The sequence below is a fragment of the Ochotona curzoniae genome, unplaced genomic scaffold (assembly GCF_017591425.1).
Source record: "Ochotona curzoniae isolate NIBS_2020 unplaced genomic scaffold, NIBS_Ocur_1.0 contig_2723, whole genome shotgun sequence".
Taxonomy (NCBI): Eukaryota; Metazoa; Chordata; class Mammalia; order Lagomorpha; family Ochotonidae; genus Ochotona; species Ochotona curzoniae.
Genome location: NW_024465573.1, coordinates 20,433,841 through 20,536,779, shown reverse-complemented (window position 1 = coordinate 20,536,779; position 102,939 = coordinate 20,433,841). Strand labels below are relative to the sequence as shown.

Genomic DNA, 102,939 nt, shown 5'->3' with positions numbered 1-102,939 from the left:
GAGTACTTGAGTCACCACCTGCTCCCTCCCAGGATGCCCATTACCAGGAAGCTGGAATCAGAAGCAGATTTGGACTCAAGCTCCTGCACTCTGATATGGGATCTGGGCACCTTAAGAGACATCTTTTTTTTTTTTTAGGCATTTATTTTATTTTTATTAGAAAGGCAGATATACATAGAGGAGGAGCGACAGAGAGGAAGATCTTCCGTCTGCTGGTTCACTTCCCAAATGGCCATAATAGCTAGAGCTGAGCCGATCCGAAGCCAGGAGCCTGGAAGTTCTGCCAGGTCTCCCACACAGGTACAGAGTCCCAAGGCTTTGGGCCGTCCTCAACTGCTTTCCCAGGCCACAAGCAGGGAGTTGGATGGGAAATGGGGCTGCCAGGACATGAGCTGGCACCCATATGGGATCCCGGCATGTACAAGGCGGGGATTTTAGCCACTTGGCTATTGTGCTGGGCCCCATCAAAAGACATCTTAATCACTACATGAAACACTCAACCTCAAAACCTTCAGTTTTGTTTTCACTGCTGGTTCTGTATGAACTTTTAAATTTCAGTTGCTCTGCTGCTTGATAGCATCTTGAAAGAACTCACAGCTTTGGGCCCAGCGGCATGGCCTAGGGGCTAAAGTTCTCTCCTTGAATGCGCTAGGATCCCATAAGGGCTCCAGTTCTAATCCCAGCAGCCATACTTCCCATCCAGCTTCCTGCCTGTGGCCCGGGGAAGCAGTCGAGGACGGCCCAAAGCTTTGGGACCTTGCACCAGCATGGGAGACCCAGAAGAGGCTCCTGAATCCTGGCTTTGAATCGGTGTAGCACTGGCTGTTGCATTTTTTTTTATTGTTACACATGGGAAGGCATGGAATGAGAGGCACTAGAAACAGGAAGAGACAGGAAACAATCAGTATACCAAGTCAAAAATTGTTATTGTACATATATATAGTTTTAAAGATTTATTTTATTTTTATTGCAAAGTCAGATACGCCGCTAGGCCACCACGCCTGGCCCAGTGCTATTTTTGTTTCTCTTTTCCCCCTTCTAAGCAAGTGGATTTTTAAAAAGTGGCAGCTTTGACTACATCATGTCTCTTTCCTCAAACTCTTTCTCTAAAAGTGGATTCTCAGCATGATGCAGATCATCCCTGCTTCTGGGGATGATGTGCTCTGGCTATTTGTGAATTAATAATCGTGCGTTACCCTCTGCTCATTTGAAAACAAAATGCACATATGTGTCTTTTTTAAAAAAAGGATTTATTTAATTTTTATTACAAAGTCAGATATAGAGAGAGGAGAGACAGAGAGGAAGATCTTCCGTCTTTGATTCACTCCCCAAGTGGCTGCAACAGCCGGAGCTAAGCTGATCCCGTGGGAGCCTCTTTTGGGTCTCTCACATGGGTGCAGGGTTGCAAAGCTTTGGCCCATTCTTGACTGCTTTCCCAGGCCACAAGCAGGGAGCTGGTTGGGAAGCTGGACCTCTGAGATTAGATCCGGCGCCCATATGGGATCCCGGTGTGTGCAAAGCAAGGATGTTAACCGCTAGGCTACTATGTGGAGCCGCAATTGTGTCTTTTATAAGGAGCTTGAGAAGGCAGAGCATTTTCTTAACCTATAGTTTGTGTCCTCCCCCACCCCTCCCTGCCCTGATTCTAAAATCACCTGCTGACAGGAATACAGAAGCACCTGTAGCTATCGGATTAGTGTGGACTGTAAGATGCTGGCAGGAGCAGGTGAGCTGCCTGACAACAAAGACTTTGTTTAGACTTCAACATAGGTGCAGAGGAAGATTTTCTTCATAGGTCTTTGGTTTTTTTCCAGTCTGTTTCAGTGTTAGTGTTTTGTTTGGTCTGGTAGATCATCCAGGAAACCTACCCCATGGTCTGAAGTCCTGGCATCAGAGCCTTGGGTTCAAGTCCTGACTCAGCCAAATTCTTGCCTTGAACACACTGCCTAAATTGTCCCACTCTGAATTTCCTCATTAAGCAGAATGAATATAGTATTATTATGTTCTCTCTTCATATAAAAAAAAATTTAGGTTGGAGGTTGGTAGATGTTGGACATAATGCTTAGAACACCTCCTGGGTTGCCTGCAGCCCACATCAGATCACCTGGATTTGAATCCCAGATCTGTTTCCGCTTTTAGCTTCCTGCTAATACGTACCCTAGGGAGCAGCAGGTGATGTTTCTGCAGCTGAGTCCCCGCCACCCATGTGGGAGACCTGGCTTGAGCTCCGAGAGGGCAGCTTTGGTTTAGCCCTGGCCCCTGTGGCCTTGCGGGAGGGAAGCAGGGGACTGATGCTCTCACTCTCTCTTGCTTGCCTCTTCTCTAGCTCTCAAATAAATATGACACATAAAAACAAAACATTTCAGGATATGTTTAATGGAACTGTCAAGATGCGTAGAGGTCGTGTGTAAGCTCTCAAGCTTTACACAACTGTATAATAGGAAAACTGCTTGGGGCCAGGCTGTTAGCAATAGAGGAGCAGATGAGTGCTGCTGTCAATGGAGGGTGGAAGGTGAGCTCTTGCTAAGCCTGGATGTGTGTGTGGCTTCCCACGGACTCCAGAATGGAGGCAATATTCCTTACTGTGGCCTGCTAGGCCCTGCAAGGTCTGGCTCCTTACTTCACTGGTCTCATCTCGCATAGTTGCTTCTCTCTTCCTCATATAGAACACTGCCTCTTCTCCTTTATTTCCCAGAATGCAATTCCTTTCTTACGATACATAGCATCCGTCTGTGACCTCTGACTAGGCCACATTCCTCTAACTGCATGATCTTATACACCTGGCCAAACCTGTCAGATAGTCACAGTTGCACTTGACATTGATCTGAAGAGTTTTATATGCCTTATCTTGCTCCCTTACCTGTCTGAAAAGGGGTCAGGGAGACATTCCATCTTACCATTTTATCCTTGGCTCCTAGCACAGGGTCAGGCAACTGTCAGGTGCTTCATAAATCATTGTTAAATGGAAGACTAACAATCAGACGGATGAGTGACGAAATGGTTCCTTCCTGAAGACTCTGTTGTGGCAAGAAACATTTGGGTATATGAACCTCATCCCTGCCTGAAACTTGACCCAAAGGCGTTTGAAAGCATTGAGAAGGGGTAGCTAAGAAAGCAGGTCTTGAGAGCAATTTTCTTTCTTACCAGAGAAAGGCAAAATATATTTTGGAGCTTTGTATTCAGCTCAGCTTTGGAGCTTTGACCCCTTTGTACTCAGATGTATTTGGATGTATTTTGTTCTTTAAAAATATATTGATTGATTTTTCATCTTATTTGAAATTCATACACACACACACACACACACACACACACACACACACACCACTCCCCTTGGGTTCACTCCCTAGTTTGCTGCAGTAGCTAGCTCTGAGCCAGGCTGACTCCTGGGGTCTGGAACTCCATCCATGTCTTCTAGATGTGTGGCAGGGACCCAAAATTTTCAGCCATCACCACTGTCTCCCAGAAGCGCTTTAGCAGGCAAACGGGTCAGAAGCAGATGCAGATTTCCAACCACACCCTCCAGTATGGGATGTGAACATTCCACAGCAGTGTCCTCACTGCTGTGCTCCTCTCCCACCCTCCTTGTTTGTCAAGGGCATATGTATATAAGAGCATTCTTTCAGAGAAGGGCGTTTCTGGAGAAACTGTTTTGGGTCAGAAGGTCAGAGTTGATGGAGGCAAAGCTGTGGCTGTGCAGGTCCCACTTCCTCCGGACAGAATGATACCTTCCAAAGCAGGAACTGGCCTGCGGTGCTGTGGCAAATGTGGCTGTTGTTGGGTTGGTGTGTGCAGTCTTGCTGGGGCAGTAAATATCTCATGCTGGTGGTGCTATTTCATGATTCAGCGAGGGGTGTCCTGAGACCTCAGGGCCGAGCTGTCAAGTGCAGCACCAGGCTGGGGAGCGAGGGGTCTGGTCAGTCCTGTGAGGGATGTTGCAGGCCTTTGCATCTGAAGTGACCAATCTGAGGTCAATGGGGATTGATCAATGACAACAGCTGTCCCCCAGAGGGAAATTGCTAGCTGGGTCTGTGATGACTCTTCAAATGACAAATGGTCATTAGAAGAACAACATGGAGGGCCTGGCATGGTAGCCTAAGGTTATTCCTCACCTTGCTTGCACTGGGATCCTACATGGGATCAGCTTAGCTTCAGCCACTGCAGCTGCATGGGGAGTGAATCAATGGACGGAAAATCTTCTTCTCTGTCTCTCCTTCTCTCTATATGTGTGACTTTCAAAGCAAACAAACAAATGAACAAACATACAAAAAACAAAAACAGGGTCTGGCGGCTTGGCCTAGCAGTTAAAGTCCTCACCTTGGGCGCACTGGGGTCCCATATGGGCGCCAGTTCTAATCCCGGCAGCTCCACTTCCCATCCAGCTCCCTGCTTGTGGCCTGGGAAAAAAAAGGCTCAAAGCCTTGGGACCCTACACCCATGTGGGAGACCTGGAAGAAGTTCCTGGATCCTGACTTCGGATCGGCATAGCATTGGCCGTTGTGCTCACTTGGGGAGTGAATCATCGGATGGAAGATCTTCCTCTCTGTCTCTCCTTCTCTCTGTGTATCTGACTTTGCAATAAAAATAAATAAATCTTTAAAAAACAACAACAACAAAAATAACCCCCCAAAAAACAAAGGGTGGATATGCAGGGTGTTGCAGTTGACAGACAGGTTCATGAGCAATGTGAGGCTCCTCCTTTAGTACTTGCAAAAATGCCCGAGGAAGACCCAGGGTGGGGTAGTCAGGAGAGAACCTGCCAGTGCTTGTGGGGCAAGCAAAGGAATGCGATTGCTGCTTTTAGAGACACTTACCTGCAGCCACAGCTTGGGTAGGGCTGCTGAGATTTGAGTTAAAACTGAAGGCATGGGCCTAGCATGGTGGCCTAGCGGCTAAAGTCCTCACCTCAAACATGCCGGAATCTCATATGAATGTCAGTTCTAACCCTGGCAGCCCCGCTTCCCATCCAGCTCCCTGCTTGTGGCCTGGGAAAGCAGTCGAGGACGGCCCAAAGCCTTGGGACCTTGTACCCATTCGTCGGAAACCTGGAAGAGGCTCCTGGCTCCTGGCTTTGGGTTGGTTCAGCTCTGGTCATTGTGGCTGCTTAGGGAGTGAATCTAGGATGGAAGACCTTCTGCTCTATCTTTCCTCCTCTCTTTATATCTGACTTTGTAATAAAAATAAATAAATCTTTTAAAAAAAAACAAACCCAAGAGGTATTTAGGGTGTGGCTATGTTCAGAGGCATCTCTGATGAGCTCAAAATTCCTACCCTATGTGTGAGCATGCTTAGCAGTATGGGAGCACAGCCACTCTAGGACTTTCCTAGATTTAGCAGGAAAGTACCCAGGCCCACAGCCCAGTGCAGTGGCTTAATTGGCTAGTCCTCTTCCTCTAGCAACAGGATCCCATGTGGGCACCTGTTCCTATCCCAGCTGTTTTACCTCTCATCCAGCTCCCTGTTTGTGGCCTGGGGAGGAGTGGCAATGGAGGATGGTCCTGAGACCATGGGACCCTGAATACCTGCGTGGGAGACCTGAAGGAAGCTCCTGGCTCTTGGCTTCAGAATGATTAGTTCTGTCCATTGCAGCGGCTTGGGGAGTGAGCCAGCAGATGGAGGATCTGTCTATCTCTCCTCTCTGTAAAGTCTTTCCAATAATAAATAAGTAAAGCTTTTTTTCATTTTACTTTTTAAAATTCTTATTATAATAAGTAAATAAATTAAAAAAAAAAAAAAAACTAAGAAAAGGAAAGGAAAGGAAAAAAAAAAAAAAAAGGAAAGAAAAGTGATGTGCCCAGGCCCAGGCAAACCAGGAGGGTGGCTCACTCCCTCAGAACATTGTCTTTGAGTAGTAAGAATCCACAAACAGGGTCAGTGTTACGGTGCAGAAGTAAAGCTTTTCTTTGCAACATGAGCATCCCATGTCAGAGTGCTGGTTCGAGTCACAACGACTCTATGTCCAATCCAACTCCTCTCCTGCTTATGTGCTTGGGGAGGCAGCTGCAGATGACAGCCAAAACATCTGAGCCCCTGCCAGTCACATAAGAGACCCAGATGGAGCTCCTGGCCTAGCCCAGCTCTGGCTATTGTGACCATTTGGGGAGTGAATTAGTAAATGGAAGACATCTTTGTCTTCTGTCTCTCCCTCTCTATAAATCTGCCTTTCAAATAAAAAACAAATAACGAAAAAAATCTACAAGTCGGCTAAGATATATGCTCTTTTTTAGATTGTACGTGAGACTGAAATCGCACAGGAGAATTCCCACCTTAGGGTGCTGTTCAAGACCGGCTCTGTGTGTTCCTTAACCAAGGCGCACTTGTCACCTCTACAGTGTCTCTTCACACTTGATTTTTTTTTCCTTTTTTGCTTAATGGATACAATTGTATTACTTCCTTAGTAACAAAAAAAAAATTATCAATGTTATGATTTACAATTTTTATATGAATACAATCTCAAATCCGAAAACTGAGTTTATTAGGTATTCTTTCCCAGTTTTTTATCCCAAGGTCCCAAAGATCATCAAATCATTGACAAAGTGGAAAGTGCCGTAATCACCATCCCTAAAATGAGGCATACGAACACAAAGTGATGAGGGGTGAGAGAGAGGAAGGACTCTATTGACAGTCCTTCGTCCAAGGTTCCCCTGATGGGAATCAGTCCTAAATGACCATGATCCTAGGTCTTGGTGTGAGGTGCAAGAAGCTGTGTGACTCCTCACCTGTGGCACCAGGTAGAGGGGCTGCAGGCCCAGCGATCCAGGCAGAAGGCACATCTTCCTTCCCCACACAGGCCGAGAGGATGAGGAGTAGTCCACCCAGAGCAAGGAAGACTCCAGCCGTCCAGCCCAGGAAAAGGGCATCTCCAAATTCCCACCGAGGCACAATCTCAGGCACACTGTCATCCCAGAAGTCTCGGATAGTTGAGTGAGCCACCCAGGAGACTGGAAAGAGCATGGTGGCTGAAGCTGACACCTCTAAGGTCCCGCCCAGGAGGCAAAACTGCCTCTTATAGACCCATTTCATCCTGTGAAACCGGAAGCACTCGGACCCAGAGGCAGAGAGCAGAAGCCCTAGCAGTCCCAACATGTGGGAGGCCACCACGAGAATGCGCGATACCTGGAGCTCCAGGGGCAGGGCCAGGAAGGATTCAAAGGCCTTGCACACGGTGGCGACTTCCTCCTGGTCCACGCACACCTGCCACAGCCCCAGGGTCCAAGTCTCCATCTGGTTCAGATCCAGGTTGAGAGTCTTCCACTGGGGCAGGGCAGTGCTGACACACGAGCAGACCCAGCCAAGGAGAGAGAGGAGCAGTCCCCCAAGCTGGACTTTGCCATGGAAGCTCCAGGCCATGGCTGCTCTTGCCACCTGCGCAGAGAAAGGAGGAGGAGAGGTGGCGCGGGGACTGCTTTTCAGAGGTTTGCATCAAAGATCTTTCGCATGTGCAGAGGGTGCCTGTGTTAGTCTCCTGGACAACAGCTGAAGCAGGTGCCTGGGATTTAACAGGGTTTGGATTTAGGGGGTGTGTCCAAGATCGGACGTAGGTGTGGATCCAGGGGGAGAGTCCACGAGTGGCAAAAAGCCATATGGTAATCCATCAGTATATCTGAAGAATAATTTATAAGCTTAAAGTAGAAATCACTTTGGCACTAGGATCACAAGAATGATTTTCTGGGCACACACATTGATAGAATCTTTCTGGAGGGCAAAATGACTACTTCATGTTTCATGCCTTTAAATACATGCATGCTTTGACCCCAGTGCCTTATCTCCAGAAATTATCTATGTGTTTGTGACTATATACAATGAAATATCTAATTGAAATATTGTTAGTAAGTTTGGTTAACACTAGGCAACCACTGTAAAGTGATGTTGTAGAAGAAATTCTAATGACACGATTAATTTAGCTATGTTAGATGAGAAAAGCAGAGGACCAAGCAAAGCAGTCTACCGACTGTAACTTCCGGTTGGACGTTTGGGAATGGCAGTTAAGACAGCACCGAGACATCCTACCCCCTGTTAGAGCACCAGGACCTGAGCCCGCTCCACTTCCAACTTCTTCCTGCTTCTGTGCATTGTGGGAGGCAGCAGGCGATGCTCAGGTGCCTGGGTTGCTGCCACCTACATGGGAGACCTGTGTTGAGTTCCTGGTTCTTTGCTTAAGCCTGATGCAGCCCAGGCTCTTAAGGGCATTGGGAAACAAACTAATGGGTGGAAGATCTTTGTCTCTATTTTAGTATGTCTCTGTCACTCTGTCTTTCAAATATTTTTTTTTTTAAAAGAAGAAAATGGAATCCTCTTCTTAAAAAAAAAATGTGTATGTTCCATTTGGAAGATCGGGAGCAGGCGCCTGGTGCCTGGTTCCAGATCTGTTCAGCTCTAGCCATTCCAGCCACTTGGGGAGTGAACCAGTGAATGGAAAATCTTTCTCTCTGTCTCTTCTTCTTCTGTAGATCTGCCTGTCCAATAAAAGTAATCCGCCTTATTGGAAAGGCAGATATACAGAGAGGAGGAGAGACAGAGGTAGAGGAAGATCTTCTGTCTGATAGTTCACTTCCCAAGTGACTGAAACAGCTGGAGCTGAGCCAATCTGAAGCCAGGAGCCAGGAGCATCTTTCGGGTCTCCCACACGAGTGCAGGGTCCCAAGGCTGTGGGCTGTCCTTGACTGCTTTCCCAGGCCACAAGCAGGGAGCTGGATGGGAAGCAGGGCCGCCGAGATTAGAACCAGCGCCCATATGGGATCCCGGCGCGTTCAGGGTGAGGACTTTAACCACTATGCTGTTGCGCAGGGCTCAAAAGTAAATAAATCTTTTAAAAAAGTGCAGATGGAGTACCAAATTCCTGACTTCAGCCCTATCCAACTACAGCCATTGTAATTCTTCTTCTTCTTTTTTAAAATTTATTTCTTTTTATTGGAAAGTCAGATACACTAAGGAGGAGAAACAGGGGAAGATCTTTCGTTTGCTGATTCACTTACCAAGTGGCTGCAACCAACGGCTGGAGCTGAGCCAATCTGAAGCCAGGAGCCAGGAGCATCTTCCGGGTCTCCCACACGAGTGCAGGGTCCCAAGGCTGTGGGCCATCCTTGACTGCTTTCCCAGGCCACAAGCAGGGAGCTGGATGGGAAGTGAAGCAGCCGGGATTAGAATCGGTGTCCATATGGTACCCTAGGGCGTGCAAGGTGAGAATTTAGCCACTAGGCCACTGCACCGTGCCCAAACTTTTAAAGCTTTTAATAAAATCGATTTATAATCTGATAGGAAGAGCTAAGTGTCTTCTTGTAGTCCACGCAGGACTGATGTTTTTCACATCTCTGTAATATATATTCATATACTCATATTACAGAGATGTAATGTAACTTAGGTATAACCTATGTAATAGCACAAAAGCAGTGCAATTAGAGGGCCAGCCTTTTATTTATAAAGAGGTGACGCCATTTCGTTGCACAACTCCAGAGGGCACCATGCACAAGGACGCTGGCTTGCACTTGGGCCAGTGAGAGTGAATATTTAACGAAAAAAATAAATCAGCTTCGGTTCTTTCGTCTTTCTCTTAGATAATCTCACAGCTAAGCGTTTTGAAGCTGAGAAAGACTCAGTCGGAAACGGTTATTAGATGAAAGACATTTCATTTCTTTTCGTGAGAAACCGGCGCGAAACGACTAAGCTGTTTGAAAACAGCTAAGGGCAGAAACGCGTCCCGCAGTTTGCCGACTGCGGGACGCCGTGGCAACCCCGCCCCGGGACGGGCGCAGTGCTTCCTGGGACTTGTAGTGCGGCTCTCGCCTCCCAGCGGCGAACTGAACCCAGAAGGAGACTCCGTTTCCCGGCAGGCCGTGCGCCGAGGCCGCCGGCGGGCCGGGAGCTGCCGCGCTGGCTTCGAGATAGTGCCTTGGTGTGTCTCGACTCCGGTTGTGGCGATGGCCTCGTTCGTGACGGAAGTTTTGGCACACTCGGGGAGCCTGGAGAAGGAGGATCTGGGCACCCGGATCAGCCGTCTGACCCGGCGGGTTGAGGAGATCAAGGTGAGGGCGCGGCAGCCGAGTCGTGGAGAAAGGAGCGAGTGCCGGCAGAGTGGGGCCAGGTGTGGGGTCTGGGGACTGGGGCCGACCGAGGGGCTGGCGGGCAGGTCAGGGGGGCCTGGGTCGGTGGGAGGAAGGGGCTGGACGGTGGGAGGACCGGTGTGGGCTGGGGAGGAGGTGGTCGGGCCGCGGCCGGAGAGCCGGAGCGCGGGGTGGGGAGGATGACGGGCCCCCTCGGGTCTCCGGCTGCGGCGCCTCCGGGGGCTGACGGCCATAGCAGGTGTGCGAGCAGCGCCCGCCTGTCCGCGTCGGGTTTTGATAAGCCCGTCAACGTGTATTTTTGAACTCTGTTCTGCATCCCCAGGCTCCCGACAGTACGGTGAGCGTAAACGTGTCTGTGTAAGGTCCAGGGGCCTTGGTGCCTTGAGATTGGCACTAAAGCCCGAAGCCTGTGTGCTGACGGGATTACCTTGCCGGGGACTTGCTCACTCTTCACTTGATTTCATTTGCAAGTCTGTGTGACCACCTGTGTCTGTATTAAAGAGAGCCAGTTTTCCCAGAAAGCGTAGTACAGAACTTTTTATAGCAACTTTTTGATTCTGCCAAAAAAAAAAGTGGTCTTAACATTTATTTAAACAGGGATGTGTGTAGTTGACAGAGATTACTCCGTACAAGGCCGCAGTGGTTGGGTCTGACGTCAGGAGCTTGGAACTCAGTTGGAGTCTCCTGGGCCTTCCCAAGTGGATGAGTAGGGAGCTGGAGGGGAACCCGAGCAGCTGGGACTCAGAGGGTGCTCCCAGTGCAGGCGGCGACTTCACGGACTGTGCCATAATGTTGGCCCCACAAAAAGTGAGCTTAAAGTTCAGTTTTTATTGACCTGCGAGGCAGAGAGAGCTAGGGAATGAGGAAGCACAAGAGTGCAGCTCCATCCTCTGAGTCTCTCCTGTGGCTTCCCCTGCGGCTGGCAGGAACCCTGCTCCTGCCTTCCAGGAGTTGAAATCAGGAGCTGGAGCTGGGAATCGGACCCGTGCACTCTCATCTTTTTTTTTTTAATTAATTTTATTGCATTATGTGACACAATGTTAAAGGCACTGGGATTCCCCCCACCCCTCCCCGAACCCTCTCCCCATGGTGGATCTCTCCACCTTGCTGTATCACCACAGTTCAAATTCAGTTGAGGTTCTTTCAATGGGAGTATTTACCAAGCATAAAGTCCAGCGTCTTATTATCCTAGTAGGTTGAACGATTTCTTGGTGAGACCATCTCTGATCTGAAGGTAAAGCCGGCAAAGTATCATCCCAATCAATTAGAAGCTCCAACATAACATCAACAACCATTTACAACCTTATAGCATTAATTGACATGGTATTCATTAACAATATGTTAATAAGAAAATGCGGGTTCTTAACTACATCCTGTGACTTCTTCATAGACATTTCAATTTTTAGTTTGTATTCAACCAGATTCCATACACCTCAAAATGGCTATAGATTACTATTCAGCTGTCTCGTCTGTTTTTCTTTTAGTATTTAGCTGTTTATCATCAGTTTAGGTACAGAACGTTTTTTTAGGGTGGGTCCGAGCACTCTCATCTTAACAAGTAGACGAAATGCCTGCTTTCTGACACATCTTGCGGACACACATCCTGCATCTTGTGGACCTCACCTGCCCTTCTTTTTCGCTAGTTTCTTTTACCAACTGAGAATTACTTTCCAACTCCAAGCGGCCACTGTCCCTTTCTTCACTTATGTTGTCATTTTATCAACCATGTCTGTGGTGCTTAACCTTCCTGTCCCCGAGAGGCGAGCTCTTTCCCAGTAGGGTCCCCGGAGGCCTTGTAACTGTTGTTGCAGGGCATTTCAGCCCTGTGTTCTGGTGACTGAACCCTACGGTGGCATTCCTACCTAAAGGAATTTGTGGACAAGCATAATGTATGCTTGTTGTCTGTGTGAAAACATTGAACACTTCAGTGCAGAGTGTCCTTAATTTGTTAATTTATATTAAAGGACATGATGAAATTGAAGTCAATTTAAAGCTTTAAGATTAAGCCTTAAATTTTATAGGAAAGAATATAGAAATTAGTAAATGGAGGTATACAGATTACGGACTTATTTATCCATTTACTTTCATTTCTGTTAAAGATGTGACTAAAGGTGGCAACTACACACTTGGGAGAACTGGCTGCACTTTTTTTGCTTCCAGGAAAACTCTTGGGCACTGTGTGAAATTGGTGGTTGTTGATTTCCTACATCTTATTAATGTTTTTTTTTTTAAGATTTTTTTTTTAAAGATTTATTTATTTATTGCAAAGTCAGATATACAGAGAGGAAGATCTTCTGTCTGATGATTCACTCCCCAAGTGAGTGCAATGGCCAGTGCTATGCTGATCTGAAGCCGGAATCCAGGAGTTTCTTCTGGGTCTCCCACGCGGGTGCAGGATCCCAAAGCCCTGGGGTGTCCTCGACTGCTTCCCAGGCCACAAGCAGGGAGCAGGCTGGGAAGTGGAGCTGCCGGGATTAGAACCGGCGCCCCTGTGGGATCCTGGCGCGTTCAAGGCGAGGACTTTAGCCACTAGGCCACGCCGCCGGGCCTATCTTATTAATGTTAAAGGACCCTTTTGGGTGGGAGACATTTTTAACGACTTATTTATTTATTAAAGATTTATTTATTTTTATTACAAAGTCTGATATACAGAGAGGAGGAGAGACAGAGAGGAAGATCTTCAGTCCACTGGTTCAATCACCAGGTGGCTGCAGAATGGCCAGAGCTGAAGCCAGGTGCCAGGAACTTGTTCCAGGTCCCCTTATGGCTGTGGGGTTCCAAAGCTTTAGGCCGTTCTCTGCTGCTTTCCCAGGCCGTAAGCAGGGAGTTAGAGGGGAAGTGCAGCCAGGACACTAATTGGTGTCCATTTGGAATGCTGGCGCTTGCTGGTGGAGGGTTAGCCAATTGAGCCATCATGCTGGTCCCAGGAGAAATGCTTTTTAAACGAATTCCTGCAGTTTGGAGGGAGAAAGAGTGTGTTGGTAGCTGATCAAGCTCCAATGTGGAAGATTCCGTATGGAAGATGAGCTGTGTGTTTTCCTAGGGTTCCCTGCTATTTTCACTCTTATTTTTTGTCTCCTATATTAGGGTGAAGTATGCAGTATGATCAGCAAGAAGTACAGTGAATTTCTGCCTAGCATGCAGAATGCCCAGGATCTTGTTACCCAAGTGGATAAGTTGTCTGATGACATTGACCAGCTAACATCCAGGATAGAGAGTGAGGTAAGAGGAGTTTGTGATATTCGGTATGCTTATAGGTCTATCCTGTTTGAATTTTAGGAATTTCAACCTGCTTGAGGGAGATGAGACTGGAAACGAAAAGGCACTGGGAGGTGGAAGTTGAAATAGTCCAGAAAAAACAGGGTGGTGACCTACTGGGAAGTTAGTGACAAGGTGACGGAGAAAAATGGCTGGATAGTAGTGATGTTCAAGATGTAGGATCTTGATGAAAGAAGGAGGAGTTGGGGATAATTGAGATGAGCTCATTCACTGAAATACAGAAGCGCAAGAGCAGGTTTCTGTGGGAGATCTAAAGAGTTCCAATTTAACATATCAGACAGATGTCCAAATGGATTTGCATTGGTAACTGAATTGTGTTAAGGCAAGATTGTTGTAAAGAGAGTGAGGGAGTGAGGGAGGCTGACCTTGAAATTAATGACTCCCCCCCTTTTTTGTTTCATGTGGTAGAAGAAAGCTGATTTTATAGGTTTGACCTAAATGTATTGTGAAAAACTGCTCAGGTTTCAGTTTTGTTTTGCATCAAAAGAAACTTCTTTTTAAAATATATATTTATTTATTTATTTGATTTTTTTTTAATTAAAAAAATTTTTTTTTTTGATTTATTTATTTTTATTGGAAAGGCAGTATACAGAGAGGAGGAGAGGCAGAGAGGAAGATCTTCCAGCCGATGGTTCACTCCCCAAGTGACCACAGTGGCTGGAGCTGAGCCAGTCCGAAACCAGGAGCCAAGAATCTTTCTCCAGGTCTCCCACCTGGGTGCAGGGTCCCAAGGCCTTGGGTCATCCTCAACTGCATTCCCAGGCCACAGGCAGGGAGCTGGATGGGAAGTGGGGCCACTGGGATTAGAACTGGCACCCATATGGGATCCTGGCATGTTCAAGGCAAGAACTTTTACTGCTACGCTAGTATGCAGGCCTGAGGAGGGCCAGTTCTCAGGCAGATCAAGCACCTGGGCCGGGAGACCCGGGCCCCAATGGACCTCCTGCTCCTAGGGCTCACAGACCTGGCACTAACACCGTTGTCTTATAAAGTTGCTTGCTGCATAGACCTCCTTGCTATGTTAGCCCAGAAATAAAGTCACTGTGTCACCTATAGAGCATAAAGATGTGGGAGGCCTATGGAGATTCTTCCTTCGTTTTCTATCCTTCCCTTTCCCTTTCTTTTTCCTTTCCTCTGTTTGATAGGCAGAGTAACAGAAAGGTAGAGAGGGCTTTTACATTCACTCTTCATATCCCAAATGGCCATGATAATTGAGACTGGACAAGTCCCAGTTTATCCGGTTCTCTCTGAGGGTAGTAGGGGTCCAAGCACTTGGACCATCCTCTCCTGCCTTTTCTAGGCAACTAGTAAGGAGCAGAATGGGAAGTGAAGCTGCTGGGACAAGAGCGAGCTGGCACCAATTTGGAGTGTTGGTATTGTAGGTAGGTGATTTACATGCTGTGCCATAACACTATTGTTTGCGTTGTTGAATATGCTCTTTTTCCACGTCCAGGTTATAGGTGGAGGTGAAGGGCAAGGAAGGAGTGTGGAGGAGACAGTGTTTTTTATTAAGTTTCAGAGTTGTAAATTCTGTGCATTATTCTTGCTTATGTTCTGTAGGTAAGGTCTTAGACATATGGTTGCATCACCAGTGAGGGAGTCTGGAATATGCAATGTATTTGAGTGTCATAAATATGGGAAAAAGGGAAGTGAAGTTTTTTGAGCAGTTTGCATGCCTCCTTACCTGTGTACATGTTTGGAAATTGGGAGTGTGAAGTGGATTTGAGTTAGCAGCACTTGGAAGTTGAAGCCATGGGTGTGAAAGATGCTCGGAGAGTGTGTGTAGAGCAGGTTTCTTGTCCTTGACAGAGCGGATATTTTGGACTGTGTAATTGGCTTTTTTTTTGGTTCGAGTGTGAGTCCCATACATTATGGAATGTTAGCCTTGGCCACTGGTTACTAGTAGAACTATTCGTATGACCAGCAAAAATGTCTCTTAGCGTTGCATGTTCTTAGGTAGGAATGGGACAGGATCTTCTCTTGTAAGGAATCACTAGTTCAAAGTAGGAAGAAGGCCAAGGAAAAAAGAATGTGAAATGTGTGGGAGTTCCCCAAAGGAAAGGGGAAAGGAATAGTCAAATAACTTGGAGGAAAATCAGCAGAAAATGATATCATGGAACTATGCGAAGGGGATGTCGGAGGGAAGAAGAGCACCAGTGTACTGTTACAGAATTCAGTACTGGTAATGTGTGGTTTAGACTTCTAACAAGCTGATGATGGGTGTTTTGGCAAGAACAGTTTTGGTGAAATGGTGGGACTAGAAACCAGATTGTAGTGAGGGTTAGAGTGAATCAAAATAAAGAGATTACATATGGATTACTGTTTCAAGAAACATGTTTATAGAAAAGAGGAGAAAAATTAGGCAGCAGCCAGGAAATAAGATGGTTGCAAATATGGGAACTTTTTTTAAAAAATTTTAATAGGGTTTATTTGTTTTACTTGAAAAGTCAGTTACAAGACCGAGGGAGAGACAGAGAGTGAGATCTTCCCCCTGCTGGTTCACTTCCCAAATGGCTGTAATGGCCGAATTGGTCAGGCTGAAGCCAGAGCCAGGAGTGCATGTGTGGATTCCTTCCTTCCTTCCTTCCTTCCTTCCTTCCTTCCTTCCTTCCTTCCTTCCTTCCTTCCTTCCTTCCTTCCTTCCTTCCTTCCTTCCTTCCTTCCTTCCTTCCTTCCTTCCTTCCTTATCTCTTCTATTTCTTTATTTCTTTCTCTCTTCCTCTATCCCTCCTTTTTCCCCCTTAACTTTCTTCCTTTTTTTTTCTTTTAAGATTTATTTGTTTTTGTTGGAAAGGCAGATTTACAGAGAGAGGGAGACACAGAGAGGAAGATCATCCATGTACCAGCTCACTTCCCAAGGAGTCTCTACGGCTGGAGCTAAGCTGATCTAAAACCAGGAGCCAGGAGCTTCCTTTTCCTATGTGGGTGTGCAGGGCTCCAAGGCTTTGGGTCATCCTCCACTGCTTTCCCAGGCCACAGACAAGAAGCTGGATAGGACATGGAGAAACTGGGACGTGAAGTTGCATTCATATGGGATACCAGCTCGTGCAAGGCAAAGACTTAGGAACTGAGCCATCATGCTGTGCCCAGGAGCCAGGAATTTCATCTGGGTTTCATATGGGTGATGGGGGCTAAAGTGCTTGAACTATCTTCTGCTTTCCCTGGCACATTGCAGGGAGCTGGATCAAAAGTACAACAGTTGGGATTAGAACCGGCATTCATATGGGATGCTGGTATTGTAGGTGGTGATTTAACTAGCTGTGCTACAACTTCAGACCCCAAATTTTATTTGTTTAAAAGACCAAGTGACACAGAGTGGGCAGGTTCTGGAGGAGAGATCATCTATCTACTGGTTCATTCCTCAAGTTCCCACAGCAGCCAGGGCTAGTCCACATAAAGCCTAGAACTATATCTGGATCTCCATGGGAGTGGCAAGGTCTCATGTACTTGAGTTGTCATTGGCTCCCTTCCAGGATTAGCAGGACACTGTATCAAAAGCAGAGGTAGGACTCCACTCCTGGCTCTCTTACATGGGATGCTGGTATTCCAAGCTATGGCTTAATTTACTGCCCCCACTATCCCTGCTCCATGTTTGTCTATTGCTTTAATTTGTGTCATTAACAGTCATGAATATTGGAAGTATAATTTTGTGTGCTAATTTTCAAAATTAGAAGTAGACTGATGGGCCTGGCATGATAGCCTAGTGGCTGAAGTCCTCAGCTTACATGTGCTGGGATCCCATATGGACACTGGGTCATGTCCCACTTGTACCACTTCCCATCCAGCTCCCTGCCTGCGGCCTGGGAAAGCAGTAGAGGACAAACCAAGGCCTTGGCACCCTGCACCCATGTGGGAGACTTGGAGGAAGTTCCTGGCTCCTGACTTCAGATTGACTCAGCTCCAACTGCTGTGACCACTTAGGGACAGAACCAGCGGATGGAAGATCTTTCTCTCTGTCTCTCCTTCTCTTTGGAAATCTTAAAAAAAAAAAAAGAAGAAGAAGAAAAGAAAAGAAAGAAATAGCCTGACAGACAGCCAGACTGAGCTGAGCTCCCACCCATTGGTTGCCTCACTAAATGCCCTGGCTGTGGCCAGAGCCAGGAGCCAGGACCTCCGTCCAGATCTCCCTTATGGATGGCATGATTTGTCACTTGAGTCATCATGGTTGCATTAGGAGAGAGCTAGAGCACTTTGATGTGGGATGTGTGTGTTCTAATTGTCATCTGGAATTCTAAGCTCAATGCCTGTCCCCATTTCTGTGGTTTTTATTCCATTCTTAACCAACAGTTACTTTTTCTTGTGAATTATATTGACTTGATAAATTTTACTGTATTTTAAGTATTTAAGTATTTAACTTAAATACTTGTCTTTGATCTGTGAACCAGGTCCGTCGGGATCTTCATGTGTCAACTGCTGAATTTACAGACTTGAAACAACAATTGGAAAGAGACTCAGTAGTGCTAGGTTTGCTGAAACAGCTACAAGAGGTCAGTAAAACGGAACTTCTTTGCTTCCTTGGTGAGAAAGTTACTTCTTTTCACTTGGTCTCTATTCAGTATATATCCCTAAGTATATAGACTATATAGACTTGCAATAACAGCATGTATAAAATAACATACCCCATACACCTGTCTTTTCAGTTTTCTACTGCTATTGAAGAATATAACTGTTCACTCACAGAGAAGAAGTATGTCACTGCAGCTCGGCGTCTGGAAGAGGTACTGAATGCTTCCTTTAAGCATGGCCAGTTAGTGCTATTCTTGTTTCTAGTAAATTTTGAGTTCTCTGTATTCCTTATCATCACACAGATGAATGCTAATTTTCTTGAGTCCAGATGGAATGTTCAACAGTGATTCTGTTTCACCTCCAGGCACAGAAATGCTTGAAGTCTTTAAAATCCAGAAAATGCTTTGATTTAAAAATCTTGAAGTCTCTCAGCATGGAGCTCACCGTACAGAAACAGAACATACTTTATCATCTTGGGGAAGAGTGGCAGAAGCTGGTTGTGTGGAAGTTCCCACCATCAAAAGGTGCTGCTGAGCTCAGGTGGACTGCTTTGCTTAATCTGCCTGAATCAAGTGTGCTCTCTGAATGTATCTCAAATATTTTGTATTGGCAGATGGGGAAGATTTCACTCAGAATCTTCTGAATCTGTATTGACTTCTCCTGCTAGGCAAGATGCAGTTAGAATTAGCTCCTAAGGCTCCCTAAAGTACTCTCTCCTTACTTCCTCTACTTCTTTCTCTCTACTTTTCTCGGGAAGTGAGGAGAGATTGTTGCCGGAGTGGGGTCCACGTGTGAAAGTGTGGTAGCAGTCTGAGACTGTACTAAGTTTCCCACCTGCTATAATCTAGGAAGTTTATCTTGGCAAGAATATGTGAAGATGTTTCTCTCTCTCTTTTTTTAAAAAGATTTACTTATTTTATTGGAAAGGTGGATATACATAGAGAAGGAGAGACAGAGAGGAAGATTTTCTGCCCGATGATTCACTTACCCCAAGTGACCGCAATGGCTGGTGCTAAGCCGGTTCGAAGCCAGGAGCCAGGAAACTCCTCCAGGTCTCCCACGTGGGTGCAGGGTCCCAAGGCTTTGGGCCATCCTTGACTGCTTTCCCAAGCCACAAGCAAGGGGCTGGATGGGAAGTGGAGCTGCCAGGATTAGAACCATGCCCATGTGGGATCCCAGCGTGTTCATGGCGAGGACTTAAGCTGCTGGGCCACACCGCTGGGCCCAGAATGTTTCAATTGTTCTTTCTCTTGCTGAGACAGGACAGTGGGGCTAGTAGGCTTATGAGAGGGGATTTGGTTCAGACTTTTTTAGTCCTTGGGGGGAAGATGTTGACAAAATCATGAGATGGGAGTGATTTGCAAATAGAAGAAATGGGATTACTCTGACCTTGGCTATGACTTCTGTCACTTTTGTTGGGTGCCTCAGTCCATCTTTGAACATGGGTTCCCTTTGGTGTGTTTTCTGGCCTGAGTGTAAAGCCTCAGGGGGTACCATGTAAAAGACATGCCATTATAGTTGGGTGTGTTTTCTAAGTCTGGATCTTGACATTTAGTGTATTTGATGGGAAACCTCATATTCAGTGTCTGCTTGCTCCCTTTCCTGTATCCACGTTTTTGCCTTCCAACATGTGTGTGCATGTGTCAGGTATTTTGAAGTGAAAATCTAGAAGATTTTAGATTCTGTTGCCAAGTGGACTGTAAATTAATAGACAATGAGAGGTGTATTCTTTATTAAAACATACCCTACCTGTTAAGCTTGTTTCATAGGCTATTCTTTTAGTAAGAATGAATGTAGAAGAGGAAATCTGTGGAACTAGGAACTTTTCTTATCTCTTGCCTTCATTCAGTCATTCAGTACATATTTTGTAACCATTTGTTGTAGGCCTATTAACTTTCTTTTGCATTTATGTTTATTCTTATAATATACAAAAAAGGTCATTTCCTGTTTGTACCATGGACATGTATGTCAGAATCAATATTTGGTTGCATTAGAAGTATATGTATATTGTAATAAAAATGCATACTTTTAAATCTCAGTAGAGAATGGGCTCTGAAGAATAGACTGGCAACATCTTGTGTTGCTGAAACAGCTAATATTTTTCCTCCATTTTCTTAGATACCAGCAGCTTGGAATCTTGCTTGCAAACGGAACTTCATTTATGTACTGAACAATCCCAGAAGGAGGATAAGACCTCGGTGTCGCCAATCAGTTCTATACTTTTGGCATTTTTTATTCTTGGAGAGCTGCATATGAAGCTTAAATCATTCGGTAAAGTGTGCTACTTTATTTCACTGACAAAAACTCACAAGGCCCAGTGAAAGAAGAGGCAGAGGAGATTAGAGTATTGTCTGGGGAGTGTTAATGGTAGTGTAAGGCCTCATAACTCCTCAAAAGTAATTGTCTTAAATATTATCCTTTTTTAAGGGCTTGGATTTTTTAAAAATAAAAATTAGCTCCTGTTAATTTCATTTGGTTTGTGGAATAAATTGAATCCATAAGACAATGTTGGCAATTTCAGTGGGAAATTCCACAGTACATAATGGTTGGTATGTAATCATGGTACGTGTATTTTGTTTGTTAAAACTTAAAAAAAAAAAATATATATATATATGTATATATATTTATATATAAATAACATTGTTTACATAATTATAGATAAAATATACAAATATATAATAAATATGTCTAAGTTTTAACAACTGAAATATATAGATCATGATTATATACAAATCATTATACTTACATGAATAAATATATATATAATTTATTTTCATTTTTATTTGGAAGGCAGAGAGAGATAAGGATCTTCCATTTACCGGTTGATTTCCCAGATGTTGTGTCCCAAGGCTGAGCTGGCCCCAGGTGAGCTCCTGGAGCTCTGATCTAATCCTCCTCTCACTGGCAAGGACCCACGGTCTTGTCATCATCTGCACATGAGTAGGAAGCTGGATGGCTGGGACTCTAACAGGGAGCGAAGGCATCCCATGTGGCATCATAACACCTGTGCTGAGTTCCTGCCCACATCCCTGTTACTGCGTGTTTGATCTTTTGAACAGAATTTCTTGCAGTGATTTCTGATGAGTGTCTGTGTGACTTTTCAGGTCAGATGCTGCTGAAGTACATCCTCAGGCCTCTGACCTCGTGTGCAGCCCTTTCTGCTGTAGTGGAAAGCCAGCCCAACATGACTGTTCTGCGTTTTGAGTCTACGATGACTGATTTGGAGCATCTGTCGCCGCCTGAGGTTTTTGGGAGGATCAGACTTGTACTGGAAGTGCTTCAGAAACAACTCTTGGGTATGTATCCCTGAGGCAGTGCTTTTGCATTCTGGAAAAGTGAAAATTATTTCAGAAGCAAATGTTATTTTGAAGTGGAAATGCCCGTGTCATGAATGAAGGGAGGGCAGAAGTGAGTAAAGTGTGCCATTGGGGCCAAATGGTTACCTTCCTACCCACTGTTCTCTTTGGATGAACAGGGTCATCAGTGGTATCCAGATTTTCTTAGTAGTGTTTTATTTACTTCTAGCCTCTAATTTTCTCAATGTACTTAGTGGAGCAACGCATTTTAAGACCCTAGCTTTAGTTGTCCTAGTAAGAAACAGAAATGAAAGAAGTGCTGTTTTACATATTTCAGAGGGAAAATGTTAATATGATATGAACAGACCACAGTTTAACATAAGAAATGATTACATTTTAGGCCTGTGGCAGTAGCCTAACAGCTAAAGTTCTCACCTTGGCTACGTGGGGATCCCACACGGGCGCCAGTTCTAATCCCAGCGGCCCTGTTTCCCATCCAGCTCCCTGCTTATGGCCTGAAAAGCAGTCAAAAAAAAAAGGATTACCGTTGACTCAGCATGTTGGTTACATACTGTCAATTTCTTCTTGTATTTAACTTGCTATTTATTTATTTATTTATTTATTTATTTATTTATTTATTTATTTATTTATTTATTTTGAGGAGCAGAGAGGCAGAGCACCAGAGAAATCTCCCATCAGTGGTTCAGTCCTCAGATACCTGCCTGTTGAGCCAGGAAACTCAGTTCAGGGCTCCCACTGGGTGACAGGGGCCTAGGTATTTGAGCTCTCATCTCCTGCCTCTGAGGGTTTCTCATAGCAGGAAGCTAGAATCTGAAGAAGCACCTGGACTTGAGCTCAGACACTCTGTAATGGCATGTGGGCTCCCCAGTGATGTCTTTTTTTGATTAATTAATTTATTGGAAAGAGTCATACTCACATTCTGTCTCTCCCTCCCTCTTTGTCTCTCTCACATACGCACACGCAGAAATATCCATCTGCTAGTTCATTCATTCTCCAAATTCCAAAGGTCCGTCCAGGGGTGGGCCAGAAGAAGGAACCTAAAGAACTTCTCCTGGGTCTTCTATATGGGTGCTTGGGCTATCATTGCTGCCTCTCATGGTGTATTAGCAGGAAGCTGGATTGGAAGTGGAGAAGCTGGGGATCCAGCCAACATTCCAGTATAGGGTGAAGGTACAGAGCATTAACCTGCTCTGTCACCAGGCTGATCTCTCAGCTCCATCTTGAGTGCTATGCCAGACACCACCTCTTGTGTTTTATTTTAGTGGTGGTGTTTTTTCTGATTTGCTTTTCTTTAGTTATCCCATTGTTATTTTTATAATATTTATGTATTTATTTCAAAGGCAGAGTATCAGAGAGAGGTTTTACATCCTGTGGTTCACTTCCCAGTTGACCACAATTGCAGAGCTAGCCCTGGCTGAAGCCAGTAGCCAGGAACTCCACCCAGCTCTCCCACATGGAGCTCCTGGGCCAACTTTTGCTCCCTTTGAAAGCACATTAGCAGGGAGCTGGATTGCTGGTAGAGGCAGGACTTGCAGCAGCTCTTGAATTTGAGATGCTGGCATCACAAGCTCTAGTTAACTCCCTGTGCCACAGTGTCAGCCCTGTTCTCAGTTGTCTGGTTGAATAGTCCAGCTGAGCTGTCCTGCTATGGCGGAACAAGAAATGCTGCTATTGTTTGTAGTCCTTCCTGATATTAATAAACTGTTTACTGATATATAAGTAACTTACATTTAGAGCAGGGAATTCTTTGTGTAATTTTGACAGGAGTAGAGAAGAAAAATGGATTTGTATAGAAATCCAAGGTAGCGTTTCTTGTTCCCAGGTCTTCCATTTAGGGAGAAACTCACTTTTGAAAAACAAAATGCTTTTTTTTTAAAGTTGAGAGGCAGGAAGAGAATTTCCTTGTGCTTGTTTTTCTCCCTAGCGCCCTCGGCACCCTGGAGTCCCAAGCTAGGTGTCTGGCATTGACTCCAGGCCATCCTTCCTGGTGGCAGAGGTTCAGTTACCTGAGCCATCACTGCCGCCTCCCAGGATCTGCATTAGCAAATGGAGTCAGAAACTGGACCTAGACACTCTCAAGTGGGGTGTAGGAATCCTAATTAATGACTGAATCCCTAGACCTGATGTCTGCTCCAGAAATACAAAGTTATTTCCGAGAAGTAGACAGAATCAGAGAGGTGGTTTGGTCCTGGCATCTCTGTTGCTAAAGTCTCCTCTGTGACAGTGCATAGTGGGTTCTGTAGCCGCCCTGAGCTCCTTCAGGGACAGAAAGCTCACCTCTGCAGGTGTCACCCTCTGGACAGGTCTGAGTACAACTCATATCTCCTAAGGTACTGAGATTTACAAAGTAAATGTGCAGGGTAGTTTTTTGAAAAGCTTACCTGGCCAGGTATGCTCTATTATTGCTGTTTCTGTTTTGTGATACCATCCAAAGTGAGTTTAGCTCCCATTACATCTGATGTGTTTTCATTTCCTTACTGTTATGCTCCTTGTATCTCATCACTAATATTAACACCCTTAGGATTTTTGAATGACCTGATTTTACAGTCTTCTGATCTTCATCGCTTGTTCTAGTGTTGGCATGTTAGGCTTTCCCCGAAGCTTCTCTCCATGTTTTCACATAGCTTCTCCTCTGTGTGCTGGCATCTCTGGTGTCTTCCTTTGGTTTTAAGAACATCAATCATAATAACTTGGGGTCTTACCCTTCTGACTTCATATTTAATCTTAATTATCTGGTTGAATATTTTATTTCCACATTGGCAATTAGGGCTTCTGTGTTGGCCACAGGTTCTTTTTTTTTTTTTTTTGAAGATTTATTTTCATTGGAAAGGCGGATATGCAGAGAGGAGAAAGAGAGAGGAAGATCTTCCATCCGATGATTCATTCCCCAAGTGAGCGCAACGGCCAATACTATGCCGATCCGAAGCCAGGAGCCTCTTCCGGGTCTCCCACGCGGGTCCAGGGTCCCAAAGCTTTGGGCCGTCCTCAACCCAACCGCTTTCCCAGGCCACAGGCAGGGAGCTAGATGGGAAGCGGGGCTGCCAGGATTAGAACCGGCGCCCATATGGGATCCCGGGCGTGCAAGGTGAGGACCTTAACCACTTGCGCCACCGCGCTGGGCTCTGGCCACAGGTTCTTAAGATTTATTTATTTTCATTACAAGTCATTTAATTACATTTTATTTTCATTAAAAGTCAGATATACAGAGAGGAGGAGAGACAGAGAGGAAGATTTTCTGCCCGATGGTTTACACCCCAAGTGAACGCAATGGTCGGTGCTGCGTGGATCTGAAGCCGGGAACCAGGAACTTTTTCCAGGTCTCCCACATGGGTGCAGTGTCCCAAGGCTTTGGGCCGTCCTTGACTGCTTTCCCAGGCCACAAGCAGGGAGCTGGATGGGAAGTGGAGCTGCCAGGATTAGAACCATGCCCAAATGGGATCCCGGCGCGTTCAAGGCAAGGACTTTAGGTGCTAGGCCAAGCTGCCGGGCCCCTGGCCACAGGTTCTTATGGCTATCTAAATAGGATGCTCTCAAAATGTGTTGGCAGAAACTGCTGTGCTATAGAGGATGTATTGAGATGTTCTGCTCGGTAGGCCAGATATCTTGCTTTATATAAGGTGTTTATTGGGCCCGGCGCGGTGGCGCAGTGGTTAAGGACCTCACTTTGCACGCCCGGGGTCCCATATGGGCGCTGGTTCTATCCCGGCAGCCCCGCTTCCCTTCCAGTTCCCTGCCTGTGGCCCGGGAAACTAGTCTAGGATGGCCTAAAGCTTTGGGACCCTGGACCCGCGTGGGAGACCCGGAAGAGGCTCCTGGCTTCAGATCGGCATAGTATTGGCCGTTGTGCTCACTTGGGGAGTGAATCATTGGACGGAAGATCTTCCTCTCTGTCTCTCCTCTCTGTATATCTGCCTTTCCAATAAAAAAATAATAAAAATAAATCTTTAAAATAAAAGAATCTAAAAAAAGAATAAGATGTTTATTTATTTTTTCTTATGGTAAATGCTCAGATTCTTTGCAGAGATGAAGAAAATATGTTTGTTATTTTAAAGGAGTCAGATTTTCTTTTAAATCAATTTGAACTTGGAATGCATAACTTTTATGAAGTTTTATCATATTTCATATTATGTGAGTAGAGTATAAAGTAAATGGCTTAATGTCTTGATATAGAGTTCAGGCAGTAATTGTGCAGAAGATTCATTTGAGCAGTATATATGAAACAGTAATTGTAATGTATCATGTATGTACCGTGCAGTCATTTGACATGGCTCAGAAATCGTCTGTGCTGTTTGCCTCCCAGTTAAAGAATTCTAGAAATATAGGGAACTTAACGAGTTAGGGCTTTCAGTGGTGTTTTTATTAATTTTTTTTCCCCTTGAATTCAGATTTGCCTCTTGACGCTGACTTGGAAAATGAAAAACCCTCTGCAGTTGTATTGGCTGAGATACTTGGTGATATAATCTGGGAAGACTTGTCTGAGTGCCTCATCAAAAACTGTTTGGTTTATTCTATTCCAACAAATAGCAGCAAGTTACAGCAATATGAAGAGGTAAAAACTGGAGATGTCAGTGTTTTTAAAAAATTACTAATGTTAGATTGATGTCCTAGGTTCTAGTTTTTCACGGTACAGTACGATAAGCATAGTTCACAGTGATGTATTCTTTACCACGTAACAACTGGAAGAGAGGCACTGGTAAATTGGACATAAAGATAAGGAATAAGAACAAATAAGAACCATTTAAGGGCTTCACGTGGCTAAAGTCCTCGCCTTGCATGCACCGGGATCCCATATGGGTACCAGTTCTAATCCCGTTGGTCCTGCTTCTTGTCCAGCTCCCTGTTTGTGGCCTGGGAAAGCAGTCAAGGACAGCCCAGAACCTTGGGACCCTGCACCTATGTGGGAGATGTAGAAGAAGCTCCTGGCTCCTGGCTTCAGATCAGCTTAGTCTGGCTCTTATGATCACTTGGGAAGTGAACCAGCGGATGGAAGATCTTTCTGTCTCTCTTTCTCTGTGTGAATCTGACTTTCCAATAAAAATAAGTAAATCTTGAGAAATAAAAAAGTCCAGGTGCAGCAGCCTAATTGCTAATGCTCTTGCCTTGAAGGCAATGGGATCCCATATCAGCGCCAGCTTGTGTCCTGGCTGCTCCACTTCCCATCCAGCTCCCTGCTTGTGGCCTGAAAGCATTCGAGGACGGCCAAACCCTTGTGACCCTGTACCTATGTGGGATACCTGGAAGAAGCTCCTGCAGTGCGAACATCCCTTATGGGTGCCAGTTTAAGTTCCATTTGCTCCAGTTCTCATGCAGTTCCCTGCAAATGATCCTGGAAAAGCAGTGGAGAATGGCCCACGTACTCGGTTCCTGCCACTCGCAGATGAGAAGCCTGTATTTGTTTAGACTCCTGGCTTCAGCCTGGCTGCACCTTGCTGTTTTAACCATCTGGGGAGAGAACAAGTGGTTGAAAGATCTCTCTCTGTATCTTTTTCTCTTTGCAACTACTTTTCAAAAAATGAATAAATATGTCTTTTTTAGAAAGAGAAATTTCTATTTAACATAGTCTCTTTAATGCATTCTAAAAGATTTCTTTATTTTTATTGGAAAGTCAGATTTACAGAAAGAAGGAGAGACAGAGAAAAAGATCTTCCATTCACTGGTTCACTCTCCAGGTGACCGCAGTGGCCAGAGCTGAGCTGATGATCCAAAGCCAGGAACCAGGAGTTTCTTTTGGATCTCTTATGTGGGTGTGGGGTCCCAAAGCTTTTTGGCCATCCTCCACTGCTTTCCTAGGCCACGAGCAGGGAGCTGGATAGGAAGTGGAGCAGATGGGACACAACCAGCGCCCATATGGGATCCTGGTGCATGCAAGTGAGGATTTAGCCACTAGTCTACCGTTCTGGGCCCTAATGCATTTGTTTTAAAGATTTGCTTTATTTATTTGAAAGACAGAGAAGCATAGTGAGAGACCATTAGAGATCTTCCATTTGCTAGTTTGCTTCCCCAAATTCCTTCAAGAGCCAGAGCTAAATCAGGCCAAAGCTAAGGGGTTAAGTTGATGCAGATCTCCCATGTACTGACAGGGACTGCCCAAGTCATTACCTGCTCTTCCCCAAGGTGTAGGACCGGGAGCAGAGCCATGACTCAAATCAAGCATTCCGATGTAGAGTGTGGGCATCCCAAGCAGTGTCTTCACCACTTATGAGTCTACCATAGAGCTAAGCTGCCTCATTTCTGGAAATATATCCAAAGGAAGTGAAGTCAGCCTAGTAAAAGAAATACCCATACTCCTATTTTTTTTGTGGGGGGGATAAAGATTTATTTTTATTAAATTTACAGAGATAGAAGGAGAGATAGAGAGATCTTCCATCTGCTGGTTCATTCCCCAAGTAGCAACAGTGGCTGGAGCTGAGCTGATCTGAGGCTTGGAGTCAAGAGCTTCTTCTGGGTCTTCATATGAGTGCAGGGTCCCAAGATATTGGGCTATCCTCTGGTGCTTTCCTGGTCCACAAGAAGAGAGTTGAGTGGGTGGTGGAGCAGCTGAGACCCGAAGCAGTGCCCATATGGCATGCCACACGTGGAGATGGAGGATTAGCCAGTTGAGCCAATGTGCTGGCCCTATACTCCCTTGTTTTTAGCAGCCCAATTTACAGGATGAAAGATATGGACACAACCTACATGTGTACCAACTAATGAGTGGTTAAAGAAAATGGAGTATATGTATGCAGTGGAATATTACTCAGCCTTAAAAAGAGCAAAATCCTGCATTTTGCAATAAAATAAGTGGAACTAGAGATCATTATATAAGTGAAATGAGCTAGGCACAGAAAGACAAATATCACATTTCATTGAAATGTGGAAGTTAATATGTAGAAAGCATATTAAAAATGTGTTGATGTCGTATTTTTAGGTGTATGGATATATATAAATTTTTGCTTGACTGAGTCGTACCATCCAAATTAAAAATATCCTTCTTGATTTGTGAAATTATCAGGAATGCCATATTCTATGATATTAACAGCTCTAATTTCAAGAAAAATATTTGTGTGTATGTATATAATATATACATATGAAATGATTATGGCCAAATTTTGAAAATTGTTAAATATGTTAAAATGATTTTTGGATCACAAAGAAAAATGTCAACACTATCTCAAATGTGTATAATTTTTAATAATAAAATATTAGAAAAATACTATATTTTATGCTAAGTAATTGGTGATTTTTTTCTAAAACTTAAGTGACCATTTCTATTACTTTTTTCTGTAGAGTGTATACAGTCAGTTTTCTGTGTCTGTGGGTTTCCCATTTGTAGGTTTAACCCAATATGGAATGAAAATATTTTTAAAAAGTTGTTTTGAAAATGTACACACTGTTTTCTTTGTTATATTCCCTGAACAGTGTAGTATGTCAACTATGCATGCAATTTATATTTCGTTAGATATTAGAAGTGATATAGAGATAATTTAATCTATATGGGAGGATATGTGTGGGTTATATTCCAATATTGTGCTACTTAAATAAGGGAATCGAACACCCACAGATTTTTATATTTGAAGAGGTGTCTGGAGCTATAACCTTTTACTTTCCCTTGCGTTTTTTTCAGATCATTCAGTCTACTGAAGAATTTGAAAAAGCCCTAAAGGAGATGAGGTTTTTAAAAGGTGATACCACTGACTTGCTGAAATATGCACGTAACATCAATTCTCATTTTGCCAACAAGAAGTGCCAGGACGTGATTGTGGCGGCCAGAAACCTAATGACATCTGAAATTCACAATACTGTGAAGGTATCAGTTATATCATTACATTGCATTTAGGAAGTGGCTTCTTTTTGAGACACAGGAAGAAGATGGAAGAAAGCATGACAGTTGCCAAGGCAAGTTAGTTCATTTAGTTTGGTTTCTTTTAAAGTGGTCCCGATATCTACCTCTATCATCGGATGTTGTGAGACCCACATAAGATAATGCACGTGGGTCGATGCTTACATTGCAAAATTCTGTATAAATGTTTGGTGGTTCACTCCCCAAGTGGCCACAGCAGCTGGGGCTGGGCCAGGCTGAAGCCAGGAGCCAGGAGCCTCTTCTGGGTCTTCTACATTGATGCAGGAGCCCAAGCACTGGAGCCATTCTTCACTACTTTTCCAGGCACATTAATGAGAAATTGGTTCATAAACGGAACAGCCTGGACGGCAGTAGGTATGTATATGGGATGCTAGCACTGTAGGCAGTATCTTGACTGAGTGTACCACAGTGCCAGTCCCATTAGTAAGGATTTTAGGACACAGTTTTGAGACAAATATACTTGGACTTATTATGTCTAGAACATCTTATTGTGAAAATGTTGACTTTATTGCTTAGTGAAATAGATAAAGTAGTTTTTTTTTTTTTTTTAAGGATTTATTTTACTTGGAAAGTCAGAGTTAGAAAGAGGAAGAGATGGAGAGTTTCCATCTGCAGGCTCATTCCCAAGATGGCTGCAATAGAAGGATTTTGGCCATCCTCACCCATGTTCCCATGCCATTAGCAGGGAGCTGGATCACAAACTGGCACCAGCAGGTAGAGAATTGGTCAGCCCTGATAATTTCGAAATTAAAACAAGAAAACAAGGAAATAAAAGGGGTAAAAATAATTAACCTGCAAGAGCAATGGACAAAGTAGTTTGCATTGTGAGTAATTTACTTCTTGGACCTTAGATAATTGTAGGCATTTTCTTTTCTGTTTTATTTACTTCAATCTTACATAAAAAAAATAGTATTTGGTAAATCCAGGAAACTAGTGTAATGCAAGCAAAGCAGAACGAGACAGTCCCTTAGTAGAAGATTACTTGGCCATTTCCTGCCGTCATGTAGAGCCCGTGTGTGCCCTTCTTTAATTCCTTATTCTGGGCCTGGTGGCGTGGCCTACTGGCTAAAGTCCTCGCCTTGAATGTGCCGGGATCCCATTTGGGTGCCAGTTCTAATCCAGGCAGCTTCACTTCCCATCCGCCTCCCTGCCTGTGGCCTGGAAAGCAGTCCAGGATGGTCCAATGCTTTGGGACCCTGCACCCGCATGGGTGACCTGGAGGAGGTTCCTGGTTCCCAGCTTCAGATTGGCGTAGCACCGGCCGTTGCGCTCACTTGGGGAGTGAACCATCGGACAGAAGATCTTCCTCTCTGTCTCTCCTCCCCTCTGTATATCTCACTTTCCAATAAAAATAAATAAATCTTAAAAAAAAAATTCCTTATTCTGTCACCTTCCACTTTTGTTGGGGGGGTAGCCCATTACTGAGTCCATTCCAGCAATGTAATTAACCGCATGAAGGACACAGATATTAACATTGTGGTGTAACTGGATGGTTTAAGGAGCCAGCCTCTCCTCCAGGCAGGAACTGTGAAGTGATTTCCTTACCTAAATAACACTTGGTTATGTAACTTTTCTACACAAAATCCAGTGGCTTTCAGTAACCTTACTGCGCCTGACAAGGTCCTGTGGAATGTCGCACATTCACTCTGATTCTCACCTCTTGAATTTTTCCCCAGGCGCTCTGCAGTTACTGCTGTCCTGTGCTCTGCTAGGCCCACTGGGCTGCAGAACCTTTCAATCTCTTGTTCCCTCTTACCACACATACATGACTTGCTGTGTCTAAAAAGTGCTTCCTCATCACTTTTTAAAATTCGTAACCTATTTTCTTTTTTTATTTAGATTTTAAAATTTTTATTGGAAAGGCAGATATAGAGAGAGGAGGAAAGACAGAGAGGAAGATCTTCCGTCCAGTGATTCACTCCCCTAGTGGCCGCAATGGCTAGAGCTGAGCCAGTCTGAGGCCAGGAACCAGGAGCCTCTTCCGGGTCTCCCACACGGGTGCAGGGTCCCAAGGCTTTGGACCATCCTCTACTGCTTTCTCAGGCCACAAGCAGGGAGCAGGATGGGAAGTGGGACTGCCAGGATTAGAACCAGTGCCCGTATGGGATCCCAGCATGTGCAAGACAAGGACTTTAGCTACTAGGCTACCATGCCAGGCCTGCTTTATTTTTTTTTATATTCCTCATCACCAAAGAATACTTTATGTGCATTATTAATTGTTTCTCACTCTGTAAGAAGGAAGCATGAGGGCAGGCATTTTATGTGGGACTGTTTTGTTTGCTGTTGTGTCTCCAAAACCAATGAAGTACCTGGTTCGCATTATTGTGGACCCACTGCTCCGGTGTTCAGTAAACTTTTGGTGAATGAATTAATGTCTCCTTTTTACTTCTCTCACAACTTCTTGGTGTAAACAGCAGTTCTGGATTACTGTCCAGCTGGGTTTGATCTTCTAACCTTGTTGGACCTCATTTTCCTTTTCTATAACATGAGATAATTGAGCTAGATAATCTCTGAGATCTGATATTCTATGCAATTAGATTTTCCTTGAGCCCCTGAATCCTAATGCAGCTTGCTGCAGGTCAGGACTTCTCAGTGGGAGCGCTGTCAGCAGTTGGGCCAGAGAGCTCTTTGCTCTGTAGGGTTGTACAGTGAAGCCTCTACCTACCAGATGCCAGTATTTTTTTTTGTTTGTTTATCATCTCTGCAGTCAGTTTTATCATCAGCATGCTAATCTTAGCCATAATTTTTGACTATCTAGTCCATGACATCTGGATTCTCATGTAAACTTCATAACAGCTTTCTGAAATACGTGTCATACCAATAATCAGTTAAGGAGTCAAGTCTGTGACCTAGACATTTTTATTCAATTTGGAGCCTTTTGTATTAGAAATTTTCCATCGTGGTTCATTATGTACAGAGCAGAGCTGCTGTTCCTGCAGTGGGTGTAGGGAGCATACTGCCTCCAGTTGTTTCATCTCTTTTTTATCTGTTTTGCTTTGAGGCATCTTTGAGAATCAAGACTTAAAAGCCATTATTAGTATCATGAGATCAAGAGTTTAATGTCTGTTAAAATTCAGAACTAGGGCCCAGCATGATAGCCTAGTGGTTAAAGTCCTCGCCTTGCACATTCTGGGATTCCATATAGGCACCGATTCTAATCCTGGCAACCCTGCTTCCCACGCAGCTTCCTGCTTGTGGCATGCGAAAGCAGTTGAGGATGGTCCAAAGCCTTGAGACCCTGCACCTGTGTGGGAGACCTGGAAAGGCTCCTGGTTCCTGGCTTTGGATTGGCTCAGCTCCAGTCATTGTGGCTGCTTGGGGAGTGAACCATTGGAGGGATGACCTTCCTCTCTGTCTCTCCTCCTCTCTGTATATCTGCCTTTCCAGTATAAATAAATAAATCTTTTAAAAAAAGTTCAAAACTATCCAAACCACTTGGACAGAACCCTTGGAATCTGTACACATTGAGGCTCTGGGTTGCTATGAGGTGGTGTTTCCTCATCCCTAGGTATTGGGATGTGTGGACAGTCATTAGTGGTTTCCCCTTTTGTCTCTCCTCTCCCCCCAGAAACAAGAAGAAAATGCAAATTTGAAAGCAATGAGTACGCCCAATTTTCCTTAAACCTAAATCCTTCCCACCCTGATCCACCATGTAATCATTATAAAAAATAAAATTTATGTCTAAAAACAGTTAGGTTAAAGTATTTTCATCTAGTCCCAGCCCAGTCTGGGGATTTTCATTCTGTATAAATATGAGGGAGATCATTTTAGTTTGATTTGTAATGTTTTGATGAGGGAGACTAGTCTGAATAATGTGTCTAATGTAAACTAATTTACCTAGTACTTAGATGGTATAACATACATACAGTTGTCCTGCTGCTTATACTTGAATAGTCTGAAAAAAATAATTTTCAAAGATTTTCCTATTTGTTTGGAATCTTGGGCTTGCTGTTTGTACCAGGAGCGTGCTTGGAGAAATCTTGCAGTAAAGCGTGTCGTGCTGTCACTCCGGAGGGAGCGTTCATTACAACACGGCTGTGTTTACCTTGGAGTCACTGTATGGAGTCCCAAACTTATCATCGTGGCAGGAACCCGAGGTTTATTTGCTGTATGCTTGTATTTGAATTAATCTAATAACAATGTGTTTTTGTTTCTATGCTTTAACCTTAGATTACTCCCAATTGTCAACCAAATGTGCCTGACTTACCCAGTCTTCCTGAAGATGGCAAGCTAGAAGTACAGAGAGTGTCCGAAACTCAGGTCAATGAGCTGGTGAATTTAGAGCCTGAAAATAGCTTGGACCAACATTCCTTCTCTTTGCCCACATGTCGCATCAGTGAATCTGTGAAGAAATTAATGGAACTTGCCTATCAGACTTTGGTAGAGGCAACAACCAGTAGTGATCAATGGTATGATTCTGAGTTGTCTGAGGATGGCAGAGTCTTGGCTAAATGCGTGTCTGACTATGCTTTTATTAAGATTAGCTGGAATTCTTTGGGTTTTCTCATCCTGTTGATTCTTTTTTTCTAGAAAAACAGTATATATACATAAGTTACATAATTCCTAATTTTTACTTGCAATAATATAGATGTTAAAGTAAGGTTGTTACACATATATGAATGAACAAATGGGATTTTTTTGGCATTAAATATTCTTAATCATTTTTCAAAAAGAGTTGAAAATTTTTGTTGACTTTTTACTTGAGCTAGTATTACATGAGAAAGCACATGCAAAGATTTTAAAATATTTCTTAGAAAATAATTAGTATTCAAATGTTCATTTATTGCTTTTTAAAAAATATTTGCTAATTTTTATTTGAAAGGTAGGTGTACAGAAAGAAGGAGAGAAAGAAAAAGATCTTGTATGTTCACTCCCCAGATGGCCACAGTGGCCAGAGCCAAGCTAATCTGAAGTCAGGAGTCAGGAACTTCTTGGTTTGCACGTGGGTGTAGGATTCCAAGGACTTGGATGATTCTCTGTTGCTTTCCCAGGCCATAAGCAGGGAGTTGGATTGGAAGTAGAATAGATGGGACATGAGCCAGTACCCATATGGGATGCTGGTGTTTGAGGGTGGGGAATTAGCCTATTGACCCATGGTTCTGGCCTCCCTTTATTATTGTTGATGTTGGTAGTAATAGCAAAAGTAGTACCATCTGTTCCATCTGTGGCAGCTTGCTGTGATTCTTACACTTGCATTCTTTTTTTTTTTACTTTTTGATATCTAGGCTTTAGTTACTTTGCATTTCAGATTTTTTTTATTAAATTTTAAAACTTTTTAAAAGATTATTTGAAAGGCAAAGTTGGATGGCTGGGCCAAAGCAAGGAGCCAGGAGCTTCATCTGGGTGTTATTGTGGGTACAAGGGCCTGAGATGTCGGGGCCATCCTTCACTGCTTCCCTAGGCACAACAGGGTAGCTGGATTTTAAGTGGAGCATATAGAACTTAAACCAGCAACCATATGGGATGCTGGCACTGTAGGCAGCTGCTTAACTTGTGGTACCACAACACTGGTCTCTAACTTTTTCAACATTTTTTTTTTTTTTAGATTTATTTTTATTATTTTTTTATTGGAAAGGCAGATATACAGAGAGGAGAGACAGAGAGGAAGATCTTCCGTCCGATGATTCACTCCCCAAGTGAGCGCAACAGCCGATGCTATGCCGATCCGAAGCCAGGAGCCTCTTCTGGGTCTCCCACACAGGTGCAGGGTCCCAAAATTTGGGCCGTCCTCGACTGCTTTCCCGGGCCACAGACAGGGAGCTGGAAGGGAAGCGGGGCTGCTGGGATCAGAACCAGCGCCCATATGGGATCCCGGGCGTGCAAGGCGAGGACCTTAAACACTGTGCCACCATGCTGGGCCCAACTTTTTCAAGTTTTAATTAACATTTTTTTGGGGTACAATGTGATACTTCAATATCTGTTTACAGTATGTAATTTTCAAATCAGAATAGTTAATGTTCCCATCTGCTTAAACTTTTTTTAAAAAACTGTTTTTATTAGCATTTAATGGTTGTTTGCATTTCTGGGATGTGGTATGATAATTCATATGTATAACATGTACTGATCAAATCAGGGTAATTTGCATGAAATGTTTACTTTTAAAGCGATAATAACGTGTTAGGTAAAAGGAAAACAGTGAAGCATACCAAGCACCTGATGTCACCTTTTCAAGATGACTTCTAATCCTTCTTGTATTCTTGGTATTGCAAACTCTACTCTGTATCTTGCATTGAATCTCTTTTTGTTTGATAAGCTCCTTGCCTGCTCCTAGATTAAACTGGAGAGAAAATGGCAGACTGAAGCCCAAGATGATTGTTGAGCAGTTTTACAAAAACCTATTTAGTTTGAGTCCAGCCTCAGCATTTTTTTTACTTCTCATTCTTGTAATAGAAAACAATTTCAGTTAGAACGTGACTTAATCAAATTGCAATATCATACCTCTGGTTTTTTTTGTTTCCATTTCGTCTTCACATACAAAGCTGCCCCGTCTTCTGTTTTGTTCTAGTAAGAACATGCTTACCCATATACTTGCATAGCCTTAATAAATTGTGTCTTTGCAAATCTGTTCAGTTTTAATAATAAGGAAGGGGGGAAAATACTTCCTAATTAAGGAGACGTGTATTTCTTGGTAAAATAATCATAGAAATGACTGTTTCTTCACATAGCATTCTCTTGGAATATACCAGATCAGAAGTTAAAGACATAGGACAATATTTCTTGAAGTTTTTGAGGATCTAGAAAACCAAACAATATTTTTATACTAAATATCTCTAGAGATTTTTCTCAGTACAAGATATGATTTTTAATAGGATAAGTATAAGCTCAACTGTGCTAGAACAAACTTGAGCAGCAACATATTCAGTGAAAATAAAATGAAACAATTCAGTCAGGTGTCATCATAATTAATGGTCCCTGTTTTTGGATATAGTTACTATGATTTACTTTTGTACATATTTGTGGAACTCCTCTAAGTTATTCAGCATACATAGTTTAAGTTATTCTTTGTCGATTCAGGCTACACAAACCTTGTATTTACTCTTTGAAAGTGTATTTTGATAATAATCTTTAGGTGATTTAAGACTAGATTTAAAGGGCAGCATATCTGGAGAGCTAGATTCTATCCCAGAAAATGTTGATTCATCCCGTTGCGTTGAGTAAGAAGGAGAAAAGGTGAAGGCTGCAAGTGAGGCTGGTTCTGAGAGAATGCAGCGAGTGTCTGTGTTGATCCCTGCCCTTTGCAGAGCGCCTTGGCCAGCAGGTGACATTTGCTGGAGGCTTAGCTCCATTTGTTACTGAAAGGAGGCTCTGCCCACCATCAGAACACAAATTGATAAATGGAAAAGAGGATTTGGGGCAAATGCTGTTATTCTTAAATTTATTAAGGGGTCCAGTGTCTAAAACTACAGTCACAGTTAGATTTTGGTTGAGCGTGTATGTGTGTGTCTGGATTAATGGTATGTGTAGCAGTGACCAAAGGAAGATATAATTTGGATTTTTTTTTCCATCCTTTTCATAAAACTGTTATGCATTCCTGTTAAATCTTTTTTCTTTTAGTGCTGTTCAACTTTTCTACTCAGTGAGAAATATCTTCCATTTATTCCATGATGTTGTACCAACGTATCACAAGTAAGTGCCAGTGCGTATCATGTAATCATGTCTGAAATGTTTGTTAAATGATTTTGTATTGCCCACCAAAGATATTTCTGTTCCTAAAATTTATGATAAAATGTAATTTTTTTCCTTTAATGATTTATTTATTTTTAATGGAAAGTCTCAGATTTATAGTGAGAGGAGGGACAGAAAGATCTTCTGTCTGCTGATTCACTCCCCAAATGGCTGCAGTGGCCATTGCTAAGCTGATCTGAAGCCAGGAGTCAAGAGCTTCTTCTGGGTCTCCCATGCAGGTGCAGGGCTCTAACACTTTGGGCCGTTCTCTTCTGCTTTCCCAGGTCACAAGCAGGGAGCTGAATGGGAAGTGGAGCAGTCAGGATACGAACCTGTGCCTGTGTGGGATCCTGGCATATGCAAGGGGAGGACTATAGCCACTAGACTATCACTCTAGGCTTTAAAATGTGATTGTTAAACCATTTGAAAACTCATCTTTGGGGGCTGGGCTTGTGGCAGCTGCTGGTTTGAGTTCTAGCTTCCTGCTAACTTCACTGGAAGTAAGTGAAAGATGGTCCAAGTTCTTGGGCCTCTGTACCTATGCTGGAGAACGGAATGGAATTCCTGAATCCTAATTTGAGCCTGGCCCCAGCCTTAGTCATTGTGGCCATTTGGGAATTGACCCAGTGCATGGAAAATCTCTTTCTCTGTCTCTACCTTTTTTTCTGTCACTCTGCCTTTCTTTTTTTTTTTTTTAAAGATTTATTTACTTATTTATTTTTGGAAAGGCAGATAAACAGAGAGGAGGAGAGACAGAGAGGAAGATCTTCCATATGACGGTTCACTTTCTAAGCAGCCACAATGGCTGGAGCCAAGCCAATCCAAAGCCAGAAGCTTCTTCTAGTTCTCCCATGCGGGTACAGAGTTCCAAGGCTTTGGGCTGTCCTCGACTGCTTTCCCAGGCTGCAAGCAACAAGCTGGATGGGAAGCGGAACCAATGGGATTAGAATCGGCGCCCATATGGGATCCCGGTGCATGCAAGGCAAGGACTTTAACCACTAGGTTATCATGCTGAGCCAACTGTGCCTTTCAAATAAATAAAATAATTCTTAAAAAAAAAAACAACCCAAAACTTGGTGGACATGGTAATTTACTACTAAATTAATAAGGGTGCTGTTCACCTCATAGTGTGATGGGTGGCATAGATTTGAAAATGCAAAAGAATTTAACCCTGTTTTTGATGCAAGGAATTACAGAACTTCTGTACTTGATAATAAAGCAAAAAGACCATTCATTACTCAATATTGTTTTCTAGTGAACATATCACATTTTTCTCTGGCATTCATGGCTTTGTGAACTTACCTAGTACAGACAATGTTGTTTAACTGGCAAATACACTCTGTCAGTCATCCTAATTATTGTAGGCTGCATTTACTTACCAGCCTCTGTTTTTGTTCATCTGGAATTACTTCTGAGGCTCCAGATGTTCTCTTGCTTGAATCAAGTGTTTTGAGTGCTTTTTTTTTTTAGTAAGATTTATTAATTTTATTGGAAAGGCAGATGCACAGAGAGGAGGAGAGACAGAGAGGAAGATCTTCCGTCCGATGATTCACTCCCCAAGTGGCCGCAACGGCCAGTGCTGTGCCGATCCAAAGTCAGGAGCCAGGAACTTCTTTCCGGGTCTCCCACATGGGCGCAGGGTCCCAAGGCTTTGGGCCATCCTTGACTGCTTTCGCAGGCCACAAGCATGGAGCTGGATGGGAAGTGGAGCTGCCGGAATTAGAACTGCACCCGGCGGTGCATTCAAGGCAAGGACCTTAACCATTACGCGATTGCACTGGGCCCTTGAGTGCTTTTTGTGAAAGTTTTTGTAATACATCAACAAAGCTATTCATAGTCAAGGGCCATTTTCAAAGACAAAATCAATTTATTATTTGAAATATTTTTTAGTTTAGATTTTTTTTGAACAATTGAGATGCTTTTAATTAAGTCCATCTGTTGTTTTTATTTACACAAGCTTATTTATTTTGAGTCTTGCTAATTTCACTTGCATACCTTTGCCATCGTTTGAAATTCCTTTTTCATTTTCTCTGTAGTCAAGGAAGAGAGAAGACGTACTTGGCTCAGCTGTCAGCCTTATCTTTGATGATTCAGATCGTTGGCTTAGATCTTTGCTTGGCTTGGAATACTCTTCACTTCATGGTGAAGTTAGATTTGCCTCCTTTTTCTCCTTTGTATGTCCTGAAACTTGGCACTTCGTGAAGCCTGTGTGTCAGAAATGCTTGGGAGCCTTGTTAAAATACAGGTTTCTGCATTCTAGATTCCGTCCTCAGCTTTCTGATTAGAAGATCTAGGTGGTGTGTGGGTTTTCAGCGGATTTCTGATTGATTGTCAATACTGATGCCAGTTGGTGCCAGTGTTGCTTGTCTAGGGTCCACAGTGTTGAGATTCACTGTCTTATATCTATATAGATCTCAGATTTGGTGGTGTTTTAGAATCACAGACTGTAAAAATATATATTCAAAGATACTTTAGCCATTCTTGGAAAATGGAGGTGAAGAATAAGTTTATTTTTGTGGAAAAAATTGGAAATCCTTGGATGGTTTTTTTGTAGCAAGCATTTTCTTTTATAGATTTATTTGTTTGAAAGTTAGTTACAGAGATGCAGAGACAGAGAGTTAGAGGCCAGAGATCTGTGTCCTGCTTCTCTCCCCAACAGTCACAACAGCTGGGCCTAGAGCAGGCTAAAGCCAGAAGCCTGGGATTCCATGGGAGTCTCTTGCAGGTGGCAGGCCCCAACTACTTGAGCTATCTTCCACTGGTTTCCAAGGCCCATTAGCAGGGAGCTGGAATGGAAGTGGGGCAGCCAGGACTTAAATCAAGTGCCCCCAGTAGATGCTGGTGTTGCAGGAAGTGGCTTAATCCATTTGTCACAATACAAGCCTCTATAAATATGCATCTTTAAAAAACATTTTGAGGGCCCAGCGGCATGGCCTAGTGAAGGTGCTTGCTGGGATCCCATATGGATGCCAGTTCTAATCCCAGCAGTTCCACTTCCCATCCAACTCCCTGCTTGTGGCCTGGGAAAGCAGTCAAGGACGGCCCAATGCTTTGGGACCCTGCACCCGCGTGGGAGACCTGGAGGAGGTTCCTGGCTCCTAGCTCCTGGCTCCGAATCAGCACAGCACCGGCCATTGCAGTCACTTGGGGAGTGAATCATCGGATGGATGGAAGGTCTTTCTCTCTCTCCTCCTCTCTGTATATCAGACTTTGTAATAAAAATAAAGAAATCTTAAAAAAACAAAACAAAACATTTTGAAGGCTGCTTGCATTTGTCTGTGCCCTATTCTTACAGCTTTTGGTTCATAGGTTTGGTACCAGTCATGCCAGGGATTCTGATATCCCAAATTGAAGACTGCTGTTTTACGTTGATAGTTTCTGGGGTCTGTGTCCAATCCTTGCCATCAAGTCAGTAAACTAGAAAGTGTGAATTAAATGACTGCTAATGGATTTACAGCAGATTTTTTTCCACGCCATGCTCATATTTGTGGAAGAATTAAAGCAATAATGTGATGATCCTAGATGAAGCTTAAAATAACCTGGGAAAAATGTTCAAACCTGCGAAGCCTTGATTTCCCTCTAAGAGGTTGTGGTTTAATTTGTTTGGGGTGAAGTGAAAACGTGTGTATTTAAAAAGTTCCCAGGTGACTAATTGGTAGTGAACTTTAAAAACTAGGGAATTAGAAAAGAGTTAAATATTTCATTATGTAAATGAAATAGGGATTTGCAGAGAGGGAAATTAATTTGCGTTTGCCCAGGTTTATCAGAGTTAGGTTTCAAGGGAACTATGCAGAGCTCTTTGAGGTTTCTAGTCTAGAGTTGACTCAAGTAAACATCTTCCCTTAATCTTTATTGTTAACCATTGTTCTCAGGGTAAGGTCACACTGAGGCAGAGTAACTTCACTGGGAATGGGAGTGATCAGAATGCCTCTTACAACCAGTATCTGCAAAGTAGACAGAAAATCTACAAATACATTACAAGGGTGGTGGCTTTTGTCAATCACAGCAACCTCACTAACGCATGCTCTCTTTCTCCCTCTCTCCCTGGTCTAGGGAGAACCTGCAGAAACTGCCCCAGTTGGCTGCCATTCACCACAACAACTGTATGTATATTGCTCACCACTTGCTGACCCTCGGGCATCAGTTCAGATTACATCTTGCTCCCATTCTTTGTGATGGCACTACTACCTTTGTGGATCTGGTACCTGGCTTTAGGAGACTTGGTAACTGAACCCTTTCTTGAGGGGACATATGGATTATGCATCTTGTTAACCTCACGTCTTTATAATGTATGAATTGAGTGACTAGAAATTAGATAGTAGTCCTACACTGTGTTGGGAAGAGGGGGGGCATTTGATTTACAAATAATTCCAGTTATTTAATTTCATAAAGGGAATGCAGCCTTTTTTGGGAACATTACTAGACTACCATACCAGGCCCTATAGGACAGTTGTACATTTTCCAGTAGTTGTTTGTATGTAGACAGAGGAGATTTGTGCTCTCTGCTGTCCTGATTTTGCAGTCTGTAACTGAAATTCTTTATTGTGTTTTCCTATCACAGGGACAGAGTGTTTCTTAGCCCAGATGCGAGCACAGAAAGGTGAACTTTTGGAAAGATTATCGAGTGCCAGAAATTTTTCAAACATGGATGATGAAGAGAATTATTCTTCAGCAAGTAAAGCCGTCCGGCAGGTGGGAGGCTGTGGCTGGTGCTAGAATTAACACTCTGTCCTTAGATCCTCCTCCCCCTTTCTTAAGTGAGAGAGAATGAGCAACGAAGTTGATTTTTTTCACTTTTCCATTGGAAAATCTAGATACAGTTATGCTTAACAACTTTTTCCATTCCACTCCAAGGGTAACAGGAAGCTATCTTTTCATTATCTAGTATGTCTGTTGTAACAAGTAGTAGACTTATGAACTTGGATTTGGGAAATGTAAATGCTAGTTTTCATCTGTTCTTGTCTCTTTTAAGTATTTGTCTTTTTACTGCCCTTTGCTTATCTTCAGGGTGAGTCTGCTTTTCAGGTACCAGGGATATTTCCAAAGTTCAGTAAATACTCAGGAAGCAAATGCTCTTGATTACATTGTGTCGTCTTTGCAAAACACCCTCAGCCCCTTCCTCCTTTGTTCCCCTATCCCCATCCCCGAGGGAAAGTATAAATCTGGAAAAGAGGGGACAGTCTCTTTCACGTCAGTAGCTGTGTTCTTCTGACAGGTGCTGCACCAACTAAAGAGACTTGGAGTTGTATGGCAGGATGTCTTGCCAGTGAATATATATTGCAAGGCTATGGGGACTTTACTCAATACAGCGATTTCCGAGATCATCAGTAAAATCACTACACTGGAGGTAAGGACCATTAAATAAATGCCTTGCCAAGGTGTAATTCTTGTCTCAGATTGTGGCTTTAATAAGAAAGTGATGTTGCTATTCTCAGTTTTAGTCAACACACATGATAAAAGAAATTGTTTTTTCTTTAGTTTAATCTAAATTCTGTTTTGCTGGAGACTTGTTCATTTCTTTGATACCTGTATAAGAAAGGATTGTACTGCTTCTTAGTTTAGTGTGTAAATTTTCTTTTTTTAAAATTTTTATTATTGTTATATTTTTGACAATCATTACATAGTTAATTAGGGTTCAAGGGCTATAAAAAAGTAGGTAAGACTATTATTGCCATATTGTTTCCTTCATGTTTAAAGGGGGTATTAAGGGAAAAGGACCACTCAATTTCCCACCTTCCCCAGGTCTCTGATGTAGGGCATGCTCCGAGGGTCTTGCTCAAGTGGTTTTGATAGTTCATTGGTTATGAATCACTGCCAGTCTTGCGACTCCAAGTTCTATGAGGTCTTTGAAGAATCCACTGATTGACATAGTCCATCATAGAGTCTCCGTTTGCCCAAAATTCGTTGCCAACATATAGCTGAGATGGTTAGTTGAACTGTTCTGTCTTCTGTCTTTTCTTGGTTAGTGTTCTGAGTCCAGCATTTCGATTGGGGAGATCTCCGAAGAAACTTTGTCTGAGGTGTTCCCAGACCAGATTCTTGTGTGTACCAGCAAGTACAGGGCCTGGCACAGTCCATTGCCCCCATCAGCTGGTGGTTGCAATCACTGGGTTGGTTCTGTTTTCAGCCCTGACTTCCACTGGAACCAATGGGTGTTGCAGTCCGGCCTGGTTCTGCCCAGCACACACTTGGCCCTCACATAAAGCAGTGGGAGCTGCAGCCTAGTTGGAGCGACCCACACTAACCCCCACCAGGCCTGCCCCCTACCCTGGTTTACCAGTATGTATAGCAGACTAGTCCAGTCTGTCCCACACCCCATTCCACCTCAGCCCCTGTCCTGGTTTCCGTGCCCTCCAGTGGGAGTGGTAACCCAAGAGGGAGGAGTCCACTATTTCCCTCCCAGGCCTCTCCCACTCCCAGATTATGCACTCTCCAGGTGGTTCTGTGGTTTGACTTGACAGAATTAGCCCCCAGTGCTAGCTTCTGCCAGCTGATGCTGCGGCTAAGCCCAAACAACCCTCACCCACTCTGATTTTGTTTGCACCAGTAGGAATAATCAGCCCAGCCTGGCTTTTCCCTGATCTAGTCCACCTGAGGCGCACAGGTGTTGTAGCCCTGCTTAGTCTGGTCTGCCCCCATCCCAGCTCACGCTCTCCAGTGGGAGTAACTATCCAGCAAAGGAACTACCCCTTGTTCCCCTGCCGGCTCTGCCCCCACCCTTCCTGGTTCTCACGTGTGCTGGTTGGGCGCTGCGGTCACATTCAGTACAGACAACCTCACCTTGGCATTCCGTATTGTGCACTAGTTTTTGTTGCGACCAAACCTGGCTCGACCCACACTGTTCTGGTGCTTGGTTTGCCAGTGGATGACGTGGACAGATTCAGCCTGGTCTTCCCTCGACCCATGCCAAATGTGTGCTAGTGGGAAACTTTCCGTGGCCTGTTCTGGGCTGTTTCCTATCATGTTTCTTGCACTTACCTGCTGGGTCTGTGTCCTGTCAGAGGAGTTGCCCAGGCTCCTCCATCAGAACCTCTCCCAATGTCAGATTTGCGCATACCAGTGGGTCCATGAGCCAGTGCTACTCAGTTCACCTCCTGTCCTAACAGGAACAGTGGCTTTTCCTGACTGGCCTTCAACCCAAACTGGTCCTTGCTGTTGGATGTTTCAGCCCAGCCATGGCTCTTCCATACCCACATATGGCTCACACATGACTTCGTAGGGGTTGAGACCTTGCCTAGTCCATTGCACATCTACCCTGGCCCTCCAGGACACCAGATGGTGCTGGAGTCTGGCCCGGCTCGGTGCATCCAATCCCAGTCCACACTTGCGCCAAGGGAGAGTACAATCGTTTCCTGATCCGAACGCAACCCCCATTCCAGACCACGCGCCCCTTGGTGGGAACCTCAACCCAGCTAGGGTGTCGCCTTAGCTCCCCTACCGGGCCTGTTCCCAGCCAAAGATTGCACGCACGCCAGTGGTTGCTCTGACTCAGCTTGGCTCAGCCCCTCACTTGTCCCTACCTCTGCCTTAGGCACTGTGGCTTAGTGTTCCTGGCTCATGCGGACTAGTAGGTGCAAAAGCCTAGCTTGGCATGACCTGTGCTCCATCCTGGTCTCTAGTTTTGCTTGTGGGCTAAGGTTTGCTCAGTCCTGCCCGGTACCCCCTGTTCCATTGCCAATTGACGCATTACCCAGCCGTTGGAGCTACTTTGCCCATCTTGTCTGACCCCCAGGTCTGGACCACATGTTCATCTGCGGGAGCTCAGGCTCGCCAAGGGAGTTTCCCAAGTTCCTCCATTTAATCCACTCCCAGACCCAGTTCTCATACATGCCATTGGGTTTAGGCCAGGTTCCTGTGAAGTCTGGCCTTCCATTTGGCCTTGTATGAGCTGGTGAGTGTTGCAGCCTGGCCCACCCCAAACCCTATTCAGGATGCACATTTGGGTGCTGCTGCCCTGACCAGTCCAGACTGTTGGGGGTTCCTTTACTTGTGATTCATGGCAGGCTTCTTGGTCACACCTAGCTTAGTCCATCACCTCCCCAACTCTTGAGCTAACCAGTGAGGCTAGAATTTCCTCAGGGTTTGGCCCACACATCCCTCACAGAGTCTACCCCCAGTTATGGTTCTCGAGTGGCTGGTTAATGTAATTGCCTTGCTTGATGTGATCCTTCTGATCCATCATCGTATCAGGTAACAAGATGTGATTCTGCTGGACAAGCTGCGAGCCATACCTTTTGCATGGAGTGGTATTTGGAGGTCAGCATTGTTCAGTGATTACAGGTTTTCAAAGGAAGAGTTACTGTCATTGGAAATTTTTATGAGTGCTTCACATCCTAGAAGCACACTGGATTCAACCTGGAGCTTCCTAAGCAACAATTCAAAGAACCAAAACCCCAGAGCTTCCCGACCAGGCGGTCATCAGGCAGAGCCTGGCACCAAAATGCGCACTGGCCGCCCGGGGACAGCTCACCATGTGCATGTGGTGGCTGTTGTCTGGGATCCAGGCATGAGACACCCCGTCCTGAGACCCACCAGCAGCCGGGAGGAAGTTTAAACTCCCACACCCAAAGTTGTGCCCCTCCCCAATCCCATTCACTGCCCAGTGAGGGTGGCGGGTGGGCCCTGGACCTACCCAGTCACGGAGACCTCCCCCCTTGGTGTACTCACCCCAAAGGGAGCAGTCCCTGGAGCCCAGGCAGACCCAGGAACAGCTCAACCTGTGCACGTGGTGGCTGTTGTCTGGGATCCAGGCTTGAAGACGCCCCATCCTGAGACCGTGTGTGTGTAAATTTTCAACAAGGAATTTGTAATCCAGGCAGTGATCCTAGGATATGTAATTTAATTTGCAAGTGAAGTAAGTTGTTTAGAAAAGTGAATGCAGCCTTGTGCAGCTATACCGTTTCTAACACACTATTACACGTTGAGATCACGCGTGACCCTACCCAGCCATCACCTGGCCTTGGCCAGGCAGGTGCCGCTCAAGCACAGATGGAGTAAACCCTTGTTGGTGAAAACATGCCTTGCTTTGTAGCAAACTGTGCCACATTGTGTTGGGGAAAGGAGTTCTTTGTGCAAACTAAGTTACTGATTATTTGGTGAAACATGTTTTGTTTTATTTTTAGCTTTAGAAGTCTTGTCAGTGCTGATGAAGCTAGTCAGATGTACTGAAATGGTTGCAGAATACACTACCATAGCTGAGCCACTTGACAGCCTACAAGCCCACACCAAAGATCTGTCTTTTCTCTGCTATGAACCTGACTCAGTTCAATTCTGTTGTGTTCCCTTTGTGCAAAACCAGGACATCTCTACTGAAGATGGTGATAGATTATATTCCTTATGCAAAACAGTGATGGATGAAGGACCTCAAGTCTTTGCACCTCTGTCAGAAGAAAGCAAGAACAAGAAATACCAAGAAGAGGTTCCAATCTATGTGCCAAAATGGATGACATTCAAAGAATTGATGCTGATGCTACAAGCTAGCTTGCAGGAAATTGGTGATCGGTGCGTGTAACTCTTCTATGGAAGTGTAAAATCTCTCCATGGCTGCAAAAGAGTAATAGTACCATTGGTAGCATTGTTTTGTTTGTTCTTAACGTGTTTCATTTTGACTGGCAGTCACTGGACCTTTTCATGTTGAGTGAAAATGTCATTACTACTTTCTGACATTTAACGACTTAGGACTTCTCATTCCTGTTATTTTGATCTGGACCATCAGATCGTGTACACATGATCCAGCATTTGTAAGAAGCACAGCCTTTTGACACCTGGATGAAAATTGTTGCTTTTAGCAGTAAATGCATTTTAAGCATTGATTTTGATGGTCACAGAGATGTAAATTTTGTGTCTGAAATATTGGCATCACACCAGCAGTTTTTTGTAGGGAGTGTGGTTGTTTTAGAGGTTATGCCTTATACGCTTGAAGAAACACAGTGTTTGATGTTTTCTCTCAGCACCATCAGCATCAGCTTATGCTGCTGTGCCTAGTAAATGTGTGCTAGTTGTACAGTGTGTGGAGATCTTTGATATTTCACAAAACAGAATAGATGTTGGTTCCACATCCGTGGGTGCTTACCTACTGCGTTGGTCAGTTACTGATGAGTGAAGTACCTGGCTTGGACAACTCCCTGCAGAGCCCCCAGGGTCCTGCTCCATCCCTGTAGCTTCCTGCTTGTCTGTTTGAGCTTGGTTTTCTGCAGATGACCAGTCCCATTAAATAATCATTCTGGATGTGTCTTGAGTTGTTTGCAGCAAATATTGTCCATTTTAAAACAACAGATGAGCTCTCTATTTGGAGAAAGTTACATGAAAATGCTTCTTATTAGCATTTGGATAAAGCCTTTTTAGATAAGAAAGCTGTTATTAGGTAATAGGTTCCAGAGGGCAGCAGATGAGACCTTTTGGGCCTACTTATGACCTCTGGGGCATGATGCCTTTTATGAGAGATAATGGCAATGGGAGGTCTCGATTTCTTTCTTCTTTTTTTTCTTGTTGAACAAAGTCTTATTTTTGTTTTTAAAGATTTATTTTTGTTGGAAAGTCAGATACACAGAGAAGAGACAAAGACCTTCCATCTACTGATTCACTGCCCAAGTGGCTACAACAGCCAGAGCTGCGTTGATCCAGATCCAGGAGGCTCTTCTGGGTCCGCCATGTGGGTGCAGGGTGCCAAGGCTTTGGGCCATCCTCAGCTGTTTTCCCAGGCCACAAGCAGGGAGTTGGATGGGAAGTGGAGCTGCTGGGGTCAGAACTGGCGCCAAGATGAGATCCCAGCATGTGCAAGGCGAGGACTTTAGCTGCTGGGCTACTGCACTGGGCCTGTGGAAGGTCTTTTATTTTTGCAGAAATTTCAGTAAATATAGGATTAATATCTAACTGAAAACTTTTTTTTTAACTGAAACTGCCTGTGGTAATGTGTAATTCAAGCATTTTGAAGTTGTAGCATGTGAAGAAATAATAGTTTAATACCTGTTCCTCAATTTTGGAAGAAAGTACCCTTTTTCTAAAAGCTCTCCCTCAGGTGTAAACACTGCCTTGAACTGTTATTTCCTTGCTTTTTCTTTCTGGGTTTACCACATCAACTTACATACCTAGATACAAAATTTAGTCTTGGCTGTTTTTGGACTTTGTGTCAGTGGTCTTCAGTAACTTGCTTCTTTTGTCATATCTTATGTTTGTGAAGTTTATCGTTGATGTTTAGCTGCCATCAGTTTCATTGTTGTGTCAAAGTCCTTTGTATACCTATGTCACAATTCCTTTATCCTGTTGTTTCACATTTTTGCCAGTATTCAGAATAAGCAGATTTGAAAATTTTTGCTACTCTTGTTAAAGTGAAATGACCACTTATTGTTATTTTGTCTTGTATTTGTATTGCTCATTAATGTTCTTTTTGTAAATGCCTGTTCAAAGTTTATTGCCCTTTATTTTATGAGGCGGTTTATTTTTCATTATTGACTCATGGGCGTTCTTTGTCTTGTAATACCAGTTTTTTTGGTCAGTTGAAGTGCTTTGCCTGTGTTTCACTTTTGAAAGTAGTTACAAAAGTCAGGGCATGTGAGTGCACTAGAACTACCAAGCTCAGAGAGGGCTTAGTTAGTGTGGAATCAGTGAGAACGGTTTCACCTTACTCACTTGGTCTCTCCAACTGGCTGTGCTAGATGGAGAAGTATTGAGGGGGATTTGTAAGGAGGAGGAACGATACCCAGGGTTTGTGTTATCTCCATTTAAAATCAGTGCTTAGTTCAAACAATGGTTTGTAAATCTTGTTTATATTTCAGAGGCCTAATAGAAAACAGAATTCTATCTTTTGTTTTGCAGGTGGGCAGATGGAAAAGGGCCCCTGGCAGCTGCATTCTCTTCAAGTGAAGTAAAAGCTTTAATTCGTGCCTTGTTCCAGAACACGGAAAGAAGAGCGGCTGCCCTTGCTAAGATTAAATAGCTCTGTCCTGAGAAAGCCATACTTCGTCTGTGCCGATTCCTCTCCTGGTGTCGTTACTCCTTCCAAGACTTCTTGGAATCATCTGTTGGTTTGGGAGAGCCAGTCTGTCATGCAAGTTTGATTTTGTGCACTAACATCTTACCTCCTGGCCAACATGAGGCTTTGTTGAAGAACTGGATGCTAAATGTCAAGTGAAGCACCTCATTTCAGTGACTTTCTGGCCACTTTCCTTGGTATGCAACAAATTCTCTGTAGGGCAGTGTTATCTTAATGCTGTTTCCAGGATTCTGGAAACTGTACGGTAAATGTAATCCAGGACCACTAAGGATTGTAAGATATTCCAAGAGACATGGCAAATAATTTATGAGCAAATAGGAGATATTTTTTAGGGGGAGTAGAGGTACTGTATTTAGCATTGCAGGAGTTGAGAGACTTCCTATAATATTTCTTTCCAGTAAATAATGCTTTTCCGAGTTAAGAGTGATTGTCTTTCATTTTATGGGAGCTTTGACAAAAGAGACCAATAAGTTTTCTTACCTTGTATTTAGTCACTAACTTGTCATTGCCTTTCTTCCTAATACTACCTGATAATTTTTCAGAATTCCTAAGAAGGCTAGAATTTTCTTTTTAAATACAAGGTTTCTTGCTAAATGTCAGGGCTGTTAAACTGCTGCTATTCCTTTGGGGAGTGTGTGCCATGGGATGCTAACTCTGGGCTGTATAGCCTAATCCTTTCTCTGATGGGTGCTTTCTGTGTTTTGGAATCTTCAGCCATGGGAGATACGTGTGGTGTTAAGGTTGTGCTGGGCCTCTCCAGGACTCTGGATGTATGGTGTCCCAGTATGTGTCCCACTGAAGTACAGTTTCCTGTGCTGAAGAGGGTAAAGAGTATGGGTCTTCATGTGCTTTCTAGGCAGCTGCTGTTTAAAGGAAGCTTCCAGTACCTTGACCTATTTCCGTAAGTCGGCGTCCTGATGCCTTACACGCAGAATGTATTTTTCCTTCTTTCCAATACTGTCTGCCTTTACTCTCTTGTTCATAAGTGGGTTTAGCCCCTTTAATCAAATCATTCTGGTTGATTCATTTTTCTTTTCCTCTTTAAGGGTCATGCTGGTTTCCTTTTTGTCACAAAATTCAGTGGTAGCTAACAACAAGCTGTCTGTACTCTCTGTTTCCCTAAAGAACTCAGAGGGGGGAATGCTCTGATCCAGTATGGAGTTGATTTTCATAAGCAAGGAAGAGGGAGGCATTTTCACAGGTGAATAAAATGTTTTTGGAAATGCACACAATTCCAGGTAGCATTCTTAGAAGTTGACAGATGGAGAGGGAAGGACAGCCCTGAGGTGATGCATCATGGGAGTGTTGCCCACAGCCGCAGATTCTTTTCTCATAGAAGTGATTTCCACTGCTTGGCGGTTGTGGCAGTTTGGGAGTTGGCTGTCTTGCAGATGAAAGCCTGCTCCTTGCTCTGCTCACAGTAAGATGAACACTGTGTGAAAGTTCTTCATGCCCTGGGGACTTGCTCTCTGCCTGTCCTGACACACACAGTGGGCACTCTGTTCTTTTCCCTCATCAAAGCAGTTGATGGCTGGTGATTAAGTGGGTGTTCCTTCTAGTTACAGACAAGCCATCTTGCTGATCCTGGAGGAATTGGGTTTGGCAGCTTTCCCTGGACCCTAGGGTACCTTTTCTGCTTGGGAAGTGGAGTTGGGAGGGAAGTTAAGTCTTCCTCTGTAGAGTGTATAGATTGTGGGAGGAAGGGAACCGTAACAGTGCATCCGTAGCCCATGGAGAAGACACCTCTTCTCTATGTTTTTCTTTCAAAGATTTACTTGTTTTTATTGGAAAGGCAGATAGATATACACAGAGAAGGAGATAGAAAGAAAAAGCCTTCCATCCGCTGGTTCATTCCCCCAAGTGGCCGCAACAGTTGGAGCTGATCCGAACAGGAGCTTCTAGGTCTCCCACGCGGGTGTAGGGTCCCAAGGTTTTGTGCTGTCCTCAACTGCTTTCCCAGGTCATAAGCAGGGAGCTAACACCTCGAGCAACCAGAGTTCTAGTGATTTTGAGAAATGAAATTCACGAAAGGTTGCCCAAGATGCCCTTTTAAAAAGGAAAGCTTTTGTTAAAAAGGCTAGTCTGCAAACAGCCCAAACCTGGGGATGATTTTCTAGTGACTGGTTTTTGTGCAAATCCTGGACATGGTGGCCTAGCATGTGGTCATTGCTGAGAAGAGGATTTCTCTGAAATGGACAACCTCCAGAGGGCACTCTTGCCTCGAGCCTGGCAGCGCAGTGAACCATCTAGGCTTGGTCTGTGCCTACAGAAGCTAGATTTGTCTACTTAGCCTGAGCCTATATTTTAGTTAGATCTGAAAGGTCACCCAGGCTGTGTACAGCATCTGTATTATAAGGTACAGCGCAGTGCTGACCAGTCACTCGGGTGTAGACCAGATGGTCTTTTCTCCAGCAAGTAACACTGTTAAAGGAAATGCAGATAAACTCCTTCCCCTGCTTGCAAATGCTTATGCTTTCACCTCAGGCAATAATTCTCAGCTTTTTGTGGATTTCCACTCTATCATTTATCTGATTTCCCAAGGTTTCAGCTCTGTTCTGAAAGTACACACACACACACACACACACACACACACACACACACACACACACTCAAGGTAGACCCAGAGGAGTTTGTCCAAGCTGCAAAGCTCGATTGCTCCATGAATGAATGAAGGTGTATTTAGGAGTAACTTTTAAGTAATGAGATGCAGGAAGGGATTAACCTATCAGAAATTCCCTCACACAGAAAAAGTCTTGGCACAAAGCATTCTCTCTTTTTTTTTTTGAAGATTTATTTATTTTTATTGGAAAGTGAGATATACAGAGAGGGGGAGAGACAGAGAGGAAGATCTTGCGTCTGCTGGTTCACTCCTCAAGCGGCTGTAACAGCTGGAGCTGAGCCAATCCGAAGCCAGGAGCTCTTCTGGGTCTCCCATGCAGGTTGCAGGCTCCCAAGGCTTTAGGGCCATTCTTGACTGCTTTTGCAGGCCACAACCAGGGAGCTGGATTAGGAGCTGGGATTAGAACCAGTGCCCATATGGGATCCTGGCACGTGCAAGGTGAGGATTTTAACCACTAGGCTATTGCACTGGGCCTGGCACAAAGCATTCTTGCAGACTTGAATTTTGATGACAGAATCCTCCCTTAACATATAGACTTTGAACTTTTGTGGTAACTTTCTCTTCAAAATATGTATTTTACTAAAGCCTTAACTTTCCTAAAAACTGCACAGTTCCAGACTTTGAAAGTTTTCCTATTTCCATATGATTTAGACAGACATGTTTTGCTTTGTCTGGAACAGTTTGGTTAAGAATTTTGTGATATTAAAAGCTATAATTAGATTAACATTTCATCTCTGAAAACCCAGGTATGAAATCTCTGCAGGTTAGTGAGGAGTCATTCATTCTGTTGAGCTGTGTTTGAGTTTTTCGCTCCTTTCCTGAAATCAGGAGTCCTGGTTTTCTTTTTTTTTTTTTTTTGACACAAATGAGTAAGGTGGAAGTAAGTAGGTCTTGGATTCCCAGATGCTGTGCCAGAGTAGTACCAAGGCCAAAGACATCTAACCTGTTCCTTGCTGTGAGTCCACAAGCAGGGATAAAGCTTTGTTCCAGTTATTTTATTGGGTGTCTTGCAGCGCTCTGATCACTGATCACCACAAAAAATTTCCTGTTCCCCAGCATTTTTAATTCTAGTAACGAGAGCGGTAATACACATAATTATATTGTGTGTCTGAAGATCATAAATGTGAGGGGAGAGATGAACATCATGTAAAAAGGACTAAGAGTTTCAGAGAAGGGCAAAGGGGTGAGCTGCTGTTCTAACAGGTTCATCAGAGTGCAGCTGCAGGAGAAAGGCAGCAAGGGGGAGTCTAAGACCAACTTTTGCAAGGCTTGAGGTAGAAGGGGCACATCTGGTGAGTTCAGGAAATACCAGAGAGGGGACAGTGTGGCCCAGCCAATTAAATCGCTGATGGAGCCCTTGTGTCCTATTTCTGCACCAGTCCAAATCCAAGCTACTCTTCTTCTCATCCAGCTCCATGCTAATGCAATTGAGAAGGCAGTGAGAGATGTTTCAAGTACTTGGGTCCCTGCCATCTATGTGAGAGACAGAGTTCCAGGCTCCTGGCTTCAGCCTGGCCCAGCTCTAAGCTGCTATGACCACTTAGTGGGGAGTGAACCAGTGGATGAAAGATCTCTGTCCTCTCTGTCACTCTGCCTTCCAAATAATTCTTAAAAAATTACCAAATAGAAAAGTAGGGAGGAAGGAAGCCCTGGAAGTAATAGGAGAAAAGCAGGATCATGTATGGATTTGTAGGCCAGTGTAAGGATTATCAAGGTTTGTTTATTACAGGTTTATTTATTTTCATTAGAAAGACAATTTACAGAGAGGAGAAACAGAAAAAAAATCTATCTGCTGGTTTACTCCCTAAGTGACCAAAACATCCAGAGCTGAGCTGGTCCAAAGTCAGGAGCCTGCAGCCTCTTCTGGGTCTCCCACGTGGGTGCGGGCCCCAAGGCTTTGGGCCATTCTCTGCTGCTTTCCCAGGCTGGGAAGTAGAGCAGCCAGGACATGAGCCAGTGCCCATATATGATGCTGGTGCTTACAGGAGGACGATTAGCCACTTGAGCCATCATGCTGACCCTGTTTTGTTTTTAATTCTGAGTAAATGGCAATTCTTTTTTTTTTTTTAAAGATTTATTTTATTTTTGTTGGAAAGGCAGATATACAGAGAGGAAGATCTTCTGTCTGATGGTTTACTCCCCAAGTGAGCACAACGGCTGGTACTGTGCTGATCCGAAGCCAGGATACAGGAACCTCTTCCAGGTCTCCCACGTGGGTGCAGGGTCCCAAAGCTTTGGGCCGTCCTTGACTGCTTTTCCGGGCCATAGGCAGGGAGCTGGAAGGGAGTGGGGGCTGCCGGGATTAGAACCGGTGCCCAAATGGGATCCCGGGTGTGCAAGGCGAGGACCTTAACCACTGCGCCATCGCGCCAGGCCCGTAAATGGCAATTCTTAAGTAATTTAAAAAAAAAAAACTTTAAAAAATGGAAACATAAAAACAAACCCCGTGCACAAATTACCCAGCTGCAATGACCACATGACCAGATCATCCCTATGCATTGCAATGACCACATGTCCAATTTGCTTCATCCCTATGCAGCTTCTTCCCTCTACCTCACACACCCTGGACTGTGGAGTAAATGCTCATTGCTTAGGCTGGGTTTCATTTCCTTTGAAACCTTCCCTTGTGTCCTTCCATGTCTGTCTTTCCCTGCACTTCTGTCCCACAGCTCTCCTCTGATTGCTTCCACCTCTCTGTACCATTCTCAGTTCTCTCCTCGAATCCATTCCTAGTGATTAAATGACAGACCGCTCAAGAGCAGCTGACAGATGGCTCATGCATCTACCTGCCGGTTGTCTCCTCTCGCCTCTGGCTGCCCCCTCCAGCTACTCTAGTCCCATAGTGGTGGGAATTCAAGAGCTGCATGGACGAGACTTTCCTCTTGCTGTTTCATCAGATAGCAAGTCCCTTGTTCCGTTAGAATTAGCTTCTCCTGAGCTACTTTTATGGGGATCGCAAAAGATGTGCTCCCTCAGCTCAGCTTCCGAGTCTAGGGCAGGATGACAGCTAGAGTCTGGCAGCCCCTTTCTTAAGGTCTGTCTGTGCCAAGCCAAGGAACGGAGCCCACTCTGTCTTCTTTCCTGCCTTAGCAATGCTACTTTATAAGAATAATTGTTATTTGCATGAGCTCTCCATTTGTGCTTTATTACCATACAGTATGATAAAAGTTATACATAACATTAAAGATGTTACAAGTGGCCAATGCTGTGGCATAGTGGATAAAGCTGCCTCCTGTGGTGCCACCAACCCATCTGGGCACTGGTTCCAACCCCGGTTGCTCCATTTCCAATTTAGCTCTGCTAAAGTGCCTGGGAAAACAATGAGGGATGGCTCAAGTGAGCGAGCTGGAAAAACTTCTGTCTTCAAACTAGTCCTGACTTGTCCGTTTTGGCTTCTGGGGACTGAGCCAGTGGATGGAAGATTGTGTGTGTATCCCTCTCTGTAATTCTGTCTTTCAAATAAGATATAAAATCTTTTTTAAAAATGTCCTTTAAAAAGATGTCATTAGCTGTTAGAAATTTCATTTCATTTAATTTTGATATTAAGCTGTTTCTTTTTTTAAAAAATTTGTATTTGACAATCTTTACATAGTTAATTAGGGTAAAAAGGTTCAAGGGCTACAGGAAAGTGGGTAAGACTATTATTTCCGCATTGTTTCTTTCATGTATCTGAGGTAAAGTGAGCTATGAAGGGAGAAGCTCCACCCAGACTCCCACCCTCCCCAGGTCCCTGATGTAGGGCATGCTCCGAGGGTCTTGCTCAAGTGGATTTGATAGTTCAACAGTTATGAATCACTGCCAATATCGCGACTCCAAGCACAATGAGGTCGTTGAAGAATCCACTGATTGACATAGTCCATCTTAGAGTCTCCATTTGCTCAGTTTTTCACTGCCTACCTATGGCTGAGGTAGTTGATTGACTTGTTCTGTCTTCTGTCTTTTCTTGGTTAGGGTTCTGAGTCTGGCAGTTCGACTGGGGAGATCCCCAATGAAACTTTGTCTGAGGTGTTCCCAGACCAGATTCTTGTATGTACTAGCAAGTACAGGGCCTGGCACAGTCCATTGCCCCCATCAGCTGGTGGTTGCAATCACTGGGTTGGTTCTGTTTCCAGCTCTGTCTTGCACTGGAACCAATGGGTGTTGCAGTCCAGCCTGGTTCTGCCCAGCATATACTTGGCCCTCACATAAAGCAGTGGGAGCTGCAGCCTAGTTGGAGCGACCCACACTAACCCCCACCAGGCCTGCCCCCTACCCTGGTTTGCCAGTATGTGTAGCAGACTAGTCCAGTCTGTCCCACATCCCATTCAGCTCTCATACATGTCAATGGGCATTGAAGCCTAGTCCCATCTAACCAGCTCCACTATCCAGCCCACACAGATGCTGTTGGGTGCCTTTCTGTCTGGCCACCCCTGCTCCTGTCCTGGTTTCCATGCCCTCCAGTGGAAGTGGTAACCCAAGAGGAAGGAGCCCACGATTTCCCTCCTAGGCCACTCCCACTCCCGGATTATACACTCTCCAGGTGATTGTGTGGTTTGACCTGATAGAATTAGCCCCCAGTGCCAGCTTCTGCCAAGCTCTGTTTCTGAATCTCATCTTAAAAGCTTGCCATATCTGTGTCTATGTTATTATTCCAAAAGCAGGACTCCTTGTTCACCAACTATTTAGTAATCTGCTTTAGGATCTTTTGTCCAATTGATTTCAGTCACATTGGTCTCAAATAACAACGGATGCTTTGCTTTTTGGGAAACGAGGGCCCTCGCTCATCTCAGGACTGTGTAATGTGATTTAGAGATTGTATCTGCAGTTTCTTTGATTTGTGAGTCCCACGAGATATCCTCCTTCTGGCTCTAGCATTGGGACATCATCTGAAGCCTGGGGTCCCCGGGCCCTGCCATCTCCCTGCTTATCTTGGGCTTCATATTCTTCTTAGCTGCATTTGTTCTCTCCTCTTCAGGCTGAAGATAATTCTCCGTGTTGGAGAATATGGGTGTAAAGTAATGCTGGAGAGCTTCAGCTTTCTTTCCGTCACTTTGCAAACATCGCATCATCAGCTCCAAGCATACATAGCCTTTCTGCTTCCTTACACTGACTCTCCTCTTCGCCCCACAAATGTCTTAAAAAGAAACATTACCATATTCTGGGCTTTGCACTTCCTGACACTACCTTGCTATATTGAGGCCATTTTTACAATTTTGCATACGAAGGGGCTGTTTCTGTATCACCTTGTAGAAGCATTGTTGGTTTCTTGATTTTTAGTATATTATTGTGTTTTCTGACATGGTCAGAATTTCTTTCCATTTTGAAGGCCTCCTCCTTTTCCATCTAGTTTGCCTTCTCGCTGATAGTCTTTGGCTATGAGATCATTTCTGGCATTTTTCTGTGCTCTTTGAAACATGCTTCCCTAAAGCCAGAGCCTATGCATAGGCCATGCTGTTTCTTTTCTGGTCCTGTGGTGAATGTTGTGGTTACTCCCTGGTATTTTGAATCTAAAGATTCTCCTGTTTGACTTTCTGATCTACAGTTATTAGCAAAGCAATTAAGCTCATTGGTGGGCCTGGCGTGGTAGCCTAGTGGTTGAAGTTCTCGCCTTGCATGCACCAGGATCCCATATGGGTGCCGGTTTTTATCCCAGCAGTTCCACTTCCCATCCAGCTCCCTGCTTGTGGCCTGGGAAAGCAGTCGAGGATGTCCAAAGCCTTGGGACTCTGACCCTGCGTGAGAGATCCGAAAGAGGCTCCTGACTCTTGGCTCTGGATCAGCACAGCACTGGCCATTGTGATCACGTGGGGAGTGAATCATCAGAAGGAAGATTTTCTTCTTTGTCTCTTCTCCTCTCTGTGTATCTGACTTTCTAATAAAATTAAGATTAATGTTTAAGGAAAAAAAAAAAGAAAAAAGAAACAACACTGATGAGGCTCGGCTTTGTCACACGGAAGTTTGAACTCCTTTCTGCAATGTCTGCATTCCCCCATCAGCGTGCCAGTTCAAGTCCCCTGTCCTCCACCTGTGCTCTGCCACTTGGGGGCAGCAGATAATGGCTCCTGTAGTTGAGTCTCTGCTGCCCACACAGGGGACCAAGGTTCAATTCCTGACTCCTGACTTTGACCTGGTTGAGTCCTGGTTGTTAGGAGCAGTTAGGGAGGGAACTAGAGGATGGAAGATCTCTGTCTGTCTCTCTCTGCTTTGTTCCCTCTCTTTTTAAGTAGATGAAACAAGTAAGAAGACATGAAAAACGCACTAGACATTCTGGTATTTAGTCAAGTAGGACCGTTAGCCAGCTTAGGAGCTGAAACTCTGCACATCCCTGTGTCAGCTTCTTGTTCCTCTTTGCTCAGCGTGGCTGCATGGTGCTGTAGTATGTGCACCTGGCAGTAACTGCTTTTCTGTTTGTCTTCACTACAATCCTTGTTTTTTTTTTTCCCACAAGTTTTTTTTTTAAATTATTTGAGTTTATGGTTATTGAACTTTAGATCTTGTGAACGTTTTTAAAAATCAAAGGGGTGTCATTGTGACTATTCTTTTTTAAAAATTTTTATTATTTTCTTATTGATTAGATTGCATTATGTGACACTGTCTCATAGGCTCTGGGATTCCCACACCCCTCCCCATACTCTCCCCCATGGTGGATTCCTCCACCTTGTTGCAGTACAAGTGCCTTGTTGTTTGCCTGTCACTTCATCAACCTGTGAGGATTTCAACCTGGGGCCTTTGAGAGTTCAACAGAAATTGAACTTACTGGCTTGTTTTGTCTTTTTCATGATGGCTGCCAGCAAAGCAGTTAGCAAGGAAAGAGTTCAGGAACAGAAGTAGACTTGTATAGTAGTTCTTTATTTTAAGTCAAATCAACAGGTTGGTGCTGTAGCGCAGTGGGTAGAGTGCTGCCTGCAATGCTGGCATCTCACGTGGGTGCTGGTTCTTGTCCTTGCTTTTTCACGTCCAGTCTAGCTCCCTGTGAATGCCTAGGAAGCGCAGCACAAGATGGCCTGAGTGTTGGGGTTCTGACATCCATGTGGGAGCCCCAAGACAACCCTAGCTGTGGGGGTTGGGGGCCATCTGGGAGTGAGCCAACAGGTGGAATAGCTCTTTGTCTTCTCCCTTTCTCTCTCTGTAACTCTAATTTTCAAATCAATCAATCAGTTTTTTAAAAATTCAGAACACAAGTCACAGTTTTGTTGAGAGATATTGCAAGACTGCCTGGCTTCTGAACCATGGGCCCACCGTCTCAGGGTACCTGGGGTTTGGCTTATTTGACTGACAGTCCAGTTCTTTGAAAGTTTGTCTCCAGTTATGATAAGGTGACTTTTAAATGAAATAGACAGTTTTCCAAAATAGCCAGTTTTCTCCACTTTTCTGGACAGTTTATTGTGTGGTTTTACTATCATGAAGGGTTTTCTGTTTGATTATATTTTGATGACTACAATGGAGCAGTTGGTCAGTGGCAGGGTTTAAGTAGCATTGCATTTTTAAAAAAATAATTTTCATTTTATTTGAGAGGCAGAGAGAAAATATGATCCCAAGAACACTCCTGTGTGAGAGTGTTGTCCCCATTTACAGAGAAGTACATGAGGCAGAGAGAGGTTAAGTGCCATGACCGAGAACACCCAGCAGGTAAGAGCAGAGCCAGGGTCCCTGCCCAGGCTTGGTTTGCTTCCAGATCTGGAGTTCCTTCCGTTGTCCTCATGGGGAGTCCTCACTCAGGAGCACTTCTGCCTTTCCAAATGTGTGTGTTCTGGGTGCTGCAATGAGATACCATAGGTGGCTTCAAAGCAGATGTCACATGGCTCTGGAGACCACCAGTTCCAAATCCAGGCCTCTGCAGGGTTGGTTTCCTACTGAGGGCTGAGAGAAAAAGATCTCTTCCAGGCCTGTCTTCGTGGCTTACAAGTGTTCATCTTCCTGCGTCTTCCCATGTTCTTCCCTGTGTGTGACTCTGTCCAAATTTCTTCTTTTCTTAAGTCACATTGAACTGGGACTCTCCTTAATGACCTTTGAACTTGAACCTCTATAAACAACAAAATAAGGTCATAGTCTGAGGCCTTGGAGTTAAGACTTCAGCCAGTGAATTGAGGTGAGGGGTGTGGTGGGGGAGAAGCAAGATTCAACTCACGTCCTCCCAAAAACCTACAAGTCACACACTCCACCAGCTGTTTTTCAGGTACTTGATTTGCATAGTCGGGTCCCTTTCCATTTCCCCTCGTCTGGATTCTGTTTTATCTGTTAACTAACAGACATGAATGTAGATCCTTTTGGAGTGGACATGCTCACTTGTGTGAGCTTCAGGTCAATAAAGCATTCACTGGGCTCTAATTTAATTAGCCACATTACTGGGGCAGCTGCTAGGTAAGGTGGATTTGCAGACTGGCAGAGCTCATGGCTGACCCCAGGCAGCCCCAGGGCAGCCCCAGGCCTCAGAGGCTCCTGTTGTGGCAGAAGAGGGAAGCAGAAGGACTCATAGGAGTTTCTCTCCTGGATGTGTATTTTGACATGAAAGGGGAACTAGGGTCAAAGTCAGCTCTGCAGCTTTCCTTCTTTCCTCTGGCCACATACCAGTTTCGTCTCCTCCATGAGTTGAAGTCTCCCCCAATTCCCTTCATTGCAGAACCTGTATGGCTTTTTCACTGTGTTCCCATGGCTTCCACCTCGCTCATGCAACCTGGCGGTGGTTATCTCTTAAGTACTCCCTGTCCCCTGCCCCTCAGCCCAGAGCCTGAACTCCTCTTGTTCCTAGGAGAACTTGCCTTACAAAACTGTTGCCCTTAGATCTGTGAGCATCAGCCCTGCAGAGGAGGAGGGAGCTCTAGGTTTATGGTCATTTTTGCCTCTGCTGCCAGAGTGGTAATGGATCAAATGGAGCTAGAAGTCCCTGGTTCCTTTGTCTCAGAATAGTGGTACAGACGGAGTGAACTTGAAGGAGCTGCCATGCACAGGCTAATGTAAACATGTGGGCACTGATGATTTGTGTCTGTGTTGTATTTTGTTGTTTCTGTGTTCTTGCCTGTGTGTGTCTGATTAGACTGGGGGGATTCCAAGAAAACGTAGTACCTTGTGCAACACCTGGTCCTATACTAGCTGCAATCTGGCATCATTAATATTTGGGGTGACTGATGGCAGCCAAGCTTGGAGAATACAGAAGAGACCAGCGGATGAGGAGTGGGTATCAAAGAAGGTTGCTTATGGAGAGAGGAACTTATTCCTACCGAGTCACAAAAGGTTTACATTCGTGTCAGTCAAAAACATTGATTGAAGGTATCAAGACAGCTTTAACTGACCTAGAGCAGATGCTTGAGAAAGTATTTTTAATTAGCCATATGATCAATTTTTCCTTGATGTTCCTTTGCGTCTTCATTAAAGTAGATGACAGATGATCTATGTGTCCAGTATTGACACCATCAGCTTGCTGTGTGGGGAATTGCTCTCTTGGTCTCTAGTTAGATGAGGATTTCACAAGTTTAAGTCTTTGGATACAAATCTGAATGGGTCCCAAAGTAAGTGGCTTTTTTTTTTAAGATTTATTTTTATTTATTGGAAAATCAGATATACAGAGAGGAAAATCTTCTGTCCCATGGCTCACTCCCCAAGTGAGCACAACGGCTGATGCTATGCTGATCCGAAGCCAGGATCCAGGAAGTTCTTGCGGGTGCAGGGTCCCAAGACTTTGGGCTGTCCTCGACTGCTTTCCCAGGCCACAAGCAGGGAGCTGGATGGGAAGTGGAGCTGCTGGGATTAGAACCGGCGCCCATATGGGATCCCGGTGCGTTCAAGGCAAGGACTTTAGCTGCTCGACCACGCCGCCGGGCCCGAAAGTAAGTGGCTTTTAAACAAAGTGAAAAACTACCTTAAAAAAATGAGAAATTTGAGTTGGGAATAGGGCAGTAGACTTGATAGCATGCAAACCGCAAACTTGCTATTTTGTCTCTGAGCTTGAGAAAACAGTCCAGACAAGGAATAGTTCTTTTTGTAGGCTTAGAAATCATTTCCTCGAAGACAACTTGGGTCATCTTTTGTCCTGAATATTTTTTTAAATTAATTTATTTATTTTTCACATTATTATTGCTATCATTTTACGATACAGTTCCATCTTCCCTTATCCCCTCTCTAGTTCCCCCCCCCCCCCCCCAGTTCCTTTATATCATTACTAACATATAGTTCTTCATACTCAGTCATATGTTCATCATTGCGGGCATGGACAATGGCAGAGAGTCCAGAATCCTATTGTCAAAATATAATATAAACAGTTTCACTGTAAGTCCATCTTTGTCTGGAAACAGAGATGCCGACCACACTGCATCCTCACATCTGGTTGTTAGTCTCCATTACATAACTACTGTACATTCCCTTAAATGAAAAGTCATGATACAGAATCAACAATAGAAAGAAAAGTAGAAATTTACAATGCCATGAAGTTAAATGATATGTTACTAGATATGACAGTCTCCATTACACAACTACTATACCTTTCCTTAAATGAAGAGCCACAAAACAAAATCAACTTCCGGAAGAAAAAAGAAATTAACAACCCCAAGAAGTTAAACAACATGCTATTAAATGTATAACATGTAGCTGAAGAAGTGAAAATCAAGAACCTTCTTGAAGAAAATGATGCCACTGCATGATCTTTGAGTCATTGAATGATTTAATCAGAAGAAAGTGTTTTGCAGAGATGAAACCAACAGAAAACAACAAAACCCATGTGATATAGTTTCCGCTGATCTTTGTTGGAGTGTGTCTCCTCCCAACAATAAACAGATGGGTTTTGTTTTTTAATCCAGTCTACTAATCTATGATGTTTGATTGAGTTTAAGCAATTTACATTCAGAGTTAAATATACATAGGTGGTACTTTGGTCCTGTCATTTTAGGAATGGGTTGTTCATTGACTTAGTCTTCTGTTGTCATTTTACTGGGATGTTCTTCCTGTTTGCCTTTGGTTTTGGTTTTGGTGCTATTCCTCTTCTCTGTCAAGAGAACATCTTGAAGTATCATTTGTAGAGCAGGTTTGGAAGAGGCAAATTCTTTTAGCTTTTCTTTACTCTGGAAGAATTTTATTTCATTTTCAAAGATGAATGAAAGCTTTGCAGGATATGTTATCCTAGGCCGACAATTCTTTTCTTTTAGAATCTGGAATATGTCATTGCATTCTCTTCTTGCCAGTAGAGTTTCTTGTGAGAGATCTCCTGTGAGCTTAATTGGCATTCCTTTATATGTCAATTGATGTTTTTCACGTGCACATTTAAGGATCTTTTCCTTATGTTCAATTGAAGAGAGCTTGATAATCATATGTCTTGGTGAAGATCGCTTTTGATCAAGCCTGTTGGGAGTTCTGTGTCCCTCCTGGATCTTGTTTCCCAATTCTTTCTCCAGATTAGGGAAATTTTCCTTTATTATTTCATTAAATACATTTGCAAACTCAGCTTCTCTTTCTGCACCTTCCGGGACTCCCATAACTCTTATATTTGGCCTCTTAATAGTGTCTTTCAATTCTTGAATACTTTTTTTGGCCTGATCCAGCTCTACTTCCAGCTTTTTGTTTACTTCCCCCTGGTGATAGGAGATATCTGCCAATTCTGAGATTTTTTCTTCTGCTTGCTTCATTCTATTTTGGAGACTCTCCACTGTACTTGTAATTTGCTCTACTGTGTTCTTAATTTCTGATATTCCAGTCTTGATTTGCTTTACTGCTTCCTTAAATTCTTTGAACTCTTGCATTAACTTCTCATTTTTGACCAGAATCTTTAAAATGAGTCTTATGGATTCTGTGTCCCCCATTTTCTCAATGTCTTCCTCAGTTAACTCTGAGGTTGACGTAGGGTTTTGCTCCTTTGCAGGAGAGTTTTCAGTAATATTCATTGTGCCTTTGTCTCTTTTGGTCTTGATCATCGTACTTCTGGTTAGCAGAGTCTTCTTCTTGGGGCAGGTTTCTAAGCTGTGTCACCCACAGGTCTACAATGCGATTTTACTTATTGCAGTTGGCACACAACTTTTGCTTGCCGCCACTTGTGCCACAACCTCCAGCGAGTTCCAACTCTGGCTTCTTATGTCAGATATCCACCGTGGTCTCCACAGCCCCAGCTCTTGGCTCACCACTCTCCACCTCCTGTGATACTGTGCTGAGGCTGCACTGTTGTCTCTGCAACCTTTCTCCCTCTTCTGGTTGGAGTGGGTTCCAGGATTAAAGAAACACCAGGTGTACTATCTAGTTAGGTTGTTGGTGGCGCTGATCTTGTCAGAACTTGTTGGATGTTAGGTCTGGGTGCCACACGGACCTGTTTTGACCGGTACGATGCCACAGTCGGTATTATTTTCCTGTGGGACCTCAGCGAGTTCTCGCGAGCTCAGCACATGCGCAGTTCACTGTTGTCCCCTGCAGTCCCAAAGCTATTGCCACAAAATGCGCAAAATGGTGCCCGACGTGCTACCACAACAGTTCTTGATCTGCTGACTGTCAGATCCGAGGGTTACCCAGACCTGCCCTGGGTGGAACCCGTAGAATGCCACGTCGTTGCAGTTCCCCGAGTCAGAAATGAGCTCACTCTCTCTCATCACATGCTCAGTCCTTTCCCTTGCCCTTTTCTCCTTACGCAAAATGGCGCCCAGTTCAGCTCTAGGGGGCTGACTGGGCTATGAAATCCTCACTGTTCTCGCACTGCCCCCCTGGGATCTGCTGCTCTGTCTCTGCTCCTGGTCAAATCAAACGGACCAGCAGTGCGGACAGTTCCCCATCTGGGTTCTCCTCCCAAGCTCCCAGTGAAAGTCCCTTCCCACCTGGTTGCTGGTGGAGTTTCAGCTGCTGGTGGAGTTTAGATCGCTGTGCTGGAATATCATTTACTACAACACCACACTGCTATGCCCGCTGCTTTCCTGTGTCTGTCAGCCTCCAGGTACCCCCTGCTGTTGTTCTGTCCTTTCGTATTTCCTGAAATATGTCCTCTCTGCTTCATTCTGGTTAAATGCTTCTCTGTCCGTTTAAATGTGTCCTTACCCTATTCTGCCATCTTGATTCCTGTCCTGAATATTTGAACAAGGGAAGGTTTGCACTCCCTTTCCCCCTGGGAAACTGTGCCGGTGCAGGGAGGGAGCAGACTGCTTTCCCAACCCTCGTGCTGTGTAGTAGCCATCACTCCTGGAGCAGGATCATCACAGCTCAAGGACAGAACGGAGCCTTTTTCTCTTTTCCTTTCTTTCTTTTTCCTTCCTTTTCTTTTAGTTTGAAGACTATGATGTGCCAATTATTGACAAGGTTTGAAGAATTAATATAGCAGCAGAAGTTACTCCAAATTTGGGATATTAGTGAAGAACTTTTGGGGTAGATTGGAAAGGAGTTTTCTGAGGAAAGGACATTCTAGGCTGAGAGCACAGCCTAGACAACAGCCTAGGAATAGGAGTGCATGGAATACTAGTTGAGGAATATTCTTGGTCTTTTTAGTTGGATTGTAGGGTAAGGGGAAGAAAGGTTGCAATCAAATATGAGGCCAAAAAGAATGGTTTAGAATGGGACCATGAACTACACTGGAAAATCCACCTAAAGAATTGGAATCTGATCCTACTGGCAAAGCAGAGTCAGTGAGGTTCTCATAATGAGCAGAGTAGCCTGGTCTGACCTTTAGTGAAGAGGAAACCCTAGCCATGTGGAGGATGGGTGGTGTGGGGGAGAGAAGGGAGGCAGGGAGATCGTTTAAAAGGCAAGGGATGATAAGAGTCTGGTAAAAGGTAGTGGGGCAGAATTTTCCTGATTGGGCAGGGTGGCAAGGGAAGAAATAAAACAGATTGACTTGTGCCTGTGTTGACTGAATGACCGATTAAGTAGATCCTTACAGAACACTTGCTGTGTGCCAGAAACTGTGTGGTAGAGCTGACAGGGGTCTCCCTGCTCTTGATTTACCAGTGAGTGAGGAAGCAAAGATTAACCCTCCCCATGTGCTGTGATGTTATCCATGTTCTGCCAGAGGGCTCAGCATTGCAGGGGCTGAAAGCATCATCAAGAGAAGGCAAAGAAATATTGAACCTGGGTCATTTTTTAAATTTATTTTTTATTGGAAAGAGTTTACAGAGAGAAGGAGAGACAGAGAGAAAGATCTTCCATCTGCTGATTCACTTTCCAAGTGGCTGTAATGGCTGGAGCTGTGCTGATCCAAAGCCAGGAGCCAGAAGCTTCTTCCAGGTCTCCCATGTGGGTGCAGGACCCCAAGGCTTTGGGCCGTCCTTGACTGCTTTCCCAGGCCACAAGGAGAATATTGAATGGGAAGTGGAGCAACCGGGACACAAACTGGTACCCATATGAGATTCTGGTGCATGCAAGGAAAGGACTACTAGGCTACTGTGCCAGGTCCTTTTTCTTTTCTTTTCTTTTTTTTTCTTTCTTTCCATTGGAAAAACAGAATCACAGAGAAGAAAGAAAGATCTTTACCCTCCAAGTGGCTTCAACAGCTGGAGCTGAGCCAATCTGAAGCCAGGATCAGGAGCTTTCTTGGGATTTGCCACGTGTGTGCAGGGTCTCAAGGCTCTGGGCCATCCTCAACTACTTTCCCGGGCCACAAACAGGGAGTTGGATGGAAAGTGGAACAACCAGGACATCAACCGGAGCCCATATGGGATCCTGGTGCATGCAAGGTGAGGATTTAGCCATTAGGCCATTGCATTGGGTCATGACCCTGGATCTTAAAGGATGATGACCATGTCCTGGGTCACCTATTAAAAATGGTGGCCATTGCTTTGGGGACTAGAGCTGATTTAAAAAGTTTTATTTTTATTATTATTTTTTTTATTTGAAAGGCAGGATTTCAGAGAAAGAAGTAAAGATTGAGTATCTTTCCATGTTCTGGTTCACTCCCCAGATGGCTACAATGGCTGGAGCTGGGGCAGTCTGAAGCTGGGAGCCAGTAGCTTCCTCTGGGTTTCCCACATAAGTGCAGGGACCCTAGGCTGTGCCACCACCCTGGCTTCTAGAACTGATCTTTACAATTGCTCCAATGGCTCTGCCTGATCTGACTTCCAGTCTGCTCACCTGCTAATCTCCTCATTGTTCTCCTAATTGGTTCCTTTCAGCCCCTTGGGGCACCATTCTGTCCTTACACTGGAAGATTACCTGCTGTCCCAGATTCCAGCTGAAGCTGACTTCCTTGTGGGGTCTTCACTCTTCAGACTCTTGAAACTTCGGTACATGCTCCGGTAGCAGCCTGCACCTGCTTTTCCCATCATTTGATCACAGTTGTAAATCTGCATCTAGCACAGTCTTTTTATTCATATATGTCCTCCCACTAACTCTCTTTAGGGTAAAAGCTGTTTATGGTCTGTTTTTGCTTACTATGTGTCTTCAGTGTTTTCTCAGTGCTTGGCACATATTGCATCCAGTAAATTGACTGGTGGATTCAAATAATTTCTTAGAGAAGAAAAGACATTTTAAACATAGGGAAGCATGAGTCAAAGGTATGTGATATATTATATTTTATATTCTATTCTACTCTATAAACTCTAGTAAGAAATGATTCCATTATGGGAGGGAGGGCTAAAGGTGAGGACAAAAGATGAGGCTGGCCTTGTAGGATTGTTAGCTAAGCAGCCATGTGCTGGGTTAGTATCCCATCCTGGAGTATCGGTTTGAGTTCCAGCTGTTGTGTTTCCAATTCAGCATTTATGCAGTATTCCTGGGAGGGCAACAGAGAATGGCCCATGTGCCTGGGTCTCTGTCACCTACAATTGAGATATAGATGGATATCCTGGCTCTTGACTTCATCTGGACTTGGCTCTAGCTGTTGTGGTCATTTGGGAAGAGAATCAGTGGATGAGTTTATTCTTTGTCTCTTCCCTCCTCCCAGCTCCCCATGCCCTGCCTTTTAAGTAAATAAATAAATCTTAAAAATAGAAAGATGAGATCAGAAAAGTATTGGATAAACTTGGAAAGAACTTTTGAGCCATGCCAAAAACACCCTGTTTTCAAATTGTTGGCTTGCGAGCCAGACTATGAACTCCTGGAAGACTAGGGCCCTGTCTGTCTGTCTTGTTCACTTAAATTAATGAATCTAGAACAATGTCTGGCGCCAGTGAGGAACCAATAAATACTTGCAGAGTGGATGAATGAGCAAATAAATGAATCCTTTCATTGTCGTAGCTATGGGGAGCCATGAAGCATATTAAGTGTGTTTGTTTACTCTTGGGAAAAGAGAAGGGTCTGTTTCCATTTATTTCATGCTTCTGTACTGATAGTTGAATGTCTGGATTCACTTAAAGGGAATGGAGTGAAAATACAGACTGATGAGGATGGAGTAGACTGGAGGCAAGAGATGATTTGGTCAGCTGTTGAGTAATTCCAGGAAAGACGCTGGCAGATGTCCGGGACAGTGTCTGAAGATAGAAGAGGGAATCGATTTGAGAAAGCTATGTTGAGTTACTCAATGGAAGGTGAGGAAGTGGGAACCGGCTGTGATGATGCCAAGGTGCTCATGATTTCTGCTTGCTAATTCTGTTTGCCAAGGAAGATTCAGCGATGTATCTCTGAGTCTTGCTGGGGAATGGAGGAGAGGAGTGAAGGAGCCTGAATGAGAACCACTGCCAAGCCCTCATTCCCCTTCTGAGGAGGCTGCCCTTGACACTTCCCCTGAGGGTACCCTGTTTCAGACTGGCCAGAAAACCAAGTCATTCGGGAAAAGCAGCCAATTATCATATGAGGTCACGTTGCCTTTCTTTTTCTCTTAAATACACTTTCACCAGTTCTTTGAATTCAGAACAAGGAAAATGGCAGTAGCTACTCAAGCTTTCTTTCTTGCCTATTGGTATACAATAATGATCTGGAATAAGTTAACTGGATTTAACAGTTTCCTAATTTTCACTCCCTAAAAGATTTTTGTTATTAGACTTTGGAATCATTCACTTGTGTTTGAGAAAATTGCTCTCCAGGAGCTGGGTGAAAAGAGGTGTGGGGGTGCTCTTCAGTTGGTTGTGGACTAGCAGTAGAGAGTCTAATGGCTTGAACCAATCCAGGGTGGGATAATCCAAACCAAATTGAGAGAGGATGCATTTGAAAAAAACCTGGGGATATTATGGCTATGGATGAACCTTGTTAGAGACTAGATGACGATGAAGAAAGATGCATTTAAAAAATATTTATTTATTTATTTAAAAGGCAGAGTCACACAGACAGAGGGAAAGACAGAGAGAAGAGAGATCTTCCATCTGCTTGTTCATTCCCCAAATGGCTGCAGCTGTCAGGGCTGGGCCAGCCTGAAGTCAGGAGCTTCTTCCAGATCTCCCATTGTGGGTTCAGGGGCCCAGTGACTTGACCATTTTCCCCTCTTTTCCCAAGCACATTAGCAGGTAGCTGGATCTGAAGTGGAGCAGCTGGGGCTTGAACCAGTGCTCATATAGAATGTGTAATTGACAGAGATGCGGCCAAAGGAGAGAATGGAATGCGACAGTCTTAAGTCCAGCATTTCCTTGGATCAGCACTGTCTCTTCACCCGGATCACCCGCCTTTCCTTCTCCATGAGGTGGGGGCTGGAGAAGTAGCAATATTGCAAAGAACTGATTTACATGATCCTGGAACTCTAAGCAGATCTAAAGACCAGAGGGCATGCATCCAGGAAGCAAAGTGTTGGAGGAGACATCAGTCCATTAGACAAAGCCTGACATTGTGCTTTGGCAGAAAGGAAGGGAAGATCACAGACAGTAGGAAACTCTGTAAGAACTGGCCAGAGCTGAGTCCACACATGGAATTTCCCCTCACAGAACCTACCCGTGCAGTGAGCAGGTGACTTCTGCAGCATGTGGGAGTTGGGGGAGCCCTGGGCCGGAGGTCAGAAGGTCTGGACTTGGATTGCCTTCAACTTCCTGTGGCTTGTTCCTCTCTGGTGGCCTCAGCTTTTTGTTCCTGTAAGAGAGGTGATGGAGTCTGTGGTCTCTTTCAACAGAATGTGCAAATCTGTATAAAAGCAGAATGTGGCATTTCCATCTGGATGGAGGAGAAAGCCATCAGTATGATCTGTGTGAAGATGCCCTGGTTCCACTTGAGGACTGTTGAGAAAGACCCTCAATGTTTCTGAGACTTTGCAACCGAAGAAGGAAAAGCAGCAACAAGGATTTCAAAGATCCATGACCTGGGGCTCATGCTGTGACACTAGTAGGTCAGCAGGAGAGGGCAGGAAGCAGGACTACCTCAGGATTATCAGGTTGAGGTTGCAGCAGCAGGGTGGCTAGGGTGCAAATACAGACTTTCAGGACCCCAGTCAGAGGGGTTATCCTCCAAGATGTTTCTGAGAAAGCACCCAGGACACAATTCAAGAGGGCATAACTCTGGGTATCCAAGAGCCAATGTTTCACATAGGACCAAGTACCTAATTCAGTTCTGCCATCCAGGCTCCCACTGTCTTCACTCTTGAGGTGAGGATTGCTGCCAGGGCAAACCAAAATAGCTCACTTGGGATGGAAGCAAGTAATCTTGAGGGGGGGAAAAAAAGGGCTTCTTGAGTAGCCAAGAAGCCAGAAAGAGGCCAGCCCCAATTCAACTAGAATCTTGAGAAGTTCAGAGCTTGTTTCGGTTTTCTACAGCTCAGGATTCCCCTGTAATTAGCTGCCCACTGTTGCCACGGCACCAGAGTCATCTCTCACAGTGCTGGAGCACAACTTGTAGCGAACTCAGGGCATGCTGGCTGCCTTTTGTCACAATTGGCAACTTCTCTTAGAGAAGTTTGGGGATATGCCAGCCAGGGGGACAGAGAGCAGAGAATGCCCTGCTCAGAAATTTCCTTTTCCTTTTAGTCATCACCTTCTCTACTGAGGAAAAGAAAGGCATTGGAGGAGTAAAAATGATCTTTTTAGCTTGTCTTGCAAGGATATTTTGATCCATTTGTTGTTTTGTTTTACCACTGCTTATTGATGATCTACCACAAGAATTATCAGTGCTATACAACCAGCTATTTCGGATTGTGATTTTCAGCACATTGTAGCATTGCATTTATATAGTATCCTTATCATGGTGACCTCCTGTGGGAGCCATAGGATGGTCAAATGTGGGTAGCCAAATGTTTAATTGCTCATGTGATACCCTCCAGAACTCTCTTACTTCCACTACGCAACATCCCTGAGTGGAGGTTGCTCTGTTGATGTGGGTTCTTCATTTAGATTAAGCAGAGAAAAATCCCCAGTAAGCCAGCTACCTGCAATGCAGGAATTTCATGAGTGCCAGTTGGAGTCTGTGCTAATGTATCTGGGAAAACAACAGAAGAAAATCTGAGCACTTGGGCTCCTGCCATCTATGTGGGAGACCTGAATAAAGTTCCAGGATCTTGGCTCCCCAGTCCTGGCCATAAGCACCAGTCGTTAAGATCATTGGAGGAGCTTTTTGGTTTTTGGCTGAGGAAACCAGGTGCAACTTTTTTTCAGTCATCCCTAATCCGGGTTTATCTGACACCAGTTGCCTTCACCAAGCCACCCAAGTTTGACCCCAACAAGATTAGAGTCATGTACCTTCAGTGCACCAGTGGCGAGTTGGGAGCCACAACTGCCCTAGCCCCCTGCGTCTGTCTTCAAAGAAGATGGGTGATGACATCGCCAAGGCCACAGGTAATAACTAGAAGGGCCTGCAGATCAGGGTGAAACTGACCACCAAGAACTGACAGATGCAGATGGAGGTGGTGCCTTCGGCCTCGGCCCTGATCATCAAGGCTCTCAAGGAGCCACCCAGGGCCTGGGAGAAGCAGAACGTCAAACATAGCGGGGACATCACATGTAATGAGGTTATCAATGTATCCCGGCAGATGTGCCACTGATCTTTAGCCAGAGAACTCTCTGGAACCATCAAAGAGATCCTGGGAACTGCCCAGTCTGTGGGCTGCAACACTGATAGCTTCTACCCACATGACACCATAGATGATATCAACAGTGATAATGTGGAATACCTGGCTAGCTAAGAAGAGAAAATGTTTCAATAAAGGGTCATCTGACTACAAAAAAGAAAAAAAAGATTCTTGGGGGAATTAACCAGTAGATGGACGATTCTTAGTAACTCTGCCTTTCAAATAAGTAAGTCCTTGCTATGCACCTGGTAATGCTAGACCCTGGTAGTGTAGTGCCTCACTTCAGTCCAATGGGTCTCTTGGAGTGCAATCTGGCCATGTAACAGCTGTTAGGGAAGCGTGGCTCCTTTGAAGAAGATGATGTAGCTTTGTCCAAGGTAGTGCCACGCCAGACGCTATCCCATTGTGTCATGGGAGGAATTCATGAGGACAAGGTGATTTTTCAAAACGACTCTCTTGACACAACCTTCCGTCCCCCAATTCCTACTCAGCAGTATGGAACTACATAAGACTTAGCTTGGATGATGAGAGAGCTTTCCAGAACCACAGGGGTAGGAACATGGAGAGCAGGGCCTCAATTTAGAGGGCTGATGCATCGAGAAGACTCAGATACGTCCTGAAAGAGCTCCTGGCTCCTGGCTACGGATCGACACAGCACCGGCCATTGCGGTCACTTGGGAAACATTTTCCGTCCAATGATTCACTCCCCAAGTGGCCGCAACGGCTGGAGCTGAGCTGATCCGAAGCCAGGAGCCTTTTCTGGGTCTCCCATATGGGTGCAGGGTCCCAAAGCTTTGGCCTGTCCCAGACTGCTTTCCCGGGCCACAGGCAGGGAGCTGGATGAGAAGTCGAACCCCTGAGATTAGAACCGGCGCCCGCACCCATGAGGGATCCCGGTGCATTCAAGGTGAGGACCTTAACCAATACTCTATCATGCTGGGCCCAATTTATTTATTTTTATTAGAAACGCAAGTATACAGAAAAAAAAAGAGTTAAAGCTCTCTCATCCATCTGCTGGTTCACTCCCCATGTGACCATAATGGCTGGAGTTGAACTGATCCAAAGCCAGGAATTTCTTCCAGGTTTCCCACCCAAGAGCAGGATCCCAAGGCTTTGCGCAGTCCTTGACTTCTTTCCCAGACTGCAAGCAGAGAGTTGGACAGGGAAGTGGAGAGCCAGGACATGAACTGGCATCCCGTGGGATCCCAGTGGATGCAAGGCAAGGATTTAGCCACTAGGCCATTGAGCTAGACCCTTGAGACTAATTCTATAGCGCCTATATTCTTTGCTTGTGATCCAGGAGTGTCTGATTAGTGATCAGTGGCTGAACAGATTGTCTTGCTATATGGAGCTAATACGTCTCTCATTGTAGAGGAGCTCTTGTGTGTATGTTGAGCTCTGCCTTCAACAAATAGGAAATTTGTAACCTTAGCCTTCCTACTCAAGTAGAGTCTCAAGGTTTGCCAGGAGTGAGAGCTTAGGACCTTTCTTAGAATTTCCTGCGTATGTGTGCAGCCCTGGCCGTGGGCACAGGCCTCTGCTTGTGTTTGGCTTTCTAGAATCCTGGCAATACATCAGAGCCTTTAAAACCATCCCTGGATTTTCCTTGTTAATGTTTTGGTTAACCTGCTGTTTGCTTAACTCCTGTCGATTGCTTCAAGCAGCCACCAAATCCAACAATTTTTCTAATTGTTTTTGACAAATGTCCTCAGGGAAAACCTATTCACATTGGGCAAGGTCTGAGTCAGCTCAAAATAAAACAGCTTTGCAATTGGAATTATCTAGAGAAACACTAGACAGTTGAAATCATGACAACTTTCTGGGCTTGATGCTTGCTTTATTTATTTATTTATTTATTTATTTATATTAAATATTTATTTATTTTTCCATTACAAAGTCAGATATACAGAGAGGAGGAGAGACAGAGAGGAAGATCTTCTGTCTTATGGTTTTCTCCCCAAGTGAGCACAACGGCTGGTACTGTGCTGATCCGAAGCCAGGATCCAGGAACTTCTTCCAGATTTCCCATGCGGGTGCAGGGTCCCAAAGCTTTGGGCCATCCTCGACTGCTTTCCCAGGCCACAAGCAGGGAGCTGGATGGGAAGTGGTGCTTCCCAGATCAGAACTGGCACCCATATGGGACCCCTGCACGTTCAAGGCGCGGACTTTAGCCGCTAGACCACGCCACCGGGCCCGGCTTGATACTTTAAGGGGCACCAAGCCTATCCCACCCCTTTCTTGATGCTGCCAGCATGTTGATTTGTGCTGTGATTGTGAAATGCTGTCTGCTCAGGGGTACTGCACAATAGGACAAGCAGGATGGAAGTGAATGTACCACAAAGCACATTTTGTATGACTGCGATGATGCCATTTTTGGGGGATAAATATGTCTCAGATTGCTGCAAACCTTTGGTTAACTTTCAGAATTCTGAAAAAGTTGATTCTGACTATTTGCCCCCGCTTTTCTCATTGCTTTTATGGAGGAAAGCATCTTCAGAGATCTGCACTCTGTCATTTCTCCCAGGCATCACCTGCAATATATTTGAAGTGCTCTTCTCTGTGATTGCTTCCCCATATCTCGAGGCTGCACTCAAATATCTCCTCAATTGTGGGGCTCTTGCTGTCAGTTGGGTAAAGGAGTCAGCTATTTCTCTACCCTCCTATACCTCTGAGTTCATACCTCTGCAATTTCACTTTTGACAAATAACAGTAATTTACATCTGCTCCTGTTATTCCTTCCAGCCTAGAAGCTCCTAGTTGGTGACTTATGTCTCATCCCCACCCCATGCCCAGTCTACTCCCTAACACACAGTAGGCAGTTGTGTCGATGGGGTCAAAGTATCAATGTGGGAGACCTAAAGCCTCCCCCAGGAAAGGCTCAGTTCCAGCCATCACCATCTCTCTCCTCCTGCTTCTATAATCCATAGCTGACCCAGGTCTCCTCATGTTATTGCTTATGGGGAACTCTGTATGATGAACATAAGCCCACGGGGACACACTGGGTTTATGAGGAAAACTAGAAGCAAGAAATAAAAGGAAACCTGTGTCTATGTGGCTAAGGTTCAGCAGAAATCAGAACAGTAGCAGCTCCTGTTTGCTGCCATAGTCTGTTGCACACCAGGCTAAGCTGTATGGTCAGGATCTCATGTAATTCTGACATCAGCTCTACGAGGTAGGCACCAGTACCCTCATTTGATGGGTGAGTACGGGAAGTGAGTGAACTGGGTTGGGATGAAGGCCTGCTTCTAAAGCCCGTATTCTTAGCCATTCCATCTGAGGGACCTAAGGGAGGCAAACAAGAAAAAAGACCACCACTCCAATCTGTCTGCTTCTTTGTCTAAAGTGACGTAGCTCCCAGGCATGCTCCTTCTAGCCTGGGCTCAGCTGGGACATCTTGTCATTTAAAGCAAGATAGCCCTGTGGGCCCCTGCTTGCACATGGCTCCCAGGGCTGGCAGCTGGGAGAGGCCCCATTTCCCAGGTCCTGGGGAGACAGGTGCAGTCCTGGGGTGAGAGGTAGTTGTGATCCTTCAGCATCACCCAATGACCAGGACGGCTGGGCTAGCCAACCACACAGAAGCAAGACATGATTCCGACAGCTCAGACATTTCAGCGCATGCTAATGGCAGTCTCCACAACAACTCTGTCAACATGCTTGGCATGGGCATACTTTTTGGCACAAGGGACCTGGTTACTAAGTAACAATAGCTGGCCTCCCCTCCTCCCCATAACCTTTTTCTCTGTTTTTGAGCTTCTAGTAGGCAGGTGGGAGGGGCTGGGGTTGCCTAGCCCAGCACTTGGCTCCTCTTTCACGCGACAAGGGACCTATTCATGGGGCCTGAGCAGAGTTCATTGTCTCTCTGGTGTGTGTGCAAGCGCGCATGTGTGTGTGTGTGTGTGTGTAGGGGGATGTAGGGAGGGGCCATGTGTGAACCAGAGAGATCTCATTCTCTAACCAAATTGGCTGGACTGTTTAATAAGTGCTAACCCAAGGACAGGAGCAGAACACTATGTAGCGGCCCCTGAAGTCTTCCATCAGTGCCATCCACCTATGCGGTAAGGCTAGGCCTCTGTGCCATCCATGCTGCCACCTCATTCTCCCTCTGCCCCTGGGATCCTAGGCTGGTGGAGAGAAACACCCCGCTACCCCACACTCCCTCCACACTGGGCACCTGTGAGGTGGGAGCTGGCTTATGGCGGGAGGCGTCCCTGTGTGGTCAACTGTATTCTCTTGCCAGGGACTTCCTTTTACACTCTCTCTTGTCCCACATAAGGCTGGTCAAGTCCCTAGCAGGTAGGCAAGTATTTAGTACATCATTATCACATTGAATTTCCACTTAAAAAGACAATTGAAATGTCCCTTACAAGTAAGGACTGGCTTGTCAGGCTACCATAGGAGTTCAGGCAGGTGGGTTTGGAGGTGAGCTGGTCCCTAAGACGAGGCCGGTTTGTTCAGAGGCTGAACTGCATGCTAAGCCCCCATGAAGCTGAGACAGGAGACAGGAGAATAGGCTGCCAATGTCCTTGGAATTCTCTGCAGACCAGACTCTGCTGCGACATCTACTTAGGAGAAAACTACATCCCCAGAGGAAAGATGTGGCTCTCGCAGTCTGTTGTCCTCACATGCTCTTTCACCGGGGCTTACCTGGTTCTCCTGGTCTGTTATCCTTCAGCCCCATTGCCTGTGCCCTGTGGAATCACATCCATGGGCATACAGGTAGTGTGTCTGCTTGCTTTCCTCCTGCGGCACAGGCCTGCAGCTGGCAGGGGGCATCCAGTCCTACAGCTCCTAGCTATAAGTGGTGAAGGATATGGGGAAGTGGGAGTGCTAGGTCACAGCCCCCTTTGACAGCTGAACTGATCTGGGTGCTCATGGACCCTTGTGGTGATTTTCAGGGGGATTCAAAGGTGACTAACCCTGGGGGAGTCTGATGAAGGCTTTCCTGCCCTCAACCAAAGGAATAAGAAAGCCAGTTCACCAGGGCATGAAGGCAGGACTAGGGAGAGTTTGCACAAAAGAGTACTCATTGTGACGCTTGGAAATCGTATCTAAGCCAGTGTTTGGGCAGACGGCCGGAGTTGTCCAGGTTCGCTTTGTAGGTTGTTAGCCTAGCTGAGCACCTGTGGGGCTTTGCCGGATCTTCCTTCCCATTCCTCTTGTGTGTGACTCATGGGCTGCCGATGCAGAGACATGGCTTTTGCTGCTCAGTGCCTTTTCATTCTTAAATCTCTGACTCTTCAGAGTCTTTGAAAGCCTTTCTGTGGACCAGCTGGACACCTTTCTGTGTCCGCATAAACATCTCAAGGCCAGCTCATCTGTGAGGACCTCTCCAAGGAAGCCTTTGTTGATCTCCCAAGTGAGAAGTAAGTGTTTCTTCTTGCGAATGCCAATGATTAGTTTTGTTGCACCTTTCCTCGGTGGTTTAATACATTTCTCGTTTCCATGACATCTCCAGGGCTATGCTGCCAAGCCTTTGAGGTGCTATGAGTGTGTGAGTGTATGTTTCCTGAATTCCCTAGTTGTCCTCTTTACTGACCTGTGCATTTGGACTAAGTAATATTTATGGAATGAGTGACCCGGTGGGAGAGTGCATGGGGAAGGGAATAAAGATGGGAAGGGAAGGGGATGTTGAAGGTGGTGGTAGGAGCAGGGTGGGTGTTGAGAGACTCCAGAAGATGCCCTGGATGCTTATGAAGGCAAGATGAAGGGTGGGCAACCAAAGTGGGCCAAACCCAGGTTCAAGCCTCTGTTTTCCCTCAGGCTGTGTGAGAGCCTAGTGGCGGGGGGTGGGAGGGTGCGGGGGCTCCAGGGGAGAAGGCAGGATCTGAAGGGGAATCTGTGAAAGCCACAGGGTGAGGGAGAGCTTGCAGGTTTCAGCGAGCAGGGAGTGTGGGTATAAAACATGGGCTGGGACTCTTCTTGGCAGTACTTGACATGGGTACTCTGGCTGGCTGACCACTATTTCCCCAGAGTCGAATGCTGGATGAGCCATCCGTGATGGAAACCCAGTACACAGAGGATGACCCGGGACCTGGCACCCCCAGAGGAGAGCCGAGAGACCAGCAACAACCCAGCCGGCCAGACCAGGCCAGAGGGGAGAGAAGGGGTGGGGGCAGTAAAGAGACATTTATCTGCTTCCCTAGCTGCTCTATGGGCCAGTCCAAATAATCAGTGCTCAGAAATCTCTCTCAATCCCCTCACTAGCTGCACCTGCCTCTTCTCATTCTGGGGAGTGAGTAGGCTTGGTGGGCTGCCATCATTGGAACCTGCCCTCTCACCCCACTATTTCAGGCCCATGAGGACTGGGGCAAAGCCACTGTGGGAGCCCAGCGGGTGCCCCAGGTGGAGTCAAGCTGTCTGGTGAGAATAGGGAATAGAAATGTTTTCTGTCTTCCAGTTTCACAGTTAAAGTGCTGGCACTCAGTGCATCATGGCTGGGCTGTGCTGGGAGCAGTGGGCCTGCTGGCTGGAGCTGGCGTCAGCTCTTGGCTCCTATGTAAGTATAGGGGCCTTTCATGGCCAAGGCGATAAGGGAGATATATGTGCAACAGCCAGGATCTGGGAAAGGGAAGCAGGTACTGAGTAGGTATGAAGTGCTGACAGGGACCAACAATTTCCTTACCTACTCTATGTAGATAATCACAGGAGAAGAGCATAAAACTGCAGTGGGAAGGATTTTTGGCTCTACAAAAAAGAACATTTTAATCTTGCTGTGGAAAGTGTAAAATACCCAGTGGATGATCCAGGGAGGCCCTAGTCAAGCTTTTTCTAGAAATTTTTCCCAGAATGAGAGAGAATGAGAGAGAAGAGAGGAACAGAGACAGAGGGAAAGACACAGAGAGAAAAAGAACAGGGAAGAAAATGAGAGACCGAGAAAGGCAGGGACCCGTGCCTTGTGACTCACTCTTCAGGGGACTGGTTGGGACTGCCCAAAGCCAGGGTGGCTGATGAGGAGTCTCCCACCTTGGGGATCCCTCCCCTGTCCCAGCCTCTTATCTGTGAGACACCCCCCTCCCCTTCTGCCTTGTCCCTCCCTGTAGTGCTGTACCTGCAGCCCTCTGCCTCCCAGCCTATCTCCGGACCCTTGCAGCAGGAGGAGAGTGTGAGCTGTTCTGAGGCCAGCAGCCAGGAACCTGTTACCCCCACGCTTCCCAAAACAGGTGAGCCACTCCCCTAGAACACTGAGACTCTACACCAGCCCAGGACCCCTTTCCACAGCTCTGGAGTCCCCCTTAGTTCCCTGTCCCTTTCTGCCTTTCCCTGCTGTGGTGTGAGAATGGGGACAAGGTACCAGCCTTGCAGCATTGAGCTCTGACTTGGGGCTTGAAGTACTTCCTGGGGATCTCTGTCTAGGGTTTGGCCAGGAGCCCAGTTGGGCAGGAGGGATGGGAATTTGCCGTCTGGGACAAAGTGAACCAGCAGTGCTGGGGAAAAGGAGCCAGGTCTGTGAGGCGGTGGTGTGACACCAGTACGGAACCATGTCAACCCAGGGCAGCCTCGCTCTACCTCCTGTATTGTCCTTTCCCTTCCAGGTAAGGCTTGGGGATGGGAAGGTACAGTGATGGCTGGAGGCTGGTGGTCAGAACAAATTATAGGAATTAGAACAAGGCTGGAGTCTTGTGTTTGGCTTGCTGGGAAACCTAGGGCACATGGCATATTTGAGTCTGTTTCCTACTCTAGAAAATGTAAATAAAAATATATACTGCAAGAAGTAGTAAGGATTAAAGAAAAGCTAATATTTAAAAAAGGTTTATTGTGAAGCTTATTAATTTGCTTGCTTGGGCAAAATGCCAGAGTTGGGGGCTTAAGCCGCAGGCACTTGTTTTCTCACGGTCCTGGAAGGCGGATGCTCAAAGCTGAAGGTCCTGGCAAAGCTCCCATCCTGGCCAGCAGGTGTCTAACAGCAGCCGGGTCTCTCCCTGCAGTTTAATGACAGGCTGGTATCCACTTTTTAGAACCTCCTTAACCTCAGTTACCTTCTTAGAGCTTCTGAAAGACAGAAGCTTCAGATACAGTTGCCGCGGGGGTGGGGTGGGGGCTAGATTTCCACAGAAGAATTTATAGGAGACACCATCCAGTCTGTAAAACCTGGAGAAAGCAGACACTCAATAAACGGTCATTGTTACTATCACAAGATCTGAAGTTAAAGACCTGGAAGCAGCTATTGCTTGCTGCCTTTCCTGACGTGGGACAAATACTCTCACTCCTGTGCCTTAGTTCTTTGCCCTGCAGAGAGAAGGATGGTAAGATTTGCTGCCCAGGGCTGCCCCACTGACCAGTGACAGAGAGCCCCCCAGAGTACTTTGTTAAAATACAAAACCAAGGCGTTCCACGGAGAGTGGTTTTATTGTTTTGGGAATTGTGCCAACACTGTGGCCATGAGGGATCCTGGGTGACCCAGATGCTTCTGCTGAGGCTCCTTGAGGCCTCCAGCTCACCCTGTCTCACGACAGGTGGGATGTGGTTTGTATGTTGTGGTTTCAGTGTCTTTCAGAATAAACAGAGAGGACTTCCTGCTGGAGGTGCAGTTGAGGGCCTGGCCAGACTGGCTCCTGGTCTGTCACGAAGGCTGGAACCCCGCCCTGGGGTTGCGGATCTGCCGGAGCCTTGGGCACCTCGGGTAACAGGAGCCAGACCTGGAACCTGGTGGGCGGGTGGGGGGCGGTGCAAGGGAAGGCCTGGTGAGTGAGCTGTCACCCTCAGAAAAGTGCTCAAGAAATAGTAAGAGGTAGTTTGGGCTATCTTCTGGCCTCTGTAGTACCCCAGGCTGTTTCCTTTGAGCATTACTGCCCTTTTAAAAAAACGTATTTATTTATTTATTATTGGAAAGGTAGATTTAAAGACAGAAGGAGAGACAGAGAGAAAGACCTTTCATCCACTAGTTTGTTCCCCAAATGACCACAAAGGCTGGAGCTGAGCCAGTCCGAAGCCAGGAGCCAGGAGCTTTCTCTGGGTTTCCTGTGCAAGTGAAGGGTCCCAGGGCTTTGGACCAGCCTCCTTTACCTTCCTAGGTCACAGCAGGGAGCTAGATTGAAATGGGAGCACCTGGGCTAGAACCATAATGACATGTTAGGCTGCAAGGTGGAGAGTTAGCCTACTGAGTCATTGCAATGGCATCCTCATTGCTTTTTTTTTTTTTTTAAAGATTTATTTATTTATTGGAAAGTCAGATATACAGAGAGGAGGAGAGACAGAGAGGAAGATCATCCGACCGATGATTCACTCCCCAAGTGAGTGCAACGGCCGATGCTATGCCGATCCGAAGCCAGGATCCAGGAACTTCTTCCAGGTCTCCCACACGGGTGCAGGGTCCCAAAGCTTTGGGCCGTCCTCGACTGCTTTCCCAGGCCACAAGCAGGGAGCTGGATGGGAAGCAGAGCTGCCGGGATTAGAACCAGCACCCAAATGGGATCCTGGCAGTGTTCAAGGCGAGGACTTTAGCCGCTAGGCCACGCCGCCGGGCCCATCCTCATTGCTTTTTAACAAACAAATCCCAGAAGAGGTCATGGGTAGGGCCTGGCTCCCTCAATGTGCTGGTAGTGTTCCAGGCACATTCCAGTTATGCTTGCTTAACCACCATTTCTCATGTCACTGTTTAAAGCTGATTTTCTCCTGTTCTGTTCCCTTCTATTCAGATTCACTCAGCACAAGGGAGTAAACCTGTCTGATATCAAGTTCAGAGGCTCTCGGGAGTTTGCTCAGCTGTCTCCCAGACTGGAAGGCCTCTTGGAGGAGGTGTGGCATCTTAGGTAGGGCTTCCAAGGTTAGACGAATTGGGTCCTTTACTTCCTGCTGGGCAGTGCAGCAAATCTCTTCCCTTCTTGGGAAGCTGGTAACCAGGACATGCCCTGTGTGAGAGAGGAAGACGAAGCTCAGAGCCACTTGGTGGGAAAATCTCGCTTTCTTATCTGTGAATAAATGCTTCATTTGCAAGTCTGGGCCCTGCCCAAATCAATCCTCAAGGACCAAGGAGTCCTTCTGCCACCCTCTGGGAGTCTGGGGGTGGGGGTGTGTGTTTGGGTGGGGCAGGCAAGAAATAGTGGGTTCTAGTCCTGTTAACTGGCTACCACCCCTTGCTTTTACCCCCACTCCGGGGTATATATGTGCAGTCTCAGGATGGGTACCTGTCCAGCTTCCTGTGAGTGGCTCTGTTTTGCAGGGACAACTGTACCTCTGGTCGAGTTGTGTCCCTCAAATGTTCTGGTGAGTTGGATCTTGGACTGATTTAAGTTAGGGAGGGGAGAAGGTATCACTCCTGCTCTGAGTGTCAGCCGGCCGCATGGACAACTCAGCTAGATTTGGGTTGGAGTTCTTGCCCACCTACCTGCTGGGCTCCTCCTTGAAATTAGTTATGGTTCTGCCCAAAACAGAACCCTGCCTGAGCTTAGGGCCCAGTTCCCAGCAGCCATTGGGTTGATGATCTCCTTCATCACCACCTGCCACTGTTTACCATTGCCTCTGACACTCACTTGCCCTTCTGGAAAACTCCAAAGGGGAAATTATATATGGTCATTGAATAAGCTGTTGGCAGTCTCAGGAGACCAAGGGCAGGTGTGAATTCTGGGCTCAAGGGGGAAGTTGTAGTCTTCCTGTCCGTCATCCAGTTACCTTTCTCTCCACTCAGACCTAAATGTGGGATGGGCATTAGAGTGGGTGCTGGGGCTCCACAGGTAACACAGATGTAATCCCCGCAACTGGAGGGGCAGGCAGGTATATTATCAACACATGGGCCTTCTCATCCCTCAGGGATAAGTAAGGACAGCCTCATTGGTTCTGGGGTTTGGCTCCTGGCTATATTCCCTGAGAATCAGGACCGCTCTGACACCTCTCTCTTTCTGTCTTACCTTTCTCCATTGGCAGAATGTGGAACAAGGCCCCTGGCTTCCAGGATAGTCGGTGGACAGGCTGCAGCCCCTGGTCGTTGGCCGTGGCAAGCCAGTGTCACCCTGGGCTCCAGGCACACGTGTGGGGCCTCTGTGCTGACCCCACACTGGGTGGTCACTGCAGCGCACTGCATGTACAGGCAAGTCCTGAGGGTGGGGGCACATGGTTGTCTTTTTCTGTTTAGTTGTTAGGATGTTCCGTGTGAAAGTCCATGTCCAGTTGTCTCCTCCAGGTGGGGCTAGGGCGATGCCTAACTTTCCGTTTGGGTCAAGACCAGATCTGCCCAAGTAGCAGGCATGATGTAAAGATTGGTTCCGTGTAATTGTTCCGTGTGTAAGTTTCTGAAAAGCTGCCATACCTGCAGCCCTCTGGGCTTCTTCGCATTTATCACCACTGTTATGAAACGCTTTTCCATGCAGTGATTTGCTTCATGCCTTCTTTGTCCTTCAGGCTGGAAACACCATGCAGGCACTTGTAGTCTGGTTTATCACCTTGTCTCTTTGTAGATTTCTCCACGGCGGGGTCCCCAGTGCCTAAAACAGTCATGGCAACGTAGCAGGGGCTTAATACATTGTAGAAAGAATGAACAAATGAATGAGCTATTTGCTCCTCTTCTCTTGGTGACAGGCAGAGGGAGCTGAGGTGAGGGAGGGGTGTGTCTCCCTCCCATCATATGTGGTAAAAGGAGACAGTGCTGAAGGAAGGGTTCCCCTCTCAGCTTGGAGTTCTGGGCTCACACAAGACCTGCTGAAGTTTGCTGTAAAGAGGGGTTACTGAGGAAGGAAATGAGTGATGACCCACAATGTCTCACTGCTTCTGTCTCAGAGCATCTTCTGAGCACCTGCCAAATGCCCAGTATCTTGCCACCTGCTAATATGGTAATAAGAGGCATGGTCTTGGGTCCCAGGATCTGGCAGCTAATGGATAGCTTTTTTGGAAAGCATCCTCCAACTGCCATGTCCCTATTGTCAGCCTCTTGGGTCCCTTCATTCCCAGCTCAGCATGGGCCCTGTGTGTAGTTTCAGGCTGTCCCGGCTGTCCAGCTGGCGGGTGCACACAGGGCTGGTCAGCCACAGTGCAGCCAGGCCACACCAGGGGGCCATGGTGGAGAGGATCATCCCTCACCCCTTCTACAGCGCCCAGAATCATGATTATGACATTGCTCTCCTGCGGCTCCGGACGCCGCTCAACTTCTCAGGTGAGATGCTGGCCCTGGGTGAGCAGGTGAGCAGGGATGGGAGAATAGCAGTGGACAGAAAGAGATGAGCTGGTTTCTCAGGCTTCCTCGTGGGGCTGTAAGCGTTAAACCATTTCGTTCATCTGGGACCAAAGTGAATTTTGTCATCACGTAGATCTGATGTTGCAACAACTTTCACCTGGAATCTTTGTGGGACAAAAGCCTAGACTGTTTTGAAGTTGAGGCATGTGGGATTTACCATGTGGTCCCAAGCAGAACTTGCCTAGTGGCCCCACCCAGCCAGCCTTCTGAAAGGAGTTTCCAACCTCCCTCTCAGTCTCCAGGCAGCAGGTGGTGGCATGTGTGCTGCCCACCTCTAGAGGGCACTGTACACATTGCCATGTGTACTCTGCTGTGACTGGAGACCCCTAAGGTGGGTCCGTGCACACAAGCTGCACAGCCCTCCAGGGTGCCTGGCTCCAAGTCTGAGAAGGAGGATGGAGAGGATCTGCCTGTCCTGGCCCTTCACCCAGACTCCGTAGGGAGAAGAGCCAAGCCCGAGTGAGGACTGTGACCCTGTGTCTCCCTGCAGACACAGTGTGCTTGCCAGCCGAGGAGCAGCATTTCCCAAGTGGCTCTCAGTGCTGGGTGTCAGGCTGGGGCCACACTGACCCCAGCCATGGTGAGTCAGCTCCCAGGGCCCTGGGGGAATAGGGGCATGGGTGGGGGGCATGCTTCCCCAAAGTGAGGTACCTCCACTTCCTCAGGCCATGGCAATGCCAGTGCTCTTTCCCTGGCATCATCCGTGGCCAGGCCCGGGACTCCAGGTTCTGCTGCTCAAGTCTTCCAGGAGAGGAAGTTTTTCCTAAATCCAAGCCCTTTCTGTCCCAGGAGGTTATCACATCCACATTTGGTGGCTGTGAGTCCTCTTCTTCATCTTCCAGCTGTCAGACACCTGCCCCCTCACCTGGGCTCCCCTCCCTGGGGCTGCATGCCTCTGGGACCTCTGTGCACCTCTGTTGTTGCTGCTATTTCTTCCTGGCCCATGCTGGGGCCCTGCAGCTTCTCTGGGTGTCTCCCACAGCCCACAGCTCAGACACTCTCCAGGACGCCGTGGTGCCCCTGCTCAGTTCCCGGCTCTGCAATAGCTCTTGCATGTACAGTGGAGCCCTCACCCACCGCATGCTGTGTGCCGGCTACCTGCACGGAAGGGCCGACGCCTGCCAGGTGAGGCCTGTGCTCCGGGGGAGGGGACACGAGACAGTCCATCTGGAAGGAGGGACACTTAGAGAGCCTAGAGCTTGTGATAAGGGTTTGTGCAGAGGGGTGTTCTAGCAGGGAGAGGAGGAAGCTGGGTAGCAGAGTTCATTCTCCGTGGAAGTGCAGTGCTTCTGCACCAGCAGGAACTAACTGGCTATTTCTCTCTGTCTCATGCTTGCATCCCTCAGGGGGACAGCGGAGGCCCCTTGGTGTGTCCAGATGGGGACATGTGGCACTTAGTGGGCTTGGTCAGCTGGGGTCGTGGCTGTGCAGAACCCAATCACCCAGGTGTCTATGCCAATGTGGTTGCGTTCCTGGACTGGATCCATGACATTGTGCAAGTGAGTTGGTGACAGGGAGGTTTGAAAGGACTTGCCCTTGGTCCCTGTGAATCACCCCACCTGTGGGTGCTGGGAGGGGACCAGGAAGCTGGGGAAGAGGAGGCCTGGGTCTACAGTCTAGATCTGTCATTTCCTTGGTGGCCTCTGTTAACTTCCTAACCTTGGTCAACCTCCGTTTCCTGGCAACAACAGTTGTGGCCACCTCTTGTACCAAGTGTGACCATTGTGTGGAGAGTTTGCACCCAGGGGCTTGGGTTCTTACATTTTTATGTGACACTGGCAAGCCACGGTACTCCCTCCAGTCCATGGGAGGACCATGCAGGATGGCACAGATGAGAGCACGTGATTCACAGCAGGTGCTTGAACAGTACACAGCGTGATAGAAAGTATCTCCGACATGGGCTTGGGTGCAGGTGGAAGACAATGGCTTTAGGATCTACCTGGGGGTGTGCATTCATCTCCTCACTGCAATCGTAGAAAGCCCATCAGAGGACTCAGCTATTTTAGACCCAATCTAGAGGTGGGAATCCAGGCTCTGAATGGCTAAGTGACGACCCTGGAGCCAGGCCGTGAGTCCAGCTCTTTTCTCTTTTGGTGTGGGGCTGTTTGCCTTAATCTGTGTTGTGTCCTCTTCCTTCACTCTCATGGCCACCTGGCCTCATGTCTCCTGGGGTCTCCGGCAGGTCCACTAGATGGAACGGAAGCAGCAGCTCTGATGCCCATGGCGGGAAATACACTACGCTGCAAGAGAGACACAGCCACCACCCTTGGGCCACCAGCTCTTCCCCTCAGGATCTGACGTGGAGTGACTCTTTATCACTAGGGAGGCTCAACAATCGGAGAGATGGGGGCTGGGTTGGACATGGTGAGGGGTGAGGAGGAAGAGAGAAGAGTCAGTTGCTGGAGACAAACCATCTGGGAGCCTGCCCTCTGCCTGCCCCCTCCTCTGTCCTGTGCACATAATGCTCAGGGTAGCCCTGCCTTCCCCACTGTGTCCTCAGGCAGAGGCAGGCTGACTGCCTCCCTGACTCCAACCTTGATAGGGCCAGGGCTGGGCGAGAACCCAAAGTTCTCCTCATTGCCCTGGCAGTCTTAGCTATTGCCCATTCTCCCCAGCTCAGGTGGGTCCCTCGTGCTAAGGTGCCACGTATAACCAGGAGGTTGGTATTGGGATAGGGCATAGGTTTGAAAAAGAGAGTTCTACAGGCTGGTGCAAAGAGTTCTGGTATTAAAGCGAATGACGTGCTGTGTGGTCTCAGGTCAAAGTCCTTCTATCTCACATGGATGTGTTGTGGGGTAGAAATACAACTTTCCTGCCATGCGTGTTTCCTCAAGCTTCGGTGCTCAAGGCTGTTCGTCTATTCTAGAATTTTGTCATTTGCGTATTTATCTCATCCTGTTTCCACCCTCCTCCCCCCAAAGTTTGTTGTTTCTTTCACTCCCCAAATGCCTAAAGCGCAGGGGCTGGGCCTGCAAATTCACTCCAGGTCTCCAGAGTGGCAGCAAGGACTCCGCGAGGTGGAGCTGGCATTATCACTGTCTCCTGCGGTGTGAGTTACGGCACTCTGCAACTGGGAGCTGGGCCAGAACCCAGACACTTTGGTGCAGGATGGGAGCATCTGGCTGCTGTCTTAACTGCTACATCAACCACCCGTGCTTACGTAATTGCTGACATTCATTGGTTGCATCTGCTTCTGTAATGAAAAGCCCCAGCTGACCAGGCACTCTGTGGCTTCTAGCCTGCACACCCTGCTCTCACAGGCAAGATTAGATTTCCTGCAGGGAACACCTCTCCTTCTTAACTCCTGTTTTGGAACATGGCCTTTTGGGTCAAGCCCAGTTAACACTATCCCAGCTAAAGCCGTTCCCTACTTTCTCTTCTTTAGCAATTGAAACACACTTGGCATCTTGTCTCTGAAAGCTGCCATGAATTTTTTATGGTGCTTATCCAAGGAAATGCAATTAGCATGTAGCAATAGCAGAACTATGTTATCTGCATATTCCCTGCCCCCCGCCCGCTGTTGTACAGATGATTCCTGGAGGGTCTCCTCTGTTTACACGAAATGCATGAAGAAGTCAGGGTTTGCTTTTGCTGTTGATCTATTCCAGATGAGGAGCTTGCTGGGTTTTTGCTGACCAGTTGCAGAAATCGTGTGGGAAAAGTCAAAGCAGCCTCCCACTGTGCCCTGGAACCCAGACCTTCCACACCTCCAGTTTTCCCCAGCCGGTAGCATTTGAACAGTGCTTCTCAGGGTATAACCCCGGCTTGCCTGGGGGATCTCATGTCTGTGTGCCAAGGAGGTGACTCTGACTGCCCCATTTTACAGAAAGCACCTTAGTCCAGAGAGCCCAACATCACTCAGCTAAGTGAGCGCCAGGCTTGGGATCTGTCTATACCTGGCACCTGGCTGAATTACAGGGACTGCAGAGGTTGGCCTTGAGAGGCACTCACCACTGACTCACCTATCCTGTCACCTGTGTCCCATGAGACACAACCTGTTTCTGCTATCACTGAGCCCACTGACACTCAAGCAGCCAAGGGCCCCTGCTGTAGACCCTTCTTAAGCAGTCTTTGAAGGCGCTCCCAGCTCTCCCTGAGATTTGTAACCTGCCTTAAACTCCATGCACATGTACCTCCTGTAGGAGAAGCACAACAAATGCACTACATAGGGGATTGCTGGCTAGGATTCCTTGATGGTCCATAGAAGCTCCAGGGATCTGGCCAGGCCACCAGCCAGGCTGGAGACTCAGAAGAGATCCTTCTCCCTCTGTTAGTGAGCACTATCAGCCAGACTCTCAGGAAAGCCAGGGAGGAGCGGCCCTGCTGGCTCTGTTCCCCTAGAGCCAGCTGCTTGGAGGTAGGGGTGGAGCTGGCAAGATATTCCTGCTCAGCTCTCAGAGGACTTTAACGTGGGTCAGCAGCATACCCTGCTGGATCTCTCTCCCCACCTGCTCTATAGGGAACTGGCAGGTAGAGAAGCCAACTGTCTTACTGAGACTTGCTGGCAACCAATGGTCAGTGGCCAATCAGGTAGGTGAGTGGAGAGCCAGGCTGTAAGGGACCTCCCTGGGCGTCTGCTATGGGGTAAGTCAGGGCTGGTCTCAGTGAGGGAAACCTGCCCTCTGCTCCCCATGCATTGAGCATGTACCAGTTTTGGCACAGCTTTTGAATTTCCTGAGACTCCCCAGGAAGCTCACCGCAGGTCCCCAAGCCTTGGGTGGAGCCCTTCTCTCTTCTTTCCCTTCCCTGTGCCCGCAGGGTCTTTAGGGTACTGCGGCATGAGGGCTGGCCCTCCCTGGGACAGCTTCTGCAGAGTTCTGCTGTTCCTAGAAGAGCTGCTGAGAACAAGTGGGGAACAGTTCTCAGATTCCTTCTTGTAGAACCGGCTCACCCACCATAGGGCAGAACAGGCTATCCATGCTGAAAGTAGGAACAGAAGTCCCTCCATTGTTCTTCTCTCCTCTGCCCTCTCCTGGCCACACACAAGGCACTTCTTGCTGCTCTGAGGTGGTACTCCCTTCCATAGAGCCCCTAGCCTTGGCATCTGACCATAGGAAACCCCATTTCTTGCCACTGAGCCCAATGAGGGCTGTAATGGGGCAGTGAGCTACTGCCCATGGCTTGGTCTTGCTGCTCTGTGACCTCTGGCTTGTCAGAGGAGGGGTCTAGACCAGGAGGTCAGCAGGGTGTCTACCTGTCTGACCGGCTTTAATGCAGGCCTTCTGGGCTTCAGACCTTCCAGCTGGGACACCCTCAGAGAGGACCCTGTTCCTTGGGGACAGAGCTGGAGAAAGTACTTGCACAGCTGTGAGCCATTCTGCTTGCAGGCCTGACCTCTGGGTCCCTGACAGGCATAGACAGCAGGATAGAGACTTGCAAGTCACCCTTCCCCATGCTCTTCGGTCCAGCACTGGTATATAGAGCTCCCAATGTTTTCGACCCAGCCTGGGGAATCCTTCAATCCAGGACAATGAGGATGGTGGCTGATACTAAGCCTCTCTTTTGTATCAAGAGTTCTGCAAAAAATCCAGGGCCCCTCAGCCTCCTGGGACCCTCCTGTCCTCCTTGAGGTTGACTGAGTCCAGTGACGCCCTCCCTGGTACCCAGAGTAGGAAGAGGAGGGTCCCGGTTGGTAGACAGTGAAACCAGCAGATACTGCTTTGGCCCAGAGGCCCTTTGGACAGCCCAAAGTTGACTTGACTGTTTTCTCGTTTTAGTGGATCCTATCTCTGCTCACTTCACCTAAGGTTTGCTGCAAAGCACCTGTACCCAGCCCAGGTGCTCTCTGACCATTTGGGGGATGCTGGAGGATGAAACAAGTAGAGAGTCACCCCAGAGTGCCTTGCAAATGGATTTCTTGGTTTCCTCATTGATTTCTGCAGAAACCAGTACAGGGCTTAATGTGTGACAGGTGCTGTCTGAGAATGGTGGTGCACACTCAGGAGCAGGGAGAAAAGCCTGCCGTCCTCCTGGGAGCTGGAAGGGCCCATTCCCTGGTCCCTGCCTTCCAGTGGCCTTTGAGAGGAGTGAAGAAGAAGCTACCAGACTGCCAGAACCCACAGGGATTTTGTGGAGTTTGTTTTTCCTTAGCTGCCTGCAGCACTGAGGGCATGAATAAAAGAAGGAGGGAAGATTTACTGTTCCCACATCTTGGCAGTGAGCCCTGTGTTTGTACAGCGGATCCAGGAGAGGAGAGGCTCACGCAAGTGGGAGGGATGTTCGCACTCAAGGAGGAAAGAAGACCCTTGCAGGGTATCTCTCTGGGTATTTTGGCATGCAGCTGCCGCGAGGCTGGCAGCAGCAATCTTGAGTGATCTCTCCCTTCACAGGGACTTCAGTGTCCTCTGACCACAGCCTTACCCCATGCAAGGGTGGTTTGGGGCTTGCAGAGTCCAGAGCAGGCATCTGGGCTGTGACAGGCTGTAACCCTGGGAACAGGTGTTGGGTCCAACAGAGTGTGCTGCCTCAGGCTGGCCTTGTCTGCCACTCAGAGTCCTGTGAGTGGACGCATGTGCTATCCTTCTTCCTTCTCCATATGTTCTCACCTTTCATGGCTGGCCCTGCTAAACCTATCCCTGTATTCAGTCTCAACCCCACCTGGCAGGCATAATCACAAATCACTGGGAAGAACTGATTCCAGTGGCTCTGTACCAGGCAGACAGATTTATAATAGCAGGTGTGTGTCACTTCCTATCTGACCTTTACATCTTCCTCTCCAGAAAATGAGCACATGTGGGACCTGGGGCGAGTGTGCAGGTAGAGGCCCAACATACCATAATTCTAAACAGTTAGAAGGAATGCATCAAGATAATAAATCATGGGCCTGGCGCAATAGTGTAGCAGTTAAAGTCCTCGCCTTGCATGCGCCGGGATCCCATATGGGCGCCGGTTCTAGTCCTGACAGCTCCAGTTCTCATCTAGCTCCTTGCTTGTGGCCTGTGAAAGCAGTCGAGGACGGCCCAAAGCTTTGGGACCCTGCATCCGCTTGGGAGACCTGTAAGAAGCTCCTGGCTCCTGGCTTTGGATTAGTTTAGCTCCGGCCTTTGCGGCTGCTTGGGGAGTAAACCATCAAATGGAAGAGCTTTCTCTGTCTCTTCTCCTCTCTGTATATCTGTCTTTCTAATAAAAATAAATAAATCTTAAAAAAGATAACAAATCATTAAATTAAAACTGTTGGGGCTGGTGCTGTGGCATAGTAGGGTTAATCCTCTGCCCGTGGTGCTAGCATCCCACATGGCTGCCTGTTGGAGTCCTGGATGTTTTGCTTCCAATCTAGCTCTCTGCTAACATGCTTGGGAAAGCAGCAGAAGATGGTCCAAGTCTTTGGGCCACTGCATCCATGTGGGAGACCTGGACAGAGCCCCTAACTCTCAGCTTCAGCTTGGTCCATCTCTGGCTGTTTTGGCTTTTTGCGGAGTGAACCAGTGGATGGAAGAACTCTCTGTTTTCCCTTCTCTCTCTGTAAATTTTACCTTAGAAATAAAAATAAATAAATAAATAAATCCTCTCATCATTATGGACATATCCTTATAAGGTTGTAGAAGGCCTAAGTTAAATATCAAATTCTCAGATTCCGGGATTTTCACCCTGGAGTTAGGTGCATGGGGCGTGCTGACCGGTGGCCACCTGATCTTCCCGGCCTGTGATGCAGCTTGGCCTCCAAACAGGGCCTTCTGTGCAGCCATGTGGACAGTCTGCCTTGGGATTATGCCCACCACCAGGGGTTGCCCTCGAGGCAAGAAGCCTGCATAACCTCTGGAAGCAGGCTCAGGCCACTGGAATTCTAGAGTCTGGCTGGGGGAAGGGGCTTGAGCTCTGGGTGGGTATGTGACTTCAGTGAGGTTTGCTCAAAGAAGGGCCTGGACAGCAGGGCTGGGTGTAAGGTGAAGCAAGGGAGATATCCAACGTGTGAAATATCAGTAGCAGTTGCTCTGGGTCACTCAAGGCCAGCCTGCCTGCTGCCTCACCTTAGCCTTGACCTGGCAGGACAGGAGCCCTAGAGAGTGCAGCCCTGAGCAGAACTTTACTCTGGACTCTATAGGAGCTACTGTTTACACTTGTCAACTTGGCAAGTCAGATGGGTAAAGAAACTGACCCATCTTCTGGCAGCCCCCACTCCTTCTAAGAGCACCCCAAAGCACATCCTACACACATTTTGGGGCTGCTTTCCCAGCAGCCCAAGCCAATTATGATTCCATGGGCTCCTGTGAAGTGGAAAAATACCCAAAGTGATTCATTCCGACCCCATTTGCATACCTCCCAGAAACGAACACACTGGGGAAAACTGTGATCGCTCTCACACGGCAGCCTTTTGGGGAAAACCAAGGTGAGTCAGAACCAATTAGGAAAAACAGATGTGTAGGGACAGCTCGGGAAGGCAGTTGGGACAGAAATCCTTGTATGCATTTTGGAAAAATGTGGATTAAACAAGATTGCCTTAGAGGTTGCTCATAAAGCAGGTGAGCACTCTGGCTGCTGGGTAACTTGTCCCTCAGGGATTGTTGGCTCGGTGGTATAGGTGGCGTTTGGGAGGGGCTAGTCTGGAAATTTGCCAAGTTGGACTCCACTGTTTGTTCAGGAGGCCGTGAAGTTACTGAATTTTACTGCATTTCTCCTTCTCCTCTGTATAGCAGGATGAACACTAAACACCCTGCTTAAGTCCCAGGTGGTAAAATGGTCTTGGGCCAGTTTGTGCTGCTGGAACAGAAAGCCCATGATTGGATCATTTATATAGAAAAGTAGTTTATTGGGCTCAGGGATTTGGAGGCTGGGAAATCCAAGATGCAAAGGTTGCATCTTGCGAGGACCACCTTGCTGTGTGAACCCATGACAGAGGTGAAAAGAGAGTGCTGGAGAGGAAGAGATCAGACTCCCGGCCTCGAGACCTTTCATCAACACTTGAGTCCATCTGTAAGAGTGGAACCTTGGGAGTGGCACTGTGTTGGAGCAGAGTGGTTTCAAATGCCGCCTGGGATTGGCTTTTCATGTGGGCACTAGTTCGTGGCCTAGCTGCTACATCTCCAATTCAACTCTGTGTTAGTGTGCCTGGGAAAAGCAGCTGAGGACAGCCCTAGTCCTGGGCCCCAGCACCCACATGGGAGACCTGGAAGAAGCTCCTGGCTTCAGCTTGTCTCAGTCCTGGCCATTGAAGTCACTTGGGGGGCGAACCAGCAGATGGAAGATCTCTGTCCAAATAAATAATTTTTTAAGAGTAAAACATAAGCACTTAAACCCCTTCCAACATGGCAGCCCTGAGGATGAAGTTTTGAGCACATGTTCAAACCATTGCAAAGACCATGTGAAGGAAAGGAATAAGAAGGCTGTGGTGGCTGCACAAATAGCTACAGGCAAACATAAAAGGCTGTTGTTTTTTATCTTTTATTGGCCAATTTTCCAGTTGTCCTGATTACCTAGTCATACCCCAGTTTTGAACATCTGTCTCCTGGGTGCCCCGCCACTGAACCCCAGCACTGAATCAAGCAACATTGGCCTTCAAAGGGGCAGACACCCAGGAAAGCAGCTGTGCTTATGATTTGTTGAGAGAGCATAGATTGAACCACTGCAAAAGAGTTTGCAACAATTACCTTATTGCCACTTATGGACAGATGCTAACGGATGTGAAGGAATTGATGTGGTAGGTGTGGCAATTCCCTACTTACTATTAGCATGTAACCTTTTAAGACAACTAAGAGAGGTAAGTGGTGTTCAGATTGTCACCACAGGAGCATGTTTCCATATTAACAGCAGACTGACGCGGATGGAATGGAAATGCTGTCTCTGATCCATGTTTGGCCAGCTTTCATCATGTTCTTAGAGAATATTGAGTCGCACGTTCTCCCCTCCCTGGTTACTGGTAGGGAGTTGGCACCTTCAGAGGAGGCCCTTGGTGTGTTCCTGGGTTCAAAGCCTGGCCCATCACTTCATTTCTCTGGGCCCCAGTTAGTCATCTGTAATCCATGATTCTTCCTTGTGTTATTGTTACAGAAATGAAGTGACACAGAAGGGGCGATGATTGTGAAAGGGCAAGGAGTGGGGGAGCTACGAGGGAGTCCTGGAATAAGGTTTCGCATGGAAGGGCTATGTCCAGGATCCCAGGAGGTGGTAGGCCTGGCATAAGGGGGCGGTGGGGACAGTTGTTGGCCACCTCGTGCACCCCCTGCCCATAGCTGCCCTGCCCTCCTCTCCCCTCACCTTCTTTCCTTCTCTCTCTCTTTTTAAAAATTTTTATTGGAAAGTAAGATATACAGAAAGAAGGAAAGACAGAGAGGAAGATCTTCCATCTGTTGATTCGCTCCCCAGGCGACCACAATAGCTGGAGCTAAGCTCATCCAAACCAAGGAGCCTGGAGCCTCTTTTGGGTCTTCCACATGGGTGCATGGTCCCAAGGCTTTGGGCCGTCCTTGACTGCTTTCCCAGGCTACAAGCAAGGAGCTGGATGGAAAGTGGGGTCATTGGGTTTAGAACTGGCACCCATATGGGATCCTGGGCACTAGGCTACTGCACCAGGCCTCCCTTCTCCATCTCCTCTCTTCCTGTTATTATTCTTTTTTTTAATTGAAATTCTTTATTTTATGCACAAAGAACAATCATGATTTTCCAAAGCATTGATATCTTATCTTAATCCTACTTGGTATACTGGCAGAAACATTGGTGGTACATGTTCAGGTCATATTTCTAAATCAGATCATGCCGGTTTGAGCACGGTCAGCAAGAGCAAGAACCCTGGCTGAACTTTTGAGGCTGACTCCAGTAGAGTTGCTCGTGACCTATCTTGTCCTCAGGAGTGCAACAAGGCAAGGGGCTGCTATTATTTTGGACTCTCTGGCCATACTAGTCCCAGCTCATACTTGGGTGGGATATGTGGACATGCATTCCAATAATTTTAGCCCTGAGTTAAAAATCTAAAGTGCTGCAGGAGCATGCATGAACCAGGGGGCTGCTTACATAGAGTGTGTTAGACTAATGATTGCCGGGACTGAACTTCATCGGGGCTTAGGAGGGTGACGGCGGTGATGGATGTGACAGGGAGGGAGAATACTCGGGGCCAGAGGACCATTGTGAAAGTAGCTGACATTGCCTGGGAAGTAGCAAGTGGTTCTGTGTGGCTGCAGTAGAGATCAGTATCAGGGAACCAGAGCCACAGTGGGTGGTGTGTGGGGACAGGATTGCCACACTCTCTGCCAAACCAGGAGTCCTCGCCTTGTCTTACAGAGAATGGGAGAGGCTGCTGAAACGATCCACAGGGGGACGTCTCAGCACAGGGGCTGGATGGAGCAGCTGCTCTGGGAAAAGCCCAAGGAGGGTTTGGAGGGACACAGCAGAGCATTTTAACAACCACAGCAGGGGTTCTGAACTTCCTTTAAAAAGAGAATCTCTATTTGGAGTGTTTAAATCCAGCAGAGGCAGGAGCCATATGTTATTAATCTGCACATATTTCCAATTCTAAATTGGTGACGCCTACTTTGTGTTCATGCCAACTATGTGACAACTTGCACAGTTCTATGAGCTTCAGCATCTAGTGTATTTCTAGGTTTTGGATGCATGGCACCAAGGCATCCCTACTTCTACAGCTTGGTAGTTGTGAATAGCAGTGGGTTTTTCACAGCTTGACTTTTAGTTTCAGGACACTCTTTAATTAAAAAGGGAAAACTTCATCCAGAAGTGTGCATAAAAATGAGTTCATCTGGTATGCTAAATTAATGGATTAGTGGTTTCTATATAAAAAAAGTGGTAGCAGTCACATTTTATTATGGTTTACATGGTTAAGCTAGATTACAAAATGACACTTGCATCAAGTGTTTGAGAAACTCCAAGCCACTCTTGGACAGTGGTGATAACCAAGACTATTCTTGCCTCGAGAGTGAAGGGTGTTAATGTGAATGACTCATGTCTATCACGCACTGGTGGACAACAATTGGCCTTCACTGTGGCTGAAGTTGGGGGCAGGGGTCACTTCAATGCCAGCTTTCATGGGGCTGTTGAGAAGAGCTTCTCTCTGAACTGCTAGGAGGGGGTGTTGCCATGTTGGGTGTCTGCTCTCTGTGGGCCCTGGAGAACTGGGGTTCTTGTTGCTACTGAAGTCAGGATACTGGAAGAGCTTGCCTCTGACTGCAGACTCTTGCCTGTGTACTCCTGTGACACCCCCACAAAGTCCAAAAGGTTGCTACAGTGGTTTGGGTGTGTTCCCTCCCCACCAAGTCCATGTGTTTGGAATTTAATCTCAAATTAATATGTTAATATTATTTAGAGGTGGAGCATTTGGGAGGTGATCAGAATCAGATGAGGTCACGAGGAGTCCCATGGCTTCATAAGGAGAGGAAAAGAGACCCATGTTCGCATGCTTGCTCTCACGTCATGTAATGGCCTCAGCCAAGTTGCCATGTAGTTGGAAGCTCCTTGCCAGCTGCTGAGCAGGTCCTGATGGCATGCTCTCAGACTCCCCAGACTTCAGAATGTGTTTTACAATGAGTTGCCTGGTCTCAGGTCTTTTGCAACACAATGTGTACTAAGCTGAGTCTGGTAGCAGCTCCATTTACCGAGCATTTAGGGGTACTGTGCACACTGTATGGACCAACGTAACCTTCCAATGAGATGGTTGTTGTTATTATTTCACATTTACAGATGAGGAACTGATGGCACAAAAAGATTAAGCATCCTCCCCCAAACACACAGCTAGCAAGGGGCAGAGTTGGGTTGAGAATCCAGCAGTGAAGAGCCAGATAACCCTACCCATGACGCTCAGTTGTGCTGCTTAAAGGCAAGCATTCGCATCAGATCCCCGGTATCTTTCCATTGTGAATTCACCTTGCGTCTGTCCACTTTTCCCGGCAGTGCTCCCCGTGCCTGCTGCAGAAGGTAGGCTATGACAATGTTCGGGAGGGGATTTCAGGAGAAATTGAGCAATATTCAGTGTAAATGGGGAGAATGTACGTAATGTAGAGATGCACATTGTTTTTTTAAAAAATTATTTATCTATTGGAAAACCAGAGACAGGTAGAGAGCGTGAGAGAGCTTCTGTCCATTGTCTATCTGGCTGGCTCACGACCCAAACAGCTGCAATGGCCAGAGCTAGGCCGATCCGAAGTCAGGAACCGGGAGATTCTTCCAAGCTTCTAAGTGTGTGCAAGCACCCAAGAACTTGGGCCATCCTCCCCTGCTTTTCCAGACACATTAGCAGGGAGCTGGATCAGAAGTAGGACAGTTGGGACTCAAACAATTCATATAGAAGCCCAGTGCTACAGGCAGTGACTTTATCCACTATACCATAAATACTGTCCCTGAGACATAGATTTTTAAAATGTTCCCTTTGGAAGTGGGCATTTAACTAACCAGTAATATGCCAGTTTAAAAAAAAAAAAAACAACAACCCTGTGTCCCTGACCCTTAACTCGGGCTCCTCCTGCCCCCAGCTTCCTATTCTTGCAGACACTGGGAGGCAGCAGTGAGACTCAAGCAAGGAGAGTCCTGCTCCCAAGAATCTCACACTGAGTTCCACACTGGCTGCTGCAGGCACAGAGGAAATGGGTTAGAAGACAGAGCTCAGATACAGATAAATAGACCAAGTACTCTGTGGAGCTGTGCTTGTGTGTGCATGGTCTGAAGGATGTTATTGTGTGTCACAAAGGCAACGGAGTCGAGCCAGATAGTCTCTACTTCCTTGTTTAAACTGCAGGCTCTAAAGCATCAAGAGGATTGGACAGACCCAGGAGAGAGAGGATGATGGCATGTGGAGGTTCTGGGACCCTGAATTGTCCTCGTGCCTATCCATATCTGATATCAGCCTTTGCAGTAAAGAGAGGTGGTCCATGAAGGTTCGGCTGAAGGCAGGGCCTTAGGAGGCATAAGGGGAAACTGGACAAGAAAGGATGAGCAAGGCAGCTGAAATGATGGGCAGCAGCAGTGTGAGGGCAGCTGGTGCAGACAGCAGAGGGCTCCCAGAATGGGCTGGAGTCCCTCAAATGCAAACAGGAAGCAGGCAGACCCAGGAAAGGCAGCCATGTCTGCTGAGGACACGGGCATGGCCAGAGCCACACATTCTGTGCCAGTGCTCATGACTGGGATGGAGGCTTATGTGTTTGCTGGGTCAGAAGGAAGTTGGAAAGAGTTTATTTCAGGATCAGCCAAAGGGATCTCCTGCTGGGAGCAATTTTATGGAGCTGTTACTTTGGGTGTTGGAACCATGAAATGAAAATAGCATTCAGAAGGGATTTAATGAGTTCTTGGGGGAGGGAAGGCAGAAGAACTTATTAGTGGAAGTCAGGGGAGCTCAGCATTGCTCCTCAACCTCATGGGATTACACAGAGAAGTTCTGCAGCCTAACCTGAGCCCTGATGTCATTGCACCTTCACCTAGCCCTGAGCAGTGATTTCCAGGCTGCCGATCCTCACTCCTGAGGTTTCGTCTGAGCCTCATGCCTACAAATCTCATATTCCTCATTCGCAGCCCACAGACTTTGGGGATCCTGCCCAGAGCAGGGCTGTCCATGACCAAGAGGCTGGCTCCGATGTGACTGTGGCTTTGAGCATGCCTTTGTCTTCCAAGCCCACCCATTACTCCCACCCTCAAGAGCGGGCAGGGAACCAGCACGTTGTAGGCAGCTCGCTCCTTTGCATCAGGAGCCGTTCCAGGTATGTGCAAAGCGAACTGACTCTGAGTCTTTGCAAAAGCCCTGATGAGGGCTAATTTGAGGCACAGAGATGGTGAGTAACATGCTTGAGATGACAGCTGGGAAGGGTAGGGACCGAATTCAAATCCTGGCTCAAAAAAACCCATGCTCTTCCACGACTGTGATCTCCTGACAGAAGACAAGAGCCATCCTTTGTTCGATGGAGCCCTTCCAGCCTGGTGGGGATAAGTGACTCCCTTCCTAGGGCAGTTGGAGACCCTCAGCTCTTGCTCTGGTTATGGACAAAATCATTTGAGCTTTCTAAGCCTCAGTTTCCAATATGGATCAGATGGGAGTAACATCCTCCCCTACTCCTTGCAGGGTTCCAAGTATAAGAGGCAAGCTGGTGTGTAGAGCCACCTGGTCACTCGGAGTGTGCATTTTATGGGAGAATCCCCAGCACTGACTGCTCAGCAAGTGCTTACCTCCTTTCTCCCATCACAGCTTACTGGGTGAAGTTGATGATCAAACATTTTGGCTTTGAGCTGATGCAGCTCTCACTCTAACCAGAAGTAAAGGCATTTATGATTCCTTCTAGTCTGGGCACTGGGGGAAAGGATAGGGAGAAAAGGATAGGGAGAAATCCACCTAAGACGCAAAGCTTGTATTTGTGCTGGCACAAGAAATAATTATGCAGTTTTTTTGGGGGGGGGATGTTGTAAATTTGAAAGGCAGAGATACAGGGAATGAGAGACAGACAGAGAGAGATCTTTTATCAGTTGGTTCACTACGCAGCAAGGGCTGGACCAGGCTAGAACTCTGTTCAGATCTCCTATGTGGCGGGCAGGGATGTGCTTAGACCATCACAGCCACCTCCTTGAGTGTGCATTAGCACGAAGCTGGACTCAAAACAGGAGCTGGACTCAAATCCAGCTGTTCTGAGATGGGGTGCAAGTGTCCCAGCTGGAGTCTCTCAGCTACTGCACCAAAGGATCTCCTCGAAAGGTAATTTCTTTTTGCATTTCATATGCAAACCAACTAATCTGAAGCTCACACTTTGCCTCCTCTTTGGGGGCCTAACAGGGCTGTTACATTTGGGGTCACTCTTCCTCAAAACCTGACCTAATCACTCAGGGCCCCCAGACCCTCCTGAAATGACTCCAGTTGGCCAATGTCATGCCTGCTTACCTCACTTTCCCACTCCTCCCCATGGAAATCCTACCGAAGGCCAAGCTTTCCCTTCATTCCCTCTGCCTTCTGACCATCTCAGGTGCTTCCTCTGCACGTGGCCTTCTTAGTGTGACATGCTGGGCTTCCTGCTTCTAGGGAACTCTGAGTAAAATTCTTATTTCTTGGGGCTGGCATGGTATACCTGGTAAAGCTGGTGCCTGTGATGTTAGCATTCCATATGGGTGCTGGTTTGTGCCCTGGTGCTTCACTAACAATCCAGTTCCCTGCTAATGGTTTGGGGAAAGCAGTGGAGTGGAGGATAGCCCAAGTGTTTAGTCCCCTGCACACACCTGAGAGACCTAGATGAAGCTTCTGGCTTCCTCTGATCCAACATTTGTGAGCTTTTATAACTATCTAGGGAATGAATGAGTAGGTGGAAGGTATCTCTCTTTTTCTCTCTCTTACCACCTCTCCTTCTCTGTAAATAAATTTAAAAAATCTTTTAAATAAACTTATTTTTTTTACCTCTTGTCTGCATGCATTACTATTTGATTAAGATGAATTTTAAGGACATTTTATAATAGTATGAGGTCCGTCCTCCAGGGTTCCTGCTTTCTTGAAGGGAGCCAGGTGCATAAATGACTTGGATTCTCTTGGTTCCTCTAGGCCAAGTGCTCAGAGCCCTTGGGAGACTCCTGTAGAGGTGAGGTGAGTCTGGATGGACAGGTAGAAGGGGCAGAGACTATTGACAGAAAGGACTTTTTAAAAAAGATTTATTTATTTTTATTAGAAAGGTAAATTTACAGAGAGAAGGAGACAGAAAGATCTTCTATCTGCTGATTCACTCCCTAAGTGGCAGCAACACCCAGAGCTGAGCCAATCCAAAGCCAGGAGCTTCTTCCGGGTCTCCCATGTTGTTGCAAGGTCCCAAGGCTTTGGGCATCCTCTAATTACTGCTTTCCCAGGCCACAATCAGGGAGCTGGATGGCAAGTAGAACAGCCGGGACATGAACAAGTGCCCATATGGGGTGACAGCACTTGCAGGTAGAGGATTAGCCAATTGAGCCATCACATTGCCCCTAAAAAGGACTTTTGATACAGAGGGAAGAACACAATAAAAGTTCATGAATGAGCTGGAACCCAGGAGATAAGAAAAGTGGCTGGTGGGAGAAAAGGCTGGCAGCTGATCACTGTAATGGACCTTAAACATGCTGCTGAGGGATCCCAAAGGCAGAGGGAGCCAGCCAAGGGTTTCAAGGGATAGAGCATCATGAGCAGAATGTTTGGGGAAAGAACAATATGAGTGTTCCTGAGATCCAATTGGAGGCTGGTATGGACCAGCTGTATCTGCCCTTGAATACCCTTCTTGGGCTTTGGGAAGGGTGGCTCAGGGCACTTGGCAGGACCCCTAGACTCTCAAACACTGGTCACATGAGGAGGACATACAGGAAGCATGACTGCAGGGAGGAGCCCAGGTGGTAGGGCTCAGTAAGTCTGGATCTCTGGATGATGGGAGCGGCCCAAAGATGTTGCAGAGATGGGCTGCTGGGAGAGGGGTCAGAAGAAGGCTGAGAAACCTAGCTTCAATGTACCCAGAACCCTATAGATGTCGGGTGGATGACTGAATAAGAAGATTCTACTCAAAGCTTGTTGATATGTGTGACAAGGCTCATTAAGCTTAATCAAAGCAATTTTTTGGTGGGTGGAGGAAGATAGTGGCTCTAATTGTTGTCTTTGATTCTAGCATGCCACCAAGATAAAATACACCGTGTATTTGTCACCAAATTTTCGGGAAATAAGCAACACTATCACATTAAATGTAAAGGACTCCTGTAAGTGATATCCCAATTTCTGAGTAGCTCAGGGCTGGGAAATGGACCTCCTGCTGCAGTTCTGTGTGGGAGAGACTGAAGGGTGGTTTGGGACATACCAGGGCAAAGACTTGGGGGACTGCAGATAAATGTTGAGGTGCCGTCTGTTTATGGGAGGCACTGAGATCACTCAGAGATCACTTGAACAAAGAGCAGAGAAGAGGGTGCAATGGAGGAGCCAACTCTGTGAGTGCAATCATTACAAACAGCTAGTTCCCGGGGCTTCTTTCTCCCTCCGCTTACCTTCCCTGTCCGGTCCTGTGGAGTCCTGCAATTGTGTTTTGGCAAGCTCCTTCCCTGTGGTCCACCCTCCTCAGCAGCTCTGCTTAGGTCTGCAGTTGCAGCTTTCTCATTGATCTGCCCACCTACTCTCTCTGTGGTCTTTGATCTGCGCTGGGATTATACTGCTGTTTTTAAAATTCACACACATCACATCACTCTGTCTCCAGTTTGTCTCCAGTCTGTCTTCAGTCTGTCCGAAGCACATCACAGCCACCTCCTTGAGTGTGCATTAGCACGAAGCTGGACTCAAAACAGGAGCTGGACTCAAATCCAGCTGTTCTGAGATGGGGTGCAAGTGTCCCAGCTGGAGTCTCTCAGCTACTGCACCAAAGGATCTCCTCGAAAGGTAATTTCTTTTTGCATTTCATATGCAAACCAACTAATCTGAAGCTCACACTTTGCCTCCTCTTTGGGGGCCTAACAGGGCTGTTACATTTGGGGTCACTCTTCCTCAAAACCTGACCTAATCATTCCATCCTGTTATGGTACCAGGTGTCCTCTGCAAGTTCCTATGGTCTGCCATATCCTCCATGTGCACCTGGATATGTTGTCACTGCTCTGTCTGAGCCTCTGAAGAGGCTCAGCTTTGACACATGCACTCCATGGTCAGACCATGGAACCTGCACTTCTCTTCATGGTTGGGTTTCTGAGTTCAGCAGTTCAGTTAGAAGAATCCCCAAATAAATTTCGTCTGAGGCGATCCCAGACCTGATTTTTGTGTGTGCTTGCTAGTACAGGGTCTGGCACAGTCTGTTGCCTGAGTCAGCCTATGCAAATGCTGGTCATCACAACTGCTGGTCAGTTCTGTTTCCAGCCCTGTCTTCTACACAAACCGATGGGTGTTGTAGTCCAATCAAATCCTGCCCACCATACACTTGGTCCTCACGCAAACCGGTGGGAATTACAGCCTAGTTGGAGTGACCTACAGTAACCCCCACCAGTCCTGCCCCCTGCCCTGGTTCCTGTGCGTGTCAGTAGGTACAGCAGACTAGTCTAGTCTGTCTCACATCCCATTTAGCTCTCATATGTGTCAATGGGCATTTTATCCTAGTTCAACCCAACCAGCCTAACTATCCAGCCCATGCACATGCTAATGAGTGCCGTTCTGTTTACCCACGCTTGCCCCAATCCTGGTTTTCATGCTCTCCAGTGGGAGTGGTAACCAAATAGGGAGGTGCCCACTAATTACCTACTGGGCCCACTCTCACTCCCAGATCATGTATGGAGAAGGTTGTTCTGTAGTTTAATTTGACAGAATTAGCCCTCAGTGCCAGCCTCTGCCAGCAGATGCTGTGGCTAAGCACAACCCTCACCCACTCTGATTTATGCTTGCACCAGTAGAAACAGTCAGCCCAGCCTGGCTTTTCCATGATCTAGCTCACATGAGGTCCACAGATGTTGTAGCCCTGCCAGGTCTGGTCTGTCCCCAACCCAGCTCATGCTCTCTAGAGGGAGTTGGCTGTCCAGTAGGGGAACCCTCCACATTCCTCCTACCAGCTTTGCCCACTCCTTCCCTGGTTCTTATGTGGCAATGCGAATCAAGACAGGGTGCAGGCCAGGGCAGGCCAGACTACAGCATCTATGGCAAAGGACAAGACAGGTGAGGGGCTATGTGATACATGACTGCACAATGTAACAGTATTTGGTAATAAAAAATGAGGTACTGACACATGCTATAATATGGCGGAATGTTGAAAATGTGTTAGTGAAACAAAAGGCCTTAAATTGTATGATTTCATTTATATCAAATTTCCAGAATAGGCAAATCCTTACAGGCAGAAATTAGAT

General features: G+C 46.2%; 3 protein-coding genes and 1 pseudogene across 3 annotated transcripts; 3 read left to right on the top strand and 1 right to left on the bottom strand.

Moving 5' to 3' along the window:
* Positions 1-6,657: 6,657 nt before the first annotated feature.
* CLDN25 (claudin 25) lies at positions 6,658-7,347 on the bottom strand. The gene has a single exon (XM_040976728.1). The coding sequence runs from the start codon at positions 7,345-7,347 to the stop codon at positions 6,658-6,660; it is 690 nt and encodes a 229-aa protein (XP_040832662.1).
* A 2,497-nt stretch (positions 7,348-9,844) lies between these two features.
* ZW10 (zw10 kinetochore protein) lies at positions 9,845-49,071 on the top strand. The gene is made up of 16 exons (XM_040976964.1): positions 9,845-10,019; positions 13,146-13,280; positions 17,723-17,824; positions 17,978-18,055; positions 18,208-18,367; positions 19,962-20,114; positions 20,948-21,139; positions 25,546-25,709; positions 28,764-28,946; positions 33,171-33,409; positions 36,555-36,626; positions 40,719-40,888; positions 41,227-41,357; positions 41,881-42,012; positions 45,964-46,166; positions 48,480-49,071. The coding sequence occupies exons 1-16, from the start codon at positions 9,915-9,917 to the stop codon at positions 48,598-48,600; spliced, it is 2,340 nt and encodes a 779-aa protein (XP_040832898.1). The 5' UTR covers positions 9,845-9,914; the 3' UTR covers positions 48,601-49,071.
* A 9,793-nt stretch (positions 49,072-58,864) lies between these two features.
* LOC121153979 lies at positions 58,865-71,203 on the top strand (annotated as a pseudogene).
* Positions 71,204-77,036: 5,833 nt separating this feature from the next.
* Positions 77,037-96,138, top strand: TMPRSS5 (transmembrane serine protease 5). Its single transcript, XM_040976727.1, has 12 exons — positions 77,037-77,133; positions 77,458-77,556; positions 78,101-78,220; positions 79,545-79,680; positions 80,696-80,809; positions 81,220-81,263; positions 81,921-82,083; positions 82,964-83,142; positions 83,714-83,803; positions 84,206-84,348; positions 84,570-84,722; positions 96,055-96,138. Exons 1-12 carry the CDS (start codon positions 77,037-77,039, stop codon positions 96,136-96,138), a joined length of 1,422 nt encoding a protein of 473 aa, XP_040832661.1.
* Positions 96,139-102,939: the final 6,801 nt, after the last annotated feature.

Coding starts and splice junctions, on each gene's coding strand:
- CLDN25 (XM_040976728.1), bottom strand. CDS start 7,347: ATGGCCTGGAGCTTCCATGGCAAAGTCCAGCTTGGGGGACTGCTCCTC.
- ZW10 (XM_040976964.1), top strand. CDS start 9,915: ATGGCCTCGTTCGTGACGGAAGTTTTGGCACACTCGGGGAGCCTGGAG. Junction 20,115..20,947: donor TATGAAGCTTAAATCATTCG/GTAAAGTGTGCT, acceptor GTGACTTTTCAG/GTCAGATGCTGCTGAAGTAC. Junction 41,358..41,880: donor CAAGTAAAGCCGTCCGGCAG/GTGGGAGGCTGT, acceptor TTCTTCTGACAG/GTGCTGCACCAACTAAAGAG.
- TMPRSS5 (XM_040976727.1), top strand. CDS start 77,037: ATGCTGGATGAGCCATCCGTGATGGAAACCCAGTACACAGAGGATGAC. Junction 79,681..80,695: donor CGGAGCCTTGGGCACCTCGG/GTAACAGGAGCC, acceptor CCTTCTATTCAG/ATTCACTCAGCACAAGGGAG. Junction 83,143..83,713: donor GACGCCGCTCAACTTCTCAG/GTGAGATGCTGG, acceptor GTCTCCCTGCAG/ACACAGTGTGCTTGCCAGCC.